Raw genomic sequence first — 121,896 nt, 5'->3', positions numbered from 1 at the left:
TAGGCTTTGATTGCCACGAATTGAAAACATGAATATGCTTTTTTACAATCGGTGCGGATTAATACATGAAAGGTTATTTACTGTTTGAATGATCTAAATTTAGTATAGAGTTCTAGTTGATAGAGTTGAGGTGATTCGTGACTTGGGAGTGCTATTTGACTCTGCTATGTCTTTTAGACCTCATTACAATGATATATGTAGTAGAGCTAACCGGATGCTATCGTTTATCCTTAGAACTGCTAAACCATTCAGGCGAGCCGACTCCTTGATTATCTTATACAGCTCTCTCGTGAGAACCATAGTTGAGTATTGTTCGGCGGTATGGACCCCGATATACCAAACTCATATAGATAGATTGGAGGCTATACAAAGGCGGTTTGTCAGAGCATTGTGCTATAAGTATGGTCTTAGGCGAAAAATAAACCAATATGACCAGCGTCTTGCCCACTTTCAAATGGTTAGTCTTGAAAGGAGGAGGTGGGTGAGCGACCTATGCACTTTGCATAAAATAGCAAATGGCTCATCTGACACCTGCCTTTTGGAGAGGCTGGAGATCAAGGTGCCGACGCGTTCTGTGCGCATCCAGGAATTATTTGTTATACCTATGACTGATAACAATGTTTCCCAGAATGCTCCGCTCGTAAGAATGTGCAAATATTATAATGCTGTGTGTGCTGAGGTTGATATTTTTCACAATAATATTTGTAAATTTAAAAAGATAGTTCATAGTAAATACTTGTAACCTTAATTACTAATTTAATTGATTAATGTATATGTATATACATGTGTGTGTGTGTATGTATATATATATTTTTTCCTTTATTTTTTATTTTTTTGTCATTCGGTTTGATATGTGTATGTTGTTTAGTTGATATTTAGTGTAAATGCTGTGTACAGATATAACTGGAAGTCAGATTTTTAAATGTTGTTTAGTATGTAATAATTTTATGTATGTAGTCAGTCTGTTTTCTGTTTCTGTACCTTAATGTGAAAATAAAAATAAATAAATAGCCACCAAACTTATTAAATTTGTTTTAATTTTTTATTATATTTTAGGTTAAAAATATTGTGTGTGTTGGAAATAAATTACTATATAATTTAGAAATACACACACACACACACCGTACAATCATAATAAAATACTTATAATACATACATATTCTGGCTAATAGAATATTGCCAGTAAGTAGCGACAATCAAAACTAAAGATAGAAATCTTTTAATAATTAGGTTAGTGTGTAACGGAAGTCCATAAAATAGATAAGTATGATAATAATAATAATGAAATACTGAAAACGTTTATGGATCACAAGAATACATTTATCCTCTGAAAAATTTGCATTTACACTATCGCAATAAAAACCCAAATAAAATAGATGGAATCAATACTAAAACCATAAAATGCATTATCAATGATCTCTCTGAATATCTCTCGGTCTGCTTTAATAAGCTGCTGCATAAAGGTGAATTTCCGGATTCTCTAAAGAAAGCCAAAGTTACTCCTATTTATAAATCAGGCAGTAAAACTGACCCCGGCAATTACAGACCAATATCCATTCTACCTTCAATTTCAAAAATATTAGAAAAAATTATTTATTCAAGACTTGATACTTACTTACAAACTAACAATTTTATTTTTAAACGCCAATATGGTTTTAGATCAAAAAGCAGCACTTTATCAGCCACAGTCGATCTTATCAGTCATATAAAGGAAAACATTGACTCTAAAAAAATGGCGCTGGGTGTCTTTATAGATTTGAAAAAAGCGTTTGATACCGTAAGCCACAATCTATTGCTTAAAAAATTAGATCGTATAGGAATTAAAGGTTGTGCGCTAAAATTATTCAAATCTTATCTATCAAACAGAACCCAGATAGTCAAAATAGGTAATGCTCAAAGCTCAGAAATACCAGTAACATGCGGCGTCCCACAAGGGTCTATACTGGGTCCACTGTTATTTTTAATATATATTAATAACATTCACGAGCTCGGTTTACATGGCCAAATCACTCTCTACGCTGATGACACCTGCTTATTTTATTTCGGTATAAATATCCAGACTATGGTTGCTCGAGCTCAGTCAGACCTAAATTCTCTATATTCTTGGTTTCAACAAAATCTGCTAACCATAAATATCTCAAAAACATCTTATGTAATATTCAGAGCAAAAAATAAAATCATTCCTATGTTTCAACCGTTAAAAGTTCAAGACGTTGAAATCACTAACAAAAAATGGGAAAAATATCTGGGTCTTAGAATAGATACATATTTAAAGTGGAACTTTCATATATCACACATAATTACCAAACTAAAATCACTTATAGGCAGATTTTGGTCAATATCAAAATGTATTCCTCAATCCGTACGTCATTTAATTTATAATTGTTTAGTCAAGCCACATTTCATATATCTAATTGAAATATGGGGTACGGCATGTAAAAACATAATTTCTAACTTACAAACACTACAAAATAAATTAATAAAATCATTATTTAGATACAATTTTTTAACACCGACTAATAAAATCTACCAAGAAACCAAAATTATGACAATTAAACAATTGTATGTATATAGCACCTGTATTTTGATAAAAAAAATTTTAAATAACTCTATCCATAGTTGCTTGTCGTTTAAAAAAATCAAACACACAACGACACGCAATACTCGTCGAGCGAGTTTGCTTATCTTACCGAAGCCGCGTACAAATTATTTTATAAGAAATCTATTAGGTATGAGGGTGTGCAATTATTTAACCAATTACCATCTCAAATTCGCAATATTGGAGTGTTTGACAAATTCAAAAAGGCATTAAAGATGCATGTTAGAATTAACATAGCTGACTAAAATTGTTACGGCTAATGGCGACGTGTATCTCGCTCGTATATAATATATAAATATTAATATTAAGTTTCTCATGTAAATAAAATATTTCTGTTTTGTAATGAGAAATAAAGTTCTTTAAACATAATAAAAACCCTGCAGACAACGATATTAATGACGTTTTCACTTATGTCTCAATAGACAATTGTATTATCTAGAATAGATTGAATACTAATTAAGCAATTCTGTTAGTAGGTTGATGTGAAGGCTGTATTTGCGGTCTGTCAAAGGCAATGTTTCATAACAGGCTTTATAGCGTAAACCTTCGCCACAGACCACATCTCTTTAATCAAAGGCTGTTTGTATTCTCAAATGATGAAATTCATTAGCAGCTCTATTTCTTTATGCAAGAGTGATATTATTATAAGTAATATTGCTTAATGTTTTGAATCTAAAAATCATTTGTACGAATTGGTAACTGGTACAATTGGTGGATATGGTAAGAAACTCTACACCACTTCTTTCGATTGCCATGTATTCTCTTTTTAATGACACCTTTTTATTTTTTTTCTTATAAAAGAGGAGGCAAACGGGCAAGAGTCTCATCTGATGTAAGGTGATACCGTCGCCCATGGACAATCTCAACGCTCGACGGCTCGCGAATTGCTAGCTATCTTAAGGATCACGCTTTTTCTTTTTTCGTTATTAGCATAAGACTATGTTGCGAGTTAGCCCACGAGAATGTTAGTGCGTGCAGTAGCACTATTTCACTTTGCCACCTGCTAAAAGAGGATCTTTGACAATCAGAGACAAATCTTTGTTTTTATTAATCATTTTTAATTATTACTTAAGATGTCATATGGAACATGGTGTAATGGTTGCATCTCCTTATAAACATTGTGTAAAACAAAAAAATAACAAAAAATTTGGTGATTAAAAACAGTGGCGGAGAGTTTTTTTGCCAGTTCTTCTCTCGTTCTACACCCTTGATTTGAGAACTGGCAATAGATGTAAAATTAGAAGCATTTAATGTATATTCTTTTTTTCGACATAAGTGTACAATGTCTTACCTATATGAATCAATGATTTTTGACTTTGACTTTGATTCCATACACAAGAAGGTTCTACATCAAACACCAATATAGAATTCAGATTTAAAGTTCGGGTTTCAAACTTAGCCTGTCTCGTTTTTGAACGCTACCCTTAACTGGAACTTTAAAAGCGTGCTTACAATAAGTCGTTGAGTGATTCAAGCGAATGTAAGAATTTACCTAAACTTTTGCTTTGCATGCACGTAGCTCTGTTAACTCACTCAACTCAAAAGCCTGAAGAAGTCTAACTTTATACAGTTCACTCAAAGTCAAGGTTTCTTTACGATTAAGAAAGCAAGATTAAGTAAACAATTTTGAAGCAATAATCAATAACGGACACTCTGTGTTTAATTATTAAAGAATATGACGAATGAATAACGCCAGTAACAAAAAGCCTATTTGCATTGTTCGCAAAAACAATCATTTAACATGAAATATGGATGAGCCTTCTTCGGAATAGTAATTGAATTTAGTACAAACCAAATTCGGATCCGATATTCGATATGTAAGTATGATCAGAATTTGGGAGTATTTTATTATCGGATTTTAACGGAGAAGAAAAAAATATTATGAAGGCATAAAATACAATTTGAATAATAATAATTAATGTTTAGTGTAACTGTTTAGCTCCACTAGAGCAGTACTTTTGGCTTTTATCCCATCATCCTATAATATCAATTCGAAACCGATTAAATTCTATATTGTTAAATATTTGTATTTGTTTAGTACTTGCTTAAGGTTCATAGAAGGCAACGATGGCGGAACGTCGTGAAGCGCATCACATTTGCCCCTTCTATTAACACTACTATATAGCGATCACGACCACTCTGTCAAGAGTGTACCGGATAAGAAGATTGTTCTCGCTAATGGTGTAGCACTAGGTGTTTGCCTAGTCTTCAGCGTACAACTCTCATCTTAGAGATCGTAGGTTATTTATTAATTCGCAGCCGAGTGTGCCTCTTTGTCGCTCGTTTCGCGCTCTCGCTTGCACTTCAAGCCTTAAATTGACCTGGGTAACGCCGCTTGCGTCATGTTTTTTCGTGCGAGCAGCCGGCTCCATCGAATTGTAAGACGTTGTCACGTAAAACGCTTGTTCAATTGAGACTAGATCGTAATTGACCAGCTATTTCATGAAACTATTAATTCCCAAATGAATTAATGTTTTTCCTGCAGAATATGCATAAAATATGAATGTGTGTACCCACAATGTACTTTTAGAATACTTTGTGTGTACTTTAAAAGAACTACGATATTCCAATCTGTTAACAATTGTGTTATTGCTTATTGTTTTTAGTACAAAATACTTAACAAAAATATATTTTACAAATCATCATTGAATTTGCAAATTATCTCAAATATTATATCGGTTGTGTAAAATAAGAATTCCACTTTTTTCATTTCTAAAACACTCCAAAACAATCTTCAATATTTATTCAGTTGCAATTGTTAGAATATCATGTGTGACCTAGTACGCCGTGAACAGAACAAAGCAAAATGATGTACATAGACACAATTACTCCATACAATTATTTATGTCTGAAAAGAATTCTAATTAAACTTCGTATAATATTAAAGAAACTTGCCTCGAACGAAATTGCGTTGTAAATATTTTAAAAGGGAATCTGATTCTTCGAAGTGAACTTTGACTAAAGTAATACCATTCAGTAAGGTCGATATATACTTATTAAAAAACTAGAATGTAGGGTTGACGCATATCAATTTTTGTTTAGCTGTTTTCCACAGAATTCTTCCTACTTGCTCGTACTAAAATCGTGTTCATACCAGAAGTGGTTTGAACGTACGATCTCAACTATGTATACCTCACTTAGCCAGTAGAGTATTACCGCTCTTTTTTCGTATTCATACATTTAGATAAATTTTAAACTTAAACAAATAGTGGGTATTTCATAAGAAATACCCTCAGCTTCAGGGTGCGACTCTCAATCCTGAGATCGTAGGTTCGATCCTTGGTTGTGCACCAATGAGCTTTTCTATGTGTTCATTTCACGTCCGCTCGAATGGTGAAGGAAAATATAGTGTAGAAAACGGCTTGCCGTAGACCCGAAAATAACTGAAAAGGTTGTAGCAGTGGCATATGTATTTAATAAGTCAATTAATCTACCGGCGTAGTGCAACTGAGGAACTTCTCTCGGTAGCAATTTTGTATATAATTAGCCAAATTAATTTGAAACCGGGCGTGTCCATAGTTCATTAAAAACTTTTCACTTCACGGTTCGAAGCTTTGCACCATTTAAAACTCACGTAGAAATGATTAAGAGTTCTCTTAGAAGTTAACATTACACACAAGAGAGCTTTAAAATTATTTAAAACGGGATTTTGCACTCTCGGAATGGCCTCAATATATTTCTCGCTTATACTCGCCACAGCACAGCTTCACGTATCCTTAACAAGACTCGTGAATTTTCTTCGTTATTTTATATTCAGTTCGTTTAAGAAATATCAAAGGACAGTTTTTAAAAGATTTGGCCGTTGAAAGTACTGAAGCTTTAAAATGATTGCCGAACTTTTTAATGCACATTTATAGGTGACTAGGGAACATTTTATATAGCAAGTAATAGCAATATATACATTTCATTTAAAGTATCATATTACTGGCTCTGAACGTGTCAATTGTGTCTTTAACAACTTCGGTACCACTTAAATATGAGTCTCCGTAAGCATAAAATATAATCAGTGGCTAAAATATATTTAGGTCTAGCCTCTGATTTCTGTATCTGTTTCATGATCATTTGTCAATCTAATAAGTATATTGATGATCAGCCTAACGGCACAGGAGGCGTCAGCGTGTAAAGTTGACAGTGTGTCAACTGTCAAAGTGTAAAGTTGACAGTTGACACACGCTGTCAACTTTACACGTTACTAAGGCAAGCCGGTAACCTCATGAGTTTCACCTTCACCGTTTGAACGAGTGTTAAATGCACCTTGCACAGCCGGGGATCGAACCTACAATCTCAAGAATGAGACCTGTACACTAAAGCCACTAGGCCAACACTGACGCCACACCCTACGAGAACGGCAAATACGAATAGTTAACGATATGTTATGTATAATTCTAACAAAAACATCTGAATAGAGATCGTGTCGGAAACTAAGTAGGTACAAATTGTATGAAAACCGATCAGCTAAATCTGTCTTATAAAGTTATTAGGTTCAAAGACAAATTCCACAAGGCAGATGGTATAATGAAAAAGAAATACATGGTTTAAATTGTGTAAAAGTAATTCCAAGAAATTTCCCCAATTTCATTTGGCAAATTGCATTATATTTCGCCAATTCAATAGTCGAAACACGCAATGAAGATTCGCGTAGCCGGGAGCTCTGTGTTTATTATTAAATAACTTTTATCGGCGACGTTCCCCACTCCACAGTATATTTTAAGCTTGTCTACATAGGGCAGGCTTTCGACTTAATTTTGTCTCTATTATTATTATTCTGCGATACTAAAAATATACAGATACAAACACAGATTACACTAGCTGATTTGAATTTTGAACCTACAGACGTAGGTCTGACAAAATACGTAGGTATTTTGTCATGACTCTTAGGTTCCAAAAACTAACACAGACAGAGAGCACGGCTAATACTCTTACCTAAACTCACAAATGCATACGCACACACATTCACGCAAACTTATTGTCCTATACGACTTCTTGTATTACAAAACTTTTCTTTAAAAAAATTACCTACCCACATTTTTGTACCCATTACGGAATAATTGTTATCTAGTTACCCACAACAAGGGCTCCATAGTGTAGGATGAAACTAGCGATAGATGAATTTTATACCAACCATATTTCTGAAAAGAAAATAGTTTTCATTTCTCGTACGTGTCAAATCGTGACGAAAATGATACGTACGTCAGTAAACTACAAATCATTTATAGTGAACAGCTGCTGTCCAAAAGCTTGGTTAGAGTTGACTTAACCACAAGTAACTTCTGTTATATAAACAGTGATCCATAAATAATATAAATGAGGTATCTCGCATGTGATGTCTTCGAGAATGTGACCTAAATATCTTTCGCTATTATTTACACGGACGCAATAACAGAGCCTTATTCAGGCTGTATTACCTCCGAGAAGTTCATTTCTGTCGTACAATTCTCTTAGTTATTTCTTTTATTATATTTGTATAGGGAACAATTTTTGTTCTACAAATAAATCGTTTATTTGCGAAGAAACTGGTACATGATTAATTTATTATAAAAATCCGTATCATAGTCAGATTAACTTCGATACATAGAACTCGTTATTCACGGTTTATTTGATTATGATAATGATATCTTGTGCAGATCCTGTCCGGACACGGATGTTTCGGTAGTTATCTGCACAGAGTAGTAGGGTGTGAAGAGGCACCAACCTGCCACCACTGTGTCGGAGACAGCCCGGATGACGCCCAGCATACGCTGAGAGACTGCCCAGCATGGGACGTGGAAAGGGGACCGTTGCTGGATGCACTCCAGGGCGAGGACGCAACACTTCCAAATGTATTGAAGGTTTTAGTGAGCGCGAGAAATGACGGCCCGTGGAAAATATTTTATAATTTCTGCGAGGCGGTCATGAAAATAAAAGAAGAGGCGGAAAGGACCAGGGAGCTTTGTCCCGATGCCCATCCGCGACGGCGAAGAAAACCGCAGGCCCGTCGCATAAACGCGCGACGCGCTCACCAAATTCTCGCCGCCTAAAAAGTGCCTAAGCGGGGAGCAGGGGTCCATGCGTCTAAAAGAAGGGATGATGACCCATCCCTGCAAGTACTGGACCCGATCTCCCCTAGCTATTTGTAAATGCGTATGGCCCGGTCTGTGAAAGATGCTTGCTGTGTCAAGCATCCTCACAAATCAACAATGGGCGGGAAGAGGCGGACGCAACCGCCGCATCGCGTGTTGGGAAGCGGATAAGGCTCTGCTGTTACCGCATCCCGCATAAGGCGATTGTTGGTGGCACCTTGGGGTTTTAGTGGGTATGCACAATGGCGAGTACCACATAATCCTTCTGCACCAAGCAGTCGCGCCGCGGAAGGGTATGCGCAAAGCATTTCCCCAAGTAAAAAAAAAAAAAAAAAGATTATGATAATGATATGATTATGATAGGTTTTATCCGAAACATCTTAGATATTATATGGTTTATAAGTCATAATAGTAATACGAGAAATTAATTAACTACATTAAGTAGTTAATCACGTTTTAGTAGCCATCAATAAGCAAACGACATGTATGGCGTCATACTGTCTGCTTAAGACCACGCCCAATTTATTCCCCACGCTTTTATTACCTATAAAACTGAACGTTTGAGTGGTAATTATTTAAAGTCCCATAACCGACATCCTATAAATTTTATTTATTCGCAGTAATATATTTCTGTGTGTTAAATTTATCAGTGACGAACTAAGATAAGAGGAGAATTTTTGGTACAATTGCGTATTAACGCCACCGCGGCAAAATTTTAATGGTTTATTATAACTAAAATCCTTAGAGAACCTTCTATTTTTTTAGAGAACCCGGCTTATATATTTGATATTTTACTTAAAAGTGTTTGTTACACGGCTACTGAACTGATTTTAATGAATTTAAATCTGAAATATATTTTAAATATGATTTTATAACACTAACTCATTAAGTGTAATAAATATCAATTTGTATGTAGTCAATTGCTGGGTTTAAACGTATTTCCGTATTTAAACCTAATCTTAGCTATATTAGAATATTACGAAAATAAATGAAAAGAAATATTAGATGTGAATATAACGCTGCCTTGCACAGGCGCCAGTGGTAAAACATAATGAGCATCTGAAATGTGTATGTATAAATATTAGATTTATGATTTTGTTTCTTGGTAATAGTATCCCCATATCTGGATTATAAAAAGCGGCAGTAGAATACCTACTTTAGTTTAAACAGTTCAAGAAGATTGAACAGTTCAAAAAGATTAAACATGCCATACACATTAATTCATTAAATATTTATGTCACTATAAAATAATGTGTATTAATAACACTAATACCAAATTTTTGTATTTTTATTAATTTATTTTCAATTAATAATAATACATATTTTGGTTATTATTATACTATGCAGTTTAAGAATATTGTAAATATGTATTTAAGTATTACATATCAAGTAATCAAGTATTAATGTTAAATCGAATCAACCTAAAAGTTGTATAAAATTTTAATGTATCAAATTTTTAATAATTGTTGTATGTTCAGAAAAAAATTGCTTATATTAAAAAAAAAATTGAATGAATCAGGTTTGAAGACCCAATAAATAGAGCCATTGTTAGACCAATGGATTGTCATCATAATAATACATATTATACATAATAATATTATACCATATTATGGTCTCTAAGTGAGACAAAACTCATATTACAATTTTCCATATAATTTTAATCCGTAACAACCCTATTTAAATGTACGCTAAATAAAAGACTTTATGATGTAAAATTCTGAGTGCTAGAATCTAGAAAGCACTCAGCATTGAGCTCAATTAACATGATGAAACTAACATTTTTATGCTTAATAAATATAAATTTAAAATAATGTACGTTATTTTTATTTCGACACTCAAATATTTTGCCGTACGTTGTGTTCGTTAAGTTTTCTGTTATTTCATGTTACTACAGAGGTACATCAAAATATCAGTATAGAAAGCTTATCAATAGTATTGTCTTTTATGAACACAACTTTTACACATTTATAGAATAACACTTTTTTACGGATTGAAGTTATGTATTATTGTAAACTTATAATTATTTAAACATAATTTTAAATTTAACCACGTGACCACGCACGCTGTAAAGCACGCGAAACGTCCGTTGGTTAAATTTAAAATTATGTTTAAATAATTATAAGTTTACAATCATACATAACTTCAATCCGTAAAAAGGTGTTTTTCTTTAAAAGCTTATCAATCCTAAGTCCGTTCTGCCATTCGAAAAGTTCTTGTGACTTACAATAGTAATAGTGGCACCGACGATTTTGTATGCAAGTTCAATGTCTATCATTATGCGTTGACGTTTCCTTGCAATCGCGGATTTGGACTGGCTATTAAGATTGGTAATGCTATATGAAGGTACTGACTAACGCCCAAACCCAATAACCTATCTCAATCCATTTTTGACCATCCGAGATAGATTATGATAAAAATGTGCCAATAACTAATGGACGGATTGTAATAGCTACCTGTCCATACAAGCTATCCATGGTAGGTAGGATCGGTGTATGTGGCTTTGCTTGAAATGACGGTTCCTAAAAAAAATATAGCATTTTGTCCTTTTCACACTTGTTTCACTTTACGTATAAACAAATGTATAAAAACTTTATTTAACGTATACGTTTACGTGTATTATAAAATACGTCAGTACTTTATGATTCGCAAAAAGATCGAAAGTCAGGAATGATCAAAGGGGAGCCCCCGTATCCGTCTAAATCCCCGTCCTTAAGTCGAAATTGGAGAGAACATGGAAACCAGTTAAGTGGCAATTTCGGTGGATCGATTGTCCCTTGCAATCTGACGTTTCGTATTAAAATGTAACCACTTTCCGGATTCAGCTATTACATTTGGCATGATTGAAGATTGAAGTCAATGTAAGTTTAATTTGTTTTTGTTGAATTTTACTCGTTTTACCTATAAAAATGATAAATATTTTTAACAAACCGCCTTTTTCCCAAATAGACAGAGACCACGGACCTCCACTTGTAGCGGTCCTGACAAACCTCTCTTTTGATCCACTTTCATGACATTCACCATGCGTGCCAGTAGGTTGTGGGTACTCTTAACTTGGTTGGTTCAAGTATGTACGGAAAGGCCATATCTTCACCACGTTTTTAGGTGATAATGCGCATGGCACGGGCCAACGCGTGCCATGGACGTGGAGCTTGACGCGGGTCTACGCTCAAAGTCCTTTGCTATTCAGAAGGGTAACGAGACTCCACCCACTAAAACCATCTTAGCACACTCCCTTAAGATGGGCCTTCGGGGTTCACCAGGCATTCTACTCAAGGATCTTCACCACCCACGGTTGCCTTGTAGAAAATATACACCGTGTATGTTTTATTATTAAATATGTTAATTTTAATAACTAACTCAAAAGCTATATAAAATGTTGTATATTAGATTTAGTTGGCACCTTAGGGAAGCATTTTAAATTCACCCAAAGTGAAAGTATGTCGGCAAAGATAAGACACGAACTCTGCCACACCCATTCTATTTACTTAAGAAAAACTCGTTGGAAATTCAAAACATTTTCTTAAATGAAAGTTGGGTACGTGACAATTACGTATTCATGTTAGAAATACAATTGTATAAATGAAGGTGTAATTGAATTTTAATGTTTACTTTAACGACATTCAACACGACAATGCTGATGTGGCTTTTTAAATAAACATTTATTCCATTTAGATTAAAACTAATTTAAGTACCAACACCAACAACAACCTACCTCGGAATCTGCGTAAAAGTGATTTTCTGACAGATCACCCGATATATTAACCTAATTTGTTATGTATATATATAAAATATAGTAATATTTAGATATATTGATTTGGCATGTCTCAAAATAACTAATAAAACTATAGTGATTTTTTGACTTTATGAGATTTTAATAAATAAATAAATTGTTTTTTTGCTGGTATACAGATTAATACATTTTAAAGAAAAATACCGTACAATCAGCCATATAAAATGGGCACGCAATATTCATATTAATTTTCATAATAAAATAAGAAAATTTACATAATCTCATAAATATTATTAAAATTGTTAAAAGTTATTTATAATAAATTATATTACTATCAGTATAACTATACAATTACCATTAATACATAAGTACTCGTATATCGCGTAAACCTTTATTAAAAAGAATTTAATATTTATGAAATTGAAATAAAATATAGTTTTAGTATAACGTATAAAGTTAAGGTTTTGTCTCGTGTGAATAGTTGTTGAAGAAAGAAGACGTGGATGTGGAAGATATGGGAGTGAACCGGCATCAGATCCGCCGAGGATCTTTTTTTTTATTTAGACTCGTTTAGACTCGATTTCTGGCAATTCGAGTTGTTAAGAATCTTTAGCAATAAAGTGGCACCTGAAGAAGAATAATATTTTTTCCTACAAAGAACCCTATCATTATTTAGATTATATATAGCCTATCATGCACGCGATCAGGCAGTTCTGTGGCCTGGAAGCTGCAACAGGGGAGTGTCAAATCTCCCCTTTCCTAAAAAGGGTCTTTCTTTACATAAACTACGTCCACCAGGCCCGGGAGACAACTACTGATATTTCTTGTGTGGTATCACACCATTGATTTATACTATATTCGAAATTTTTTTCAACTTTGTCTCAATAAAAGTCAGAATCTCTCACATTGTAAGTATAAGGCTTAATAGTTTCGAGATCGACTTTCCTAATGAGACAGCATCTAATCCTTCTCGGCGAAGATTAATCCCGCCCAGCTTCCTAACTCATAAGGAAAAGCAGAATGTGCTCACATTTATCACGGAAAATCAATTACGACGGAAATCACTATGATTAAATCTCTTAACAAATCAGTGAGGTCTTGTTATCACATTACTGCTATTAACAAGTTTCGTTTGTTTTCGAATAGATGTTTCATTTATCATTTTTCTTTATGTCTAAGTTCAGTAATACCCTCTATAACGCGGTACGACTATAAAGCAATTATATTTCTGTAGTGAAATTTATAATGATTTGTCAAGTCCATAATATTGCGTACTATGCGTTTGCACATGTTTCAATTGGGTTGTAATAATATTAAACTAAATAATTTTATTAAAATCGGCCTCGGCTTCGTCTATAAAAACAAAAAATTCCATCGAAGCATGTGAATGAAAATGGTATTTTTAAAAAGATTTCTCTCATCCAGTAAATAACACATTTTATTGTTATATCTTTATTTCCATTATAATTTAAAGCTACTATAATGTATATTTTAATTCTATACCAACCTAAACAAATTAATTCCAAAAAAATATATACCGATAATAACGATCAGGGTTATTTACGGCTGGCAAAGGTTTTCAGAGGGAACATCAAAGAGAATTTATGAGTAATGAGTTTAACCGTTTTTATATCGTAGTTTAAAACGATGTAGGTGTTGAAAAATTCACTTCGAAATCGATTTTAAGAATGATGACGAACAATTGTACAAAGGTATGTATTAGGTGTTGTAGATATAGTGGATTCTGGGCTGTCATACTGTAAGCATCGTAATTGTGTAGCTCCGTATTATTGAGTGCTAAAAAATAATTTCGTACACTGTTCTTGAGACTGCGACGTCACAAAACACAAATTGAAGTGTCGTCCGTGTAGTGGAACTACCGATTTCACACAATATCACGTAAGTTCTTGAATTTCAACAAAAGTATCTCCAAAAAGTGATAATTAGAGGTTAGAAATCCACCAATCATATTGAGCATAGACAAAAGATCAATGACATTGACACTTGTCACAGTAACAGCTAACTAGTGTTGCCAGAGCAAGTAAATAAAAACTACCACTAATTACGTTCCATAACACGCAGATTTAGTTTACAAGAATGGAGGATCAGTTTCAACTATTGTTTGATAAAATGAAGAATGAAATCTTGAACCAAACAATAGAATTGAAAGATTCGATAACAAATAATATAATGGAGAGATTAGACGAAAAACTTCAACCTATTATAACAGAAAATAGAAACTTAAAAATAAAAGTAGAAAATCTCGAAAAGGAAGTAGAAAGTTTAAAAAGAGGAAAGAAGCAAAACAATTTGATAATGTTTGGAGTAAATGAAGGCGAAAGGTCTACACAAGAATTAATACAAAATACAATACATATTTTCAAAACTGACCTTGACATACAATTACAAGAACATGAGATAAACAAAATATATCGTCTAGGAAAGGGAAAGTCTTCTGGAAAACCAAGACCAATTCTGATTTCCTTTACGAGCGAATGGAAGAAGAATGAAGTTATGGGAAAGAAGAAAAACTTCAAAAATGTATATGTTACAGAAGACTACACAAAGGAAGTAATAGAGAAAAGGAAAACGTTGCAGGCGCAGCTAAAAGAGGAGAGAGAAAAGGGAAATATCGCGTACCTGAAATTTGACAAACTAGTAGTAAAAGGAAAAAATACTAACATAAATAAGGAAAAGCGCAAAAGAGAAACATCATCATCCCCACAAAACAATGCTCAACCAAGGAAACAACAAACTCTAATGCCGCCGATTAACAATAGACCAAATGCTTTCGACGTAATGAGGATTAGAGCTAATTCTCTTTCGTCTCTTCCCGCTAAGACAACAACTAACAAAGAATAACAATTAACTGTCGGTAAACGGAAAAATAAACAGCTCAACATGAACCAACATAAAATAACAAAACAAAATACTTCCCCAAGCCGACTGGTCATCGTGGGGAAAAATGACCACGACCCTCTAAAGGAAAAAAATAACACTAACATGAAAAACAAAGTAAATGACATCCACATAGCAACTATTAACTGTCGATCTCTTAGAACACCTGAAAAACTCCAAGAACTAGAGCTGGCAATAGAAGAGTTAAAGTGGGATATTATAGGTATTAGCGAAATGCGCAGATTTGGAGAAGGTATAGAAAACCATGTCAAATACGTACTACATTATAAAGGGGAGACGCCCGGGCTGTATGGAGTTGGATTCATGGTGAAAGTAAATCTAGTCAACAACATAGAAGAACTTAGTGGATTCTCGGAACGTATTGCAATCCTTAATATAAAACTGCCCGTGAACGGAGATAAAGAAGAGAGATGGTCTATTATACAGGCATATTCACCAACTGAATCTGATAAAAAAGAGGACGTAAAAACAATTGAGGAATTCTATGAAAATCTCCAAAACGCTATTGATAACGCACACAAAAACGTCATCGTGATGGGAGACTTTAATGGACAAATTGGGATTCAAAATAGTGGGGAAGAAAATACCATAGGAAACTATGGGTATGGAAATAGAAGCAAAAACGGAACAAGACTAGTAAACTTTGCACTGGAAAACAGATTAAGTATTCTAAACAGTTTTTATAAAAGGAAACCATCAAAAAAATGGACATGGATCTCACCCAATGGACAATATAAGAATGAAATCGATTTTATTATGTCTAATAATAGAAAAGCCTTCAAGAACATTTCGATCATAAACAATTTAAACTTCCACACAGACCATAGGATGGTTCGAGTTGCGATGTCAGGAATGTTCAAGAAAACAAGACGATTTCAAAATAAACAATTAGCGGTACAATACTCAGGTGACCCTAAACTATTACTTAATAATCTTCAAACATCTCTAGATGCCGCGGAATTAGAGAAGAAAGAATATCCATCGATACAAGGAAAGTACAACCTATTACTAAATCAACTAAAAACAGTAACCAGAAAAACAAACAAAAGTATCAAGAAAGAAGTCTCACTTACAATCAAACAATTATTACAAGAACGAAAAGAACTTTTACGACAAAAGGAAATTAAAGGAAACCGCCAAAGAGTAACAGAAGTAAGCAAAAAGATCAGTGAACAACTTAGGAAAGAAAGAAAAACTAAAAGATCTAATACAATGAAAAGTTACATAGAAAAGACAGGAGGAATAAAAAAGGCATTGAAGGAGTTAAACTACAAAAAGGACTGGATACCAAGTATGAGAAAGAAAGATGGTAATAGTACAGGTAAAAGACTCGAAATATTAAAAATCGCTACAGAATTCTACCGAAACTTATACCGAAGTCAAAAAGAGAAAGACACTATAAAAGAAAACGACGAAATAACTAATGAAGAATATATACCGGAAATAATGAAGGAAGAAACCATAAAAGCAATAAATACACAAAAACTCGATAAAGCCCCTGGATCTGATCTTGTTACAAACGAACTTCTAAAAGCAACGTTACCAGTAATCGCTCCAAGACTTACAGATATATTTAATGAAATTATCAATACGGAAAACATTCCAGAGGATTGGACAAAATCTACAATTATACTACTACATAAAAAAGGTGACAAAGGAGATATAGCAAATTACAGACCAATCAGTTTAATGTCCAATATTTACAAAGTGTTTTCAAAAATAATATTATCTAGAATCACAAACACACTTGAAGAAAATCAACCCAAAGAACAAGCTGGATTCCGTAGACATTTTTCAACAATAGACCACATACACGCCCTTAGACAAATACTCCAGAAATTTAAAGAATATAACAAAATTTACTACATAGGGTTCGTGGATTTCAACAAAGCATTCGACACACTTGAACATAGATTTATCTGGGACGCACTAAAAGATCAAGGCGTACATGCAAAATACATACGGATACTGAAAAACGTATACACAAAAAGCACCACACAAGTAAAATTAGAATCTATAGGCGAAGAATTTCCGGTTGAGAGAGGTGTACGCCAGGGAGACCCAATTTCACCAAAAATATTTGCAGCAGTTCTGGAAATGATATTCAGAAATCTGGATTGGACGAATAAAGGACTAAATATAAATGGCGAAAATCTGAGTCACCTACGCTTTGCAGACGACCTAATCTTATTTTCGGAAAACCCGAAAACCCTAAAGGAAATGTTGCAACAGTTAGCGGAAGAAAGTGAGAAGGCAGGCCTGTCAATGAACTTAACGAAAACAAAAGTAATGTCTAACTCCTCACAAACAGAGTCCATAACAGTAAATGATGAAGAAATAGAGTATGTAAAGGAGTATGTGTATTTGGGACAGTTAATATCTACTGAGGAATGTATGCAAAAAGAAATAGAAAGAAGAATAACTAATACTTGGAAGAGATATTGGTCACTCAGTGAAGTCATGAAGAACCAGGATATGTCTATGAGGAACAAGAGGAGAATATACAATATGTGTATCTTACCATGCTTACTATATGGGTGCCAAACATGGGCATTGACAGAAGAACAAGCAAGGAAAATAAAAGTTTGTCAGAATGGAATGGAGAGAAGCACAATAGGAATTAAAAGAAAAGACCGAGTTAAACTAAAATGTATCAAAAACAAAACAAAATTTAAGAATGCATACACAACATACAGGTGCTTAAAGTGGAGGTGGGCTGGGCATATGATAAGAGAGAAGAAGGAGAAATGGACGAGAATAATAACTGAATGGCAACCACGAGATAGTAAAAGAAACAGAGGCAGACAGACTAGAAGATGGGAGGACGACATCAAAAAAGTGGCGGGCCCAATATGGACGCGCATAGCGAAAAATAGAACAGAGTGGAAATCTTTAGAGGAGGCCTATGTCGAAAGACAAGCTGAAATGTAGAAACGACCGTTTACCGATACCTGATTTATGAAAAGAAAAGAAACTGTTAAAAGTTATAAACGTATTTGTAAGAAAAATTACTGTAAAAATAAGTTCAGCAATAAAGGCTATTTTATTTTATTTTTATTTTATTTTATTATGTATTAGGTGTTTAACACCACGTTACGTGTATATACGTATATATATACGGTTACGGTTAGAATAAATTTATTTCTCATATGAATTAAAAAATTCGCTTACTGAGAAAAACATTACAAGACTAAATAATTATTACTAGAACGCACAGAAGGTACCTATACAAAAATTCACAAAACAAATACAGTAACAAAAATGCAGGTAGACACAACAGACTCGAAACGGTCAACCAAGCAAAAACATAGGTGTATATTATATAACAATTGTAAAGCAGTATTACGACTGTTTTATGTCATATTATATACATAGCCTCATATTTGGCATTTATCATATAAAAAACACGACGATATCTTTATCGTACGCAATATAACGGCTCAGTTATTAGTCTCCCAACTTCGATTTTGTTTGTACTGGTGACTCCAGAGCTAGTGCTTGCCTCGCTAAACGCGTTGCCAGCGTTAATGGTACTGCCACAGGGCACTGCCACAAACCTTTTTTTTTTAATTTTTGTTTTTATTAACGTTATATTATTTTTATTATTACTATATAGGTTAAGAAAATTTTAATTACTGAATATTTATATACGTTATGTACTTAATTAAACTAGTAAAAATAGCATTACCGTCTTTTATTGAAAAAAAAATAGATTTTTATTATACGACTATTTTTTCCAGATGCAAGGGATATACCAGATACACCGATATTATATACAGATTTGTAGCTATATTTTCGATAATAATATTGATTTTTGTAATATTAATTGAATTATTTATTTAAAATATTATGGATTGTATACTCAGAACTTTTGATTTAGATTACGTTTAGATCCAAATAAGTTTAAGAGTTTTCTACCCTAATGTACTAAGTTAAACATCATTTATTATTATAACTGAGTACCTTTTCTAAAGAAATAAATAGAATTATTAATATATTGAAACGGATGAAACTTATTACGAAACAAAGACATATTGAAGGAGTGAGTTTACATTTAATGAACGTCGTACATTTTGGATGTCTCATCCAATTTTTCTAATAACATCTAGTAGGCTACGAGGGGGTCACGCCCCCTTCGGAGTCTTTGAAGTTTGGCATCGGTATCTCCTGAATTAAATGTCAAGTAGAAGTATGGCAGGATCACGTGACGTCAATATTCGAAGGACCATTGAAAAATACTTACGATTATTTACTAGAAACAAGAGAAATGTATGGGGATTTTGGGCGTGCTCACTTCATAACCCTTAAATTAATATTAAAATTGTAAGTTTTGTGTGATATAAGTTGGTGAATTCAGATATTGAGTGAACTGCATTGAACTGGTTATCGGTAGTGGAACTTTCAGAGAACTTGGCGATTGTCACGTCAATTTTAACTTGTAATTCAACTTCGTGAATCTTAATGTCGATATAAGATAATTAATTAATTAATAGTTGGTTAATAAGTATAATTGTACTTCAACAAGGCATTTCAAAATAAAGGTATAAATAATTATTTTTGTATTTTATTTTAGGTTAGCTTATTATTATTTGGTTACGCGCTTTTTGCACCACCCACACTATGTATTTTTTATCTTTCTTCTTACTAGGGTTGCCTGGAAGATATCGTTTGTTAGCGATAAAGCCGCCCGTTCTCAGCCTTATAACTTGTATTAATTGGTTGTTTGTTTTTCTATTCCTACCGAAGTGTAAATAAATAAATAATTAAAACACCCTCTATATGAAAATCCACATTTTTGTTGAAGACAAGAACAGAACTACAGTAGAATGAACGTTAGGTTATTACTTTTATTATAACCCGTTTTATATAAATTCCTATTCAACATGGTAGCCAAGTTCTTGAATACGCCGATACGAACTACATGGGTAGCAAATAATGTGTTCATTTGGGATTTGGGAGACTAGCGCTACTCACAGCGCGTTGCCGAGTTCATATTAACTGGACACGCTACCACGTCCAGAAACCTACGTGTTTTGTATCCGATGAGTGCTTCCCGAAAATGAAATACCATATTACAATTCAATTTTGCAGATTATATGTCAATATTTTTAGAAATCATGATGAACAAAATAAGTCATTTATTGTCCTCGTATTTTCACTTACAAAATTTTCCTTCGTCTCACAAAGGAAATAATATTGTAAACGACAGAGCTAATAAATTCTTATGTCATATCATTCGTTCCTTCAATTTACCTATCATGTCTAACAATATAGCAACGGATTTGTTCTTTATATTTTCTTTCATGTCCTATCAGGCATAAGGCAGAGACACTTCTGCGCCTGTCATTGATACGCAGTTAGTGAAACAGTGTGTGCCTGACACGTGATCGATGTTTGCATACTACATAAAAAATAGGATGTATGAATGTAACCGAGCATAGTTTGACAAAAGCTGAATCCGACTTTGGTGTGAATTAAAATGTTAAATCATGTTTGTTTTTTTTTACCGTTATGAAAATATGATCCCTAGAGAGGTATGGTTCAACTCCAATGAAGCAGGATATTTTTTTAAGGAACTAGCGGGTTGACAGGTGGCGGTGGTTGGCGGGTCTCATTCTGTAAAACCACTATGGATTTCTGTTTAAATATTGACTTCATGATTGGCAAAGTGTAACAAAGACCGTACGAAACTCAAATTCGATGAAGGTCTTTTGATGTCGAAAACTTGGAATAACGTGGTACGGATACTCAATATAGAATCGTTATTGAAAGCTCCGGGAATACGATTGTAAATAATAAAACTCCAAATAAGGCAGACGGGGAAACAAAGAAACAATTGGTATTTTGTAAAAACCCACCAGAATATTACAAACATAGGCGGCGTGAATATTGCAATATTTCTGTAGACCTACATAATAAAATCTTATTCGTGCACTCTTTTCAGAGTGATCTACCTTTTTTCTTCGTCTAAGAACTCGCTGGACTTTCGTCTGACCTGACCGCATCATGACAGAATTGTTGCAGAGTGGAATCAGTGCACTAATTAAATTGGTCCAACGCGTTGAAGATTTGCCCCCACGTTTCCGTATACGTAGCTCATTGATGAAGATATAGAAACAAATTAACTAAACCTTCCTTACATTAAAAATGTGTTGTGTCAGTGAAAAAAAATTACACACACAATTAAAAGTAGTAGTGTTATTGGACACTTATTAAATACCCTTTATAGTATATTTATTTTAAATTACTTATTAGTCTTAAGTTAGCTAGATCGGAAGGTTAACTAGAGGTCGCGTGAAACAGAGAGAATATAATCGCTATTGGTAGCATTAATATGAACGTAATACCAATTTCATAAACCTATATTAACTGGACTTTCGCATTGCGTTTGTAACAGTAATACAAGTTGCATTCATGTGAATGTTTCAATGAAAATCAGATGTTGCAGTCACAAGGATTGCGTGTAACTGGAAACCTCGGTGTCCGGTGTCAACCAGCCTCAATTCTCATCTATAAAGTATTCGCAATATATTATAAGCGAATCTACTAGTAGAAGGCCCCAACAAATGACTCTGGTTAGTTCTCAAATGTTTTCTTTCGCATATAAAGAAAACATCGTAGGTCGCGTTCTCAACTAGTGAGCTCATAAAGTATAATATATAAGTATAGTATAAGAAAACCTTTCAAGAAATCTTTTTCACCATTAGATCAAAAAGTCCGGTATTCATTAAATTTAATTGAACATTTGTTGATAAAATACATAATTTATATACCTACTACTACATGTATAAAAGTAAAACAAAAACCAATAGATCGTAGAGCGTAGTCTACAGACCCTGTTTCTGAATCGATATTCTGTTAATAAATTGGATTTGTAGCGACGCGGCAAAGGTTCATGCACGGTTAGAATATGATTTTGAAAAACGCAACGACGGCTCGCGTCGTTTTATTGGTCAAACGCGGGCCAATCACAATCAAGTGATTTTCTTATAAATATTCTAATTCACCTTCAGTGTATTAACATTAAACCTTTTAGAACTTTTTTTATATTAGTGACTGTCCTCAACAGAGCGGGATAATAGTTGTATGAATTAGCATTTATATTGACCCTTCGTGCCAACTAGCTTGTAACATCTTCATCGTAACTAAATAACGGGATTTTTCGCCACTCTATGTACAGAAATACATATAACGATATAGAATACCAAACTTAATACAAACTGCGTGGTGTAGTAGTTAACGGATTAAAAATTGTTTGAGATTGGTAGGCATATAGGGATGGTCGCCTGTTTGATGACGTATTACTTCAATACTAAACCTAGTCGTAGCTGTAAAACTAAAATTTCGTACCCGTGCGATTGGAGACGATAGTCAAGGTAGGTTATTAAACTTGGAATTCTATACCAAGATTATATTCCTAAAACTATCTAGGCGCTTACTAACTATACAACGAATTTTAAAAATATGGATCTTTTCACAGAAATAACTTAAGAATAATCTGTAGATACAACCAAAGTTATTTAAATTCATACACTTATGGCAAACATACTCGGGACATGGCGCGAAGTATGATTCAAATTTGTCAAAATCCAGTCAATTGTCACTTCTCATCCCTTGATTTGACAAATGGCGGTAAATGTAACTATCTGTTTTATTGATAATATTTGGATTGTTAATATGCGTTTTTAACATACAAAACTGTAGTATTTTAGAGTTGAGTATAAATTGTTAATCTTTCCTTCACCTGTCACCATCATTTTGTCGCTTTCTTGTTGCCACGCGAAAGATCGCTCGAGTAAGGAATAGATATTCACTTTAATTAGAAATATTAATGTGATTAACACATATTTTGGTATCAAATAACGAATAGATATTTATAGCGGCTTTGTTCGAGTTTTAAAATACACACACACATTAAAAAATACCTCTTAATTTCATATCACGTATTTTTTACGGTTATGTTTATATTATATATGTATACAAATAAATAATGCTTGTAGATTCTAGATATTCTACATATATAACTCTAGTATAACTTATAGATATATTTGAGATTAACACAAAATAAATCAGATCAGAATTAGTATGGCCGTGTTTACGATTGTTTAATTAAATTATATACAAACTAGCGGATCGGACAGACGTTGTCCTGTCTACACGTCTTTAATTTCAAAATTTCAATTTTTAATAAGCCATTTTGATGAAAATTATTATACAAATGTTATGACAATATCTAACGATCCAGCACATGGTCACACACGATATAACACAATGATAATTAAACTTTTTTTAAATTTCGGGACAGACTAAAATTAAAATTCGAATATTATTTAAAATTTGACACTGCGATGGTAGCGCCGTCTGTCGGATCCAATGTAAAACATTCCAAAATCAACAACAACTAATAAATTGAAAATTAATTAAAAAAACATTGTCCAGCGGAGAAAATTGTGAATCTAAACCATTCCCAGATCCCCTTGAACACACACAAAAAATTTCGTCTAAATCGGTCCAGTCGTTTAGGAGGAGTTCAGTCACATACACACGCACACAAGAAATATATATATTAAGATTTAATTTCGTAACCTATCTCTACATCAAAGTAGTACGCTGTAAATACATACTTAATATGAAAATAGGTATTGTTCCATTTATTCTCATCCTAAGCATATCAAGTAACGTACCTTCTCCGTCGATGACGTCAAACTCGTCCAATATCACGCGGCCCCCGTTCAGCGGCCGTTTGAGCTTTTAAGTGTATTCACGCACACTGTCACAAGTCAGCATCCATTTCCAAATGGCGTCAGAGTGACCCATTTTAAGATAAATTAAACTCAATTGCACTTTTATCACCTTAAACAAATCCAACGCCGAATAACAAAATGCTTACAAAGCGTGTCAGACGACAGCTTATGCCATGCAAAAGCTTTGTGAACAAAAAATGTTATATCAAACCGCAACTCTGGGATAATTCGGAGAATATATTGTTGAAAGTTTTGTACTTCCAATTACACGGTAATAAGAAAAATATCGAAAATATTTGTTTAATCAGCGCAAGAGCGCCTTTAAATAAAGTATGTTTTAATAGTTTAATTGCCAATATAAAATGACTTAATTATTATTTATTAAAATCGATAAATATACCACAGCGAACAACCGACATAACAATGGCTGAATTTTACTAATTTCATGCGTAGATAATTCAATCTTACCATACAAACGACGATTTTATCTCCCGCCAATTACATCGCACAAAGCTACGCTGTCCGATCGATATACTTGTTCACTACACAGCCGAGCGGACGCTGCAAACCTCGCTCTGCACTACCACACATATTACTCCCAAGTTATTAATTTACGTTCACTCATGAGAAAAGCAACTTGAGACGACCGCAACGAAACCTTATTTCCCTTCAAATATAAGGTGACAAATGTTGGACTGGTTCGCGCAATAATTTCGCAGTCAACGTGCACTTCAAAACTTTGTCATTGAGTAGAGATTTTCGAAACGCGTCAACCTAGTGCCTATATAAAAATAATATGAACAATGTGGGGACAGGAGCAGGAGTAATAATAAGACCTCGCGTGGGGATATCACGGAGGGTGCATTGTGCAGCGGCAAAATTTGGTAGGGCTTTTTCGAGCCCTTGTTTAGTCCCCTACAATTGCGCAAGGTCCCAACCAGTTTTGATTTTCGTGAATAACCGTTCAAAGCCCCTTTCATCCGAACCGTTATGAAATAATGGATTTTGACAGATTATACCAACAGATACCAAGTTTAAAAAATAATACAGTTCTCACAGTCGTTTACAGATAAATAATTATTAAAAAGCCTAGATATTCCAACTGAAACTCATTCGCTCGTCGGATAAATGTCTAACCCCAAATCATAAATAAATTTGACTTTATGTGAATTTCATGTTTATGGGAACGAAATACGAGTCAAGATGTCGCCTTCCATTTGTATTCCTTTCATAGCATTTATAGTCCAGTTTATTAGCAAACTGGTTACTGCCCTTCCGGTGAATATTCTGTAGATTGTTACGCATCATCTGCGTAAGTAGCATTAACATAATGTTTATTGAATATTTATTTACTTTTCTGAACTTTGTCTGCTTTCATAATTTTTTATTTATAATCTATAAATAATATAATTTTTGAAGTGAAACTTCTTTAGAATCGTTGTGATTTCAAACCGGATGCAACGAAAAAGCGACAGTAAAAAGAGACAGAAACATTAATTCATATGATTTAACGTGGGAGAAAATGAGATAGATAAACTTCTTTCGAATCGTCGTGATTTCAAACCGGATGCAGCGGTAAAGAGAGACAGAAACATCAATTCATCATATGATGTAACGTGGGAGAAAATTTTTGATCGAATTTCAAACTTTCGTTGTTTTAGTTTTTGTCAAATTAAAGATTTATATTAAACTTATAAATTAAAATGTATAATTAAAATATACTGTTTATAAAGAACACACACATTTAGATAGTGGAAAATGATTAATTTATATTTGTTTTTGAAGGTTTCACTTCTACCATGTGTGAATTGCACAAATGTTTTTTCTTAATCCATCCTTTACATCTACACTTTCGCTTAGATTTGTTTCGTCTTTCACACACACACATAATAACACAGTTAACATAATTTCCATTCATATATTTTTTTTAAAGTACCCTCGTTTTAAAACTAATTATGTTGTTACCCTTGTTGAAACTTTGTAAATTTAATTAAATAAGAGCGTAGCTTCCTTGTCACAGATCTCTGACTTACTAGGAAGGCCTCAATCTAATTTCTATTGTACATATAGTTTTTTTTTAAATTTAACTTATCGATAAATATAACACATATTACAATACATCATGATAGCAGTGTTGGCTTCAGCGTGCGTCTCTCATCCCTGAGGTCGTTGGTATGATACCCGGCTGTGCACCAATGGACTTTCTATGCTCGCATTTAACGTCACGTAAAAGAAAAAAACTTGGCGATTAAGAGTGGCGGAGAGTTTATTGCCAGTTCTCCTCTTCCGTTCTACGCCCTTGATTTGAGAACTGGCGGTAAATGTAAAATTAGAAGCATTCAATGTATATTTCTTTTTGACCTTCATAAGTGCACATTATGTTACCTATGTAGTTAACATAAAATACTAATATACAAAACAAAAACATACAAAATAATTTATTCATGTGAATAAATTATTTTTGAATTTGAATCATTCACTGAAACGGTTAAGGGAAACATAGTGAGGTAACCAGCTTGTCTTAGACCCAAAATGTGGACGGCATATGTCGGGCACATGAGCATAATCAATTACTTGCCTATTAGATGGACAAATGATCATGAAACAGATACAGAAAACTAAAGCCTAGACTAAAAAAGTTGTGCGTTACGTTTTTTACATAAGTACCATAATAAGATGACCTATATTTGTTACAAAACTTCCGAAATATATCAGTTATAGCTAGTTGTTTGTTTTATAGGGCTCCATTTCGTTCCAGTCTTAAGTTAAAGCATAAAGTAAACCATTAGTTCGTGTAAGTACTACTTAACATTAGCGTAACGTTACACTGCGATTAGGTTTACTCCATAACAAAAATATTTTTTTGCAAGAATATGGTACTTAAACGTTATGGTAGTACAATCGAAAGTTATATATCGCATATTCTGCCACACATGAAGGCGTGCAAATTTTCTAAGTCTTAAAAAGAATTGTACAAACATTATGAATAATATCAATAAGTCAATTCTTATATTATTTGTAGTGATAAAGAAATCAATTATTATTAATTACAATGTTTCATGCAAATAATCATTAATAGAAAAAATATTATTTCCAAAAGTCAATTTTTATAAACTGTAGATTTTTTAATTAGTTTAGTAAATTATTAAACCTTGATTGTCCTACAAATCAAACAATATATCAGGTCAAACAGGTGAAGCCTAAATTCAGACACCATTCAACTAATAAGAATAGGGAAAAGACCGGAGTGATAACTTGGAATATCTCGAAACTTGGTAAAGATGATAAGCAACGCAAGCTCCCAGTTTCCAAATAGCAGCAGCGTAGCAAAGGCTGTTTGAAAATCTGTTTTGGATCACTATAACATTGTTCTTATTTTTGAACTTCAATAGTTCGTCAAGCCAGCAAGTCAGATCTTCAGAGTTAATAAGTTATAAGCCAGCCTATAAGAGTAAAATTACTAAAAATGTAGCTTCAATCATACAAAACGAAATAGATACGCTATACCCTTCGAAGGGATTCCAATTATAACAAGCAGGTGCTTCATTGGAACCCGCAGGAAAAGCGGAAGCGTTGCCGTCCCATGCAAACCGTACAGTTGCAGATGAAGCAAATAGAACTAAAAAGACTTGGTGCGAACGCGATGGAGACTCACTCTCCCTCGGCCCCATCTAGGGGTTATAATATATATATGACATTAATTTAGTGCAGCTAAAGAAAAAGTAGCAATAATAATAAATAAAATATGTATAAATATGATCATAAAGCTTTTTACATAAAGACTGAGCACGTCTAATATCAATTGGTAGGGAATTCCATAAAAGGATACATACTTTGCACAGTAAAGGAGGAGTGATAGAATTCAGTTAACTTTCAATTCCACTTGGGTAGAACCGTTAATTCTTGTGGCTTGTTAAGTATTTAGTTTAAGAATAAATTTTGCCTTGATTTGGAATAATATAACAATTATTTAAATAAATAAAACTTAAAAATAAACAGCCTTTAAACCTTTTTGTTTATTATTATTTGAATGGTTGAAAAACCATAAAATGATACTTATATATCACGCGATGAATACATTAAACAAACAACATTACTAGCAGTGTAAAATAATAATAAAAACGTCGCATGCTTAATTTACGCACACTAATAATAATACAACAGCAATAGAATAGTACGAAAATGCGTCACAAGATGGCGTTCGTGTCGTGGCCGTATTCTCTTTGGTTCACAGCGCTGCGCTAGTATATCGATTTTACGTGCGGCTCAGTGTGAACATGCATAAAAATGTTTAAAGTTAAATAAGAAAATTACGTCGCTTCGACGCCAATATTCATTTGAAAACGATTCAGAAAACCTTACATTTAACATATTGTAGGTTGTAATTTTTTTCTAAACGCGGGAACGCTTGATTTAGAATTTCTAAGAAAATCGCATCGAAGGACTATTGCGCTGGCAACCTCGAATCTCTATGAGTTTGACCCCGTAGCTCGTGTCCGAAGCAGGAGAGTGTGGCGGAGGGCTAGGCCCTTAGTTTTTCGATCTTCACTTCGTTAATATTGTGTAAAATGTGCACATAATAGGTAAATAACATTATAAAAAACCCAATTGCGTTATTTAATAAATCCCACATACACATTGTAAGATTTGTTCCAATTATTAAAAATACATCGAGAGCTCGTATTGCTAAGAATATCGTCGAAAGTTGCGCACCGAATACCTTATAATACATATTTTTATTTATTTTCGCTTTTTAATCCAGTTTATTAATTATAACTCGGGATTTGTTATATGACGTGAATAAAATTTTCTAATTCAATATTCAGTTTCGGTAGAAAATGTCTTCGGAATTTTGGTGAATGTGTTGAGACAATGGTGTATCGATTATTTTGCGCTAACGAAATGTCATCCCAGTGCCGTAGTGTTAATATTAGAAGTCTATGTTTGTGATCTTGATAACTAGGCATCATCGCGTTTTATATTCGGATTATACAGTTGTTGACTTGAGTGACCAAATTAGTGAGTGCTTGCTACAAATATGAATATATTTTCTTCTATTAAGGCTGCGGGAATGTATTTCTAATGTGAAAATATTTATCCAATTTCTTTTAATTACTTAGAATAATTCATAATTTAATAGATACATAGCATTGTCAATTAATGTGAAGATTTCCTTATTACATACAATTATTATTTTTTACAGGAAAATTTGTTCTGATATTATATTACTTTATATTATAATTAATCATAATATATTAGTATGTATAAATACTGTATGGTATTAATAATTTTTTTAATATTTCTTTATAAAATCGCTTATAAGTGTTTTTTAAATACCTATTAGTAGGTACCTACTTTTATAGACGTAATTTATAAATTATATTTGAAAATGAAGCCATGGGCAACACTTGTTATTTATGTCATAAATTTGCATTTTTTGGCATAATTTGATAAATTAATTATATTTTCTATTGTTACAGTTATCTGACTAAGTGAAGACTGTGCTCAAGATTACCATTCAGGAACATCAAAAGCATCCTTAAAAATGGCAAATCCTAATCGCGAAAATGTCAGCACCCGTTTTTCCGATAATTATGAACTCAAAGAAGAACTAGGAAAAGGTGCTTTTTCAATTGTGCGCCGGGCTGTACAAAAGTCAACAGGGTACGAATTTGCTGCCAAAATTATCAACACTAAAAAGTTATCAGCCAGAGACTTTCAGAAGTTAGAAAGAGAGGCTAGAATTTGCCGAAAACTACAACATCCTAACATAGTTAGGCTTCATGATTCAATTCAAGAGGAACACTTTCATTACTTGGTATTTGACTTAGTGACTGGTGGCGAGCTGTTCGAAGACATTGTAGCCCGGGAATTCTATTCAGAAGCTGATGCATCTCATTGCATCCAACAAATTTTAGAATCAGTTCATCATTGTCACCACAACGGCGTAGTCCATAGAGACTTGAAACCTGAAAATCTCTTACTGGCCAGTAAGGCAAAAGGAGCCGCTGTAAAACTCGCTGATTTCGGATTAGCCATTGAAGTACAAGGAGACCAACAAGCATGGTTCGGGTTTGCGGGCACACCGGGATATTTATCTCCCGAAGTTTTGAAAAAAGAACCATATGGAAAGCCCGTAGATATTTGGGCATGTGGCGTAATATTATATATACTGCTTGTTGGATACCCACCATTTTGGGATGAAGATCAACACCGACTATATGGCCAAATTAAAGCTGGTGCTTATGATTACCCCTCTCCCGAATGGGACACGGTCACACCAGAGGCAAAAAGCCTTATAAACCAAATGTTAACTGTTAACCCTAGTAAGAGAATAACTGCTTCTGAGGCACTGAAGCACCCATGGATCTGCCACCGTGAACGTGTGGCTTCTGTTATGCATAGGCAAGAAACTGTCGATTGCTTGAAGAAGTTTAATGCGCGACGTAAATTAAAAGGTGCCATTTTAACAACAATGCTTGCTACACGTAACTTCTCAGGAAAATCCATGGTGAATAAAAAAGGGGATGGATCTCAAGTTAAGGAATCTACGGATAGTAGTACTACTTTAGAAGATGATGACTTAGACAAAGACAAAAAAGGTGTTGACAGGGCGTGCACTGTGATATCAAAAGATGGCCATGATGAAGATAGCCTTTCCAAGGCAGATTCATTCGGGAAAGCTCGTGGTGACAGTAATGCTTCAATGCGTCGCGCAGAAGTCATCAAAGCAACTGAAATACTGTTAGATGCAATCAATAATGGAGATTACGAGACATACTCAAAACTGTGTGACCCACACGTTACTTCATTTGACCCAGATTCACTTGGAAACTTAATAGAGGGTGTTGAATATTATAAATTCTTTATTGATAACACTCCTAACAATATAAAAACTAACACCACTATTCTCAATCCAAGAGTACAACTTCTAGGAGAAGATGTGGCCATTATCGCATATGTCTGTATAACACAAAGTGTAGATTCGGAAGGTAGACGTGCAACCCATCAACACCAAGAAACTCGAATTTGGCATAAACGCTACAACAAATGGACTGCAGTTCATTTCCATCGCACCTAACTACACCCTACTGAGAGTCGCTCCATGAAATCAAAGGATAGTGTTCCGCAAAAGGTACCTCTTTGCAATGGCGACGTTATAACTACCATTGTAACATTTCATAAATAAAAATTATCTTTTCAGTAAATACTATCCGATGGGGGTGATATATATAGCTCGATTTAATGTAATTTGTAACTCTGCTATGACATCACGAATTTTACTAGAATTCTTTATAAATCTCAAGGAATTATCTATTAAGTTCATAATGTATTACTATAGGCAATTAACATTAAAAGCAGTTCAATGCTATTTCCTACTCTATAATAGTCCAATCCAAATGTTATAATATTGTGGCTATATTGTGACACTGATCAAATTTCCAATGCTTATTGCTAGGTTGTAGTGAGTGTAAAGAAGTTGTGATCTCAGCCACAATCGAAGATGTCAACGAATAAACAAATATTAGTAAGATTCTGTGTAAAATCTCAACAGAAACATAAGATCTGATACATGTAAACAATACATAAGTACCTACCTATACAAATGCTGATATTTTGAAAATTTAGATTTATTAGCACATTTCTCTAAAATAAGTCTCTCTACAATTTTAACTATGGATGTTTCGTCGTGCTTAAAAGTGGTGTTCTATTTGTTATTGAATACCTAGTTAGTAATATATAAGTATTCATAAATGCAGTTATTGGCACTACTCATCCAGCACTGATGTACTAACTTGCGGTAGATGTTAAACTATTGAAAAAAATAATTCAATTCCTTTAAAACCTAGTTTAGCTAGAGTTCATTGGTTATTGTCTTCTTAAGTGATTATATCAATTTGTCAATTTTAGATTTAAATATGTACCTGCTTTGCTTATGAATAGATAATCTGTTTTCTAGACACCTCCGAAAAAATTTTCATTGTACTTATATAATTTTTACAATTTTGTTATGAGGTAATTAATAGTCTGCCTAGCGTATAGGTGTTATAAATGTTCTAAGGTAAAAACTGTGCATGGTACTGAACTGTTTAGAAGACTTAACAGTTAGTGAATTGGAGCTTCGAACGTGATATTAATGTAATTTTGTGATTGAAATATTGCACAGTTTTACTTATGGAATGTGCTTTAAACTATAAGTCAAAAACACTTATTCCTAGAAAACTAAATTAGGTATAATTATATTTAAACACATTTTTACCGTTTTGTATAATAATTTAGTATAGTTAGTAACCTTCTTTAATCAATGACTTTGACAAAAATTGGAATTGTAACTATAGTGGTACTTTCAACCTAGATAAATGTATGATGATAATTGTATTCTTTATAGTTGTGCCATTAACATTCAATTTAGTGCCAATAACTGTAAGTATTAAAATATATTCTAGTCTTTACTATTATAACACATATTTAGTATTTAATCAATGTTTTGAATTAATTTTAAAATTGATATAAAGATAGAAGACTTAATATACCTACAGACTGTATATTAAGGGTAAGGTGGTACATACTTTAGATGCAGTTTCTACTTGCTCATAAGATATCCACAACCCAAAATTGTCATGTTGTAGGTATAATAAACTTGATTTGCACATTGCCTACTTGGAAATGTTGATATTTTCTCATTACATGTTATTTTATAAAATCAAAGAATTTTTATGAGTTGTTACCATATCTTTAGTAATATATTTTTTGTTATATTTGTGCTCTCCTAGATGCTATTTTTACCTACCAAACCGGTAAAATTTGCTTTGAATTCTCAATAAGTTGGATCAAAGTTAAATTTTTATTTATCATCACAATTATGTTGTAGCTTTAGTAAACCTAACTATAAGAATTGAAACCTATTTAAAAAAAAATAACTATATTATTAATTGTTACTTATACCTACATATTTAATTCTGTTTAATCTAAAAATGTTGATTGCTTTCAAAATAAACTAATCCATTATAGATACAATTTATTTCAAAACAGTTTACTATTGTTAAAGAGTGTTTTATGATACTATATTCTTAGATGTAAAATTATATATCAAAAAGAAATTTCATTTGCAATAAATTAGCTATTTAAAATGAAAATTATTGTTACACAATGAGAGGAACATTGAGACATTTAAAACCGTCATTATTCGCCAGTCATATATTTTTATTGATAAAATAGTAATTGCACAAAGAAGTCATGTTATTTCCACAATTATTTTCAGTAGACTTGCCATAGAAAGAATATATTAGATACATAAAACATCTCAGTTATCCTCTACAATTAGAAATTTCTGTTAACTAGAATAAGATGAGCTATAAGTAATATTCCATAATTCATGTATCTATTTATAGATTGCAGTATTCCTCAAATGCAAAATCATGATTTTCATTGATATAACCTATTTTTACTGTTGTTGGTTATGCATAATCACTATTAATGATAAACACATTGCTTTTCACTTGTTAAAAACTGAGTTCTGTGTTAGACATCACACACTTTTAGTAATGGTGCAGATAATTTATTTGTATCAAACACTATCAAATTGTATTCATACGATCATAACTAAGATTAATTTAATTTTTTTTTGAGTGTAATATCATTTGTACTTAATTGAAACTAGAATAAGTGCATATTTTGATTAAGCTGAACTGCTTAATTCCTAGGTATGTTCAAATTATTTACTATTTAATATCTAGGATATAACCAAAGTGTTTCATTCTTAAATGCACCTCAAAATGATTTAAGATTTCACTAATCATAATCAAGGTGGCTAAGTTGTTGTAGCATAATTTAAAATGTGAAAGTGTAGGTGTATTGAATATTTGTATTTCTATTCAAAATAATTTCTTAAACCTCTGCATTGCCGATTATAATGTAACATTCTCTAAATAAAGTTCTTTTGATCTACTACATCTATAGTTTTTCTTCTTATAACTAAAATGAATATTAATGTAGGGCTACAAGGTTAAAATTAATTGTAGTTTGTTGTTTGATAAATTAATTTTCCTGTTATTTAAACAAGGACTATAATGACTATTGTATGTGCTACCACTACAAGTAAAACTACATTCTACTGATTAATTACTTTAATTTTTTAACATTCATACCTTTTAAATTATACTCAAATATTTTATCTTTTTGTGCACACCTTTACAACCATCTCGAACCACATCAAAGTTTCTCAGTATATGCCTCATCTGCTCTTCAGTAAATTTTTTGTTGCCCATCTCATGTTCAACACATTTTCTTAAAACATTGTTGTCTAATTGGTTAAACTGTATAAAACTTTTTTCTATATATATATCACTAAAACTATTTTTCAACTCACTTGCAAAGTTACTATTACATTTTGATGAAAAATGTGAGTCCATAATATCACAATTATAGTTTAAAATAACAGTAAGATTTTTGCTGAGTCTTTCACTCTTTACAATTAGAGTCTTAATAAAGTCTTTTATTGCAAATAAATCATTATGTCTCAAGTCATCAACAATAACAATGGATGACTGACACCAAGTAAATCCAAATAGAAGATCAGATGCATTTAGGTCAATTAAATTTAGCATTGTGTAGTGATATACATTTGCAAATTTTAATATGTCTTCTAAAATTATTGAAACTGCTAATGTCTTTCCAACACCAGTTCCTCCATACATTATTAATATTTTATTTTTTATATCACTTTCTAATGTTTTCACAATTTGTGTTGCTGCAGTAGTCTGTCCATACAGCCTATTTAATAGATTATATCTTATTTTTTCAGTGTTGATTCTTTCACAACATTGGTAATTAATTGTTATATGGTAACAAGTTATGGAAAGTAAAAGAAAAAATATTCCTAGAGCATAAAGAACATTATTTTTGTTTTTTCTCTTGGCATGTGTTACATCTAAATTGACTACCAACTTTTTGAAGTTAGTTTCAGGGCGCTGGATATTAGGGCTAAGCGTCATGTTAGTTTTATCACTTGTATCTTCAGTCTTGATTATAATATTTTCATTCTTGATTATAATATTTTCATTCTTGATTATATTATTTTCATTATAGGAAATATCCATAGCACTGATTGAGTTAGAGCTTAAATCTATGTCCATTGGTTCACAACTAGTATTATTAAACTCCATAATTTTAAAATCAATGAATGTTTATTTACAGCTCATCAATTCAATAAATCATATGATTATTATTATCTCTTGGGTCTTGCCCAATCATGCCAAATAATTAAACACTGCTTAGTTATAAAAACATGATGTCCTTATTATTATTAATTGATTAATTATACATAAGTTATAGTTTCAAGACTTCATAAGTAACTTTATAAGGAATTAATATTTTTACAATTGATCTAAAATGCAATAATAATTTTGTATTTTTGTTTCACTTTCGGCACAAATTTAGTTTTAACTTTTAACGTATCTAAATGTCAATTCACAATTAAAAATGTCAAACTTCATCTTATTTAGTTTGCTCAAAACATAGAAACCGTTTAGAATCCATAATTTCGCTCGTAGGTTATTAATATTTAATATGACTTATGGGTATAACAATTAACAAGACATTTAATACTTCAATAGTCGATTCAAGTTGTGCTTTTTTTGCTTGGTGATAACTGTATTTATCACATTCGGATTTTTTTCCTTAAACCGTGTTAATATTTAAATACCATTAAGTTTTTAAATTAGTTGTAACGTTCGTATACATTTATTAGATTCATCAGTGTTTTATTACATTTATTATGTATCATAAAACACTATGAAACGACTCGATTGCAGAGGTTATAGGGGTTTTTGACTTTGTTAGGTTGGTCGTTGGTAATTAGAATTTTTCTTTTAGTTGGTTGGCAATTGCCATTAGAATTCTGCTGCTAGAGAATCTGTGGTTAAGTGCAGTATCATCATTGGCTATTTTAAGTTTGGCTATTTGCAAACTTCACACTTTTGCCTTTTCAGTACAAACAGAAAATTTAAATAATATTGAGAAACAATATAATTTTTTTACATACTTCGTCGCCTATACGTAGAGTGATCGATTTGAAATGAGTGAAAATAAAAACCAGGAGTTAAACACCATATGTAATAAATTAACACCCCAGAAACAGAACAAAATTCGAAATCCCTTCGACAAAGTGCTTGTGGAAAGGCTACATCAACCGTTAAGCAGGTAAGTTATATGGTTTGATGTTTTAAAAGCTCGGAAAAACTTGCTCAGAAAATTATTAATTAATAAGCTTTTGTATATGTATTCACAGCCCCGGTATGTGCAAAATATATAAAAGTAAATCGAAAGGTACGTTTAGATGGGATATAGAAGAAGCTTGTACTCTGAGACCAGCGGAAATAATAGTATGCAATAGTCAATATGAGGCTTCCCCAGATCCAGCTCTGGAGAAGATTGCTGAAGAAGCTACAGAGAAGTATGGGCTTGACTATCTGATCAACAATTCATATGTTAAAAAAACTTTTATTTTACTGATAAAAAGGTTATTCTGAATTTCCAACCCAATCAAAAACTTCAATTTTGCAAAATATTGGATATATGAAATTTGAGCTTCAGTATTGCTTCTTTTTAATGAATTTTAATTTATTCTATAAAATATTTTACAAATATGAATTTACAGAACTTCATTTTCCAGTAATAATAGTGTTTGGAAATTATAAATCACAAAGAAATAATTATTAAATATAAAAGTAATTAATGTTTCATGGCTAGTTCTGAGAGAAGTATTCTTGACCATGCTTGTAAACCTTTCTGTAAGTAACATTTACAAACATGATTATACATTGTGTGTAAAAAACAATTACTATTGGTCAGTCAAGAATATGTTAAATACTTATACAATATTTCTAGAGAAAATTGATAACTCAATTTTTCTAAATTATTTAATTGTATTAACTCTTAACACAAGTTTAATGGTATAGTAGTTAGAGGTGTTAATTATTGATAAGAATATTTATTTAATTTTACAAGCATACAAAGCTTTGTTTTCTATAGTTAAGCTGAGCAAACATGAGTAAAGATAATGAGAAATAAAACAAAAAATTAAGTTATAATATAATATTTTCAAAATCATTTTAGATTTTTTTCCCAAGAACTAATTGTGCCAAGTCCAATGGAGCCAGCTAAAAAACAGCAATCACTTATATCTAAAACTTCATCAAAATCACATGAATGTAGCCCCAACAAGCCACAAAGTGAAAATCGTAAGTTACTGTTTATTTCGTTTCATTTCATGTGCTGTTATATTTATTTATAGTCTGATAATCTAATTTAATTTAATGTAAACATTACTATTACTATTACAGTTTTATAAATTTGTTTTAACTGTTTGCCTTCAGAGTATCCTTATTTTTAGTATGTTCAATATTATGGCTGGTAGATAAGTTGTAAATTTTTATACAAAGTTAAATTATTTTTACTGCAGTACAAATACATTAAACTTTGTATAAAATCTTCTAATAATCATAAGGTAAATTTTTAATTAATTTAGCATTTACATTTTATATTAAACACTATGTACATTATTTACATTTAGATTTAATTTGCTTGCTTAAATGTCATTGCTTGTGGTGGCTTCCATGTGTTGGGTTGTCTCTCTCCCAAAATATGGCGAAGGGGCGATGGCTGGCCATCCGTCATACTCGTGAACAGGTGATACTTTTGGTGACTGGATGGGTGCTAATTGAAATTGTGTATGCAGTGATATTAGTTGTTTCACCTATGTATTTGCGTGTTCTTCCCACGAGAATGTAAGTGCTTGTTTAGTTTGTGGTAAATGTTATTATTGTGGTTTCAGGCTCAACACAAACCATGTTAACTTTGCCACCAATACTACCCCCGGAAATTGAAAAGATCTTGCAATCTTTCTGCACATTTTCACAGGTAATTTAAAAGCGTTTACTTTCACATTTAACAAAACACAGTATTATTTAAATTTATAGTAGAAAATTGTGAGTTAAAGTCAATTGTAAATAATATTAGAATTTATATTTTGACAAAATCCTTACTTTAATGTTTTTTAGATTGTTTTATTTTAATTACCAGTGTTTGAAGGGATTATACCAATTTATAAAAATCTGATTTAGTGTTTTAAAGTATTAATGTGCTACTTCATCACAGTGTAAAGATGACTTAACAAAAATATTCTTTAATGAAATAGTATTGGACTAACCTACCTTTATTTAAGACTCATAAGTAATTAATTTCTCGTCAAACTTACTAAGAAGCTTTAGTAGAAGAAGTGACACTACTTTTTATTAAGGGTAAAACTTGAGGCACTGTCCAGGTGTTATATGTTACATGTATCACTATTATGCACTTGATACTTTATTCAAATTGAAATGTTTTTCCTTATCAACCAATACTAGGCCCTAAGTGTCTTTAGAGAATTAAGAATTTTTGTTATGATTTTCAGGAGGAAGCATTGCTCGACGAATGTGAGAGGACCGCAAATGGATCGATTCGCGTACATACTGTGTTTACAGACATTGATTATAGTGATCATCATTATGACTCAGAACAGACTGATGATGAAAGCCAAGATGATAAGAGACCATCGTCTAGTTTTGAAGAACATATTCCTGTGGAGTTCAGCCCCGATTTGGTGAGTTCTTCAATTGTATTAGATATTAAAATTTACATCAAAACCTAATTTTTTCAGATTTTTCAGAGTCCAGATTTTTTGTCTAACGACGTTATATAAATACAAACATATAGACTATACAGTAATTATGACTAATGCAGACTGAATTCTCTACAATTTCAGTGTTAACTAATATCTTAGTTTAAACTTTATCATTTTCATTTACAGTAAAAATGTAGTAAAGTCACTTGACTCTTAGAGTAAGATTTAGAAACGAATCTTACGCCCAAATAACCAATAACCTATCTCAATCCATTTTTGACCATCTGAGATAAACATCTCAATCCAAATATTGATAAAAGTGGGCCAATATCTAATCAATATATTGTATGAAAATTATAGTTCAACTGTGCCCATATCATATCTTAAGATTTTAACGTACACCAGATTTTAAAATAATTAAAAAGCTATTTGATAATTTTTATACATAGACATCCATAATTTTAATATTTTTGTTTGGTTATTTATTTTATTTCGTTTATATTGATTATCAAATATGAGTGTAAATAGTGAAGAGATTGCATTATATCCGTCGCCAAAAATGGATTGTCTTCGTAGGGTTAGGTTATAAGGATGCAGATAGTAGATCGATTGACTGTCACGGTCTCATCTCAAATTGTTTTCAATCTCAGATTGTGGATTCCTTATTGGGTTCGGGCGTTAGACTGATTCCTGTATATACAATACATTTTTGGACGTACGGGAGTCAGTCAGTCAGTCAGTAATAATATTTAAAGGGGCTTCATCCCATATAAATAAAAACCTTTTCAGAGTAATAACCTCGTGTCAAAGGGAATGAAGAGAACATTCGGAACGCCATTGCAGACGAAATCCCAGAAGCCATTCAAGAACAAGATATTAAACATTGGTGATTTTGAACTTTGTGTTAGTCCTATACAATTTGCAACCCCCAAGCGTGAGAATTCCTCATCATCGCTATCTATATCACCGGTTGAGGCTGGTGATGAAGAGGTAATTTTTGTATACCTTATGTAATAAATTATTTTTAAGAAACATTGGTTTTTGAAAGATGTTTTTAATATCCAAAGGAGTTTAGTTAATTTAGTGTATTCTGAAGGGCCTAGAAGTGGACGGTATTGTTAATAATTTTAGCTGCCAAAACACTTGCGAGCTTTCTGGCTTTGAGAGTGTCCATGGGCGGCGGTATTACTTATTATATGGGCGTTTGTCTCATGTTCTATATAAAACAGATGTGTCGCGAGGAGGCTAAAATTAATAGTACCGTCTACTTTTAGGCCCTTCAAAATAAATTAACTTAACGTGTCGCACTCGAGGACTGCCTTGGTAAAGCATATTTGTAATTGTATAATAATTATTTATTTATTATTTACTGGCGACCCGCCCCGGCTTCGCACGGGTGCTATGCTGATACTAAATACACTACAGAAAATCTGTGAACGTTATATATAAAAATGTGGGTTATCCATAAGAGATAGACATATACCATCATGGACTTTTTTGAAGACCTTTTCAATGTGTACAATACTTAGTACATTATTTTGATAAAACACTAGGGTTCAGCCTGCGTTTGCAATGTAAGCGGAAAAATGTAATTATTTACGACATCACATTAGAAACCTCAAAGATATTACTATAGTACTTCTCCACTATTTAATGGATGTTATACATATAAACCTTCCTCTTGAATCACTCTATCTATTAAAAAAAAGATTGATTTGTGCGTTTGGAATTAATTAAAAATGCGAACAGTTCTCTTTATTGATGAGAGTCAATCAACGCATAACTTGGAAAATTTTGCGTATTTGTATCAGTGGAAAGAATATAAATACCGATGGATTAGTTTCCCAAATTCCAGCTCAAATGTCTCATTGATTACGGTGTATTTAAATTTCGTAGTTTGTAACATTTTCAAATTTAACGATTTAACCATAGTGTACCATGTTTTTTTTCGAGTATCTTCGTTTGTAGTCGTGTATTTTCGTTTATTTTCGAGTATCTTCGTTTATTTTCGTTTATCTTCGTTTATTTTCGTTTATATTCGTTTATTTTCGTGTATTTTCGTTTATCTTGGTTTATTTTCGTTTATATTCGTGTAATCTTTTTAAATGTATTCTAATGTAAAGTTATCTAGCTCTAGTTAAGATTATATTAAGAAATTATTTTTTCAGAATAAATTAGCATCACCCGAAGCCATGGCAACATGTCTTGACTGTGTCCATACAAAATTTGAGAGTAAAGGAAGATGTTTCTGTACCCCGAACAATGGTAGAAGCGCCTCGCTCAAGGAATCCCCGAAATATATGCCAAAGCGAAGTTCAAGTATGACGAATCTCAATAGAAGTCGGTCGGTGCAAAAACTTGACTTCAGTATGGACATGAGTGTTGACGGATCACATAATATGACACAAGGTAAAATGTTATCTCTTGTTTAATGTTGTAAATGGCACAGCCCTGATTTGATTATAGGGTTGAGTCACGTGTGCTATTAAATATTATTAAATAGATGCGGACGGATAACATAATTTGACACAAGGTAAAATGTTGCAACTCTTGTTAAATGTTGTAAGGCACAGCCCTGATTCGATCATAGGGTTGAGTCAATTGCAGTGGCGTACCTTGGGTGATAGACGCTCTACTGTAGATACGGTATAAATTAAAAAGCCTATATTGTCTAAGATACAACAATATAGATGATAGCTGTTCTTTATTCCATTGGAAGCAATTGCCCTATAAAGAAAATTGGTTTGCCTATTGAGCACCAAATTAAAAGTATCTAATTCCTATACTTTTTGTTAACAGGATCTGATATCAGTACACCAGATGTAAAACAAATGTTGTCTATAGAAGATACGAGACAGTTCCAAGACACCCGAGAAATTCAGTCTTCCACTAAACTAAACAATTTCGACGAAACACCGATAAAGGGGAAACGTCGCACTAACGTCGCGCACGAGATCAGCAAAATTCGCGATTCCGCACTGAGCCCGCTGAATATGTCCTTCGAGAACTTTGACATACCGCTCAGTATGGAGAAAAAGATCGATTTTGCATCTGTGGATCTTAAATTTTTGAATGAAAATCAAACTGTGGTCGGCGAGTCGAGTTTTAAAAGAATTGACAGCGGCTTCAATGAGAACACGTTTTACGCGTCGAGTTACTACGAGAGTGCGATAAAGCCTTCGGAGTTGACGATTTCCAAGAAGGCTTTGAAGGAGATATCGAATGTCAACTGGGCCCGGGTGGACAGTGGGTTCAAAGAGGAGGAGTTTTATGATCAGCAGAAGTGTGTTTCGGCGGATAAAGAGAATCAGAGGGATCCGATGTCGATTTCTGATTATTTTAACGAGGATTTAACGTTCAGTTGTAACTTTTCGTCTACGCCGTCGAGTAGTAAGCGGAAATTTAATTTTTAATGAATCGTTTGGTATGTGATAGTTTAATATTCGTACGTGGTTTTTTAACATTGACGTGCGTATACGTACTCTTGCGTACGTAACTACGTTTGTTTAAAAATAATTATAGTAACATACAAATACATTATACACAATACTATTAGTTTAAATTAAGTTTTTTAAGTATGACTTTACTCTTTTGAACTGACTTTTAAAAAAAAATTAAATAAAATCTCAATTAAATTAGTAGTTATGCAGTCAGAATTGAGATGCGTATACGCACAACGTAGAAAATTGTATAGTTCTTAATTTTCTTTCCTTCCCTTTTGAGTTTCGTTTTTAAAATATTTTATACATAATATTTTAATTACAAAAAATGACTTCCATACCTCACAGTATTCCACAGCACAAATTTTAGCATTTTAGATTCTGAAATATAGCTTGATTAGGTTTTAAATACTTGTTTAGTTAAATGAAAGAAAATTTATTAATGCTAATTAAACTTAGAACAATTAAGATAACATTCAATATTATTATTAGTGGTCACGTTCTTGTTTTTTTTAATTATACATACTAGCCATAGTATATCAACAAAAATGACCAATATTTTAAAATTTTAATGAAATTAGAAACTTAATAAATTTACTAAGCGAACTTTTAATTTGCGTGCGTACCAATGAATTTCTCCATAGTAAAAGATATATATAAATTAGTGAATTTTTGACGTCGTTGCATATCCAAAGTTGGGTTGTTAATGAATTGTTGAATTTAGTTTAAGATTACTTTTATATTGACGGCTCTGATGACAGTTAAAACATTTTTTTTCGCATGGGACATAATTGCTGCGCCCTTTTTGGTATATTTTAAGCTGGTAGGTGATGTTTTTTATCTATGACACTTTAATACTAGAAAATAAGCTTAATACAGAAATCATTTAAAAATATTGAATTGGTATAATTATATGAAAAACAATATACTGTTAGATTAGTTGACTGATTTGATAATATACAGCAATTCCCCCTATAACGCGATAGACCCGGCCGCGTTATAGAAATCGCTTGCATTCTCGTAAAACCGTTTAATCTATTAAAAAACTAGGAACATTTGAAACAGATACAAAGGTACACAAAACTAAATTAGAAATTTAACATTACAGATATGATACTTGAGAAATTTCCGCGTTGTAGGGGGGGACAGAAATCGTGTAATGGGGGGGGGGGGGATAACTGTATAGGACAGTAACTGAATTGATCCGTTTATTGGAGGTCAAAAGTTAATCCGTTTAAGTATATTTAAATTTTAATATTTTTAAATGAGAAGTGTTATATCTCAGTAAATAACTTCTATTAGAAATGTGTAAAATGTGTCAGAGTCGTCATTGTGTTTTTTTGTGTGTTTAATTTTTATATTTATAATTTGAGACTGAATTTGAGGCCACGATTTTTATGATACGTATGTATTTCGAAATAAATTGAATAATTTTGGTAATAAATTTAGTAAAGATTTGACTTTGGTTTTGCAATTTTTTTTCAATATTACGTAAGCACTCTTTGATTTTCTCATTTGGTGAATACGTCAACAGTACTTTTTTTAATTTTTGCTATAATATTACACATTGGCTTGATTACGAAATGCAGTATCTAAGATTCCTACAAAAAAATAATATATTTATATGTACTATTATTCTTAAAAGTATCTTACTTTTGTTGACATGAGGAGGGAGTGTGTTGCTGGCTTTTTAAAAATGAACGTTTGATGTTATGTTATGTTATGTTATGTTATGTTTTTTTTGATAGCTGCGAGCGCACAGAGCAGACGTGTTTTCTACTCATTTAAATAAATTTAAAAGCTTCTCTAACCAATTACAAACCTTACGGCGACTAATTACGACAACTTCTTGCAAAATCGGGCGCGAGTGACATACATCGTTACTGTTTGCGACCTTAAACCGGTAGCAGCTGTTCGCCCCCCTGAGGAAGAAGGACGGAAGATCAACCGCACCGTACGCACCTGACGGCGGCGCACACGCAACTCCCACGTGAGTAATTTGTGTACAAAGATCTACAATGAGCTTACTACGCTCACCACCTGGAAGTGGCATGTGTGCGGGACGTAGCGGATCCTATCCGAATTTGTCTGAGACCCATAAAGAAACACCACATATCACTCTTCGTAATAAACGAAAATTACCCGATGATAACGAAACGACAAAGTCTGACATTGCTGAAATAAAAAAGCAGATGTCTGTAATGCTTGACTTATTAAAATCCTCAAAAAACGAACAAACCGAAAGCATAAATAAGCTCTCGGTAAACGTTGATGCGATAAAGGCTGAGGTTAGTAATATTAGCAGCACAATGCAAAATATTATCTTGGAAAATAAAAAATTAAAAGACCAACTCTCAAAATTATCTGTTACTGCCGAAAATACAGAAAAGAAAATGGAGCTTCTTGAAGCCGATGTTAATAACTTAAAAAATATGCCTCCTTTATCTTCTATCCAAACAACTACACATGATGAAATCTTCACCGAAATCGAAGAACGAAAACGCCGAGCCAAAAATATTATAGTTGCTGGAATTCCTGAATCCCGAAATGATACTGCAACCAGCCGACAAGATCACGATAAGGCAGAAATACTGCGAATTACTGAACTAATACATAATAGTTACCCACAACCTACTAAAATATTTCGTCTCGGGAAGTATAAATCGAAGAAAAATCGTGCAATAAAAGTGTGTTTCCCATCTGAAGACATAGCAAAAGACATACTACGTAATAGAAATAAAATTGACAAAGAACACATCAAAATATTTTCGGATCAAACTCCCTATCAACGGAACTACCTTCAGAATTTAAAAGAAGAGCTGCAGCAACGTACTTCAAATGGAGAAAGTGGTCTTATTATCAAATATATCAAGGGCATACCTAAAATAGTTTCATGTCAGGAAACTACAATAAAGGAAACTTCAAAAAACTGACGTCGAGTCAAGAGAATATAACTTACCAGATAACTAACAATTACACAGATGTTATTTTTACAAAAAAATCCCTGAAATTTTTTTATGCCAACTCTCGGAGTATTGTCAAACCTGGAAAATTCGATGAGCTTAGGTGTATTATCGCTTCTCTGAAAGTAACCATACATATTATTATACTAACGGAAACCTGGATTAAGAGTGAAGATGAGGCAAGAATGCTCCAGATACCCTCATATACCCATTACTATAACTACAGACAAAATAAAAGGGGAGGTGGAGTGTCAATATTTGTGCACAACAACTTAAAACATCACCTCGTTGAAGAAAAATGCGTGGATGACACTCATTATCTCTGGGTATATGTAAAAAAATTTTCTCTAAATATTGGTGCCATTTACAAGCCCAATAAAATGAATGTAGATGACTTCCTTGAGATATACTCACAACAATTACACAAATTAAAACGAACAATAGTCTTTGGCGATTACAACTTGGACCTACTCAATCCGGACTCAGCGACTCGCAAATATAAGAACACTCTAAAAGAGAATAACTACAAAATCCTTAACAAAATAAGCCCAAAACATTGTACCCGCGAAACAAACTCAACCAAAACAATGTTAGACCATGTTTCTTGTAATTTAAGTGAACATAATTTTCATATTGTCACGGCTGAATCTTCAATGTCCGACCACAAACAAATACTTTTAGAGATAAAGCAATACCAACCACCAACTATCATTAAACAGCAATACAACGCAGTTGACCTCAGTAAACTATACCGACTCCTGGATCAATATCCTAAAAATCATGAAAACGTAGAATATAATGAACTGGCAAGGAAATTGCAATCCTGTTTAAATAAGTGCAGAATTACAAAAGTTAAATTTTTGAATCCGCCGCGGCAAGACTGGATTAAAAAAGATCTATTAGAAGAGATAAATAGAAAGAATATATTATGGCAAAAATATAAAACAAATGCGATGGACACGAATTTAAAAGCCGAATATGAACATATAAAAGCTAGAGTATCACACAATATAAGAAAATCGAAAAGTGAATATTATTGTAAAAGGTTTGAAGAAAACTCTAGTAAACCAAGAAAAATGTGGCAACTCATAAATGAATTATCTAAAAATAAACTGCATAGCAGAACTGGACCGGACAGACTTGAAACGGAAGCTGGCACTATTACTGACAAAAAAGAAATATGTGAAAGTTTTAACTCATATTTTTCGACCATTGGCTCAACCCTAGCAAATATGATTTCTCAAAAATCAAAAGTTATTCAAATTTTAGAAGAATGTAGGCTAACTGATAGAACAGAATTGCGATTTCTAAAACCAGTAACTACGAAGGAAGTTATTACCATAATTAAAAATTTTGACTGTAATACTGCATCTGGCATTGATGGTATTAGTACAAAATCAATTAAATGCGTAAAAGACATAATTGCCACAGAACTAACAGTCTGCATTAACTATCATTTGGCACGAGGTACTTTTCCCAACGAGTTAAAAGTTGCAAAAATTGTACCAATTCATAAGGCCGGAAGTAAATTTGACCCGTGCAATTACCGCCCTATATCAGTTCTCCCAGTGCTTTCTAAGGTCTTTGAGAAGATTCTTTATAAGCGCTTAGAGTCATTCCTTAATTCAAAAGATTTCTTTTACCAAAAACAATATGGATTTAGAGCCCAATCAAATACCCTCGCTGCTACAATTGACCTCGTAACCAAGATTAAAAATAAAATTGATCAAAAACAACTTGCCTTAGGTATATTTATCGATCTAAAAAAAGCGTTTGACACCATCAGTCATGAAAAATTATTACAAAAACTTGAACTCACCGGTGTTACAGGCAAAGCACTTGAAATTTTTAAATCATATATGGAGAACCGTACACAAATAGTAAAAATAGGTGAATATGAAAGCAATCCCTGTGCCCTGAATTATGGCGTTCCCCAAGGATCAATATTAGGCCCCCTCCTGTTCCTTACTTATATTAACAGTATCTTTGAGTTGGGTCTCAAAGGAGACATCTCCCTTTATGCAGACGATACAAGTCTCTTTTACTTTGGAAACTCGGTCGAAGTTCTAGTAGCCGACGCTCAAAATGATCTCAATCGCTTACATGAGTGGTTTCAGTCAAATCTTTTAACTATTAATATTACAAAAACGAATTATGTTATCTTTGCAGCAAAAAATAAAAAAATAAATAATAATTTCGAACTAAAAATAGACGAAAAACTACTTGAACGAAAAACCAAAGAAAAATATCTCGGACTAACTTTGGACAGTAACCTAACCTGGAAGCCACACTTAGAAAAAATCAAACTTAAACTAATCCCACTCACAGGTGCACTACGAAATATAACAAATTGTCTCCCTCGAAAGGTGCGATATCTTATCTATAATTCTTTGGTAAAGCCTCATATCGACTACCTCATTGAGGTGTGGGGTACTGCAGTGAAGTCTTATCTAGATTCAATTCAAAGAGTTCAGAATAAATTAATAAAAAATTTATTTAACTATAAATTACGGACACCAACTAAAAAGATATACGAAGAAACAAAAATAATGAACATAAAACAAACGTACATATACTACACTTGTATTCTAATACGTAAAATATTAAATAAGGAAATTAATTCCAATATAACATTTGTAACAAAACAACAGACACGAAAGATTAACTTAAGACGCGCTAGTTACTTGGTGACGCGCCCTCCTAGAACTAACTATGGAAAAAGAAATCTGGAGTTTGAGGGTGTTTCAATTTATAATAAGTTACCATCGGTTATAAAAGGAGAACAAAGTTATGCCCGGTTCAAAAAGCTACTAAAAGCACACACAGTTAATACATACAAATAAGTGATTAAATATATGTAGATATAAATAAAGCAATACACCCCATTTCGATTAGATTTGCACCGCTAAAGTTTAAATATTAATTATTAATTACTTCTATTAGACAAAAACAAATAAAACCCAATAGGTACATAAAATATTTTATGAAACCATATAAATCATATAAATGTATTTACCTAAAATATCTAAATAGAACAATAAACTAAAATAAAATAGTCTTATTAAATATATATATAATATAATATAGTATAGCGTAATATAATACATATAATATAATGTATAAATATAAAAAGTAATTAATATAAACCTGTTATATCAGGCTATGCCATCAATGCCACATCTAGTAATAAGTCCAATCCTAAACCTATGTTTTTGTTTCGAGTCTGTTGTGTCTACCTGCATTTTTGTTATTGTATTTGTTTTTGAATTTTTGTATAGGTACCTTCTGTGCGTTCTAGTAATAATTATTTAGTCTCTTGTAATGTTTTTTTCTCAGTAAGCGAATTTTTTTTTTTTTTATTATTCCTATGAGAAATAAAGTTATTCTAACCGTAAATATACTTACGTCTTCCCTCCGTATTGAAAAAAAAGGTATAAACCGACACCCTGAAGTTAGGCTATAGTCAACATTTTAGTTTTTTTAATATTTAAATAATCATTATTTAACTAGATATTTTTATTGTTGGTTTTTTGTACAAAAAAAAATTGAAAAGATTTTTATTTACTATGGGCACTGCAGAGCCCTCTTGCATTGGGAGTGTCCATGGGCGGCGGTATCACTTAACATCAGGTGAGCCTCCTAACCGTTTGCCCCCTGTTCTATTAAAAAATACTTTCATATATTCAATTGTTATATCTTAACTTGTTTACTATAATTTCTCGATGAACTATTGACACAATGTTGCCAATTAGTGATCATATTTGTCGGGTACAAAGTCCAAGTAAAGCTTTGATTAAGTTTCATTACAGAGTGAGGTTTTGTTATTTTTAACTAGACATATAAATCTATAATGAGGTTGTCCAGTACTCTATTCCATTAATATTTTTCTTTGGTATTTTTTTACCAAATCTTTTGTATATATTATGTATTTGTAAATTTTTATCAGTAGCGCTACAACCTCTTTAGGTCTTGGCCTCAGATTTCTGAATCTGTTTCATTTTTAAATCTAATAGGCAAGTAGGTGTTCAGCCTCCAGTGCCTGACACACGTCGTCGACTTTTTGGGTCTAAGACATGTCGGTTTCCTCACGATCTTTTCCTTCACCGCACCGTTAAATGCGCATATAGAAAGTCCATTGGTGCACAGCCGGGGATCGAATCTACGACCTCAGGTATGAGAGTCGCACGCTGAAGCCACTAGGCCAACACTGCTCTGTATTTGTAAAGTTAACTTAAAAATAATAAGGAAAAATCCTTGTGTTTCTAAATTATATCTAGACAAAATTGTCTAGATGATCCATATATGAATCGCGCGCATAAATCAATGTTAATTAATTACAATAAACAGACTGTGTGCGTCAATCGGTAAATAGCCGTTCATTGATAGTGTAACCTCTCTTATCGGCATATCCCGGAACGTCTGCGAACCAATGCGGATCTATTAGGTAACCACAGAACTTTGGACAGTACATATAATTCTGTGGCGTTTTCAACCTTTATCTGTCTTAGGCTAGGTTGGATTGAGACTATAGGTAAGATTTGTATAACTAACTCCTCTGGTAATTCCTAGGATAAGCGTGAAATGTGGAGCCTATAATTTACTCTTTGTAAGTTGTCGCATTATATAAAAAAGCCTTGAAAATTTAAATTAAGCTAATAGTTTTAAGTTCCCGCCGAAACGCATAACGTAGGTCAGAAGGTTAACTAAAGTCAAGCCTTTTACGTGTCTTAAAGTTCAAATTTGGAAAACAGTCCCCGAGGAAATTATACTCCAAGGAAAGACTAGACGGGAAAAAAAAGGTGTGTAATTATGTACACGCGTTAGAAGATATACTTTTTTGGCGTAACAAGACAACAATTGAAAAAAGTATTTAATACATTAAAAGTTTTTTTATAAGACATTATGTAGTTAAATAAAGTTTATTTAAACATCACAAAAAACTAAAACGTTGACTATAGCTAATTTCAGAGTGTCGGATTTTAGTGACGGCGCGGCGTGCGCGCGCGTTGTAAAAATTTACCTACTCTCATCATTTTCCCTAACGCGTCAAAAGAAGTATAAGTTAAAAAAAAATTTCCGGCATGCTATGCATTTTAGCCTCTTAAACGACTTGACAGTCAACATTTTTTTATTATATTACTTTTTGAAACCATCTTAACAGAGATTATTCATATGGCCAAATAGCCTATTAAATACGATATAATTCCTGGCTTGGGTTTTAATCCCATAAATTATAATCCAATGAGAAATCGCTCGCGAACGTAGATAACAGTATCAATATGATTTCCTGCCCACAATATAAATTTATATAGGATAGAGTTCTCAAGGTTTTATCTACGGAATATTCAATTTATCAGAAAAATATTAATTATGTTATGAAATTGTAAAATTTGCGGGTGGTCAAAAAAAATTGCGTCAAATGTACCGTCATCGGAGTTTTATACAATGTATCCATAAAAACCTTGTCAATGCAGTAAGTTTTGTTTCTTTTATTTTGATCGGTGAACCTAGATGAACTTAAACACCATCCATAAGCATACAAATAATTTCATAAACATTTCTATAAGATATATCGATATGTACCATAACCATGTACGTTAGCTAACATATGAATTAAATAGTATGGATTAAGCGCGACTCAGGTAACTATATTTCCATATATAAACAAGAATTCTTCGAAACATCTCATTACACTGACAATCGCTCATAACATTTCAAACACTGAATACGTGCGCGAGAGTGCGATTAAAAATGAATCGGACCAGTGCGACTTTAATGCTCCAAACTATTATGGTGCTGATGGAAAAGCAGAACTCGTCTGGAGTTACCCATTTCCCGACTGGTTTTTATGGTGAGTTGCTTGATTTGTGGTGAAATTTAGAGATTAATTGGAATTTAAATAGTGTGTGTAGTTTATAATTGTAGTGTTTTAGTGAGCAAAGAAATGGTTTATAGTGTTTTCGATGATGCCTTTGCCTTAGAAAATAAAGGCAATTTATATATTTATGTTATCATTAAAGTGAGTAAGAGCGGTTTTTTGCTTGCGTAATTATATTAAATTTGGTAGTATAATTATGAATGCTTAGCTATAAAGGCGAATATTCTTAATTATTTCTAATATCTTATTTGTTTTAGTAATGTGTTAAAATAAAACTCAAATCGAAAACGAAAATTCTTATAGCTTTTTTGTATCGTTTCTTAAGGCACATTTTTATACGGTTTTGTGTCAAAATTTTCATATTTGTCTAAAAAAAATACATACATAGCCTTTATTATAGTACTACACTTCACTAAACTACACTAAGTCCATGTCAAAATATTATTGTCATATTTTGCACTAGTCCTCCGATAGAGTGAAAGCCTTCTCAGAATTCTTCCACTTCTCACGACAATATTCCATTTCTGCCCAGCTCTTTTAATCCATTTTCCCAAATTTCTGAAGAAGGCGCGGCGTGCTCTTCTTCCCACTGGGCCATTTCAAGTAAGGGTCTTCTTGACCCATTTGCCTTTAACTCTTTTATAGGTGTTACGACGTTTTTTATAAATAATTTAACTGCATTATCTATAGAACCTAAATAACTAGACTCCGCTTATGTTATTTTATCTTCTACAATTATTATATCTTCTAGAGGATGCGGAAATTGAGCGGTGCTATCAGCCATATGGGTGCTTTTCAAAAGCCTACCCCTGGACAGAACATCGGCCTGACAACTACTTTCCGGTATCACCAGAAACTCTGGGCGTAAGGTACGTTTTTATTTACTGAACTTATTAATAATTTCAATGTAAGGCAAAGATATAAAAATCAAAATCAAAAATCAAAATTTATTTATTCATATAGGTAACAATGTACACTTATGAACGTCAAAAAAAAGGAAATATTAAATGAATTTAATTTTACATTTACTGCCAGTTCTCAAATCAAGGGCGTAGAACGGAAGAGAAGAACTGGCAATAAACTCTCCGCCACTCTTTTTAATCGCCAAGTTTTTTTTTACACAATGTTTGTAAGGAGCTGCAACCACTACACCATGTTCCATATGACATATTGAGTAATAAATGTCATGTATTCCATCTTTGGCTATATTCTCAATCTATTTGTATGTAATTATGTATAATTTATGTTAGCTGTAGGAGACAGACATAAGACAAAGTTTAAATTACACAAAAGAAGTGAACTTGTTTACTTATAGGGTTCATTCGATATATACTGAGTAATAACAAATCGTTGTTGACAAATGGGATTGCCCCCGAGACTTCGGTCTTCGAGGTTTTAATTGAATATTTAATAACATGTATTTATAACGTTGTATTTATTAGATGTAATTTTTTTAGAAGTAAATGGATTATGAAAGTGAAAAACTTTAATTTATTTATTAGTAATCTTACATTATACAGATATCCATATTACAAAATAAATCACGTAGACTATATGACGTATGAAATAGAGAACATAAGTACATTAATAGACAAAAATAAAAAGAAGACTGAAATTTAAACTTTGACAAAAGACAACGCTTAATATTAAAAAAAAACTAAATTATTTGCTAAACTAAGTCGAGTTCTTCAAATCCTTTTTAATACTTGCTTGTACGCTAAAGATAAAACCAGCTGTCTTTATTGTTCAGATTAAGTTACAATATACGAATATCGAATGTTTTATAGTTTAGGTAGTCCATATACGCCCACTGTACGTACTTAATGAACTTGTAACAGTGAAATTAATATTTGGAATGTGATACCGCGATATTTTAACCATATTTGCAATCTGTCACTAATTGACAAGTGATGTGAGTTCTTGGTGTACTCTCTGTGGCGAAAAAACTAAAAGATGGCAAAGTGTTAGGTTATTCCATCTTTAGTATACAAAAATACTTACAGTATAGGCAAACACATAAAGTAAATATCTAAGGGACGGACGGAAGGTCATCATTCAAAAAAATACACAGTTTCACACACGGTTTATACCATGGAAGTCGCTTCATGATGTCCCACTAATGTAGAAAAGTTTAAAGAAGAAAAGTTAAAAGCCAGCCAGGTCCTGTGTCACTTTTAACATTTCCTTTCATCAATCGATCTTGACCCAACTCCGCATACGGACTCGTCTGCCATATGCCGAAAACGTACCAACTCATATTACGGCCATACAATGTAGAGGTTATAGAAATTTCGGGATACTGATCGTGATAACAAAATGCAAAAGATCAGATGAACCGATCAAACTAAATCATTGTCATCGTCCTCAACTGTACACTGTCATGAGAGAGACGCTGATCGGAAACCGGTGGAAACAGTCCTCTCCAGATTTTTCCTTGCTGACTGCGACACTCAACCGACCTAATATAGAGATATCGTTTTGTAACGTCTCCAGTGGCTCACTAATCTTGTCATTATGAAACCGTATTCCATAGTTCTATGGTTACACATAACTACGTATGGCATATTAGTGTCAACAAGTCATTACACAAGTCACTAGTATTTTGTGATCCTTGTCATATTTCAGCTAAATATATCAGACAGTAGATGATGAACTAGGAACGGAAACAGTCATATTATCTACGAAGATTATTGTCATATAGGCCATTTTTTTATAGTTGAAAGATTTATTGATGACCGACAAGTCTTTCCCGACGCAACAAATCGTTATTTTAATTGGTGGGTGTGTCTGCGTATTTGAGATAAAGTTGTTTTCGAACAAGCCACGGACTTTGTATCTCACTAAGTACACAAATAATTATACTGTATACATTTGTTTTATACTTATACTGTATACAACAAGAAATTATAAAAAGTTGGTTAAATCAAGTTTTAACAACACGTGATTTTTTAAATTCCATAAATATTGTCGACTAAGAATTACGTTTGAGTTTACATAAATGAAATTTTATAGTATCATTTTGATCTGTTTTCCATTATTTAGGTTGCCTTGAAGATATTCATTACCAGCCTGAAATTATTTTTACATTGTATTATATTTTTATTTATTTGTTACATCTCATATGTTATGCTATATTTTTATATGCACAGTATATTTTACATCTTTTCCTGTGACAATTATAAAAAATAAATATTACAAAAAATTTAACACTTCCAATTTAAGATTTTACTACTACCGGCTAGAGATCGTACAGTGGCATAATTTTAAATGTCCTAAGTCCAATTATTGTTTCACTGGAATCCGATTAATGCAGTATGTTATACCATAACCAACGCTCGATAAATAATTCAAAGTTCTAATATGACCTAGAAATCATCGACAATTTTTCTATATACCCCATATTAGTGATAAGTCCGGGGGCTCGTCCGTGACACCCGTCTATCATTAAGACAAAACAAATATTTACATACCGTAATTGCATTGTGACGTATTGATAATTTAAATGTACTTTGCCCGATGCTTATCAACCTTTGAACTAAACGAGTATTGATAATGTGTCGAGAATCTTCAGCCGGTACGTTTGATAAGCCAGTGACATTTTAATTTCCCGCTCCAAAAGTTACAATACAAGACTATTCCTAATAATAGACAACTGTCAAATTGCACAATGTCGAAAATTTTGGCGAAACGATCACCGGCGAAGATTATTCACGAGGCTTCAGAGGCAAACATTTAGTGAAGAAAAAGCGTTCCATCAAGACAAACGGCAGACTAAATGCACCAGTGCACACGTTTGGCTTGGGAAATATTCATAAACTGTGCTGTAAACTTCTCCCTCATACACCACGGTCTCTCGTTTTGGATTTGGGTCGAATGAGGGGTTATCACTGTAACAACCCCTTATTTTGAGGTCATTGAGAAATCCTGTTATTTGAAGGACATTTTAGACAAACGGCAGACTAAATGTATCGAGGTAAATACTGTTGAAAAAAAATCCCTATTTGCCCAAGAAATTATTCTTGTATTAAAAAAATCACGGACTTATCAAACTACCCTCATGGTCGTAAGTCTATATGTCAAAAATGTTTTGATTATTGATCTTACATTAATATTAAAATTCATTGGCTTTAGTCTCTGAGAATCTATAGCTAGATCCTAGGGTTATTCAACTCGGGCCTTAGTGCTTGAGGATTCAGAGCCGTGGGAATTACTTGGTCAGCGCTTTTCAGGGTGTGTCTTCTAACAAATTCAATACATTGAAGACATATGTTAAATATCTTTGTGTCTAAAATTGCTAGTCTATGGCTGATAATTGAAATATTACAGATATGCCGTGTTCACGAGACGAAATAGAAAGATACCAGTCCTATTTCAGGCGCATGAAGAGGAGAAAGTGCGCAATGCCAACATAGACCCACGGGGACCGTTTTATTTCATTACGCATGGTTTTCTTGATGGCGGACATAAGATTTGGGTAACCTATATTTAATACATCACTCGCAATAGGAACAGAATTATGAGGCATTATTTGTTTCTGTTTTTAGAAAACTATTCCTGTTAATGTTATGATACTAAAAAGGTTTTTTAAAAATAGAACAAAGGCGATAAGTTCGAAAAAAATCTAATTGTTCATCATGTTCCTAAATGTCAGTTGTCAAAATATTGCGGTGAACATTTGACAATTAATATTCAATTGAATTCGCATTCCAGATTCAAAATATAGCTGATGCCTTATTAAATTTGGAGGGAAATGATGCAGCCACAGTTACAATAGTGGATTGGCGTCGTGGTTCACAGCCTCCTTATGGACAGGCCGTAGCCAATATAAGGCTTGTTGGGGTTATGACGTCACACCTTATTTATACTTACTACGTAAGTGATATTTTCCATTCATAATACACTAAACTGTTTACGAATGTTTGTCAAATATCCCTTTTCTAATTAAAAGTAAAATACCTTATTAACTTAGGTACTCCTTAAACTTCTGGATATCTTAAGAACTACCGTACCTAAAGAAATTAGCACTGTCCCCTAAGCTGGAATACGCTAGATTTAAAGGTCAAACTGTTATACCCATAGTTGCTTTTTCCAAGTCGGTTAACATTTTAAATAAAATAATTAAACCTACGTAAAGAGCGACAAAAAAGCTGCATGTATTGTCCCCATGCTAAAGTGAAATATTATATACAAAGAAATAGTATAAATTGCATGATATAAAATTTCAAATAAAGTTAAATATATTATTAAATTCATAGAAAAAATACTTAATATATTTTCATCATTAATTATATAGCGAACTAGACATTTTTTGTCCCAACATCGAATTTAATTACAAATATTTAGTTTTTGTTACAAATTCATATTAAATAATAATTCATCTGCGTGTCAAGTTAATTATCCGCCATAGTAATCTGCATTCCTAATGCCGATTTGACCAAGTCACAAATCTTGAAAAAAAAACTTTTTGTCCATGGAATTTCGATATTGGTGCAGACTTCTGTTCACACAAAAATTTTCGCGCTATAAAGTCGGAAACAACAAGAAGTTAGAGCAAACTATGAAGTATGACATCCATAAGTCAAAACAGTATTGGATTTTGACAACGAATATCTCCCGCTATCCGGAACCCGAATTCGAAATTTACCAAGAAATAATTTGAAGTGTGTGTAATTTGTAATGTGGATTTGTGTGTGCGTTTTTATGTGATCTTAAAAATCCATTGGATTTACTTATTCCCTTCGAAAATACTATATAATAAGTTACTATATAATAATAATATATAATAAGATAGTATAGGAGATATGTAGTAAAAAAGATAATGCTTATAAATGTATACTTACTGCCAATTCTCTAATCTGAAGAAGAACAATAAAATCTCCGTGACTTTTTATTACACCAAGTTTTGTTTTATTATTAACTGGAAGGAAATGGGCAGGACGATGTGTACGCTCTTCCCTTGACCCTTAGCAGAGTTGAGCTCTACATATTTTATATATTATATAGATATATAATAATATATGTACTTCTTATATATAAAATTCTCGTGTCGCGGTGTTTGTGGTTAAACTCCTCCGAAACGGCTTGAACGATGAAATTGATGACTAATGAAATTTTGTGTGCATATAGGGATATGTATGAGAATCGGACAATATCTATTTTTCGTCCCCCTAAATGTTAAGGGTAGTGCACCCCTAAATATTTCTTTTTTTTTTAATCTTTAGATAAATTTTTATTCTTTATCAACTGTATCAACAACATAAAATAAATACATACAACCCTAAATTGTCAACTCTCTACGATCAATCCTTATTTTTTATTATAAATGATATACAAGGCAAAACGACGTTTGCCAGGTCAGCTAGTTTATATATATGTATGATTATCATGGCAGAAAGAGGTCGTAAGAGGGAGTTTATATTATAGTATTATTTTTTTCATTACAGAAAGAACTAGGTTTGTCAAATTTAAACAATTTCCACTTCATCGGACATTCTTTGGGATCACACTTGGCTGGTTACTGCGGACATTCTCTGCAAAAGGTAGGATTAAAAAAACCTAATTTATTTTTGGTTTGGGCCTCTGATTTCTAAACTGTCTTTCATTTATTTCCCATAATAAGACTTCGGTGTACAGGATTCCGGTATCACCTCGATATTTTCCTTTACCGTACGTATCCAACAACGTAAACAGAAATATATAAATATATAGAAAAATATGTAAATGAAGCGATTCGATTTATAAAGAGTAATTTAAGATATAGTGAAATCACTCTTTTAAGTATCTTTTGAACCTTTTTCTCGGTAAAGGAAAAACATCGTGAGGAGTTGCCTTAGATTCAAAAAGTCGACGGTGTTTGTCAGGTACTAGTCTGATCACCTACTTATCTATTAGATTGACAAAATATCATCACCAAAAATATAGAGAAATCTGAGACCCATGTCTAAAAAGCTTGTGACGCCACTGATTTATTTATTTTAATAGTTGTTTACCTCCGTACCGAGTATCGCCACTTGCACAAGACTTACAATTGTTAATTGGAAATGATTGAATTAAAATTAAAATAAATAAGAAGTTAATTAAAAAAATAATAATTAAAATTATGATTTCGTTCAATTTTTTTTAATGCAAATTATCTTATATGATATACTTACTATTAATTTTTATTTAATATCAATTTAACATTACGATCTAGCCTCACATAAGATTATTACGTAATTTAACACTTATCTAATTTTGCCCAAAAAGGTTATTTTACGTAAAAAAGCGTCCATTATCATTACTATAAGTCTCTATTAAAGGGAGACACTCTGTTCTTGTGTACTATTTGTTTAATATAAATTGTAAAATAACGTATAACGTTATCTCTAGAGATAAATTTAATTACTAAAATAATTAATATCCGGGTTCTCAGGTTAAATAATAATAAACATTGATTTTGGAATCAAGAACGTCATCATTTGTTTTGATTTTAACGCAATGATTAACATCAAAATAAAATATTTAACAGAAAACACGTTTTTATTTGAATACAATTGACGTGGGTATGAAAAAAGTATATCTTTTGTAAGCAATTCATCTTGAGAAAGATGTCCCTATAATTAAGAGTTTATGAACTGCCTCAAGGATCCTATTGTCTAACGACTGACGAGGTGTATTTTAGGTGATCACATATGAAATTTGCGTTTTGTCGTACTGGACTCTTTGACCTGAAATATTGCCTCTTTGGTTAGGAATTCCAAATTCAACATTCATGTTTTACAGCTATTATTACGTTATTATACGTGTATTTGTTATTTTAAAATCGTTTTTTTTGTGCGTCACTCTATTTTTAAAATGAAAAAACATAAGTTATCGCGTTATTTACGAGTTTCACGCGGGACTAGTGCTGCAGACACGGCTTAAAGGATTAATGTTGTGTATGGCGGCGGTGTCTCAAAAGAAAACAGAACGTTTTTTGTTTTCAAGGTTTTCTTTCTGGAAATTTCGACAGGACAAGTCCCGTGGACGGCTGGAGGTCAAAGTGAATATATGGACTCCGAAATGCTTCGTGGCGTCATCGTAATTGGTTCTAGAGATACAAGACAGTCCATTTCAATTAAGCATTACCAATATAATTGTGTAGCGGCAGTGTTTAATAGATTTTGTAATTTTCCAGAAATACAATCTGAAACTCGGACGAATAACTGGTCTCGACCCAGCGGCGCCTTACTTCAGCAACACCGTAACCTTGGTCCGTCTCGACAGATCTGATGCGGAATATGTTGATATAATTCACAGTAACGCTATGCCTCTGTATTTCTCAGGTATTTTTCTATTTCCTATATATTTTTGTCTGCTTTCCGTGATTAATTTAGAAATCTCAGTCAGAACTAAATTGATATACCTTAGATAGTTCGAGTTCGTTTAGTTCTAGTTAATTCACGTTTTTAAATCTCACACTTAGATTAAGAATTATTTACATTTTACATGGTTATTCGTTTGGTGGCGCCAGTTTCGTATCACTTGGCGTATAATAAATCCAAGCTGGACATTGAGAGTTTCTGAAGTTACAGTTCTAGTTTATTTAGTTCTAGTTTATTCACGTTTCTAAATCCCACCCTAGGATTAAGGGCGATTTAGAGTCCAAGACCTGCTTGAAATTGGACGTACGGAAGTAAAAAAAATTAACTTTAAACACACGTTTGATGTGTTATTACTTAGTTCCTCTGATGATGGAGTATGAAGCCTGCTTAAACATGCAATTTGAAATTTCGTGATTGATCAACCTATACCTACTTATACATACAGGATTCGGCATATCCGAGCCAATAGGCCACGTTGATTTCTTCCCCAACGGAGGTTCCACTCAACCTGGTTGTAAAAACGAGGGTTCAGCGAATCAAGGGGGAGGGGACATGTACCAGTCAGTGGTGAAATATGTTGCCTGCAACCACGAGAGGAGCTACGATTTCTTCTTTGAAAGCATCGCGCCCAGTTGCCCCTTCATGTCCATACAGTGCAAGTCATATGAGGTATACATTTTTCTGACAAAATAGCAAAAAAAGAATTCTATTTTTAATAACTGATCCTTTCGTACTAAATTATTAATTTTATTTAAAGATAGAAACCAACCTGGCTCACACCGGTTTTAATGATCGAACAGATCAAAATTTTAAACTTTTGCATTTAAATTTTATCTTAATCCAACATGGAGGTCGCAAACTTTTTTTCTTATAAGAACTAAAAATAAAATTACGCTGTTATCCCTAAGGTAATTTAATCTTTTTATCTGGTTTTCGTAATAACAGAAAAATAAATAATAACTAATACTATAAACAGATTTCATCAAGAATAGACACAGTATTACAACATATAAATGTTTAAAGAACTTTATTTCACATTACAAATAAAATATTTTATTTACATGGAAACTAAATATGTACATACGAGCGAGATACATGTCGCCATTAGCCGTCCCAATTTAAGTCTATCGTGTTCATTCTAACATGTATTTTCAAAGCCTTTTTGAATTTGTCAAACGCACCAATATTGCGAATTTTAGATGGTAATTGATTAAATAATTGCACAGATATATATAGAAAGGTATCAACTTAACACAATTGACATTGACAGTTTGAGGAAATGAAAAGATGTAATGGGTGCGTTCTCATTTACTAACACAATTAATACAAAGATGAAAACATTTTAAATTGTTGGCGATACATAAATTATATTATATGGCTTTTGCATGACATTTTTATCAAATCATGCAATTATAAATATCTATTGATTTTTTATTTATGCAGTATTTTTCTTTGATATTTATTCAATTTACTACTACCAGACTAACACGCCTATATAGTCTGTCTCACTCTAACGCGCATTGGCCGCACTTATATTACGTCATAGTGTGTTAGGGTTTTAGTTTCGTTACGAAATTTCTTGATTCGGTCAACGCGCTCAACCTTAATTAGCTTACCTAACAACATATAGTCACCATATGAATATAACAAATTTTATGTCTTTATCTGCTGCAATATGCTCGGTAACTGAAAATTACCGTGCCCCCATATACAAAGATCTTAGAATTGTAACGCCAATATTTTACAGGCGTTCCTCGACGGTAACTGCACCAGCTGTGATAATAAACACTTATGTATTCCCATGGGATTCCATTCCCATAACATGTACAAGCGACTTCAAGTTGGCGGACTGGTTGATACAAATGCCAACGTCGCCTTATACGCGTTGACCGGGAGTACTAAGCCGTTTTGCAGTAAGTACTATTGTGTCATTTTCATAGATTTATATATAGTCAAATATATAATGACATAAGAGTATTATCAACATTTAAAAGGTAATTAAGCACTACCACAGATCTCGCACAGAGTATATTTTAATGTTAAATAATTTTTACCCTCAGGAGTCCACTATGAAGTGGCGTTAAAGGTATCAAATTCAACGGAGAGCAAAATTCACGGGCCTGATGTTGGAAAAATATTGATAACCCTAATAGATAGGAATAACAACAAAAGTGATCATCGATTTTTGAATGATGAACAGTAAGTAACGTGTTCTTTTTTAATTTGTTTAATTATAAGTAATCATATAGATTATATATATTATAAAACAAAACACTAAAACAATACAGATTACATGGATAAACAATATACAGATGAAACAGAAAAAAAGTGAGTATATTTATAGACAAAACTAAACAAAACTGAAATTTACCATTTGAAACAACAGATAATTTTTAATTATAAATATGAGTTAATATAGAGATAACATATAATCTCCACAAAAAAATCGATTAGGTATAAAAAAATATATATTTTTATAATAATAAAAAAATGTTACCTAAAGTATTACATATGGAGTACCTACCGAATTTACTCTTTATGTTTTATATTACAAATGTTCTTACAGAGTAACTCCATGTAATGGCCATAAAATTCAAAATCATTCAATCATTTAGGTAACACAGTGTACACTAATGAACGTCAATAAAGAAATACATATTAAATTTTACATTTACTGTCAGTTCTCAAATTAAGGGTGTAGAAGGGACGAGAATAACTGTTAATGTAAAGTCTTCGCCACTCTTTTGAACGCCAATTCTTGTTTTGTTTAACTAAATTACGAGCTGAAACCATTACACCATGTCCACATGACAATTTTAGTAATAAATAATAATAACGAGATCGATCGTGCACGTATATTTGCGTGCACGCACGTACGTATGTGAATTAAATTTTTCACAGTACGAATCGTTTCTTATAAAAACACGTTTAATGCACTAATTAACTCTAACGCTTATTTTTTAGGAAATACTACAGACCTGGTGATGTCCATACGAAACTGATAGCTTTTAAGGACACAGGTCTTCCACCTCTCACAGTTAAGGTGGAGTGGAAGTATGAAGCCAGTCTCCTAAACCCCATGACGTGGCGTTTACTTAAATCCTCCAGTCTTTACATTGAATATATTAAAGTATCTTCGTTAGAATATAATACTGAGTAAGTATATTACTTTATATAACCTTGGTTAGTGTGCGAATTAATATTTGCTAGTAAAGGGTGATGACCAGACCTTATAAAAAAATTAGTGACAATGTCAGAGTCAGTGTCAAGCAGTCTATATATAGTCGAGAATAGTTAAGATATACTTGGAATAAATATATATTTTTTTTCAATGAAATAACCCTAGGGATTCATATTTGAATGTGTGATATTTTATTAAATAAATAATAATTTATTTAAATTATTAACTTTCAGTATAACTGTCTGTCCGAAGCTCAAGAAACCAGTGGTGGCTAACCTTCCAACGATAATGAAAACCAAATATTGTTCACATCCGTAAGCTTCTAAAAAGATCTTCTGTTAAAAAGATGAGAATTTCCAAAAGTATTCTATATTAGTATTAATAGTATTCAAATTAGCAATAAGGATTGAACTGTAAGAACACATTGTTTGATTTTAATATATTATAAAGAAATATTTTTTGTTTCCTTTTAATTTCCTGCAAGATATGCTGGAGATTTCTAGGCTGGAATCATTGTATTGTAAGTTTAACATTTAAAAAAAAATGGCGCGACGCAAGCCCTTATTCATGTATTGATTATTTTTTTTCTGAATAAGCACAATTTTGTTAAATCAGGTAAAGGGCTTAAAAATTAAATGAATCTAATAACTATTATTATGACTTATGTTCTACGGCCGATATTATCCCAATGAAAGCGAATCAAATATTGGGAAATTATTTCCCACTTGGTACGAAGTTGCAAATAATTTTCTATTTTTTTTCAAAAAAAAAAAAAATATTCTTACTGTTTTTATTAATTTTATTAAGGGCAACACTTTGTACGAAATCACTAACTGTCCTCGTATGAAAAAGTAAAAATCGATTAAATTTAAACGATCGATAAAAATTTAGAGATAAAACCGTTTCTGTTGAGAGTTTTTAAAAGTTTTTTGAGATAAAAAATCTGGTAACTGCATAAGCACAACATTCCATTAAACGAGACTTGTTCTCTGAAAAATTTTTAAGGTTTTTGTCCTGGTAACATTCATATAGTATGTTAGATTTTTTAGGGTCAATTTAGTGAGAAATAATTTCCCATTGTCTATTCCATTGCACAAAATACAGAAATTTCTCTATATACAATGAATAATGTTTGGTCTATCTTGTCTTATTGGTTCTTGGTCTACTTGCCAGAAGAAACGAATACTGAGAAAAGATGTCGATTTTGCTTTACAAAACAAAAGGAACGGAGGACAAAAATTAATGTTCCGAATGTGAAGTTGCACTGTATGCTAAGAATTGTTTTAAAACCTTCCACACTGTTCCACCTCAATGATGCTATGCAGCAAATATTATTGTATAAAATTAAATTAAAACATTGTCTCCAAATGCTGTTGTTTCATTTTATAGCTTTTATCATTCACATTTGGGTAACTAATATGTTTTAAATTTGAAGTAAAAATGTGTCAAAAGTTGAGAAACGTGCCGGATAGTGTGAAATAATATCCCACTTGATTAAATTTTGCTTTGCTATTATGACGTATAATGGGAAATAATCTCCCATTGAAAATCCCCTATTTTTCCTCTACTTTATTATAAAAGGATTTACCCAAAAACCATGTTCACTTTTAATTCTGCCAAACACACTACTTATAGAATTACAGCTTGTAAATAATATATTGACGTGCCAACGACGATGTCGTTATTGTTATTCTATTAAATTTGAAAATTGCCAATTATTATTTATAATTATTTAATTGAAAGTGACCTAAGGGCCTATATACACTACGCGGTATTCAGACAGTCTTACTAAGATTTTATTTGCTAAATACCAAAGCACACAAACACATGTTTAAATAGCTGTCAGTTATCACTACCACAATGACAGCCGACAGCGATAGACGACAGCTGACAGCATAATATAATGAGGATTGAGTAATGAAACGCTATTGAACTTACTGCTTAGTTGTTATGTGATTTCATAATTCGATTCACGTAATAATTATTGTTATATCACATTTTATTCTTCCATTAATACATTCAGAAAGGGCGTGTATTCCAGTGCTTTAGAATGGGTGACACGCGTAAGAAGAAAAAGTTTTACTTTCGTAAACGAAGAAACAAGTATTTCTTAGAACCCGGCTTTAGAGGTTTCTTTTGCACATGTAACTTCAGGGAGAAGGATTGTGTCAAAGAAATGTACAACCTGCTCAACGAATATGCAGGGAAATTATATCCTGAAGTTGAAGGCCCACCACCTGTAGCATTAGCCGATCGAGAAGATCGAACGGACAGTGATTCTGAGAGTGAGACTGATATAGGAGACTTGCTCAAACAGGAAGTTGATTCTATGAAGAGTTATTCACAAAAATCTCTTAAGCACAAACGATTTCAAGTGGTTGAGACTGGAGCATCAAATTGCATTTTTATAAAGACTAATCTACCATGCCCTGAAGAATTAACTACAGCTATTATCAAGGACGTATGTACCACAAAAGTGCAAAAGACGCGCCATGTTTTACGATTCTTGCCCATCATGGCTACTTGTAAAGCCAATTTACCTGATATAATGGAATGTGCTGGTAAACTTTTTGATAAATTCTTCTTGAAGAAGCCATCAACATTTGCTGTTATATTTAACAAGAGGTTTAATAGTAGTGTATCGAGAGATTTAATCATCAAGGAACTTGCTGAATTAATTGTTCTTAAGAACAGTGGTAATAAGGCAGACCTAAAGAACCCAGGTCTTTCTATAATTGTTGAAATTATAAAAGGAATTTGCCTTCTTAGTATTGTTGACAACTACTTCTCTTATAAGAAGTACAATCTGAATGAACTCTATAAAGAGGAATCCAACAATGATTGTGATGGTCCTCAACCAAAGAAGTTAAAACCAGCAAATGATTCCGATGAAAAAAAGAGTACTGAAGAGGCTGTTATTAACTAACCACATACTTTCCAGTATGTTATATACTGTTATACTAATTTTTTCATGTTTTAGGCTAAGGCAACTTGTGCCCCCTATACCAATTCTTGCACCAAATTTTTGCTATTTCAGACTTTTAAATCTTTCACTAAGATGTTATTATAATAAACTTATTGTTTTATGTGTTATCATAGTTTTATTTCAACATTGACTAATGCAATGTATGCATTTGTTATGAGGTAATATTCATGTTGTATAAAGAGTGACATAATTTACATTATGTAACTCTTAGATTGTAGTTATGCAACCGAGGCAAACAATGTAGCCCCATCTGGCTTTAAGCTCAAGTTATAACTTGTTATGTAAGCAGCCAAGTTGGTAATTGGATTCAACCTGGTTCTATCTTGTAGTTTGGAGTTTCTATCTCATTCAACAGATGTCGCTAGTATACTACTTCAAGCATATTTAATGTATATATTTACGAGTGCACAAAGTTCCGATTTAATACATTAATGTATTCAAGTTTGCCACATATCTTTTTTTAATTGGTAAAGTAATTGTTTAATCTGTAGATGGTAAAATGTATATTTTACCATCTACAGATTAAACAATGATGAAGATGGTAAAATACATAGAAATAAAATTTCATAAGTTCGAAATGCTATCGCTAATGCTAGGATATCGAAAAGCGAATTTCTGGAATACATATACCTATACATCTAATGTAAAGTATCTAATTTATTTGTTACAACTATCACCAAGCATATTAAGCATACATTTTCCAATCATCAATTTTAAAAATTAAATGTCTAGTAAAATTAGACGCAATTTTTAGTAGCACTGTAAACAAAGTACATACTTTAATTTACTAAAGAACTACATCATTTCTCTTCAGTCTCATTAAACAAGGTGTGTACACAGAGCCAAACTAACTAAGAATACAACGAAATGGCATAGTAGATTGTTCATGTTGATAAGTATTCTGTTAAGATAGTTTAGAACAATGAACATCGTCCACAGCGACCTACATAGCTTCATTGGCTAGTCAATAGATGTCGACACTAACACGCTTGACTATCAAAATGAAAATATGTACCTTCAGAAACGAGACAGTCGGAATCCCGTACGCAAAAATATATTAGCATACGGCATGTGGATAAATCAAGTTTACGTCTAGTGAGTCCATTGTTTATTTAATAAACAAACATATTTATTTTATTAATTCTGTGAACCGTAAAGCCGATTTGCAAAACATTGAATTTATGATATTACTTCGTATTAAGGAAGCTAGTCGCTAAGAAAAATATTTACTCTAGAAAATATGCCTGCGTTTACGACAGCCAACATTAATAATTAAGTTCTATAAACATGTCTCATTATTTTATAATTTACACGGGTAGTTAATTAGAATAACTAGCGTCATGGTTATTCGTGGAATTGAACATAAATGTCTAAAGAATAATAGTAAAGGAAGTTCTTGTGAAGTGCCCAATATCTGCCCGAAGCTCTTCCAGATACATAACGTTAACACTATTACATGCTAAAATTAAATTTAAAATTGTGAGTCTGAATATTATGAAGCTAATACGGGGAAATAAAAAAGACCGTGATACCGTTGAAATTCGAAGTTAGCACTTATTCGTAACATCGTAAAATGATCTCAATAAGTAAAAATTGTGGAATCCTTAATATTAATTACCCTTAGAATTTTGAAAAATCCATTAACTGTGTCAGCCGCAGTAAATGAGAAACAGATGCATAATAATGAATCGTTTATTTGCAAAGATATTGGTACAATAACAACATATTAATTTTTATAGAGTCATAATAAGATTAATTTTATGTCACAATAATAACTTAAGATATTTATTAGTGTCTTTATTAGTGTTGTCAAAGTTATGGTCTAAATACTCGCCTACGCTATAAAGACACATTTCCTTTAAAAAATTAATCTTCCCCTTGATTACATTAAACGGCTGTGATCTGTAACTTCTAGGAAGGTGATTAAATAGTTTAATAGCTATGGCGTAACAATTTTTTACATACATTGGTGCAGCAAGCAGGGGCCCATAGCCGTGTTGGGTCCCTCGGTATATAAAAGCAAGTTCCTTTAAATGTTTTGAATACTAAATATTATTTTAGTTTTACTATTCATGCACATTTGCACAGTTTCATTTCATTTCGAGGCGGAGGTTTCAGAATACATATAAAGGCCGGCAACGCACTCGCGAGCCCTCTGGAGTGTCCATGGGCGGCGGTATCACTTAACATCAGGTGAGCCTCCTGCCCGTTTGCCCCCTGTTCTATAAAAAAAAATACGTGCACGACAAAAGCCTATTAAAATGATAAAATACGTAGATCTACAAATCTGTACTTTGGGGATTTACTTTCACTTCTACAGCTGTGTATAGTACAATCAAGCACATAAGTAGCGAATGCCCCTTAACGACATCCCAAAGCAATCGTAACAGCTCTTCATTCGCTTGTTTCACTAATCACTCGATTACTCGGCAACTTTGTCGAATGAAAAGTATATTGTGTTTGGAATATGTTAATAACGATGACGAGAATAAATTTTGCGTCTAAGTATCTCAGCTGTTTAATCCTCTACTTTGAAACAGCTATTCAACATTATTGAAAGTAAGTAGGTTTTAATCATCGCTGTGTTTTTCATTTTATAATCAGAACTCGCTTCAATTATACGGTTTTTCATAACTGGTAACATAATTTGATAAACGGATTTGCTTTGACACATATTAAAATTGTAGTATTTTAAACTAATTGTGTTTTACAATTTTATAATCATCCTATATGTAAGTTTTTTGATTCCATTTTAATTTATTTATTGTCAAACTGATAGCGTCTTCAAAAAATTCTAAATTCAAAAATAAGAACGTCAAAAAATAAATATGTATGTAATTCTTCTAATTTTTATTTTTTTTTCATTAACTGCCAGTTCTTAATTCAAGGGCGTAGAACGGGTGAGAACAGAACAGATGAAAACTGGCAATAAACTCTTCGCCACTCTTTTTAATCGTCAAGTTTTTGTTTTACACAATGTTTGTAAGGAGTTCTACATGACGTCTGAAGTAATTAATAATAATAAAATAAATAAAAAAGATTTCTCCGCTATCACCATGGTAAAATCGGAGCACGCACTTACAAAATGCATTGTAATTGCGTGCTAAGAATGCCTCTAATGCGCATATGTCCACAGGCCTCTTAAAACTTTATAATATCATCAGTTAGTTAATTGTATTAAATACTTTGTTTGTTTGTTCCCTTTTGTAAATCTTTTTGTTATATAATGTATCATGTATTCCATTTGTGGCTATGTTCTCGATGTATTTGTTTGCTATTATATGTATTTTGTGTTAGCTGTAGAATTACAAAATAAATAAATAAATATTTCTTTAAGGACCGGATAACTTTCACGTGCCTATATCAGCGGTATGCACTTCACTCAAGTGTCTGTTAGTTTACTCAATGTAAAATAAATTAGTTTTAAGGCTTTTTCTCTCTTTATCTCCATTTTTTATTAAATAGCCTCTAAGTAACGACTCTGACTACGTCAGCTACGCTTGATAAATTCAGTTTTATTTACATTTGATCTTATTCAAGTTAATATATTAAAAAACTTAATATAACCTCAAAAGATATAGGGACAAATCTCATAAAAAATTGTTTATGAGTTTAAAGTTTCAGCTGGCACGAACGGGTATCTCTATGTAAAATACCGAACTTCCGACTTTGACTTTGACTTCCTATTGCTAGCTGGAATTCTACCTGTGCATTAACTGTATCAATCAATACAGTGACCATCTCGACTAGTACCAAAGCCTTTGAAACTACGATTCGATTGAGGCAGGGCCGAACAGCCTGACAATGCAAAGGATAAAATTGAGGCACCATAGGTTCAATATGAGTATCTTTATACATATTATCGCAAGTAATACATAAGTAGTTTGGGAACCCTAACACAGGTATATTTACTTAAAAGGGTTCCCAAATCTTACACTGAAAAGAAAAATGTACCAACTTAAATGAATAAAGACTTATTATTATTAAAAAAAAAAAAAAAAAATTAAACTAAGGGCCTGTTTCACAATGTCCGGATAAGTTCCAAATAAGCTATTTGTTACTTATTGGTAGGATAAATAGTATTTTTGCGTTTAACGACTGTCAGATAGCGCTATTTGTCATGAAATGCCAAGTATCTTATTCGGAACTTTTATCTTTCGAATAATTTATGTGTTGCATAGCTATTTGGCACTTTATCCATACATTGTGAAACATGCCCTTTGTCTAAATTTATTTAATAACAGTAAGTACTAGAGATATTTTACATCAGAAGAGCAGCCCTTCCCGGAATCGCACGGGTGGACTTTTTTTTTAATTATTTGTAGATATTATGTTCTTTGATATTGTTCAACATTTTATTGTTTTATCATCAATATATTGTCTTCATAAACATAATAGAAAATAACACAATATATATATATAAATAATTTATTTTGTTTTATTTTCTCGAAGGGCTTTTTACTCTTCGGGAACCAGAGACCACTCATCACCATTTGCAACCGTCACATTACCGTACGATGCTCGTCGGTTATGGGTTTTTTGTCCCATCTCTAGTACCTCCTGGATTTGGTCTAGATATTTACGACAAGGCCTAACCAATAATTATTATATAAGTGTTATTAATAAAGTAAAATAAATAGTCTAGTGGCCCAACCACCATTTAGGAGTTGAGAGATTTTTCAGTTTTTTATAGTTGTATAAGTTAGTGGTGATATCTGCGAATTCGATTACTAGCTCGTTATCGTACATATGACAATAATTTTATTTTAATATTCCTTCACTGTCTGTTCAAGTATGACGTAAACAGATTTACTAAATTATCTCCCCCATCCCTTCCTCTTAACAGCAAAAGCTCTAAAAATAATCGTACATAAACCTATTAATGTTTTATAGGAATCCTTAAAAATGAACTTCCTTTTTAAAGCATAGAAAATGTGTTGGTAATATATAAAAGTAAATATGCAGTTGACGTAATCACCGAATAAGAAAATCAACCCCCCCCATGGCGGTGCTTACGTAATACGTATACAGATACACTACGGACGATAAAAATACCTTTACACGACCGCTGTTTAGATGTTGTCAATTTTCCCTGTTTCAGAGAAATTTTCACGAAATGTGTGACATTTTATCAGGCTTTTATCTAACGCTTCTTTACCGGTGGTGCGTGCTTGCGGTCTGATATCGTTGGTTTTAGAGGTTAACTGAAAAATTATATGAATGTGGTTCACTAGTCACAATGCCATACACCTTTAATTAATTAATTGTTTTAAACACGTAATTGCCTGTGTTATACGTTATTAAAAAGGAACGCTTAACCGATTATATCCCAGAAGGTTATAAAGAAAAAAAGGTTAGCAATCAAAATAAAACGCTTTTTACCTAAGTTATACTTTTCTTGTAAAAATAAATCAGTTTCATAAGTGAAATAAGCAAGTAATCAGCCTCATGTGCCTGACACATGCCGTCGATTTTTAGGTCTCAGGTAGGCTTCCTCACGATGTTATCCTTCACCGTTCAAATAAAATAAAAATAAATGGCATTGGCTGCTATGGGTGTTATAAAAGTATAGGGCGTACGCAGAAGCGACTAAAAACGTAATTGATAACAATATATTAATTTAAATTATAACATAATACTGTTATTTGTGTTTTGTGCGGTACAATTCTTTATTCTAAAGGAAAATCAGCCGCTTAGAAAAAGGTCCGTCAACTTTCCAATCCGTTAATCATAAAAAATGACCGAAATATTGCCCGGAGGTCCAAGATGAAACTGCCAAAATGTATCATGTACCTGAAATAATACAGAAATACAGCAGTTACTAAAGAATAATATAGCATTCTATTATATTAAAATTCATCAACATTTATTTGATTTGAATGTTTGGTGTTTATAAAATTAGTAATTATTGTAATTCAAGCTGAAATTAAGTGAAGTAGTAGAGAGAAGTTAACACATTAAGCCGGGCCATAGTAGCGGTGCCGCCCACTCGGATCCGTGCGAGCGTCCCGATCATTGTTTAAACTAATGCCATCTCTAGCTCCGATTTTTTTAATATGACTAATAATATACATTCATACATATTATTTTCAAACATTCATATTCACTTAATAAAAATTCGCCATAAAAAATTTGATTTCCGGCTATTACTTGTATCTATTGTTTAAGCATTCAATGTGTTAAAATATCAATTATTTAAATACCGCCAACGCGTCTTGTAGAAGTGTTAGCGGCCTGCGAATTCACTATGCGTCAGATGAACGTCTCTTTCTTCTGTTTTATTTCTTTTTTTTAATGAGAAATAAATTTTGACGTAGCTCACGCTTGACTGTGTGTTAATTTTATTTTAATGTAACATAAAATATTTATAAATATGTGAGCACTATTTATATACATAATAATTTATTTATGTATTGTTTTCTATAACACCACGCGCCCTTTTTTATTGTAATAGTTGTTTTATGTTCTAGTTACATAGTCTTCACATATCAAATCAATGATAAAATATAAAAAAAGCATCCTAAAACTATTTTAAAACAGTATAGATTGACTTGCACATTCGTCTCCCTACAACCAATCAACATTTAGGGCAACCTAAGTTATATTATTTAAATGGTTTCAGCTTATAATTTTGACTTTCAAAAATGCCATGTTAATTAGTTAAGTTGAAAGATTTGACTTCCCGTTTACTGTTTTCTTGAAATATACACTACAAGTAAACATTGCAACGGTTTCTAAAATAACATGTAAGAAATTTGCCTCACTGTAAATCGTGTTTGCATGACATATTAAATACAATTTCTAAGTAAATATATCTGAAGCACAGGTAAGCATACGGGTTCGTTATAAGGGGTTTCGTATCCTTATTGTATGGGCTCTACTTGAGCTGGGGTAGACTGAACGTTGGAATAACAAGTACAAAACGGTCACTGGCAAATCCAGCCCTGGGATTTGTAACAAAGTGGGGCTTATACCGTTCACTTCTCCATAATATGACCGGAACACTTGCACAGATGCTCGCTGTATTCCATTTAGGTATCGTTTAGTGGAACTTTTTTAAGCAAGCATAGCTTTTTTGCAGCATTGTTAGTGTTTTTATGTGTTTTAAAACAGTCCAAGTCGACCAAAAATATATTTTAAATGTGGAACACTTTTTTGAAGTTTGTAGGCTGTTTCGATTTTGCGTTCTCCAAATCTAATACACAAATACAGTATTTATTCTTTTTTTTACCTACTAATTTATAATAATAATTCCAAAATTAAAACAAATGAATATTTGTTTAATGAAAATAAGTACTAGTTATAATTTATCACACTTAAAAGCCGCAGCCACAACTGCGATATTATATATGAACGCAGTTGTAACGGTTATACTGACAAGCTAAATCAGAAACAGCTCCGCAGTTTAGTGATTAACGATGGCGTATAATCTGGAGGCATAGGGTTCGTGGCTTTAAATTTCTTTGATTAAACCAATGTTTCCCAAGAATCTTGAGCCATACCCCTTAACCATTCTGAAGGCCCTATTTAACATACATTATTATTAATATTAAGAACTTGTATAACACTCAAGATTATATAAATGGTTTTAGGAAGAAATTACTAGAATTTTTTTAATGAAACACACACAGAAATTTAAATTTCAAATAATTCAAATAAAATTTCGAATAGCACCTCTTCACAATCAAGTTGACCCCTGTGGTCCAATGTTTAATGCATAAAGAAATATTTCCTTTGGGTTTGTGCCTACATAACAAGCCGAAATGGTTATACAGAATACAGAATGCTGATGTGGACCGTACTTAAACTTAAAAGTTATAAAATTTATTGTCAGGAGTAGATGTAGTGTATGTATTAGCCAGTTGCAGCAGATAATTAAATGATGGTGAAACCCAAGAGCCTGTTAGGCTGTTAGCCTTACGGATCTTTAAGCCGTACAGATGTAGCCTATTATATAAATAATAATAATAAAGCCTACATCTCTATCATTTTTCATTCATCTTTCAATCAGCTTTCATTCTCAATTCCATCGCTTCCTGCTTCATGCTTATATATCTTCTATATACCTTTTTTAGCGTGTGGTCTACTCCTTCCCCTCCTCACACTGATGGATATATCAATAAGTACGGGATATCTGCACCAATATATCTAAGGCAACAGACGGTGCCCTATAGGATTAGAGGTCCACGATAATCGAAGGCATGGGCCATAATAAAAGAAGTTTTCCCCACATTGAAAGAAAGCCAGATATGATATACATAGACAGCATTTAGTACCAACGAAACACAAAAAATAATAATAATAATCAAAACAGAAAAATTATGTGTGTGTTGTGGTTGTAACTGGCCCTGGCGCAGCGATTATACTGTAGAGCAGACGTGTTCCACATCCCTGGTCCTTCTGTTATATAGGGTAGGATTCTATTGAAATTTAGAACTTCCTTGTGAGCCATGTGCACTTGGTCAATGACATGAAATCTGAACATCGGATAAAACGCATACATAACGAATGGCATAGGAAATGGGAATTAACTGTGAGCTATTAGGCACCCGTTATAAATATTGCATAGCTCAATACAGAAACAAAATGCTATTACCGTTTCATTCGAGTTTTACGAGGCGTTAAATCGAACCATACAAAATTGTGATTTGACGATATGGCAAGCGTTTTTTAAAAAATACTAACCGCAAAAAAGATTGGATTGCTTAACATAATGCGGGTAGCTAAAGAATTGTCTACCGTCACATTTTAACGCCAAATTATAATTAACATACATACCAGTGGCGTTATAATCTTTAGGTATCGGAAGATTCCGTATCTGTTTTGTGTTGATAATGCCTTATAACTTTTTTAAATACTTATTTTTTTTTCATTACTATAAAATAAAATAAAAATTAAGAATAATAACTACAATATTTTTATTGCACCTGTATATTTATTGTTTTTTAATAACTCCTTGCTTATTATTTAAACAAATCAAACCCACCACACCCAATACTCGTCGAGCGAGCTTATTTTGCAGAACAAGCCAATCATCATTACTCATTATAATAATTACAAATTAATTGAAGAACTCTTATCTATGTGGGTGTGCAATTATTCAATAAATTACCGTCTAAAATTCGTAATATAATCGTGTTTAACTAATTAAAAGTAGCATCATATGTATCAGAATAAGCCTATTAGACTAAAATTAGGCGGTGGCACCGTGTATCTCGTTCGTATATATCAAGATTTTCATGTATAAAAATATATTTTTTGACATCATTACCATAAATCTTATCTTTAAACGAGCAATTCTTGTATATATAATTATATATCATTGAAATCTCGGGATCGGCTTCAACGATTTTCATGAAATATGAATAAATGATAGAAAATAACAAAAAGGTGGTATTTGAGAAGTCCCAATTTAAACTGAAAAATGAATCTTCCTGACATCTATCGGCGAATAATAATACTATTTTTTTAAATTGCTTTAACGACACAACAACACTAAAGCTATTCTAGCATATATATTCTATATTGTTTATATTTCATCATTATATTAGTATGTAATTCGTACTTAAATATAATTTCCAAAAAACACAATTTATAAAAAAATAAAAATACCGAGCAAAGCTCGGCCATCCAGGTACTGTTAGTTAATACGGCAAAAGTCATTATTGTGCCACGTAAGCTGATTCTAGTGAACTTGTAATTAATTCAACGTGGTGTACAATAACACACGTTGGCAATGCCAACTGTTAATTAGCTCTGATTTGCCAAGCGTTATCCAAACATATACAACGGTAATTCTAAGTAACATATATTTCAATTATATCGCACATGATTGATTTAGGATAAATTCTGAATGCTTAAAAATCCTACAAAAATACAGGCAAACAGTAGAATACCCACTCGATAGCCCTCTGTTAAGAGTGCCCATGGGCGGCGGTGTCACAACAGCAGGTGACTTCCTGCCCGTGTGCATTTGAAAAATTAGTCTTCACATTAAACTTCATGAGATATTTTCTTTGGCGAATTAGCAAACACGGAACGGATGCTACTTGTGGTGAATGGTCGTAATTGAATTCGTGTATGCGGTGAATTAGTTGTTCCTACGATGAATTTGCGTGTTGTTCCCACGAGAACGTAAGTGCGTGCTCCTATTTCACCATGCTCAGGAGGACAAATCTCTGTTTTTAATTTATTTTATTATTCTTTATTACTCAAGATGTCATATGAAACATGGTGTAATGGTTGCAGCTTACAAACGTTGTATAAAAGAAAAAACTTAGCGATTAAAAAGAGTGGCTGAGAGTTTATTGCCAGTTCTTCTCTTCCGTTCTACGCCCTTGATTTGAAACTGACTGTAATTGTAAAATTAGAAGCATTCAATGTGTATTTCTTTTTTGACGTACATAAGTGTACATTATGTTACCTACATGAATGAATGATCTTTGTACAGTGGAATCGACTTCCGGTGGGTGTCTTTCGAGAGATACGAACTCCAATTGTTTAAAATATGAATTGAATAGACACTTAAACCTCATTAAAAGCATAAGACACTAAATTTCAATAAGTAGGACGATTTATTTAAAATATATTTTCATTAATGTTAGTTATTAAATTGTAAAAGCAAGATAGCCTTTTGTTTCTAGTTACTGTAGGAGTACAGAGAAAATTGTGGTCTTGAATTACGCATAAAGTGTAATACGAATCATTGTTGATTAGTTTTTTTTACGAAACAGGAGGTAAACGACCATGCAGGTCACTTTGAATATAGTGATAACCACCGCCCAACGCGTCGACGACTAGCGGGTGTATCGCCGACCTTTCGGGAAATGGTGTGCTGTTTTACCGAAGTCGTATTGAAAATACCTCTGGCAGCTGGTTCCACAAAGAGATACGGCTTAAATTGCCTTAAAAACTATACTATACTATATGTCATTTATAAAATACGTTATTTCAGACAATTAATTTTTAATTATTATTATGATTACTATGTTGGCAATAATGACTACATAATATAAACATAGACTAACGTTTGAACTCCTAAATAGCCTCATTAAAATTACTCCTAGTTTCAGTAGCATGCAATCCAGATGGCGTTGCATATTTTATGAAACTCCAGAAAGACGTGAAGGTAATTGAAGCAGGAAATATCATGTCCCGACAATTAATCCAAGTCCACCCGCTGACACGTAAGACAAACTGATACCGTCACATGTTACCTGTCCAAGTATAACTTGGCTTATTATACCTGCCATAACTAATCTAACCAATTCAACTTAGGATCCTTCAAGAAACGTATCAATTCTTAAAAAGCAGGCACGCGTGAGTCCTTTGGCATTGAGAGTGTCCATGGGCAGCGGTTTAACTTAACAACATACAAGGCAAACCCAATTATTATATAACCAAATTCCTCGATCTAAGACCAATTATTTACGAATCTCGGTTATGTATCGTATACCTACAGATTACAACATAAATTACTAGCAAATCGATTTATTTAATGTGACTAAAAAATTTTGAAATAATATTTAAAAAACTTAGGTATTTTTTACTAATAATGGCTTTATTTGTTCCTTTATATTAAATATATATTATAATCTATCAATCTTGGAACTTATAATTTAGATTTTAGTATGAATTTGTCCTTTGTAAAACTGTGCTTTATATAATAATAATTATTTGAATATTGTTTAATGAGTAGCTGTAGGAATACTTTAATAAAATAAATAAATAACAAAAATTTGACGAATATTTCAATTATCCTAATCCTTAGGATTGATTTGCTCCAGTTCAAACAATTTTTATGACTCAAAACTTAGCGATTAAAAAGAGAGGCGGAAAGTTTCTTGAAAATTCTTCTTGCCCACTCAACGCCCTAGACTTGCGAACTGGTAGTAAATGTAAATTTAGCATTAACTTTTTTCTTACGTTCATAAGTAAACTTGTTTACCAATATGAATAAAGGTTTTTTGACTTTAACATCAGGAAAGCCTCTAGCCCGATTGCTCCCAATTCTATAAAAAAACAACGTACGAAATTCTACAGTTTTTCTAAAGCTAAACCTTGATATGAATTATATTTATATTTAAAAAAATATTGTGGTTGTTTTTAGCTATTTAAACGGGAGATTAATTATCTTACTTCACTTACTACAGTAAAGATAATTTTAGATTCCAATTTACCTTTGCTTTTACTACAGACAGATGTTTGGCCACGATCCCACCAGATATTAAGAGATGTGGCCTAGGAGGCCTATATTAGACTGATATATGTATATTACTATATTAGACCGAAACCAATATAAGACTGTTCAGGGAAGGTAGGTGGTAAGATGTTCCACTCTTTTGCTATTATAACAAGAAACGACAGTCCAAATTTGGAACCTCGGGAGGTCAACAACCTAGAGAGTACAATATCGATATAAAATAATTCATAATATTTTTTATGAAATAAACATCATTTCGTTAACAATTTTTGTATAAAATATTTAAAATTAGATTAACATGGAAATTATACCTTATGATAAAGTTCTTTGCATCGAAATTAGTGTTATCTGTCTCTAAATGATTTTGTTATCTGCAATATAAATTCACGAGATATTCCTTTTTCAAATTTTGTTTATTAAAATCGCATATGTATTTGTGTTTTTACATGTTCTTTGAGATAAAACTGCAAGAGTTTAATCAATTAAAATGCTTAAACACTTTATAGTACACAGATAACTATCTTTTAATTAACTTTGACTCAAAAGGAAATTTTAAATGTGGAATTTTTATCATCTGATAATGAAAAATATTTTTAATTTTTTTAATTGACTTCAAATGTTGCAGAAACTCGATTTATTAGTTACGCCTCTCATTATTCCCTTATTAAATTTCTCAATTTTATTTCTTTACAATTGCTTTTCTTCGCGTTATGAATATACAGAAACGAGGTATGTACTCATTCTTTATTATTTTAAGATAAAAGTGTTTATCACCGCCGAACCGTTCTTTGTGGTACAACCAATGTTTGGTGACCTATTATACAATATATTCTATTTATAATACACTTATTTGGATTGCGCATCGGAAAAATTCAGAAGTCTAAGGTTTACGGTAAATTTATTTATATATAACCTTGTCTTAGTTAATGATCACTTGAATTAAAATTGAAAGTCAAACATTAAAATTAAAAAATACGGGTTGTCGTTAGTATTTTAATTGTCATCTCATCTCTCTCGTCATAGATAAAATATACGATAAAGTAGAATATATTTTTTTAGTAAATATGACTCACTTTAAAATCAAGTATCCCATACACATCTCTAGCCCGTTGCTCCCAAATACAAAGAAAAGGAATTGTCCTTTGGACCGAATCGAACGCAGGGCTTCGCAATATCAATCTCCAATGTTTTATTCTCATTGACTCTCTCTGTACGCAAGAAATTGGGTGTCTACGCCTATTCTTATCTATATTCGCGCTATATTCCGTTCTGAAAAGTGCCCGGTAAACGCAGAAGAGAAACTTCATGCAGTGCGATGACTTTTTGCGTCCCGTATGATCTACTCCGTATGAAATTAAAAACACCAATATTTAATGAAATAAAGCACAATTCAGTTATATTTATAAATTAAGCAAATGATTTCGACAAATGTATATATACAAAGAAAACTTAGCCCGTCCTAGTATTACAAGTTCTACAAATCTAGTACACTGCTAGTCATGAATCGTACGAAGTAGTATAGTTTGCGGTGTCCCACATGAAATACCGCAACACAACATAAAGTTTACTATATTGTGCGTAAGACAAGGCGCTTGTGGTAAAGTTCGGATACGTTTTAGGGGCTATAAACAAGATTGTAACGCCCTTAACGATGTTACTCAGTTATTGCCGAGTTAATGCTCCTACTCATACGGGCATACGTGTAATTGCTGGCGACATGATACTAGAACGCTGGAATTCATCTCCTGTGTATAGTTTAGGTAATCTACCCGCGTATAAACGATTTGGAAAGACTTGAATTTCAGAACATACTTTTTAAAACACATTTTCGTATTTTTTCTCTATTTTTATATTACAGATATTGTATGTGATTTGAAGCGTTGTAGTATATAAATCTTCTGTGCGTTTGATTATTTTTTATGTGTGTGGGTTCCAGAAACTTAAGATTCAAAGTTTTATGACTTTTTTTTAAACATGTGTCCTGTACAGATGTTTAAAAAAAGTCATAAAACAGCGACGTCAGCATTTTTTTATGTAATAGAAGGCAAACAGGATTGCATCTGAATGTTAAGTAATACCATTGCCGATAAACACTGATATTGCCAGAAGGCTTATAGGTGCGTGGCTGGCCTTTTAGGAACTGGTACGCTCTTTTCTTGGAGGACCCTAAGTCGAATTGGTTCGAACAAACTTCAGCGGGCAGCTGGTCCTGCACAAACTGGCAAACTGTCTTAAGAAATGCTCAGCATTGAAGCAACGGAGGAACATTATTAGTAATAAATTATATTATAGATTAAGTAATTAAATAATTAATTTATTTATTGACACTTGAACAAAAAACAAACTAAACTGATAGAGGATACATAAAAAATTAAAAAGCAAAAAGTGCACTTTAATCATAATAATTTAATTTAAGATTAAAATTGTTAGTATTTATAGACATATTTGCTCAAACTGTGTCATGACACTGTGTATAATGCCTTAACGAAGTGTTTGTAATTGGAATAAAATGATAAATAGGTTATAATCGTAACTTTTATATCAACTTTGTTTATTGAAAAAATGCAACGAACTATATATCGTCTAAATAATGTTATTTTATATATCTTACCCAATTCATTTTCGGGTACCATTAATACCTATAATTATAAAGCGAACTAATAATAGAACCTCAAAACCTTGACATAAATATGCCATTATAAACGCATTTTACTCCTCACTACTTTGAAATTTCCAAACATGTAATACTTTCAAGACTATTGGGAAATGGCGCGTTAAACGGTGCACCAGTAAATCGATAAATACTTAGATTTTCTCTGTGAGTTTCCCTCGGGGTTTTCTGAACAATAGCGGTTTTATTATTCATAACATTTAAATGTAAATCTAATCGATCCTTATATTCGTTGTTTTCAACTGTAAAGTGAGGTTTTAGGCTTTCAAGCATAAGTGCTTTGTTATGTATATATGTGAGAACATATCTATATAATAATTTAGTTGTATGCTGCATTGTTTTTTGTAACGCCATGTACGTATTTTTTTTGTATAACAGTATGTTTCTGTTCCATATATGAAATCAATGTATACCGAATATTGAAAAAACTAATTTAAAAAAGGAACCATAGGGTTTTTTGCAAATTCTTCTCCATATAAAAACACCTGTTGGAAGGGGCAACTGGAGTCAATAAAAAAATATTTTTAACTTTCATTGCCTGTTTAATAGGCCTTTGTGATTCAAATGATTTCATTTTAAACAAATTTAAAAATATACAACATTACTATTAATTTTTAAACAGTTTTAACAATTAACAGCTGCACTGATTTTAACCGAATTTTCCTTCAGGATTTCTATACTTCTTAGAATTTATAGTAAACATAAAATGGAAAAATTTACCCACCGCCTCTGTAACACGTGCTCCGTTGAATAAGCCTCTCGGTTTGAGTCTCTGCGTAATAATTATAAAACGATCGCCTTACTATAATAAATGCACATTTCTGCCCCGAAACTAGGCACATTCTGTCAGCTATTAATTTTAATTTTGTCCGGCTAAAATATGAATTAAAGGATTCGCAGCTTAGCATTATTAGTTCAATTAAAATAGGTTCGGGATTTAGATGTTAAATTATAATGAATTAATGTTACATTGTTTATTATCATTAAAGTATTAAATTTATTTTGTATTATTTCATATAAATATGGCATAGCACATGGAATAATGAAAATTTTAATTTACTCAATGAAAACTGTTTTTTTAAGATTTAACTCTTTGATGATATAGATTTTGAGATGAATATGCGGTTATTAAAATACTCTAGTTGAAATTGGTTTGTTACAGCTTCATGTCGTTAAGCTACGTAATATTATAGCTACGAATCAATAGAGCTACGAATCTTATTAGCTAATCATTATTACTACGATTACCATTTCTGTACAATCTAGTTTTTTTTTCGTAAAAAGTAAGAAATGCTCATTATTTGATCTCTTTTTTTTTAAGTAAAAAATGCTCATTATTTGGTCTGTCACTCTACTTATTTTTATTTATCAATGAACCTTTTACTGTATTGAAATTGTAGAGAACTGTTTTGAAGAGACCTCATTTATAGAAATCCATAAGAATGCTGCTATGATCGGAAAGCATAATGCGTAATTTACTGCGAATGCGCTTTTAAAAACATAAGTTTCTGAACGTAAAGGTCAAGAACTCTTTCTAAAAACTATAGAACTCTAGCGTGTGCTACGAGAACTCTCTTCTTTGTGTTCTACTGATAAGTATTCTGCTAACTTCACAGACACCCCGATAACTATGTTATATCTGTGATTCATTATAGTAACATAGTACACTAGTTTTCAACAATGCATGCTAGTATATATCGTATAAACTATTTATATCCGAACGAATTTAAAATAATAAGATTATTTTTAAACAATATCGTTGTATTTTAACTGCATAAAGTAGTTTAAAAGCCAGTATATTTCAAAACAGCGATTTTAATATCGTATTAAAGTTGAACGGTGTAATATAATTTCGTTTAGTTCCATACTCCTATTTTTCACAAGCAGTGAGATTATGACACCTGTCGCGTAACGAGCGTATTGGGAATTTAAAACGGGAAATAATGCGAAAATGACAACTAAAATGCACTGATAATATTGTGAAACATTGTGCAATCTTGCAGTGAAAAAGCTGCATGCAAATTTCAAGGGAATTGTGAATGTGTTTAGGTTTTGTTATGAAATCAGGTATTTTGTAAGTATATTAAGTGACGCAAACAATTTTATATCTGATTAAAATATAATTTAAAATAGGAGCACGCACTTGAATTATAAGGGAGAACAAAACTTAGACACGACCAATTACCAGTAATATTCAGAGAAAATAATTTCCTTAAACTTGTACACCTGTAATTTTTTTACGAACGTCGAAAAATAATTTGCTTACAAATTTACATTTACTACCAGTTCTTCCAGAGTGAATGCACTATAAGAACTGGCAGTAATCATAAAGTCTTTTACGCCAACAAACGACGAAATGTTAACACTTGAAACCATTACCGTGTGAACAACACTCTAACACGTAGTGGCATGGTGAATCAAGGCATTTAATACTTTATACACAGCTGTATATATGTGACGAGTCCGACACGTCAGCACAAGTGGTATCCATTCATAAGTACGAGGCAGGTATTGGCCCTCTCGGCATATTGTAGTGAGACAGACAACGCTACCACTGGACACACATATCTGGTCCTTCACTTTTAATAAATAAATCAAGTAATGGCGCTACATCGTTTTTAGGTCAGATGTATCTGTTTCATGATCTAATAGGCCAGTAGGCTAGTATGTGCCTGACGTACGTCCTCGACTTTTAGGGTCTGAAGCAAGCCGGTTTCCTCATGATGCTTTCTTCACCATTTGAGCCAACGCTAAATGCGCACATAGAAAGTCCATCGGCATAGCCGGGAATCGAACCTACGACTTCAGAGGGCCAGTGAGAATCTAAAACAGCTATGCTTAATTGATATTGATCAATATCATCTCTAGTCGAATTTTCAACATTTCTTCCATTTATTTTTACTCCAAAGTTTTTTTCCTAAAGGTGGAATACTAGGGGTGTATTCCAAGTGAATAAAAAGCTTGTGACGGAATTATCTATTGTTAAATATTACTTTCAAGAATCCCTTTAAAAAAATCTTCTTCATGATGCCTTAACAAATCATATACCATTGTGACTGCTATAAATCACTAGAATCAAAAGAAGACCTAGTCCAGTAAAAATTAAGATTATTCCATCAATTCGAATCCAGATTCTTGATTGACTTGAGCTCTGACATAAGCGCGCGGGAGCTACTCTGGAGAAACAAAAGAAAGAAACAAAACTGGCGAATTTGCTACGTTGCTTGCTTACTTCATTTGTTTCTTCACACAACTTTGTCCTGTATAAACATTATTTCTCTTTCCAAGGTGAATGTATTACAGCCGTCGTACTGTTAATCCCAATTATCTTTGATTAAAATTACATACACAGTTAATAATATTCTATTATCAATGTAGACGTTTATATTCTGCACTTGATGTTAGACGTATGCAGGGAACGTGTCTGAATTCAATGCGGCATTTCGCCACTAACAATACGTATAATTGAGTATTGTGGTAGAAACGTAATGATCCAAGTGTAACTGTAGTTCGTTAACCTTTGAATCTAACATTATACGCCTTCAACACAATTAGGGAATTGTTTAGACAAGACAAGTAAGGGGATTGATTAATTATTTTAATCGGAATCGAATTTAGAACTTCTAATCAATCTCTCAACTACTCTAAAATACTTTGGCTATAAATGAGAGAAGCAGAGAAAGAGCAAGAGCAGTGTTGGCCTAGTGGCTTCAGCGTGCGATTATCATTCCTGAGGTTGTAGTTTCGATTCCCAGCCAATAAATGGACTGCCTATATGACATATAGAAAACATTGCGAGGAAAACAGATTGTTGGGCAAAAAGTGCTAGAAAGCCTATTAGAAAAAACAATGAAACATATCCACAAAGTATTAATTTATTTATAAGACAAAAGGCAATCAAATAAATGTTTTACATTCAACATGAAATTTGCATATTTTATAATCATATGCGAAATATATAGTGTAAATTCGTTTGCTCATTTCAGCAAAATGTAAAATTAAACCGGTGATAATAATTGTAATCAACGTCAGAGGCATGTCAGGTTACATTGGCCGTACCACGGATTTAAAATTAATGTAATGTTTAAAGAACTTTATTTCTCATTACAAAACAGAAATATTTTATTTACATGAGAAACTTAATATTAATATGTATATATTATATACGAGCGAGATACACGTCGCCATTAGCCGTAACAATACTAGTCAGCTATGTTCATTCTAACATGCATCTTTAAAATCCATATTCATAATTTTTCTGATGTTGCATCGCGGACGCCTATATCAGCACTCATTTATTTATAAAAGCAGAGAAGAACTGGCAAGAAAGCAACGCTTAAACGCCAAGTTTTTGGTTTTAAAGAACTGCAATCATTGCAACATGCTGCAGAAAATAATTAAAGAACAAACACTTAGAATTTGTAACATTATGATTAACCAAAATTAATATATTTATAAAGGTGATAATGGTTCTATATTTAAATTATCAAAGGCTTAGAGCGGGCGAGAAGTGGTAAGTAACTCTCCAGTAACCTTTTTAATACGAAAGTTTTTGGTTTAAAAATATAAGAAACTGTAACCATTACAACATGCTCCACAGAATAACATGCTCTGCATTATATGGAAGAACAAAACTCAAACATGACCAAAGACCAGAAATATTCAAAGGAAATGATTTGCTTAAACTTGTACACCTCAAATTTTTGTATCTTCGCATGTATTCTTGTATGTACCATACACGTGAGTATTAAATGTGACCAAACCAGCATGCAATCTTAATATCGATTATTACGAAATTATCAATTACGTTTTCTGAATTGAACTAAGACTCAAAATAGCCGAGTTAATTTAGGGTAAGTTACATTTTTCTTCTATGAACCATTAGTAAGGGCTGAAAATTCTGAATCGGAAGCTTGTATCCACGAAATTTAATTGAAACGAAATGAGGTTCTACTTCACTCCTTTTCATCTTAAAATTAGATGGATTCAGAAAATGTGACTTTACAAAATTTGAGTTTTGAAAATTATATTTTATAATGACTACTAGGAATAAAATATAAATTTAAAAGAACACATATTACCTAAAATATTCAAATTCATTCGTCAATTCAAAAGTCATCCGTCAAATATAGCATTGAAAGAGATTTATATTTATGTTTAAATAAAAAAATAGTAACAAACCTCTCGGCAGGTCGGCAACCTACCTTTTCGCGTTGTCAGTCCATAGGTATTTGAGCCTCCTGCCCGCAAGCCCGTTCAAAATAAAAAAAAACAACCTTTAAAATTGTAAAATGTTTTTAATCTATTAATTTAATTTTTGATGCTAAACGACATCAAAAACTAAGTCCCGTATGAACTGTCATATTACTGCCAAGTAATCTTTTTCATACAAATCTCTAACATCATGAAGCTTCAGTTTGATTTATAAAATATTGAATTAGTTATAATTTTTCCTTTACACTGCTACTTAACTGTGACTATTAAATCACAGGTTTTTGAAATACAGTTATCGCAACATCAAACGTGTTTGTTATCAATTGTTTGTGGCAACAAATAATAAATAGCATTTTTTTGTAATTTTTTTAATATATTGCTGTTTCATGTAATGTTGTTATATGTGTACCTATGTATTGTTTTGTATTTGATACACATGCAAATAGGTGCCTCGTTGATAGAATCTGTAAATGTATTTTGTTAAAAAAAAGTTAAACTGAAGTGCCTTACATCCCATAGTATTATATTAAGTTTAACAGTAACGGGGTACGATTGTTACCCCAGAAATTCGTTCGAACGCTTTTTATTGCTATGCCGGGAATGAACTACATGTAAATAAGTAAATTATCAAATACATACATACAAAGAAGTCGGTCTCTTCTTGTTCTGCTCAAGAGTTGTATCGCTAGTGTAAATTAAAGTTAATACAGCTAATTAAAATAAGACAATTTCCATTTTAGATTAAAGATAATTTCCGGAGCACTCACTTGACTAAGCACACTTCAGAGGCTGTCGCTATCCCGTAAAAATCTCAACTTTTAATTGGCAACCCTAACAGATTGTAAAGAACTCAAGTGTCTTTTGAGTTAATTAAATTTCCACTTAATTCCTGGTTTCCATAATTCATTAGATATTTGTGGAGGACAAAAAATACTTTTAATATTGTTTTTATATTACCATTCAAAAGTTTCGCACATTGGGGTGTTTAAAGTAAGAATATTTTTTTATAAATACTATTTTTAATTAGTCATACTAATTGGACGATTGAATAAAACAATCCTTATGGCTCCAATAATCAATATTCCTAAGAGAAATGAGACTACTTTCGCTGAAACTTTCAAAAGATATTAATAATAAATTATTTACAAGAATTTGGTACACACATTGGTATAATCTAAAGTTCGTATATTCTGCCAGACTATACGTGTAAATTAGTTTAAAATAATTATTACATAGAAGTTACATATTAAGCTATGAGTCATATAATTTAAGTATTTTTTTTAAACGTGGGGATAAAATTAATTCATTAAAATATATTATTTTAATAATGTGTTTTACAAAAATGGACATAATGTGTAGTTTATTTATTAGTTTTTTTAATATCTAGTATATATCTTTTAATATTTTTGTAAATAATTATAATCCTTGTTTGCCATATAGAAGGTGTTTTTCCCAGACAGTTATAAATGAATTTTTGCCACAGCCAATTTCTCTTCTTCTCAACTTCAACAGATATCTATTCCTGTTGACTTTAAATATTTATGTTTTATGAACGAATAAGAAAAATTTGTAAACTATACATACAGGGCAGAGATAAAATTTTGAGTTCCTTAAATAAAGGTATGCAATGTCAAGATAGTTAGTTAGCTTTTATGAGTTATATTATTAGGTGAAAACTGGATCACCATGAATTTACGTAATATAGTAATAGTGCAATTGTTAATGCATAAACATATTATGTTATAATTAATCATATGATATACTTGATTAAAATATATTATTCATTATGGAAATAAAGTGGCGTTAATAATAATTGTTCAGTTTATTACATTACTAATATTTTTGTGGTTCGTTAAGTCGGTTAGTCCTTCACTAACACACATTTATTTTTAATATACAGTTAATAGCTTTAAGTAAAGAAAATACTTTTATTGTTGTCATAATAGTTATAATTGAATTAAAGACAGTTCTTGTTAGGTGTGTTTGTTGCTTTGTTTAATATTAGTATGATTGTATGTCTCTGTCATGTATACTCTTCGCGTATGTCGCCTCATTGTTAGCCTCATTTAACTATTCTATATTGTGGTTATCTTACTACTTTATCTACTATCTCACTCTCTCTCAATCGGTCTCAATCGTTCTCTCTCAAAAAAAACTGCACATCCTCGTGAAGCTAATATTGTTATAATTATTGCGTTTCATCAGTTAGATTTTACCCTCAATCCTTAAGATTATAGAAGTTTCACTTCAAAAAAATCTTCTTTTTTAACGTGTTTTTTGCTTAGAAAACACACCTAAAAGTTATTGCTCCTTAATTAATTTCAGTAAGATTCGAAATTAAATAAGCAAGACTGAAAGTAAATGTTTAGTTAAGCAGTCGTTATGTTAAACTAATTTAATTTATTCAATAAAAATAACCTAATCTCTCTACATGTTTTCATGTCAAAAGTGTATTGAACTTTAAAACTGTACTAGATGTACAGACTAGTTTATTTATTCTTTATGTACAAAAGTCCGTTCTATTTCATTAGTAGGCCAAATACGAAGGCTTGAGGGTCCCGAGTAAACAATTACTGGTTTGGAAATCAACAGTATTTGGTAGGAAGACTAAACAAATGAATAGTTCAGTGAAGGCGTAAGTTATAGACGAATATTTTTTTAGAAATATTCTTTATATTAACGATTTTAATTTGGTTCAGATTAAGAGAATCCTAGTAGGACAGGAATATGATTCAAGTGTTGCTATCCTAGAATAATACAAGTTAAAAATGAGGTATAAAATATGCTTTTTTGGAAGTACCGTGGACAATACTTACCTAATGTTAAGTAGCGCTCATTGTCACATGTCAGAAGGCTCCCATGTGTAATGCATTTTGAGAATTGTGTCGTATTATAGATCGTAAAAGGCTCTAAAAAATGTTTTCACATAGTGGCGGTGCGCGCTAAAAGTTCTTTAAAATGCTCAGCTGTGGAACGAAGGACGACGAGGTGATGCGGTTGGAAAAATAAATTATTTATTTATGCTTGTGTGAATGTATCTAATACATTATATAAAGAGAATAGGAGGTGCAACTTGGACAAAAAGAGCTAACATCAGAAAAGAATGGAAGCAACTGGAAGAGGCCTATGTGTCTCAGGACTCGCTGATTACCCAAAACTGGTCTTGCGCTGTGTAAGATTAAGTTTTATTTGTGTATAAGAGCAGTGTTGGCCTAGTGGCTTCAGCGTGCGACTCTCATACCTGAGGTCGTAGGTTCGATCCCGGGCTGTGCACAAATTGACTTTCTTTCTATGTGCGTATTTAAAATTTGCTCGAACGGTGAAGCAAAACATCGTGAGGAATCCGGATTAGACCCAAAAAGTCGACCATGTGTGTCAGGCACTGTAGGCTGATCACCTACTTGCATATTAGATTTAAAAAGTGATCATGAAACAGATTCAGAAATCTGAGGCCAAGACCTAAAGAGTTTGTAGCGCCACTGATTTATTAAAATTAAGCTTTTTTAAGTAAATTAAATGAGTTTCATATTATATTATACCGGGAGTCAGCAATAAAGGATTAATAATAATAATAAAGAATTTATCTAATATGTCAAATTATTTTTTATTGTTTCGAACAATTAAAATGTTTCAGCAGCTGCTGGTTATAAAAGATATTATTGAATCAGATTCAAAAATCTGGGACTAAACGTATTCTCGGTAATTAATTTTTACATGGTATAACTGCATCCAGACCTCTCAGTGATGTTGCAGAAACTGCAAAGATCACATTAAAATAATTGTTGGTGTTGTATCCCATGTAATTTTAATATATTGTGTCATTTGTGTTTCTTTGCAACGAAGTGTGAGTAAATAAATTCCTATATATATAATTAATATACACCATATTTAGTGTAAGTGCCTGCCTATAACTAAAACTGTATCTGAAACATTCCCATACGCCATAACGGGCTCGTTAATTATGTATTCGTGCTCAAAGGACTTCGCAATATTCCATATAAAGACAACATTTAACGTTAGTTGAAACGATCTAAAACTTTGTTGAATTTTTCGTGTTTAATAACTCGCTTACAAAAATGAAAATACAGAAATTGCGAAGCGTTTCTAATAAGAACTATTTGAAAGTAGATTTTATATAGTAATTATAATAATAAAATGTATAGTATTAGTATTTTATATTTCTTAAATGTAAAAATAAAATAAAATTAAAACAAATTTATAAAGATTGGTTCCTGTGGTGTACCTTTAACTCTGGCAGCATTTCCTCGCTGCCAGACAAAATCATATGCCATGTATCTAGTGTGATATAATCCTTTTTCTCTAAATTGAAACAAATAGTTTCGAAAATAATTTATCATAACCCAGATAGCATAGACAAACTTTAAGAAAGTCAATCGTCTTGGATTGTTTGCAATAACTTCTTATGCGAACCATCAGCGGCTATATTTAATATTGTTAACAGAGTGTAATTGAATAATAATTTACCTACTTGTTGAATAATTTTTATTGTTTTAATATAACAGAGATTACAATAGGAACACGCAGTTTTAACAGTCATCAAAAGGAAATAAGTAACTAAAGAGTATAAACAAACCACAGACTATTTTATTTTGAACAAATATGATATCACTGTATCGGTGATATGTTAGGCCGTTATATTCTTGTATAAATTGCTATAAACCGAGGTCCCAAATTCTAAATTCAGCAAAATTTTTGAACTTTCTTCTGCAAAAACCAACCTAAGAATTTAGGCACCTCTCTTTTGAACTGTTCGCAATTATAACGGATTAAATGGTGCTTATCCTGATATCCATATGATCTCGATGTATTTGATAATGGGTTGATCATTTTAAAAAGAGCATTGTTAAGTATCTCTCTTACCTTATCCGCTGTTTTGCTGGTAATTTTTTATGCTTAACAATAATTCCTTGTATATATATTTTACTTGAATTTTTTGTAACATTAATGTTTAAACCTAAATTGGCATATATTTTACATAAAAGAGTTAGTAACATAACTTATGATGTGGTAAGCTTGATGATTAAATAAATGTTGTTATTTATGTATAAAACTAAGGCTATTAAAAGGATTTTCGAAATCCAATTATTCAATAATCTTTTGCGCTCAATGTTTTTCAATTTTAATTGGTATTATTGAATTTCACAGCAGTGGTTTGTGCATTGCCAATTAATTTAATAACGAATCAAATATAACATCGTATTTTAGTCAATGGTTTTATTTTTTAACCGAATTCGGATTTGCCTCCAGATTAAATTCATAGTCCAAAAATCCAAGTATGAGGGTTATTTGTTCTAGCGATTTGTGCTGGATTGTAAATTCTTAAAAGACTTCTTTTAAAAATTTTTCTTCACTCAATAAAATTCACAAAAGATTACAAATTTACTTGAATTACAAGCTACGATAATTATGGGTAATAAGTAGTATTATGTTGATTATTTAATTTTCTACTAGTATATAAGTAGCTTAAACTTAGGTAAAGTTCATTAACAGTCTTAGTATTCTATATTTTGAAACTATGTTTGTGTCTCCGCGGTATCGGTGAGATACTTGCTCTTCTATTCAGTATTATATCAACACAAACGGTTTCTCTGTAGGCGTCTTGTTCCTTTGAATCATTTTATACAAGTCTTACTTATATGAAATGTATGAAATGTAACTAAAAGTGTCTCAATCAACAATGCAAACAAATGAAATAAAGTAATATTAACAAGCTTGCTTTCTTCTAGCAGAAACCTTTGGGACATTCTATTTGTCACACCAAGTGTGAGTGAAGATAATCTTCATCCACATACACAGATGGAAGGACAGTTAATGCAGACTCAGTCAATCGCTGTTTGCCTGTTGTCTCGGAAAAAAATCGACAGCAGCACCCTCGAAGTAGGATCCTCCTTCACCACGACAATGCTACAGCGCACTCCGCAAAACGGAATGTTGAATATTTGACTATGGTAGGTGTCGAGATAATGAGTCATCGCTTTACGAGCCCTGAAGATGCGGTAAAAGCGTACGAAAATGCATAGAAGAGACCCCTAAGGAAGAATGGGCCCACTGCTTCTCTCAGTGGTTCCATCGAATGCGACTATGTAAAGAGAGGAACGGAGATGGCATTTTTCATTTTTTAACATTTTCACGGTTTAGATTCACTTTTACGTGTAGTTTGCCGCCAATTCGAAAAAAAAGACTAATTAATGAATACTACATTAGCTTACCAAAGAGATTCTAACTGGTCACTTATAAATAAAAAGGTTTTTTTTTATTATTATTAATTAGAGAAAAGTCACAAAAATTAATAATGTGTCATACATTAAACTTGAATGATGATATAATGATACCTTTTCGTGCAAAAATCATGAATATTTAGTTTACAGCCAACCTGTGACGATCAACTTTACGACACCAAATCACGAGGAAATTGAACTCGTGCTGGCGAAGCTATAAAAATGGCCTTTAAACATTTTTAACCCGCTACGTAAGCGCGTTAACTTTTTACCAAGTTTAATTCAACGGGAATTTATATAAAGCCAGGCGAAGAGATAATACCCTTCATTTGTTAGAGGAGAATTATGGTACTACTGAAGGATTTTTTCATAATATTAAAAACCTCAGGTAAATGTTACTTAGTTTTTGCAATGGTCACTGCTAGAATATGTAGGTTTTTTAATATGCGCGTAAGACAGTATGTGCCTCATGCCTTTTCAATTTTATTGCTGTGTCGGACCTCAAATCCCATATCGCTGGACGACTCTCAACCTCATCCATAAATTCTTCAACATGATTTTCGTTCACGTTCATATTACAAGTCTAACAAAAACAAACGTGCGCGCAGTACTAGTCGATCGATGAACTAGGCAGACTACTTCTAATTAATTTGCGATATTGTTTGATGATTTGCTATTTTAAAAGAGTACCAAGAGTTTTTTCCGCCGGGTTTTTCTCTCGGCTTATACCCTCTGTCTTCTTTGCCGATGAGTAGGGAGCCCATTCAAATTAAATGACGTGGTTGCGCTGCCGCGGCATGTTGCGGAAAATTGGAAGGCGCCATAAATTAGTAGTATTATTAGACATTTAAACTTCGTCGCATTGATTGCTAATAATATTTTTAAAAGATACAGCATGGAGCCTATGTTGATAGTTGCACCGCGAGCTATTTTGATAGTGAATTTGGTAAATAATGTTTAAAATTAATTGAAATTTAGATTATTGTTTTAACATTTATGCAATATTAATTTTAAATTATCGCATTCGGAAATTGTTGTTGCTCAAATTTGTCAACACAATTTTAATGACAACTAATTTGTTTTGTATGTGATTGTGACTTTCTCTTAAATTTACGTGGTGTATTTGTTATGTACATTTTTTTCTTCTACCTTCTAACAATTGCTTGGTGAAGACAAACATCAACTCGGGACGTCTTAGACACAAAAAACAAACAGACGCAATCTGAGTCAAATCTTTCTTTTAAAACCTTGGTAAACAGACATAGTTTTACAAGTCATTATGATATGTTATATTTGTAGAGGTTCAAACGCACATTTTGTCACAATGGTGGCGCCGGTCATGCTTATGCGCGCATTGGAGTATTAGCTACAGATTACGTTACTATATACACTCCTTAACTAAGTGACTGCCACATATTTATTTTACTATTTACAATGCGTTACATTAATAAAAAATCAAATGATAATACATACAAATTATAGGCATGCAGCGAGCGGTCTTCTCGCTAACTCCAAGGGATCCAGGCAAACCTAGTAAGGGAAAACTAGAAAGAGAAATATGGTGGGTAAAGTGCATAAACAAACCTTATGAAAAGTATTATAACTAACAATAATCTAAAATAACAAAAATTAAACAAAAAACCAAATCAATACAAAAAAATAAGAAATACAAGAATTATACGGTCACGAGAGGAAAGTCATGATTGCATATTATGCAACAAATATATAATGCATGCATAGAGATCATGAGATACAACCATACACACACACGCATTACATACCTAAAACATACCTTGTTTTTTTTTAAAAAAAAGATCACTCATTCTTTTTTTGTTTGATTATTAATGTGCTTTGTTAGTAATGAATGTCTATGTCTATGACATATATAAATTTGTCATTGGTACTATCTCTATTTTTACACATCACATGTATAAATCAAATACTACATAAACATTATTAGATGACATCATTCTCTGAGCTCGTAAATAACATTCAAGTTAAGCTTCGCTGGTTGAAATTATTCCTTTATGATCTTCATAATGTCTCTTTATAAATAATTCATAAAAGAATAGAATTTTCATATTATTTCACTTATTCGCGGTGGCTGTCGCTTTATATAACTGAACAAAAATGCCGCAAGAATAACACAGCCATTTTGATTAAGACAATATTTGATCATTTGTATTTTTAGTTTGTCTTTCATATACATACTTCGTTTTACCAGCTCCTTCCACTCGACCATATTTTTTTTATAGAACGGGGGGCAAACGGGCAGGATTCTCACCTGATGTTAAGTGATACTACCGCCGCACTCTCGATGCTAGAGGGCTCGCGAGTGCGTTGACGGCCTTTTAAGAATTTGTACGCTCTTATCTTTATCTTTATCTCGGTATTCAACGGAGATCGGTTTGAATCACTCTGTAGAGTCACTCTGCATCTTCTACCGCAATTACCATGGGGAGTGTTCAGAGGAGTTGTTCGGATAAATACCTGCAACTGAGTTTCAGTAGCATCACTGTATAAGAACTGATTTCGTTCACGTGTCAAGTATACGGAGCTGTCGAATTTTATATTTACTAACCCTTGTATTATTTATATATATTTTTCATATATATATATATATATGAAAAATATATATATATATATATATATTTATATATTTTGTTATATTTTGACAATTAATATCTGAATATTAATTTTCAAATAATATAAAGTTTTATTACGTTAAGTTTGGGATTTAGTATTTTTTTGGGTTGTAAGATCATCCAAGGATTGTTTAAAATATTGAAGTTATAATTTTTTTTATATTTCTTTTATATTATAATTGAGTTATATATTGAAAGTATATAGTATATACATTATCAGGCACAGAAGGCTGTTCACCTACTCGCCTACTAGAAAAATAATCACAACAAACACAGAGATCTCAGATCAAGATCTCTGATCAAGATCAAGCTATTCTGATTTCCAATTCCTCGTCTCACATTTAATGGCTAAGGGATATATCGAGCCGGGACTAGTAGTATACCAAAAATTGACGGCCTACATATACTACCTTTTTGTATAAGACAAAGATTCAAGTGAATGTAGAATACTCTTTTTTAACTCTATTCACACTAACCTTACCGCGTAATTTCAGCTTCACAAATACACCTTAGTATTATGATTACAAAAAGGATTAATGGGACGATGTAAACCTTTAAGCCCTGCTTTTAAAATGTGTGTTCCCATTGCTCATGAGACGGAGGCTTCTAAAGGATTACTTTCGAATAAGCCTTTGATAACGTTACGAATAAAATTAGGACAAATTCATTTGGAAATTCTTTCGCGACGGTAGATAGAATTATCAAAGGTTAGGTATGATTAATTTCGGAGTTTTACCACTCGTTTAACCTCAAAGCGTTTGAGTGTCTTTTTGCGGGATAATACCTAGAAATTAGTATTTTACTTATATATGTAGTGGTTAAGTAATTAACAGTTGTATGAAGGGTGCACTAATTGTAATAGCATAATGATCGAATGCTTCTGCTGGTATTTCTAATAACCCATCAAACTCAAATGTTTGGGAATCCATTTTATTCCATTGTTTTCATTTAAATATGTCTTATGTAATTCACATTGTAAAATTCAATGAAATTTTGTTGCCTAGAGATCGCTTGCGATAGTCCTCCTTTATATTTAATTATATAAATTGTATTATATTTCTGTATATGCAACGAAGTGTTAAGGAATAACATTTAGTCTTAGTACCGAGATCCTAAGATTTGGGCGGTATACGCATATTAAAAGCAATATGTACATTCAACACAAAAGCGTCAGGGTTACGATATAACTAGCTGAATTTACAGAGTACGCCGTAACCTGGAGCACTGCGAGCGCTCTTTGTGAGGTATTGTTGGATGACCATATTATGCTGATTTTTTTATAAATTATTTATGTAGTCGAGCTATGGCGGTTGTTGTAGGGATGTTCAGATATATGCTAAATATAACTTTTTGATTGAAGCTAGGATGCTTCTAAACATTAACTAAAATAAATATGTATAAGTAACTTGACTAACGTTTGGTTACCTAACTATCGTAAAAATATTATTTTAAATGATGTGACGTTATAACATCATTAAAACATGATATTGATTTCCAACACACAAATATAAATTATTCACAAGTTTCTTAACCTACATAGTAACAATTAGTATTTAAAATAAAGAATCTGTTAGCTGTTTTCTATATTGCTTCAGAGGATACTTCATTTGGAGGAATACAATATGAAAAATACTGAATTATATATGGAAAATCTGTATTTTTTTTTTCAATAAATTTAAATATGTGGTCCCTTTTGGTCATTTTTCCATATGTATTAAAGTGTACGTTTAAAACATGGCATTGAAAATAACAATCTGACAAAAACAAGATTTTGAAAACAAAATAGGATTTTTTTCCGACACTTAAAGTTGACAGGTTATAAACATTAAAAATCTGCTCTTTTAGTTAATACTTTAATATAATATTATAAATTTAATATATGTATTCATATATTGAATTTATATTATTTTTATAACATTTTTAAAGTTCATACGGGTTTCATACATGAAAAATATTACCTGTGACAGTGTTAACCCACGCCGCTCAGTTGGATACGTGACTTCATCTCACATTAATGAGATTTTTTTCCTATTTAAGGCTTTATTACACCAACGTAATCCGTAGTAAATGAAACCTTGTTGGTTATCTTTACGATATAATATATAATTATAACAGAATCGTTTTTATTTAGACATGTCTATTGCATAAGATAAGTAATTAATTACATTAGAAAGATAGAAATTAAACTGAAGCTACAAGGTTAATACCGCTTTATTATACTTCGAAAGACCCAAAAGAAAACCGAAAGAAATCCAAAATTTGATAAAGATTTCGGTCTTCAAAATGCAGCAATTGTGATCAATTGATGACTCACCTGTTCCTGGTATCTGGTAAGTGGTTGTAAGTCAACCCACAACCAACATTATGGGAATACTTCAGAAGACTAAACATAATATTAAATAGTTATTAGTCACTTGCCAGCAGTTTCATTGACTACAATTGCGGTACTTGAAAGTGTATGAATAGTTAAATAATTCGCATTTTTATTAACAGTTTTGAAAATAGAATGGCTGTCCCAATTATAGTAATTATACGCTCCGAAACAACTGCACTTCACTCAGTGCAACGTGAAAGCTCGTAATGACGATCCAACTTATCAAAGACGTTACGTCTTGACTGCCTTCCAAAGGCCCAATTGCTCTTTGCAATACACAGTGGATGTAAAGGTTACGTTCCTTCGTGTAGGTTGCAGGTCAGTGATTTTAGAGTATCAAATAACTTAATTAGATACCGAACAAGAGTTGTAGTTGTTAGGTGACACCTAACAACGACATCTCTTGTTGTAGTTGTTAGAACAAGAAGTGTAAAAAACAAGAACGGTATTCGCCTTAATAGAGCCTTAATCTCAGAAGAGAGAATAGAGAATTCCTAGTAAATTACGTAACATTTAAATTATTAATAGTCCTAATTTAAACTACACTATTATACTAAAAATCGAACATTTTCTTTATAAAAACGATATGTAAAATTATAAGAAAATTTAATACACCTGAAGAAAAACGTGTTGCATTATAGACACTTGGCGCTTGGTATGATAAACATCCAAAACGTATTGATTATACGGTGGTTATAATTAGGTCAGTCTACTTTAATCTTGATTTTTTAAATGACCTGATGACCTTTAATTAAATTTATATTTATCATAAATATAAAAAGCCAACGCACTGACATGTAAATTTTAATTTAGCCTAACAAATGTATAAATACCAACGACACGCTCATGAAAAGTTTAGTCTTGATGTCAAAAGGGTTTTAACCCAACCAATTGAACTGGAACCTTTTAAAGCCTCCGAGAAATGTTTGTTGAGTGGGCATCAACGTTGTTATTGGGTTGTGAGTGCTCTGCTTTATGCGTAAAATTATTGTCGAATTTTTAAGATTTCGACTGATAAATGTACAAAACTTTATTTTCATAAACATTGTTTCTATTTATTGGTCGTTTCCAATATTTAGCTGTGGTGCGAGGGGTAAGGGGCTAATTTAAAAAAACTTTCTTCATGTTTAATATAAAAATATTAGTCACTTAAGTATTTCCGAGCCAATTCGACTTCGAGGCCGGTGCTTGCGAGCCTTCTGGCAGTGCGCCGTGGGCGGCCGTGTCAGATCATCAGATAAAATCAGATGAGCCTCCTGCCCGTCTGCTTCTGTAACATAAAAAAAACATTTCATACTTTTACATATTTACCATAATTTAGGTTTAATAATCACTAAGATGTTTCACAGTCCGCGTCTAATAGAGAATACATGAACAAGAAATAAAGAGAGTACATATAAATAATAGAAAACAATAATTTTATGTAAACAGGCATTCAAATATTCGTACCTTAAACTTTTTCTTCACTTGTAACAAGTGCCAAACTTAAAGTAAAATAATTACTTTAAGCTTACAGTCCCGATTATATTTTTAAGACAACTATCACAAATCTGAGGCTCTGGACTAGGTGGAAAATAAACGCGAAGAAGAAAGAAGAATAGTTAATTAAAACTTTGTATTCAATTGTATAAGATAATTAAATATTTTAATTTAAGTATCCAATAAAAGGAAACACTTCGATCGTAAAGAAGCAATCAAATTGTATCTTGCATGAGAAGCAAAATTCCTAATTATGGTTGACTGAACGATCGCCATGAAGTCGTAAAGTGAGGAATCTTAGAGTACTCCTTCTCAGTTGCTAATAAGGCAGTTGACTGGAAAAGGGACAGCTGGCGTCACATAAAAACTATTTGTTAAAATATAATATGTAAACTAAACGACCTAAAAAAAGGGACAAGCTTTGTTTATCTAAATAAATAATAGAATCTAACCCAGCTCTGTGAAAAAAAAAATATAAGGTGACAATTACCTTGCTTCTTTACGATCACGATGGCCAATTGTCTGCCAAAGTCCTACAATAGGTTAATAGTTATTCTAGTCATTAAGTAACAGGAATACAATATACATTTGAGTTTGAGTTTGAAAATGCTAATAGGCTCGATTGAACGTCATTCATAAATCAGTCGTTTACTAATTCGGTGTTAACTTCTTTTGTATTTCACATTATGTATATAATATCGGGTTGGCTCTGCGGGAAGCTTCTGAACTTCTGGAAGAGCTAGTCTGGCTAAATTAGTCAGGACTTGACGCACAACGGACGAAATGTTGTGTTAATGTTAATTATACATTTACAAGTTTGCATGACGTATGAACCATTTATTTTTACTAATTAATTTTATAAGATTACATTGTAATAAAAAGTACCAAATATACATATAATTTATAATCCAAGAATTTACCACAGATAACATTTTTAGACATAGAATTAAGTGTAATTTTATCGAATTTGTAGAATCAATCAATGAATCAATCAAAATTCATTTATTCAATTTAGATGCGTCTTAGGGCATGCTTATGAATGTCAAAAACGTTTACAAAATTCGCAAAACTACACGATCCGTTCGCAAAACTACCAGGAGGTCTTGTTCTGAGAAGAACGGGCAAGAAACTGAGCAAGTTTTACCCTCCCTCTACATAATAGTAATTCAAATTCTACTACACTATAGTAACATGCTTTAAATATTACCAAAATTAATTTCATTTATTACTTAAAAAAATGCTTTTCTGTTTGTATAAATACTAAAACCCCTCCCAAAGTGAGTCTTAATGTTGACAGATTACATCAATTTAGTAATTAACGATTCTTACATTCATAAAACACAGTTTTTTATTACATCTCAGTTTAATTTATAGTAATTTGTCCAGCTATTGATGTGGTTGGTTCGATCCCCGGTTCTGCACTAATGGATTTCTATGTGCGCATATAAAATTCACTCAAACGGTAAAGAAAAACATCATGAGGAAACCGGCCTTAGACCCAAAAAGTCGACGGTGTTTGCCAGGCACAGGAGGCTGATAACCTACTATTAGATTGACAAATGATCATAAAACAGATAACATCTGAGGCCTAGACTTCTATTACTGATTTATTTATTTAATTTCATAAAGCAAGTTTTATCTGCAATTATAAGTGCGAATTAAGAGCAATTCACGACGATTTCTACCGTTGGTCACCGTACGTGGTGGGAAATCCAATTAATAAGCAAACCTTTCGTATTCGCTGTGAATATCGAATGTTTGTGCCGCAACTCGGCCAATCAAATAAAATATTCATATTATAACGTTTTCATACACGATTGCAACACATGCCACGCGCGACATTTAAATGGTTTTCCGATCCATCGAATTCGTGCTTTGAACTGTACTTAAAATTCTGTCAGCAGTTTTATTAACTTTCATTATTATATCTACGAGCAAGAAAACTTTCATCAGCAGATCAGAAAGAAGAGGGAAATATGTATTCATATAGGTGTGTACTGATAAACTGTATAATGTACAGATATGAACGTCAAAACTTCTAATTGTACACTTACTGCCAGTTCTCAAATCAAGAGCGAAATGGGAGAATGAAAGAGAAGAACTGGTAATGAACTCTCCGCCATTTAATCGCCAAGTTTTTGTTTTACACAATGGTTGTAAATAGCTGCAACCATTACACCATTTTCCGTATTACATCTTAAGTAATTAATAATAATAATAAAATAATTTAACTTTATGGTACCCTATCTGTGAAGTACTTTTTTTATTTATTTAGACGGTTACAGGAGTCTTTTTATATATTATTGTTCAAAACATTTTATGAAACTTGCCTGTTTATGCCGAGGGAATAAACACGGCTGTGTCTAAATAAATTTTGTAATTAATCGATCTAAATGGACCAATTTATTTGCTAATAAACTATTAATTTATTTAAACGTACTTAGTATTGTATTAACGTGTATATACATGTATGTATATAATCAATAAACGTTTCATTAAAAAAAAACGTTATTTTGATCAGTTTTTCTTTATCTTCACCAAATTAACGGCACTCGTTAGATTTATTAAAAATAATAGTTAATGGAAAGTACATTTGTCTAACATATTCTGTCCTAATATCCCTTTCCCAAGAGTTTATATTCACGGAATACAGTACTAGGTTTTCCCATGATCCAAGTTCGGTCATATTATAGACCTCGTATAATCTGAATTTAACTATATGAAGATGTACTACATAAGGGATCTTATTACGATGTTGTTGTCGCAGAAAATATTATAAATGGCGGCTTGATTTCCCTCAAGATTACCTCAATGATGGTAAAAAATAAAACACATTTCTTCTTTTGTTTCAATTTTTACCACATTTATTATGGTATATTAACTTTGTAAGTTGTATTCTGGAAATAAAGATCCATCTTAAGGTTGTCAAATATTTTTAACTTTACATTAATAGTGGTTATAGTACTTCACAATTATATGTATTTACTAGGATAAGTATTTTTAATAAATCGTTTATTTGCCAAGTTGTGCAATTATATCAACAACTACAATTATCCTACAAACTATTGTTTCCAAAAATGTATATTAAATAAGTAAAATTACAGTTGTTTGTTACTCCAGCGTCGGAACCCCATTACCTCTAATTTTATAAGCCCTTGTTTTAAACTATTAAAAACATGGCCGCAGCAACCAATAGTCAAATCACATTAGGGTATAAAACCGTCACCACGGAAGGCGTGAACCTTTACTTCGGCCATTGACCACCGCCGTAAGGCCTGAGTCTCGCAGGACAAAAACCTTCATTCAGGCCGAGCTACGTTCGCCAAAACAGCTCATGCTGAGCAGTAAAGGCCCTTAAGGCCAACAGCGTGACTCTATGAAATTGATTAAACACAGTTGACACTTAGTTTTCAACGAGGTGTTTCTGTAAATCAATTTACTGACCACCGCGTCGGGGAAACGATTTAAAAGTTACGCGGGGAGTGTGGGGTTCAGTCATATGGTGCAATGAACACCTACCCACTAAAATCCAACAGCCCCATCTGTTCACTTTGTTCGGTTTCTATTTGAACATCGCTCCAACAACCGCCACTGAACTAAGCTCGCATTACGATAAATATTATCGGAATTAATTTAAATAATACCGTGTTACTATGCCAATGATGTTATTTCAATATAAAATGTTCATTATAACAAATACGTGCACGTTTTGTTATCGTTGATCCTTATTTTGCTTTAATTTTAATTAATAATATTGCATTATACTGTCGGTCTTTGAGTTTCATTATGCGTAACAAAGAATTATTTCGTTCTCTTTGCTATAGGAAAAATCAGTAATTCTTCGTTCATAGTGTTCCTGACACGTGATAGACACTGAATTTGTATAACATTTAACTTTTGCAACAACGATAGATTCATTCAACGCAATTCATTCAAACCAAAACTCAAAATGTCTTTATTCGTATTGGTCAACAAGTACACTTATGAATGCCAAAAACTAAGTTACATTAATTACTATCAGTTCGCAAGTCAAGGGCGTATAGCGGGAAAGAAGGCAAGAAACTTTCCGCCACTCTTTTTAATTGCTAAGTTTTGAGTCATAAATCATCATTTTACATCAATAAATATATTGAATAATTTATATAAAATAGTGTACTAATTGGCTTAACTTTATTATTACCACAGGGTATGGTCATTGAAATAAATGTAAACTGATTTAAACTGTGGTTTATTATGGTAACCCCGCAGGCACACTGCCCGACACCGCATTATTACGTTGTGTAAGCACTTACTTTTAAATGGTAATTTAAACGAATATATACCCTTTGTATCGCTTCGCTTAGGATATGAGGATATGATTTTGTCTTGTTTGTTTTGAGAAATTGTATTGAATTTCTCTTCCTTAAACTTTTATTAATTTTTGCCCACCTCCTTCGAGGTTTAAGATCATTTTGCGCTAGGTAATTTCTGGACGTGATATTAAACAATTTTTTATAAAAGAGTTTTAGAATTTTTATCTATTTATATTATAACTAAGTCACTACCATAAAAGTTTTGTCACTAAAAGGCTGAATTAGAAAAATATTGTAGCGTTATATATTGAGAATACATAGCATGTACGTTTGCTGGGACATCGGGGTCCTTTAATTAATAGAGGATTTCAGTTTTACTCCATATTAACCACATGCGTACAACAATAAGCGAATTAAATGAAATGTTACTTAACGTATGTAAGGGAACCTTTTAATTGGCTGTTGGGTTTTATTGGATAATATAGGAATTTACCAATTCATATGACTGATAATGTGAAATGTAAAATTCCTTTAAAGACAAATTTGCGCTGCATTTTGTGTGGCATAATATGAGAACTAACGATTGTACCACCTTACACATTTTTGTACCATATTCTTGCAATTAATTAATATTATTATAATAGGGTTTGTTTGCCCACACTCTCCGGGTTTTTAACAAGTACTTCAATAGCAGGGGTCTGTAAACTGATTTTCCAACAAAAAAAATAACATCATAATTAATATTATTTTTTGTCACAAATCATAAAATAAAACACTTCAGACATATCCTAAAATATTCTAGCGGATTACCACAAGATTACCAAGGGTATTAAGAGAAGAGATACGTTTATTATTTCTATTAGCTTCTATTACAAGTCGCAACGCAACAAAGGGAACGAAATGTAAGCATTAAATTGAATACGACATCGACATACACATCGAAAAGTTACGAGCAGCTTAAGTCTAGTACCATCGGAAGGTCCAATAACGTCAAAGGGTAGGATAACGATGGCTCAAAGTTTTAATTAAACAGTGACATCTGTTCAGACCGTTCCCAACACGACAATTATTGTTGCGAGTCACAAAAACACACATTGGTCGAAAGTACAGGGCCGCACTTAGGCATTATAGGGCCCTAATTTTATGTATTGTACCCGAGATTTGAAAGATACCTTTAACTGTTTTGTTTTTAATAAAATATTAAACAATTTTTGACAGATCGAAGGCTAAATGCGCAGTTGAGTCATCAAAGTTAAAGGTTGGTTGACTTAGTTTCCGCATTAAGACTCTCACTTGTTGGTTGTGCGTAAAATCCTGGGTAAGTAAGCCAGCTTAGCTCCTTCCAGAAGCAGAGGTCTTGTCTCTGAAGGCTTCATAAGAACTCACTGCTTCGAGGATTTCTGTTGGTTAGCCACATCCAAGCATTCCAGGACTACGTGGGTGACTGCTTCCTCTGCGATGAAACAGCCTAGTGACACATTTTGTCAATGAAAGTCATTGATAAAAGGCTCGCGATTTTGTTGCTAGATTTTTAAGAATTGTTACGAATTGTTCCTTCCTTTAAGGTCTCTAACTGACTTTTTTATTTGCTTGAAGATCTAGAATTGACTTTTAACTGTAAGAACTACGAATAGAAAATATATAAAAAACGACGTACGTATTGCAAGTTTCTCTTGAAAGTATCAAGAAAAATTTATGTATTGCGCAGCGTAGTGTTGGCCTAGTAATTATCGCGTGCAACTCTTATTCCTGAGGTCGTAGATTCGATTCCCGGCTATGTACGAATGGACAGCTCGAACGTTGAAAAATAACATCGTAAAGAAACCGGCTTGTCTTAGGCCCAAAAAGTCGCCGTATTAGGAATAGGAATAGGAATAGGAATAGGAATCTCTTACTTGCCTATAACATTGACATCATGAAACAGATACAGAAATCTGAGGCCCGGACCTATAAAAGGTATATAATATAATTTATTTATATATCAGAAGGCATCAGGCATTACAGTGTAATTAAAAAAATACATTCTGATTACGCCCCTGGCAGTGCGTTATTGTATCTAGTCCAGAGCTATTTGTTTTTCAACCCCCGTTATTGCTTTATGAGGCTGAGATGCAAATCTATGTTCATCCATCAGCACTATATAAACACGTGTTATGATAGACAAACATATCAGTATTATATTTCAGTAATTGTGTTAAAGTAGTGAACGACCACAAACTTTGCGCTTGCTTTATTTATTACTGTTGTTTCTACTGAAATAACGGATCCACTTGCTGTATACATTAATGCTCTGGGTCTGTCAGGGTATTTGGGATGTGTTAACCCATCCCATCATTATCGGCTCGGCCACCAACAAGGATGTACTAAATAATTGTTTTCTAGCCACAACACAGATAGTCTGGGTCTAGTACCCAGCGATATATGAATGCCACAACCCTTTTGTCCTATATTTGTTTTAATTATTATTTCATAACACAACATAAGCTAATATCCCACACCGATTGGCAAAATACAAAATGGATTTTATTTGAACATTACAATATTTTTCATAAAAGCTGCCTCCAATCAGCAGATTTGAATTTAAGTGAACCGTGCTCTGAAATATCGAGAAATATAAATAGCACTTATTGGCATCAAACCAGCTATAAAAATCACTACTCGACTATCCATTGTGCCTGTACTTTTATGGATTTTATTTTAAATTGTTGCTTTGATTTAAACGCGTCCTGCATTTGTATTTATAGGAAATTTTGGCTAATTAGTTGGTAGACCATAAATTGGTAAAATCAAAATTATGAAGTGTGTAAGCTTGATATTTGGTCGTGCATATATTTTTTGGAAGCAAAAATTTGTACCGTGATGATGTTTTTTTTTTATTTTGGAATGTAGTTACATCAAAAACATTTGGTCGTTTATAAGACATGGGTATCCGTGATTGGTGAGAATGTTGTATGCGTATTTATAATGGTTGTTTTTTTATAGAACAGGGCGCAACCTGGTAGGAGGATCATCCTTTGTTAAGTTATATGGACGCCCAAGGACACTCGCTTTGCCAGGAGGCTTGAGGAAACTAAGTCGAAATTGCTACTGAAGTGTTTAAAATCATTACAACGTGGTGTACAGACGGTGTATTGTTCGGAACTATAGAACTATTTCTTTCGTGCTCTGCTGGTATGTCCGATCCTGGTATGTGCTCTGCTTACATCACAGACACATCGTTCTTAATCTCTAACAAAAAAGGCCCATAATAATTTATTATTTGATTTGTTTAGTGGTTTCATTGTCTGTATATTGATGATATTTAGGTTAATATTATTTTAAATACAAAAAACATATTTTTATTGCAATTGGTATCTATTTATTTCATTTATTATACGATTTTATTTTTACAATATTTATTCAGAATTCAAATTTGGAGTAGGATAATTCTTCCACCGATTACAATTATTTTTGCGTCGTCATTTCCGGGAACAAAAGTTTAATATTGTTAACAGTGTTAGTTGTGTAAACTAATCGGTCAAGCCGCAGCAAATATAAGAAGAGGTTTACAAAAGAATAGATTCATTACATTAAGAGTGAACACCAAATATGTAGGGTATAACTAACGTGACCAAATGTCCCGTTTTGAACGGGACTGTCCCTTTTTCCAACCCGGTGTCCCCAGAATGAACTGTGAGACGCGTGACACTTTCATTCCTATTTCAAATCGTCACCAGCTTAAATTTATTAATAAAATAATTAATAAATAATTAATTTTATTTTAAAACTAATTTGTCCTTCCGATAAAATATATGAATACTATTAAACAATTTCTATACCTATATTTTATTATTCGTAACTTCAGCCAACTAACTTTATCTAAATAAATAAATTTCTTTTTTTTCATTGTCTATTTATTCTTTGTCCTAAATTAAACCAATGTCCCGTTTAGAGTCGAAGAATAAATGCTCACTGTAGATATAACTGCTCCCATTCAACTCGCTGTTAGTACGCTGTGCTGATTGATACACATATATCATCGAACGGTCGAAGCGACGGTTCTCTTCCCTGTTTTACATAAAGGCAGCGCTGTGAGAATCGCAACAATTTTCCGGAACATTTCCGAGCGGGCTAACGAACGGAAACGCAGGGGACGCGGCCAATTGGCGGATAAATGCACCTCAATTACTATATTGTGGCAACATTTTTCCTCCTAGATTTGTTCCGTAAAAGTTCGAGACTTGCTCGCTATTTAAATGACTGTAACGAGAAAAGTTGCGTTTATGGCTTACTGCGTTTATTAGCGTTCTTTGACTACTACTTACAATTTACTATGCCGTCGAATAGTGACTTTATTATGCCAGTTAATCATAAGACTGGGAACGGAAAGATGTGCTGGCTGGTTTGGGGTTACGACTCTCTTTCCTGAGGTTGTAGGCTCAATCTCCGGCTGTGCACAAATGGACTCTCGTGAAGAAAGCGGCATGACTTAAACCCCAAAAACATGATGGCGTGTGTCGCTTGTTGTTAATTTCCTATTGTAAAAAAAATACACAAAACAGATAAAGATATGAGTGGACCAGACTAAGGGTTTTAGCGAAACTGATATTAAAGTTATCATGACGTTTATTTATTCTACCTTATTTGTAAAACTGTGTTTAAAGACCGTTAACGCTTGGCATTTTTACACATTTTTTTGATTAAAACCTATCATCACATATACAGTATTTACAATTTTCTTAACCTAAGTAATAATAAAAATATTAAAAAATTATTGAAGTCTAAATTAAAACGAATTAAAAAGTTTGGTCCCTGTCGCAGCGTACCTTTATCCCTGGCGAATTTCTTTGCTGTATTGCGACTATCCAAGGGCCAACTTACAGCTTTAATTAGCGCATGTGCACTTGAAATCCACGGCCCAAGAGTTTCTACTCCTAAGGGAACAAAATCGAAGTTAGTATTAAGTACTATATTCTGTTCTTCGTAATTAGATTCAATTCGACTTAGGGTCCTTCAAGAAAAGAGCGTACCAATTCTTAAAAGGTGGGCAACGCACTCGCGAGCCCTCTGGCATTGAGAGTGTCCATGGGCGGCGGTATCCCGGTTATATATATATATATATATATCCAGGGTTTGCCCCCGGTTCTATTAAAAAAAAATAGATTATAACTTACGAATCAAAAAACCTATATTTCTGTGTTCTATAAACGTAAATATATGGAATAGAAAAATGTATATATCCTTACAATTTTATTTGAGAAATTCGAGTAAAATATCCCCACATACGATCGGGTCATTACTTAGGTCCTCGAAGGCACGAACCAAGCTCACGTCGTCGTCCGTCGGTTGTTGACTAATGGTCAAATATTTCATGAAAATGGATTACATAACGTGTAAAGTCCATTATAAATACGGTAAAATTCGTATACTGAATAATAATAACCTAATAATCTAAATATAGTCAAAGTCAAAGTCTAAATTCATTTATTCATATAGGTAACATAATGTACACTCATGAACGTCAAAAAAAAAGAAATATTAAATGATTATAATTTTACATTTACTGTCAGTTCTCAAATCAAGGGCGTAGAACGAAAGAGAAGAACTGGCAATAAACTCTCCACCACTCTTTTAAATGGCCAATTTTATACTTTATACTAGTAGATAGTAGATAGATAGATAAATTTAATTAGTATAGTTTTTATAGGTAAATAGATGAACCTGCATAACATATGTCCGCGGTTTTTGGTAATAAGGTTGGTTTCTTATTGATGTAATAGAAAAAAAATTCAACTGTTTATACAGAAAAGTAATTACACAGACAGATACATTATTATGCGCATTAGTGTGCACCAATACTGCGCTTGTATCTTCTTTAGTAATTTTTATTTTACTTACTAAATAGAAATACTAGAAATACTTCACTGGGCCGTTGGTTCCACATAGTAGAGCCGCACAAAAACTGCCTTAAAGAACTATGAGTTGTGGAACGAAGGCTGTCTCTCTCAGATGTTCATATGAGAGATTGGTATGTTAAACTAGCCCACGCAGACGCCCAAAAAGAGCAGTCCCAGCATGGCCTTTTAGTGCCTATTGCCGCCTACTTTAGGGAGGTCCTCCGCCTAGTTTAGTTCTTATTTAAACAGTTGGGAGATACCCAAGGAAAACTCAGGGAGTGGATACCACAGTACGCTGGTTAGCAAAAACTAGTCTTTTAAAGAAAAACACTTTTTAACGGATTATAGTTATGTATTATTGTATTTAAACTTATAATTATTTGTACATAATTTTAAATAGTCGATACCAACTCCGGGGAAATAAATACAGATAACACAACATTTTCTGCAGCTGTAATACTTTTTGACATTTAACAAGTGTTAAAAAGTGTTTTTTTTTAATGTGTAAAAGTTATGTTAATAAAAGACAATACTAAAAACTAGTCTTGTCTTGTGAAGTCAGTCCGTGGAAGAATTCCTGTCAACAAAGAGGTGCGGATGAACTGACGATATTTCTGACAATTTTAAAACTCTATTCAAAATTCAAAAATCATTTATTCATATAGGTAATATAATGTACACATGAACCTAAAAAAAAGAAATATATATTAAATGATTCTAATTTTACATTTACTGCAAGTTCTTAAATCAAGGGCGTAGACGGAAGAGAACTGGCAATAAACTCTCCGCCACTCTTTTTTACACTGCCAAACAACAGTATCCTGCTGTATTTTCTACTTAACATTTGATTATATAAAGGCTTTTCATTATGAACATGTATTATTATGTAATCCTCATTGTTTAGCTGATGTTGGAAAAGTTATCTTATTATAGCATTCGTTCTGTCTAGACTTTCAATTGTATTAAATTTGCTACATCTCGATGACAATATAATCCAACGAACGAATGTAATTATTTACGTAACTTTTTAACTAAGTATATGTATGTATTTGATTGTTTTTTTGTTATCTACCATTTGACATCTCTTCTATCCTATTTATTATTATTGTGTTATTTATTTTATTGTAAAATGTCTTTTTCACAATTTTAAGTATTTTTATTAATAAACTTATTTCTTGAAATTAAAAAAAAATAATATTAATTTTCATGTCTTGAGGCTGTAATTTTGAAATTGGACTCAGGACTCATGTAAGAGTAAAAAATTTGTTTATATAAAACATCTAGTAAATTCGGAACATGGCTTCTCTGATTACATTGTTATTGTTATTATATATAATTTATGTTAGCTGTAGGATTACAATAAATACTTACTGATATATAATTTCGAGGATCCAGACAATTTCAATGGACGCTTAAAAGAATCCACATTTGAGGCGAGTGCCATTTAAGTTTGGTATACATTCGTTTAATTTAAAAATTATCGAATACCAATGTGTTTTAATTCTGTATATAGAAATGTTACAGATTAACATTGCCTTACCAAAATAAGGCTATTTCATATTATTTATTGGTAAGTCTGTTGGGGAGATTACATACACATAATCTCCCTGACTTATATTGGCTGGTAATGTGGGTTGGGTAACTCTGCACTAACTTTACGGCGCCACCAGCATTCGCCCCAGGCAGGACACGGTGAAAGTATTGTCCGCATCCTGTCACGATAATTCAACGAAGCTTGTATTCAACATATTTCTATTATTGAAATAGTACTTATACTATTGTATTATACATAGCTCGATATTTTGAGTGTATCTCTGAAATTATGGTCAGTGCAGGCTACCACATTCAATTGAATGTTCAATAATTGATTGTGGCCATATTAGCGCCATCTATAAGCGAAATTTGTTTGCAAAATATCATAGATTATTTTTTTGTGTCCCCATGTGAATAGTACTTTCTTAAATAATATAATAATTTCGTGTATTATGGTGTTATGTTCATAGTTTTTTTTTATATATAAAATAGGGGGCTCGCGAGTGCGTTGCCGGCGTTGTCTTTTGAGAATAAGCAATATTTTTATAGTTGTGTAAGCTAAAGCAATATATGCGCCAGATCTTTTTTACATTCTATTTTATACATTTTTAACAATGTTTCATAAATACCAATGTCACGCGATTATAATTTCGTATTCTCAGAGCTAAAAAAATGCCCCAAATTCTACCTGAGAGGTTTAGTCATGAAAAATTAGTCAATGTAATGTTTTCGGAGGGTGAAGGCCAGAGTCATTATTCTCTTGCCCTTAAGTGACTTCATTTTGTCGTTCTCACTTCCCTCCTGAAGAATTTTGGTTCGCGAATTTAATTGAAATGAGATTTATGATGTTTTACTTTTAATCAAGTTTGCCGGAAACGAATTGTAATTAAGTTCACTGTATGTACAGTTTTAATATTGAATATTAATGTCCACATATTTTGCGACGTAATCTCTGCAAGTGGTACATATATAGAGAACATTGCTATAGTATATAATGGCAAGTACTAAAGATTGGAGGTCGTATCTCCTAGGAAGACTACTATCGGAGGTAGATTTCAGTTCGCACAAGACTTTGGAAGACTTCCAGCCATCATGGTGATGCGGATAAAATTTTGTAACTTGAAAGTATGTCAAACTAATTAAGAACACCTGACTGTGTTGTTATATTTGTGATGTGTCTGTTTTCTTCTTGTAAAAGAAAAAAGAAAAGGATAAACATCTTGCCAAAATATACGAAATTCACTCTCAAACTTTGGTTTTAATTTATTAAACGAAATAAGTTAAATTTAAATTAAACGTACTACATTGAAATGTAAAGGATATCCTTTGTTCATTTCGCCGCAGAGATATGATTGTCGAAAATTTAAGCGGAGTTTAGTGTGAAGTTTGTAGAAATGGAGACGGGGCGATATTTACGACTTCCTTCGTCCTCAAAGCCGAGGTTAAAAAGCTAATAAAACGACGAAAATAAAACAACTTCGTGCCTTTGTTGCTTGGAAAAAGACGCGATCTCGTAGCTCTAGTTTTTCCATGAGAAAAAATATGACGTAAAATATTTGGTATGCACAATTTTACAAATATTTTTCGTCAATTTTTTTTATATTTTAAACAAAACTACTAAACGCTTTTGAAGTGAAACTTCTTCATGGTAATTTTTACGGATCGTCACATATTCATTACACGTCTACATATTCGTGACGATCCGTAAAAATTACCATGAAGAAGTTTCACTTCAATAGCGTTTTTGTCGAAGAAACAATAAAAAAGCGAAGGATAGACTGCATTCACTTCGCTCTTTACACTCATACTTGATAATCAATATATACCAAATAAAGTAAATAAAACCATACAAATAATATTAAAATATACATGTCTATGTTTAAAACATATCAAATAGCTTTTTAATCATTTTAAAAACTAGTGTAAGTTTAAATCTTAACATAGGACATTGGCACAGTTGAACTGTCATTTTCATACAAAGGTCTTAACATACACCAATCCAATCTAGCATGGATAGCTTGTATCGACAGATTACAATCCGTTGATTGGTTATTGGCACACTCTTCTCAGATGGTAAAAAATGGATTGAGATTTTTTGGGTTTGGCGTAAGTCGAATTGGTACAGAAATTCATTGGTGGGCAACTCGGTATGGTGATACAGGTGGAATTTCTTATTCCGCCTCGACGTCTTATGATGAAATTCAGCTGCAGGTCTCAAAAGCTTAGGTGTTAGTATCATTACAATATTTTAAAACACGTAGGTAAAACCTTATAAAGCTTCTGAAATATTTTGTTACTATTCTTCACAGATAATAGAGAATTGGTTTGACGTAATAAAAATAGCGTAAAATTACTATATAATAGTCTATGGGCCTCTTTTTCTACATCACTTTAAAATAATGAGCACTGGACGCTTGCACGGCACGCGGTGATATTAAAATTATAATTACACGTTTATTAAAATCGTGATAAACTACGTACAAAATAAATTACGTACAAATTAAAAATTATATCATCAGTTTCCAGTCGGTATTCCTCTTTTATCAAGTTACTATATTAACTGCGCTTTGAGTCATAAGTGTCTATAAATTAACTTGTTTAGAAAAAGATATTCTCTCGCTTCGCTCGGTTATCTTAATATCAAGTCATGTACACAAACAATATTCAACGCGCTATACGCAAAAAAAAATATAAAAAAAATTGTGAAATTATAATAAGCTCAGCGAGGCGAGACTATTCAAGACGGAACTACACTCCAGGCCACCGCTTGCAACTTTATAAAGAGCAAATTCGGTACAAACTCCTACCGCTTGGCCATATTCAATGAAGAGTGCTTTGAATCGTCATTGTCATTGTCAGTCACTTTCTAGACGATTACTTGGCATTGCGTAGAGATGTGGGGCCTCTCCGGATCTTCTACCGCATTTACCGTGGAGAGTGTACAGAGGCGTTGTTCTGTCTAACATCTGCAGCTGAGTTTTATTATCGGATGTCAATACAGAATAAAAAATACCATCCGTATCAGCTCGATGTCCGACGTTCCCCAACTGATAGTTTGTTAAAGCAGTTTTTGTCGCGCATCACTGTGTGGAACCAATAATAAAGTATTTGCAAAACAATTCGAATTGGGATACTTCAATAAAAAATGTACAATTATTTATTATTATTAACAATTTTACTTAAGAACAGTGTAATAGCTAGGTTGAACTGATGTAACTTTGCCCAACTTCCAAATAATAAAAAAAAACTTGATATAGAAATTTAAATCGCTCTTCAAGTTACATAATAAGAATAGTGTTGTGGGAAGTGTTCGGGAGCTAGTTTAGATAACAGCGAGCCGCTTTCTCACCTACCTGCAATACCTTAGAAATGAATAATTTTTAGTTTATATATGTATGTTATATTTAGTTCGTAGACGTTATTACTGTATTAGGATTTATTCCATTCTTGCTTTAGCTTAAGATTGTTGTAAATCTATTGAATAATAATAAAAGACAATTTAATTCGTGTCAAGAACAAAAACAGAAAATAGAAATAGTATTAACATCTACTTTTCTTTGAAACTACGTAGCACCAAAGAAATGAAATCGTTTACTTGCTAAGATAATGGTACAATTAGATAGATTAATTATAAAAATCCGCACCATCAGCCAAATATAAATAGGCATGCAAATGTCATTTTATTTTTATAATGTCACTAGCGGATCGGACAGACGTTGTCCTGTCTACACGTCTTTAATTTCAAAATTTCAATTTTTAATAAGCCATTTTGATGAAAATTATTATACAAATGTTATGACAATATCTAACGATCCAGCACATGGTCACACACGATATAACACAATGATAACAAAACTTTTTTTAAATTTCGGGACAGACTAAAATTAAAATTCGAATATTATTTAAAATTTGACACTGCGATGGTAGCGCCGTCTATCGGATCCAAAACATTCCAAAATCAACAACAACTAATAAATTGAAAATTAATTAAAAAAACATTGTCCAGCGGACAAAATTGTGAATCTAAACCATTCCCAGATCCCCTTGAACACACACAACAAATTTCGTCTAAATCGGTCCAGTCGTTTAGGAGGAGTTCAGTCACATACACACGCACACAAGAAATATATATATTAAGATATAATAAGTTAGTTATTTAGAATTGGTGTACTCATAGTCTAAATACTCGCCCACGATATAAAGGTGCCTTGCTTGTAAAATGTAATCACCTTCCCCCTGAAAAAATTGCACTTATGCAATGGAGTGTCTTCTGCACGATATTATATAGAATAGTACTTTATAAGTAATCCAAAAACATTAACGATTGTCAAACCAAGATCTGTATGGTACTTGAATCCAAACCTCGGTAAAGTATATTTCATATTACGTAGATATATTTTCTAATGTAATTTAATTGTATTCCCCGAAATAATACTTTGGAGTAAATACATATTAGTATTTACAAGAGATCTAATTAACTCGGCAAACAAATATACTCATTACATTTAGTAAGCACACAAAGAAAATGATCTTGTAACTGCTTAGTGGTCTCGTCTCTAAATAATTAAATATAATTAAACTGTAACTTTGTACACAGTTTGATGTTAACCTATTATTACACAAATAAATTTGCGCTGTGAAATGGAGCCCCGTACGCTTAACCACTGAACATACATATATATGTTATAATACATTGAGAACTATGCTGATAGAAGTAGAAAACAAGAATCTTAGACTCTTCACAAGAGAAAGAGTTCATATTGGAACGACTATTAAGAAACAGAATTGGAAGTAGACTGGGTAAGTTAAAATGATACGAATACGAATGGAGAAGAGTGCGGGAGGCGTTTGCCACCTGGCAAATGGATGAGGAGCTGGCACTAGATGTCATAAGAATCAGATTGAATATAATAAATACATACAATAAAGACTTTATTAATTACTCTATGTATGTGTACATTTAAGAGAGCGTACCAGTTTTTAAAAGGCCGGCAACATACTCGCGAGCTATGCGTCCATAGATTTATCATCAGGTGAGACTCATGACCCTTTGCCCTTGTACTAAAAAAATATATACAAAAGTTGACGATGCTAAACAGTTGAGGGCAGTCTCTATGTATGTGTACATAGAGCGTACGAATTTTTAAAAGGCCGGCAACATACTCGTGAGCTATGCGTCCATAGACTTATTATTAGGTGAGCCTCCTGACCCTGTATTAAATTTATATAAATAAAAGATGACGATGCTAAAGAGTTGTGACGGTCTCGATTTTTTACAAAATAAGTAACTCGCCTTAATGACAATAATACTTTGTCAAATTAAATCACCAGGTAAAAGCTTGTATTGCCCATATCGTTCTGTATCAGCAGTGGCAATAAGATTTTATATTCTACTGCAAATGGCGAGAGAGATAAGGAATGCTTTAGAATCTCATCTTCGTTATATTTGAGGATTTCTTCGTTTGAAATGGGATTTCGTTATTTGAGTCTATTTTTGTTATTTATTCAATGATGGTATGAAAAATGCATATGGCACCTGTAGATTGATTTTGTAAGTGAACTTGAAAGAATTTGTTGTAACTAGAGCCCCACTGTATTTTTTTCATATACGAGGTAGCGTTTACGCGTTCGCTGCCCCCAAAGGTTACAGGGATATGTGGGATTCGACCCTCACCAGAATCTCTGATCTCTCTGAGAACTTTAAAACTATAGAGCAGTGTTGGCCTAGTGGCCTCAGCGTGTGACTCTCATACCTGAAGTCGTAAGTTCGACGTCTGTACACCATTATTAGACTTTCTGTCTGTTTATTAATACTGGCTCGGTGAAGATACATCGTGAAGAAACCAGAATGTCGATGTAATGTCAGGCACAGAAGGTTAGAAATGATCACGGAACTTATACAAAAAATAGAGGCCTCGACCTAAAATGTTATAGCGCCATTGTTATGTACAAAACAGAGGTATTAAAAATACAAGGATATGATTACGACAGTAATACCCTCATTTTATTCTGTTTGATGTTTCAACAAAGGTCTGTTGATACACATTTTGAATTTTGACATGTCAAAATTCAAAACCGCGTAATTAAATGGCCAACAAAGCACATGTGAACCTTTTGTCTTTGTATTGGGAGCGGTATTCTAAAAAAAATGTTGTATATTCAAACTCCAAGGTAATGTTTCTATGAAATATTTATATGAAGACTTTCTTCATAAAATTTTATGCTTAGCAAAAGTTTAAATACTTGTACCGTGTTTTTCTGAAGTTTCCGTTGTAATATCATTACAAACTTTAATTGAATTTATAAACATTCTTCAAGGGATTTGTTTGATATAAATACATTTGATTGCATTTCTTTACTACGTTACATATCTTAAAATTTTCTTAATAGAAAATAATTGGCAATATTGTTTTACCTCCTTAGTACAGTCCACAGGACGATAGATTCCAAATTCAAAATTATGAGATGAACACCAAATTCACAAAAAAGCTTAAACGTTGGACACGTTACCAATTAAAGCTACGAAAACAGCAGACATATTCTATTTTTAAATATGAGTTCCATTACCATGTATACAGCCTTAATGATATCAGGCAAAGTTGATAATATCTAAGGTAACAGTGAACATAAGTTGGGTAAGTGGCGGTAGTAACGGCTTCGGCAGTTCGACGTTCACGGGAAGGTGGAAAGATGACAGCCGGGACTCAATGCCTGTGGCCCAAGTTAAAGTATATATTTTAGGTTATATATATTAAAGTTGTGTATGGAATTAATTATTAAACAAAATTTGATTAATTAAAAATATGAGTTAAGTATTTCACTATACAATTACATATATACAAGAATAACTTTGAGTTGACCTACTTACTATCTACTTAAGGATTTGCAAGCAGAGCAACGCAAGTGTTCTGGGCCAGGACCAGTCTGTCTCCGACACTATCGACATCTTCATACGCAGAGTTCTCAGTAGCGATGTTGTGTATCTTATGTATTTAGTATTATATATATATAGTTTTTCTCGACATAAAGGTATTTATTTGCTGTGAGGATAGTACCTATGCTATTTTTCTGAATAAATATATACATTATAAAGTATTTTTTTGTGTTTTATAAATTTAAGAATATTTTAATGCGTACAATATTTTATAATAAGTTCCAAATAAGCTATTTATTACTTATTTGTAGGATAAACACTATTTTTGCGTTTCACGACTGTCAGATAGCGCTATTTGTCATGATATGCCAAGTATCTTATTCGGAACTTTTATCTTTCGAATAACTTATGTGTTGCATAGCTATTTGGCACTTTATCCATACATTGTGAAACAGGCCCTAAGTCATTTCTTTTCAAACTACGTTATAATACTGTAGTATTGATAATGTATTATAAATACACAATTCTACAGTTTTGAGAGAGAGAGAGAGAGCGTACCAATTTTTGAAAGGCTGGCACGCACTTCCAAGTCTTCAGGGATCGTGTATCCATGGGCTATCACTTAACATAAAATAAATATAATATATATATAATATATATTTATTTTGGAATATAAGATACAGATCTCACTTATTACACATCATTAAATTTGAATTGGTAGACATCTTAATTCATCGGCAAAGAAGACAGAGGGTGTTGGCCGAGATAAAAAGCCGGCGTACAAAACTCACGGTACTCTTATAAAGCAAATCATCAAACAACACTTATATTAAAACAAATATAGGAAATTAATTAGAAGTAGCCTAACACTAGTCCCAGGCCCTTTTTCCCATCAGGTGAGCCTCCTATTATATAAAAACACAATCTTATCTTGAATGCTAGAACGAACATTTAAAAATCGAATGTGCTCCATTCTCGACTTTATGTTATGATTTAAATTAAATACACGCTCCATTCCATGCCATAGACCATACAAAAAGCGCAGTAGAGTTCGGCAAGTGTTTGAGATAACAACTGCGCAGCGACAAGGAGCTATAAGTTTCCTCACAACCGCACTACCCCACACTTTCCCTCTGAATGTTTCAAACGATCGCGTTCTTTGTCTCAAATGCACTTGGAGTAAATATGGGTCGTTTGTAAATCCACGACTGGCATAAACAGGCGTTTATCGTTTCTCATATTAGATTCTTCATGCTTATTAGCTTTTGACGTTTCAACGTCTTATAATTCGATGGAACCGGCTGCACGCACGAAAAAACATAACTTATGCAGCGTTACCTCGCGGCGCGGCGTTACCTCTGATGCTTTCCATTTAATATCCATACGAAATATCTAACGAATAAAATTAAAATTTTCTTTTCAAAAATGCAACCATTCCATCAGTATTTTCTTATGATGTAAAGTGATATCTGTAGATGATAGATAGCCTACCGTGGCGACGAGAAGGCGACGTATAAACACCCGTTTGCGTCACAAATTAATTTTATTTTCTAAATTCTATCTTTACAGTTATTACTAATTCGTTAGAACTACACATCATTACCAACACTGATTATTCTACATCAAAAACATTAAAAAATATATTATTATTATATACCTAAATCTTATAACTAACAATATAGCTAGCAACTCTTGTGAACTCCGCCAGTGTATAAACAAATAGATCTACCTCAATAAACGTTTGGTTTATTATTTGTATTGCTCGCGTGACTGGCGCTTCGATAACCAAGTTGGAATTATCGAGCGGTACATCCTAAAGTGAAGACTTCCGCCTCAGGCTTTTACTTCGTACCCGTAGAACCAGTATGTCCATTATATGCTGATTATGAACCCGACCCATAAGTATATTAAATAAGTACACTGACAAAGCTAGCTCTCTTCTGAGGCGAGCTGGTCATAACCCACCAAACCCAGAACAAACAAGGTCGGGTACATAAATGTTCCAATATTGGAGTATCAGCGGAGATGGGTCCTTATAAAGTCCTTAGGGTCCTTCAAGAAAAGAGCGTACCAAATCTTAAAAGGCCGGCAAGCAAGCACTCGCGAGCCCCCTGGCATTGAGAGTGTCCATGGGCGGCGGTATCACTTAACATCAGGTGAGCCTCCTGCCCGTTTGCCCCCCTGTTCTATAAAAAAAAAACAAAAAGAAAGATGGATATCTCAGTCTCGGTAAGAAAGAGCCCCGCGGTTAAATAAAAGACTGATTTTGGTTTAGATTTGGATTAAAGATTTCGCTAGGTATGTCTTTCGTTACTGAGACTCCTATGATTTTCATGCCTAAGCTATAACGGCTACTATTCTTTGCGGAGAAAAGGACGATTTTAAGCTAAGTAACGGTAACCTAGTATGCAAACCATTCCTTGTACAAATAAAGTTCCAATCATCACTACATAGTATAAAACAAAGTCGCTTTCTCTGTCCCTATGTCCCTTTGTATGTTTAAATCTTTGAAACTACGCAACGGATTTTGATGCCATTTTTTTTAATAGATAGAGTGATTTCAAGAGAAAGGTTTATATGGATAATAACATCCATTAAATAGTAGAGAAGTACTGTTACTTTTGAGGTTTATAATGTGATGTCGTAAATAATTACATTTTTTCCGCTTACATTGCAAACGCAGGCTGAACCCTACGAGTTTTATCAAAATACTGTACTAAGTATTGTACACATTGAAAAGGTCTACAGAAAAGTCCATGATCGTATATGTCTGTCTCTTATGGATAACATTTTTATATACAACGTTCACAGATTTTCTATAGTGTATTTAGTATCAGCATTGCACCCGTGCGAAGCCGGGGCGGGTCACTAGTTATTAATAAAAAACATCAATCAGTATTGACAATTGATATTAAATAGTCATTCATTTGGGTTTTTGTGATTGATTTTATGTTATTCAACAAAATCGTATTAAAATTATTGTTTGATATAAATTATTAATCACAATGAATAATTTCAATTGTTTAATTATTGGAAATATAGGTCGAATTGAAAATTCATGCGATTTTGACGTATAGGAATTTGATTGAGGTGAGTAGATAAAAAAGGACATAGGAATATTTAATCTATGCTTTATTATAAATAATAATTAAGCCTCATTAAATTATTTTCAAGTACCTCTTAAAGGCAGCTAAGGAACAGAAGAATTATTAGAAACAATACGGCAATCAATTTTTTTTAAAGTTACACTACCAGAAAAGAAAAAAAAAGAAAAAAAGGTTCATCTCTCGTTATCATGAGCATGTTTCTCCCAATCTCCCCCACGACCCTCTTTAAGTTCGTCAGCCCACCCTGAAACAGGATGACCTCTCTTTCTTTTCCCTGGCGGCCTTTTCCACCTTTTTACCCTGTTTGTCCATCTATCATTGTTAAATACAAGAGACTCACCGTTTCACTTTATATTTTACATAATTAGTGTACCTACATATACGAGATAGTAATAACGTTGTAAACTTAAGCAGTTCAGTAATTAAAAATATGTACAAATAACATGACCCTATTCAAAAGTATAAATCTTAATATATACAAATCTCCTGTCACGATGTTTGTCCGCGATGGATTCCTAAACTACTTAACCGATTTTAAATTAAATTGGCACACGGTGACCAGTCTGGTCCAACTTAAGAGATAGAATAGCTTAGATCTCTTATAGTCGCAATTTTATTTTATTGCAAATTGTTTGTTTATTATTTGATATAATTCTAATGAATGACGCTGTGTTAAAAGTACCACCGTTTCCCTTGAATAGTTTGCCACTATGTAATATTATAAAAACCTTAGCCATAGCAACGCTTGGCCGGGTCTGTTAGTATTATATAAAAACCAAAATTTACTAATAATATTTAGCCAATAAATACACCATTTATCGTGCGATTATGGCGAACACGGAAATGTCTACAAATATCAAATTGTTATATTATTCGCTCTTTTTAAAGTTAATTCGTATTTCATTGCAAATATGTATACATTCCTTTTCATCATATCAGGGGTTTCATTTCCGATACAATTATTAACTATATATCTATTTGAACTGTTTTAATTAATTAATCAAGATACAGAACATTTAGCAATCATGATTTGTTTGTTATTTATTGATTTAGTTCAATTTATTATTCATTATTATTATAATTTCTTTTCTTTTTTGTGTTGTGTAACTTAAAAATGCCGTATGCTTTCTAATAATTCTTCTGTTCCTTGCCTGCAGTTGTAATTCGTTTTACTATTATAATAAACAATTAATTAATAAGCGTAATACGTGATTACATTTTTAAAGCCATGGTGCCTGTTTATCGTGGACAGGTTTTTGGACCATCAGTTTGATACATATAAATAGCTTACCTTATTATTATGACATTGTATTAATATGCTTTTTATATGCATTGATGAAAATTATATGATATTTGCACGCCTATTTTATAATAGATCGATCTAAATATACCACTTTCTTGCTAGTTAATTATTTAGTATTATTATTAATGTATGTGTTTGTTTATTTTAAATGTAAGTGAATATTGTTATTTTCTTAGTGAGAAATAATTATTTGAAGCCGTAAAATGATTATTGTTGTCACATTTTTTTTCCAAGAGCGCATCGTGCAATCAGTCTTCTGACTATGAGCAGATAAGTTGTAGGATTATTGTCACATTAGAGAAAATTTAATTGAGTTAACGTTACCATATTTAAAAACGTAGGTTTTTTCAAGGTGGTCATTGGTCACGTATTCTGAAGCGTAGTCAAGAACAGTTCAGGAGATAACAGTTGAAAAATAGTCTTAACTTCAACTTAAGTGTCGCCTCCTTGAAAACTGCATTTCTACAATTTCTATTTGTGTTCCTTGTCTTAAAAACTTTGTTTGTCTAAAACGATGTTTAATATTTCGTGACACTATTTAAGTGTAAGAGTATATTATTGACCGAATTGAAATAATCGAATGG

General features: G+C 32.5%; 7 protein-coding genes across 8 annotated transcripts; 6 read left to right on the top strand and 1 right to left on the bottom strand.

Annotated features, from left to right (window-relative positions):
• The first annotated feature begins 454 nt into the window (after nt 1–454).
• LOC123689510 lies at nt 455–8,616 on the top strand. The gene is made up of 2 exons (XM_045629841.1): nt 455–640; nt 8,224–8,616. Exons 1-2 carry the CDS (start codon nt 455–457, stop codon nt 8,614–8,616), a joined length of 579 nt encoding a protein of 192 aa, XP_045485797.1.
• Nucleotides 8,617–14,135: 5,519 nt separating this feature from the next.
• Nucleotides 14,136–15,549, top strand: LOC123689496. Its single transcript, XM_045629811.1, has one exon. The coding sequence runs from the start codon at nt 14,486–14,488 to the stop codon at nt 15,248–15,250; it is 765 nt and encodes a 254-aa protein (XP_045485767.1). The 5' UTR covers nt 14,136–14,485; the 3' UTR covers nt 15,251–15,549.
• A 12,943-nt stretch (nt 15,550–28,492) lies between these two features.
• On the top strand, nt 28,493–34,002 carry LOC110999070 (calcium/calmodulin-dependent protein kinase type II alpha chain). The gene is made up of 2 exons (XM_022267957.2): nt 28,493–28,634; nt 29,532–34,002. The coding sequence occupies exon 2, from the start codon at nt 29,597–29,599 to the stop codon at nt 31,130–31,132; it is 1,536 nt and encodes a 511-aa protein (XP_022123649.1). The 5' UTR covers nt 28,493–28,634; nt 29,532–29,596; the 3' UTR covers nt 31,133–34,002.
• Nucleotides 34,003–34,104: 102 nt separating this feature from the next.
• On the bottom strand, nt 34,105–35,509 carry LOC110999064. Its single transcript, XM_022267953.2, has one exon. It carries the CDS (start codon nt 35,214–35,216, stop codon nt 34,203–34,205), a length of 1,014 nt encoding a protein of 337 aa, XP_022123645.2. The 5' UTR covers nt 35,217–35,509; the 3' UTR covers nt 34,105–34,202.
• A 411-nt stretch (nt 35,510–35,920) lies between these two features.
• Nucleotides 35,921–42,468, top strand: LOC110999076 (protein aurora borealis). The gene is made up of 8 exons (XM_022267964.2): nt 35,921–36,252; nt 36,341–36,505; nt 37,168–37,292; nt 37,886–37,971; nt 38,504–38,692; nt 39,503–39,703; nt 40,882–41,122; nt 41,513–42,468. Exons 1-8 carry the CDS (start codon nt 36,128–36,130, stop codon nt 42,124–42,126), a joined length of 1,746 nt encoding a protein of 581 aa, XP_022123656.2. The 5' UTR covers nt 35,921–36,127; the 3' UTR covers nt 42,127–42,468.
• A 7,835-nt stretch (nt 42,469–50,303) lies between these two features.
• Nucleotides 50,304–62,972, top strand: LOC110999065 (pancreatic triacylglycerol lipase). Of its 2 annotated transcripts, none has more exons than XM_045629777.1 (11): nt 50,304–50,589; nt 51,748–51,863; nt 55,321–55,468; nt 55,705–55,866; nt 57,438–57,533; nt 59,150–59,297; nt 59,782–60,005; nt 61,084–61,249; nt 61,397–61,535; nt 62,301–62,492; nt 62,751–62,972. In XM_045629777.1, the coding sequence occupies exons 1-11, from the start codon at nt 50,536–50,538 to the stop codon at nt 62,833–62,835; spliced, it is 1,530 nt and encodes a 509-aa protein (XP_045485733.1). In that variant the 5' UTR covers nt 50,304–50,535; the 3' UTR covers nt 62,836–62,972. The 2 variants fall into 2 exon arrangements, with proteins under 2 accessions (XP_045485733.1, XP_022123646.2); XM_022267954.2 differs by lacking the exon at nt 50,304–50,589 and adding an exon at nt 50,606–50,967 and having other exon boundaries at nt 51,746–51,863.
• Nucleotides 62,973–64,421: 1,449 nt separating this feature from the next.
• On the top strand, nt 64,422–65,608 carry LOC110999068 (THUMP domain-containing protein 1 homolog). The gene has a single exon (XM_022267955.2). It carries the CDS (start codon nt 64,568–64,570, stop codon nt 65,441–65,443), a length of 876 nt encoding a protein of 291 aa, XP_022123647.2. The 5' UTR covers nt 64,422–64,567; the 3' UTR covers nt 65,444–65,608.
• The last annotated feature ends 56,288 nt before the right edge of the window (nt 65,609–121,896 follow it).

The sequence above is a fragment of the Pieris rapae genome, chromosome 10 (assembly GCF_905147795.1).
Source record: "Pieris rapae chromosome 10, ilPieRapa1.1, whole genome shotgun sequence".
In the NCBI taxonomy this organism is placed as follows: Eukaryota; Metazoa; Arthropoda; class Insecta; order Lepidoptera; family Pieridae; genus Pieris; species Pieris rapae.
The sequence above is the reverse complement of the archived record's forward strand: the minus strand, read 5'-3'. Positions and strand labels throughout refer to the sequence as shown.

What these genes read in the sequence shown, in the direction of transcription:
- LOC110999065 (XM_022267954.2), top strand. Translation starts at nt 50,868, where the DNA reads ATGAATCGGACCAGTGCGACTTTAATGCTCCAAACTATTATGGTGCTG. An exon ending in CCAGAAACTCTGGGCGTAAG is followed by an intron (nt 51,864 to 55,320) that starts GTACGTTTTTAT and finishes GAAATATTACAG; the next exon opens with ATATGCCGTGTTCACGAGAC. An exon ending in ACCTTATTTATACTTACTAC is followed by an intron (nt 55,867 to 57,437) that starts GTAAGTGATATT and finishes TTTTCATTACAG; the next exon opens with AAAGAACTAGGTTTGTCAAA.
- LOC110999076 (XM_022267964.2), top strand. Translation starts at nt 36,128, where the DNA reads ATGAGTGAAAATAAAAACCAGGAGTTAAACACCATATGTAATAAATTA. An exon ending in GCTGAAGAAGCTACAGAGAA is followed by an intron (nt 36,506 to 37,167) that starts GTATGGGCTTGA and finishes AAATCATTTTAG; the next exon opens with ATTTTTTTCCCAAGAACTAA. An exon ending in TGGAGTTCAGCCCCGATTTG is followed by an intron (nt 38,693 to 39,502) that starts GTGAGTTCTTCA and finishes AAACCTTTTCAG; the next exon opens with AGTAATAACCTCGTGTCAAA.
- LOC110999064 (XM_022267953.2), bottom strand. Translation starts at nt 35,216, where the DNA reads ATGGAGTTTAATAATACTAGTTGTGAACCAATGGACATAGATTTAAGC.
- LOC123689510 (XM_045629841.1), top strand. Translation starts at nt 455, where the DNA reads ATGGTTAGTCTTGAAAGGAGGAGGTGGGTGAGCGACCTATGCACTTTG. An exon ending in TTTCCCAGAATGCTCCGCTC is followed by an intron (nt 641 to 8,223) that starts GTAAGAATGTGC and finishes TATCTTGTGCAG; the next exon opens with ATCCTGTCCGGACACGGATG.
- LOC123689496 (XM_045629811.1), top strand. Translation starts at nt 14,486, where the DNA reads ATGGAGGATCAGTTTCAACTATTGTTTGATAAAATGAAGAATGAAATC.
- LOC110999068 (XM_022267955.2), top strand. Translation starts at nt 64,568, where the DNA reads ATGGGTGACACGCGTAAGAAGAAAAAGTTTTACTTTCGTAAACGAAGA.
- LOC110999070 (XM_022267957.2), top strand. Translation starts at nt 29,597, where the DNA reads ATGGCAAATCCTAATCGCGAAAATGTCAGCACCCGTTTTTCCGATAAT.